We start from the raw sequence: 144,179 nt of genomic DNA, 5'->3' as shown, positions 1-144,179 counted from the left end.
CCTCATCTGAACTTGATTAGTTGTGGTATTCACCTTGGTGAAATGCAAAGATTTCTTAAGTGAAACAGAAAAAAATGATTCATAAAGAAAAATTAATAAATTAGACTTCATGAAATTTAAAAACTTCTGCAAAGGCAAGTCACAGATGGGGAGAAAATATTTGCAACAAATAGCTACAAAGGTCTTGGATCACAATATGTAAGGAGAACTCACGGTTCAATGATAATAAGAAAAAGGATCGAATAATAATGGACAATATATTTTAACAGTCACTTTAAAATAGAAGATATGCAAATGGCCAGATGCTCAACATCATTAATGTCACGAAATTGCACTTTAAAAATAGCAAGTTACCACAATATTTTCATTGGAATAGCTAAAATTAACAAGTCTGACAATGTCAAGTTTTGTCGAGGATGTGATGCACACATTGCTTGTTGGTAACGAACATGTTACAACTACCTCAACAAAGAGTAGAAATTCACCCAAGGGAGATGAAAACATAGGTCCATACAAAGAACTAAACACTAATGTTCTTAGCAGCTTTATTCATAGTAGCCCAAAACTGAATAGAACCCACATGTATATCAGCAGGTCATGGGTCAAATTGTGTTATAGCCATACTATACATACTATTAGTATGTATTGTACTATGACTATTTATACTATTTCACTGTAAGAAAGAAATGAAATACTGGTATACTCAATACCATGGATAAAGCTCAAAAATATTACACTGAGTCACAAATCCAGTCCAAAATAATACATACTTTATGATTTCATTTTATGAAACTGACAAATATAGCCTTTTGTAACAGAAAGCAGATCAATGATTATCTGTGGCCAGGTGAGGGTGGGGACCTAACTGCAAAGAGCACTAGGGAAATTTTTGAGGCAATAAAAACACCTTATAAAATTGTTTTGGTGGTTATTTCTGTGTATACACTTGTCAAAATTTGCCAACATGTACAGTTAAAGTTGCTTTGCTTTATTGTATTTAAACTATACCTAATTAAGTTGATTTTATAAAACTCTCACAAAATCTCAAATAAGAAATTTAAGTAGCAGTATTAGACTAAAGTGGTCAGAGCTGTCTTTTTCTCCATTTAGTCCTAGTAGCACATAAGGGCATTTTCCCATATGGTTGGGTATAGACCCTGACTACAATAGGTATGACTTATTCATATGAAATATTCAAAATTTGCATTAAAGCAAACATATGTACTTACACACACTTTAAAAAATGTGAGAGCAGGCTAACCTTGTCAATGTTCTTCAGATGAGAAGTTCGATTTTAATAAACTGAATGAACATGTGTAGAAACAATTTGTTTCCTATGAGATGAGGGGAGATGAAGAGAACAGGGGATTTTGCTTGGGAGACTGTGGACAGAGTTAGTGGTATGACCGGGGAATTACTGTAGAGCCAGTGAGTAAGTTTCTGCCTATGTTAGCTGGCAATGTAGAACCTTTGATGTTGGTTTAGAACCTGCATCTTTGTCATAATGCTCCAAGTAAGTTGATATAAATGTGCGTAACTCTTTGATGTTGTCTCCTGAGAACTCTACCTTCACAGAAATCACTCTCCCTCTCTTTTTTGTTCTTCCTCTCTTCCTCTTCCATACTCAGGATGCATGGTCACCCTATCTAGGTGTCCGAGCAGTCAAGGAAGCAACACCTTTTTTCCTATCTTTGCTACCAACTCTTTCTTACTTTTCTTTAAAGTGGTTTCTTAATGTCTGAAATGTAATTTACGTGGAAGAGGATCTCCCATGATCACTCACAATATTTTTAAAAACCCACACCTGGGTCTTTTCTATAAGCCCATTTTTATTTTCCTAGCATCAACTCTCATGCAGCTGGTATTCTTGGCTCCTCTCCCTATATTAAGCAAATGGAGAATGCAGAAAAAAGTGTGAGAAGAACCACTTCAGACCTCTGTTCTGTCTCCCCACTGGTTCTCCTTTTCATTTGCCTCCACCTTTTCATACCTTCAGTTCTTTTTAGATTCCAAACTAGATGCCATCAATCTTCTTGTTTCTTTAGTGCATACTCCTTGCCCTCAACCTCACCTCACTGTTCTTGAAAATCCTCTTGACAACCACCCATGTAATCTGGTTTCCTGGGAGACAACCTTGCTTATTCCTTGAAAGCTTCAGTTACTCACATTTACGCAGTGATTACCATTCTCACCTCTTATAGACTCTCTGTATACATTGGATTCAAGAAAGCACATAATAAGTCAAAGAAGTTTCTCCTTACTATACTCAATACATTCATAATTGTAATTAAAAGCATTTAGAAACAGCTATAACTATGGAATACCTTTGTCCTAATACCTTTCTCTTTTATTAACACTATAAGCATATCGGAAGAATAGAGTTAGTCATCACTTCTACTTTTTCATTTTTTTGCAAAAACAGCGGATTTTCCTTCTTTATGTCCCTCTTCTCTGAGAAACTTTGATTTTGCTTGTGTTCTCTCTCTCATTTTTTAAAAAATGGATTTGTTTTCAGCAGAATTTCTCTTTGTTTGCATTAGTTCTAGTTTTACTGTCACTTGGGTTTAAAGAGTTTTCCAGGGGAACTTCTTAACAAATTTATTGGGGTTCAGAGCTGATGTTCACATTTTATTTTACTTGGTTCTCTTGGAATCAGTTTTACTGATCTGATCTGATCTCTTGGAATCAGTTTTACTGATCTGCTGTTTAGAAAGACTATAGTTACAGAAGTTGGGAGGGGGAAGTCCTTAAGATTAGTTAGCTAACATTTCTTGTTATAATATGAAAATTTTCTCAATCCTCAGCTTGTGGACAGAAAGCCATATTATAGCACAAAATCTGAGACATTATAGAAGCTCAGTAATATTTGTTGAATTGTCAATAGATATATTCACCATGTTCAATATGTTATCTTTACTGATCAAGATAGAGGATGCCTTGTCTCTAATTTGAAAGAGAGGTTTGTATTGAATACCTGTTATGTGAGGAAAATTACAGTAAACACGTGGGCTCTTCTATCATGTATCACTGATCAAAAGACCTAAGAGAGTCTCTTAGCTTGACTTCCCCAGAAAGCAGAGCCAAAGCAAAAGGCTAATGTGCAGCTATTTTATAAACTGCATCTCTGAACCATTCCTGTGGAGGAAAGGGAGAAAGTAGAACAGTCTATCCACTAGTTCTTGTAAGCCATTGGTAAGTTTTACCTCATGACATTGTGCATACAGTGTATGGGAACTGAGCAGAGTCCCTTGGTATCACCTGCAAGGCAGCCCCGGGATAGGAGGACAGAGATACATACATGGAAGGGGTGGAAGATGGGGCATCATCTGGTTACATCTGTGTGTATTTGGTTAGAACACATGGAGAGCTGGAACAAGGATGCCAAGATGAGGATCTGAAGAGAAGGAAGATTGGTGTCTGATACAAAGGTCTTTGTTTCCTTTATTTCCTTCTGTAAACATACACGATCTAAACATATCCTAGTGGATATGAGACCCTGTGCGCTCAGTCTCTGCACTGCAGACAACTTCCTTCTTATTGGAATTATCTCCCTATTGGATATTGCTGATGGGATTTCTGCTACCAAAGGGTGATGCATGGGGGACATTGTAAGATGGATGGAGGGCCTCGTGGTCCATACCTGTAGAGGGGAGAATGTAGAGCATGCTTGGAAGTAAAATTCTTCTCTCCTTTGATTCCTTTCTTGGGAATAATATTTATGGAGTATTTGTGCCTTGTTACAAGGATCACTCACAAATGTGAGGGCTGTATATTACACACTTGCGAGTGGCCAAGAACAGCTGGTAATATAGCTGCCAACGTTGTAACTGACAGAAAGAGGATGCTCTGAATCGGTGCCCTAGTGAAGATGTGCAGAGGGATAAAAATAAACTGAAAATAATGCTAAGAACAAGTCCTGGTTTACAGGTCACTGCTGATTTCAGATTTCTTTTAAAACTGTTAGACGTAGATATTACTTTATTTACTTCAAGTATATTGCTATAAATTATTTCATTTTCAGCAAGGAAATTTGAGTAACAGAAAAATTAAACCCATTAGTTTTCTATTGACTTTAGTTTTGTCTCAGGGCTAGAATCCAGTCAGATTTTGCCTTTTTGAAGGAAGTAGAGCTCCATTATGAAAGCTATGAGTGGGTTTTCTAGAAAAATGCACTTTGCACATGTAACCTTATGCATATGGGTGCATGTACACTAGTTTGCATAAAATTTCAGACCCTTGAAATCTTTCTCTAATAAGGGCAGGAACAGAAAGATAATCTTACATGGTCTGTTATGAAACTGTGAATAAGAATTAACTTTAAGCAAACCTATTTCCCAAGTCGAATTTCATGCTTACTTTCTATCAAATTAGGTAAATTATACATGGTGCTATTTATTTTTTTCTCATTTTCAGGAAATTACTAAATTTTGAATGCATTTTTTCTCTTTATGGGTAAATTAATGTAGTTAAGAGGAAAACCACAAAATATGAGAAATTCAGGTAGGATATGATGTATGATAAAAGGTTAGTAGAGCTGGGAATTTCCCAATCTGGAGAAAAGAAGGCTAAGGGGAGACATGTTAGCCTCTGAAAATATGTTAAGGAATATTCCCAGGAGGACAGGGACCAATTCTCATTAGTCAGTGAGAGCAGAGCAGGAAGTAATGGGCTTAAACTGCACCTGGGAAATTTAAGTTAAATATAAGAAAACTTTTTAACCATAAGAACAATTAAGCAATGATGCAAATTATCAAGGGAAATAATGAATTCACCTTTACTAATAATATTCAAAGTAGCACTTGACACTCATACATCAGGTATAAATTAGGAATAATAAAAATCAATTCTACCAACATTCTGGGAATAGATTAGATGATCCAAGAGGGAATATTTCTCAAAATCCCCACCATGTACAAAAATAGACTCAATGGAAAGAACAACTTTTTTTTTTTTTTAATTAATTTATTATTTATTTATTATTTTATTTTTGGCTGTGTTGGGTCTTCGTTTCTGTGCGAGGGCTTTCTCTAGTTGCGGCAAGTGGGGGCCACTCTTCATCGCGATGTGCGGGCCTCTCTTGTTGCGGAGCACAGGCTCCAGACACGCAGGCTCAGTAGTTGTGGCTCATGGGCCCAGTCGCTCCGCGGCATGTGGGATCTTCCCAGACCAGGGCTCGAACCCGTGTCCCCTGCATTGGCAGGCAGATTCTCAACCACTGCGCCACCGGGAAGCCCAAGAACAACTTTTAAAATATGTAAGATGAACAAAATATTCTACAAATAGTTATTTGTTTACTACCATGTGCAAAGCTCAAATTTAGTCTCTATGGAGGAAATAAAGATAAATCCTAAATGACTCAAGCCCTCAAGTTGCTTATTTGGTAGTAAATTGGTACCCCCAATTTTTTAAAATTACATATCTTTATTAAGAAAAATACTTTGAGCACTCAACCCTAATGAAAGTATATTTATTTATAGATATAACATATACACAGTAAAAAATAAGTATAATATAAATTAAAAAGGGTAAAATAAAGATGAAATAAATCTTATTTTAAAAATATTTTGCCAATAGTTGTACCCTTATCTATCATTAACTTGTTATTTAAAGCCACGATAATCAGTTAGACCAGTTTCATATTTAACAATGACAATTGTTACTCTTTATATAAAATCAACTTCTTCATAAGGTTAAGGTTCTTGGCTGGCTTCTTGTCACATCTAATTAAACTGTCATTATTTTTACCTTGTACAGTGGCCAAAAAAGAACTCATACTGGGTATAGGAGAACTGTCAGCTCTGCTACTATAGATTGTTTTTTATGCTTCAATTTAGTGTAACTTGCAATCTGTGATTTTTCTACAAGAATTTTTTTAAGGTTCTTGTCCCTTATATGAGGTTTATTTCATTGGAACTAGATAATACAATTCATAAAGCTACTTAATTGTTGACTGTAACATATATCAATATTTTAAGCAAAAATGCATTCATGAAAGGATCCCTATCAACTCTTATCTGAGTTGGGCAGATTCCTTTCTTTCCTCAGGACCTCATATTCTATAGGTGACTTTTGACCTTAGAATCTGTGCAATGAGGGATGGCACAAGCATCAATTTATATATTGTAGTATTCGTAAAACTTAATTATGTTTACAGGTAAAATAATAGAAATAGACTACTGCTTCCAGAATTATAGGAAGACTAGACTATAGGAAGACTATAATAATAGACTAGATTATTCTAAAAGCCTTGTGGTGTAAATCAATTTAGATTTTAAATGAACATACTTTTAAATGCATTGATAAACTCACAGGAACATTTTTTAAATCCCCAAGGATTTTCCCCCTCAATAAAGTAAAAACTAGAAAAAAATATTTAGATTTTATGTACAATAGAAATATATTTTCCAGTAATGAGGGACTTCATTACAAATTTACCCTCATCAAGTAAAAAAAACTTCTAAAGTATGCATATAATAGAAAAGAAAAATGACCATAGAAGATCTGAAGTGTAAGGAATAATAGTGAACAAAGGTATTAGTGAGTATGCCAACAAATGTAGACATACATTGTATAAAAAAAAGAAATGGTTATGTCCAATGTATGAGGTTAAGATTAACTAGAAAGCAAGAGAGAACTAAAATACTAGACAGTAATATAAGGTAATTTTCAATGGAGGCAATCAGAGTTAAAGTATGAAAGTTGAAATATTCTAGTCTTTATATTGTCTGGCAAGAGGAGTAATAAAGGGATTTTTTAAATGTTAAGAATACAAGGTAAATTTTCAAAGATAACCACCAAGAACATAGAGTCAAATGGTGTAATGAAATTTTAAAAAATCAATGCAATCAAAGCAAAAGAAAGAGGAAATGAGACAAAGGTAACATAAAAAAGTAGGACAGATGAAAAACACAAAATAAGAAAGTAGAAAAAAATGTACCAGCAATCACAATAAATGTAAGTGAACAAAGTATTAAACTCATTAATGAAAATGGTAATATTTCTAGATTGCATAAAATACCAACATATAGCAAAAGCTGTTTTCCAAGGACACACCCAAAACATAAAGGTAAGCAAATATTTTAATGTAAAAGATGGGAAAAAAGGCAAAACTAGCCTGAAAAATTTAGATAAGAGTAATTCAGGATTTTATGTCAAAAGCAATACCAAGGTGGAAAGGACTCACTAGACAGTGATAAAGTTCCAGTTTGCTTGGAACATGTAGCAATTTTAAACCTGTGTACACCTTGAAATAGCCTTGAACATATAAGGTAAAACTTGACAGAACTAAAAGGAGACATGAACAAATCCACTATCAGAATGGGAGATTTACACATCTCTCACATTATAGGATATTATTTATTTTTGAATAACACAACAGTTTTAGTGAACTTATAAAGAACTCTGCACTCAATAATTATAGAATATCCATTCTTCTTCAAGTACCATGAAAAAAATACAGATTTCAAAGGATACACTCTGTGAACATTAGACAATGAAATTAAGCTAGGAGGTGAAAGCCCTCTTAAACATTTTGGGAAAAGAACCTCATAAATAACAACGAAGGACTCTTAATAGGAGTTTGGAAACATTTAGGATGGATAATAACAAAAACACTGTGTCAGTTTGAGTTCTCTGAGAAGCAGACACCAATACAGAATGAGATGTACATGAGCTACTTGTGGGAGATGCCCTTGAAGAATAAAGAGGGACGGGGAAGGAGTAGGCCACCAGAGCCTTCAGACTGTGATGCAGGACTGACCTCTGTGAAAAGACAAAAGAAAGGAGGATAAGGAGGGAAGAACTTCACACAGTCGCAGTTCTGAGAAAACCTCAGCCAAGCTGATGGGAGTCCCCAAGTTAAGGCTGCCCATTGAAAGAGTCCCATATCCAGCAAATGAGACCCTGCTCTGGCACCCTAGCTGTGCTTGGTCCTTGGCTCTGAGCAGCCTGGGAGGGTATCAGATGGTGCAGCAGCTGCCGTTCAGCCGTGTTCTCACAGCACAGCCTTTCGAAGGAGAGACGAGCAGCGCACCTCCACGGTCACCACCACACAAAGCATATGCACCGACACTTCTGGAATAGAGTTAGACAACATTTTGAGAGAAATGTATGGCAGTAAGTACTTATATTAGAATAAAAGCTTAAAATTAATGAGCTTTGTGTTCACCATAAGATACAAAAAATGTCAATAGAATAACCCCAAAGAAAATAGGAGCAAGGAAACAGTAAAGATGAAAGCATAAATTAATGTGATATAAACCAAAAAAAAATATGGAATACACATGTTAAAAATAAATTGTTGAAACATTTAGTGAAATATATAAACCATTGGCAAAATGGATCAAGAAAAAAAAGCATAAAATATTAACATGAAAAGGAACATAATTGTAGTTACAGTAAACAGTTAAAATGATAAAGGAATAATATGAACAATGTGAATTATAAATAGAAAACCTTAGATAAAATGGATAAAATTACTAGAAAAATATACCAAAAGTGACTCAGAAGAACAGGAATACCAAATAACCCTAATTAATCTAGAAATTAAATCAGTATTTTAAAGTCTTCCTACCAAGAAAATACCAAGGCCAACTGATTTTTATGTGAGTTCTGCCAAACATTTAGGGATATGATCATTCCCAATAAATAAAAATTCTTCTAGAAAATATAAAATGGCAAGCACTTCCTACCTCATTTTACATAAGCACGTATAAAATTATAAATGTCTATTATATATAACATATATAATACTTATATATAAATATTTGTATATACATAGTATAAATTTTAGTACCCAAACTCAGTAAAAAAAAGTATAGAAAATTATAGAGCTAACTCATTGATGAATATAGATGTTAAAATCCCATCATTTGTACACATCCAAACGTATGTGTCTCATTAAGCATAAGTAGAAAACCAACTTAGAAACTGCACGCAGCATGATATAATTTTAGAAAGTTCAAAACACAAAAGTAAGCACTGTATTGCTTAGAAATGCATGGATTCATTCACGAGATCATTTAGAATCGAGACTACCTGTGCATGGAAGGGAGGAGAATGAGGTCTCTGCGGGTACATGGCAGAGATTCAGTGTTATTAGTAATGTTCTCTGTAGTAAGCTGGATGGTGACTCTTTGAAATTATTTTTGTAGTATAAGATACTTTTAGAGGTGGAAAGGACCTCTGAAATAAACAAGTCTGGTTTCTCATTTTACTAGTCAACAAGCCAGACTAGATATTTCTAAGTGCTTTACATACAGTCACACAAAATCATGTGACTCTTTACTCATGTTCTTTTCATCATAAAACACTTATAGAAGTTGAATGATTTTTCTGTCTGGATTTTTTTGGTCCATTTAAACTGTCATTTGGTATGAAATCCTTATGCCAAACATTAAATAACCCATTACTTGGCATTCACATTTTAATATTTGTTTCAATCATTTACTTTACATATGGTATAAGAAATTATTTTTAAATAGGGAAATACAAATAGCTATCATTTATTAATTGCTCCCTATGTGTTTATCACTGTGATAAATTCTTTTTTAAAATTTATTTAATTTTTAAATTTTTGGCTGCATTTGGTCTTCACTGTTGCGTGCGGGCTTTCTCAAGTTGAGGTGAGTGAGGACTACACTTCATTGCAGTGTGCGGGCTTCTCATTGCAGTGACTTCTCTTGTTGCAGAGCACGGGCTCTAGAGCATGCCGGCTCAGTAGTTGTGGCTCGTGGGCTTAGTTGCTCCGCAACCTGTGGGATCTTCCTGGACCAGGGTTCAAACCTGTGTACCCTGCATTTGCAGGCAGATTCTTAACCACTGCACCACCAGGGAAGCCCTGTTATAAATTCTTTATAAATATTATTGACTAATTTGATGTCTGGTTTTATCAAATTTAGAGTCAAACTTTATTCTTGGGGACCATTTTCCTGATTGCATCATTATTAGCTGTAATATAGTGACTTAATTTGCAGAAACACTTAGGGGGGTGAGGACAGTTTTCCTAGAGGAATACAATGAGAAGAAGTCAGCTAGGTAAGAAACGGAATTGAAGGTGGCAGAGGAACAGGTTGCACAGGAGAGGAAGAGAGATGCTCTAGGGGATAATGGACCGACCCTGCAAGTAGGAGGACAATGGAGTCCTTATGTCCTAAGTGTAGTGAAACAGAAACAGCAGAAAAGCTATGGACCCTGAACAGCAAATGTAGGCTAGGTACAGGGAGATCTTTTTAGAAATCTTGAGGTCCAGTTGTAAGGGATGTGCTACTTAGCTCTCCATTCCAACCCCAATGCCTATGACCCCAGAGGGGCAGCATTACTTGTGGGGACCCCTAAAGGAACTTGTTTTTTTGTTTTTTTTTTAAATCAGTCTATAGAGTAACATCTCTGAGATGGAATTTCAAATGAGTTGTAATTCTTAACTGCCTGCTTTTGTGGGTTGAGTTTCACACCCAAAAGGAGTGATTAGCACATACTATGAAAGCCATGGGAGACAATGAACATGTGACATGAAAGTGGAGGGTACCAGTGGCTGCAACCTGAGGGACAGCAGCATTTAAATGAACAGAGGGAGCAGCACCTGCAACTGCAGCTGAAAGGACATCCATGGAGACAGGGGGGAAACCTGACGAGTGTGGAGTTATATAAATCAAGGAGAGGTGGAGGATTTCAAGAAGTTAGGGTGAAGTCAGGGCCAAACACTGCTGAGGATTTAATGAAGATAAAGGCTGAGATGTTCACACTGGATTTCGTGACAATGAGGTCACTGGTTTCGTTGGAGTTGTTGGGAAAAACAGATGGCAACATGTAAAGGAGTGACCACTCACAGAGGAAGAGGAGACAGCCAGGGTGCATGACAGTTTCGAGATGTTTGCTTCTGAACAGGTGATAGAGATAGGACAGCGATTGAAAGCAGATGTGAGCAGGAGGAAAGGTTTCCTTTGTTTTTAATTTTATTGAAATATAGTTGATTTACAATGTTGTATTAGTTTCAGGTGTGTAGAAAAGTGATTCAGTTATACATATACCCACTCTTTTTTAGATTCTTTTCCCATATAGGACATTACAGAGTATTGAGTAGAGTTTCCTGTGCTATACAGTAGGTCCTCGTTGGTTATCTATTCCTTTGGAATGAGTGAGAGTAGATAAAGAAGATGTGGTACATATCGGGTTGGCCAAAAAGGTCATTTGGGTTTTTCCGTAAGATGTTTTGGCCAATCCAGTATATACAATGGAATATTACTCAGCTGTTAAAAAGAATGAAATAATGCCATTTGCAGCAACATGGATGGACCTGGAGATTATCATACTAAGAGGAGTAAGTCTGACAGAAAAAGACAAATATCACACAATATTGCTTATATGTGGAATCTAGAAAAAATGATACAAACGAACTTATTTACAAAACAGAAACAGACTCAAAGACTTAGAGAATGAACTTATGGTTACCAGGGGGGAAGAGTGGGAGGAGGGATAGACTGGTAGTATGGGACTGATATATACACACTACTATATTTAAAAAAGATAACCAACAAGGACCTACTGTATAGCACAGGAAACTCTGCTCAATATCTGTAATAACCTAAATGGGAAAAGAATTTGAAAAAGAATAGATACATGTATATGTATGACTGAATCACTTTGCTGTACACCTGAAACTAACACAACAATGTTAATCAACTATACTCCAATATAAGATAAAAATTAGAAAAAGAGAGTGGAGTGTGTTAAGTACCAATGGGGAGTGGACAGAGCAAATAGATGGAAGTGACTGATGGAGAGAAATTACAGAGAGTGTGGGAAGGGACAGAGCCAGAAGAGAAGTGCAGGGACTAACCATAGCTAGGAGGAGGTTTGTCTGTGACTTTAATGGCAGAAAGGAAGGATAAAATAGTTTTTTTCTGATAGCTTCTATTTTCTCCGTGAAGAAGGAGGCAAGGCCATCATCTCCTGTGAGTTGGAAGGAGAAGGTTGGAGACCTGAGGACCGTGGCTCTAACCAGTGGGTCTTACCCTTGTCTACACATTGGAATCACATGGAGAGTTGTCAAAACTCCCAGACTGTACCTTAGGCAAATTAAATCCGAATATGTGAGGAGGGGAACCCAGAATCAGTACTTTAAATAACTTCCCAGGTGCTTATTATCTGCTACCGAGGCTGAGAACACTGCTGTAAATCCTGGCTGTGTTAGAATCATTTGGGGAACTTTGAAAATTACCGATGCCTCAATCTTGCCACCAGAGGATCTGATTTCATTGGTTTGGGGTGAGGCCCAGGTACCAGGATTTGAAAAAACCTCCCCAGGATTCTAATGGTAGCCAGGGTTGAGAATCCCTGATGTAAGTGGTGGTCAGGCAGTGTTGAGGACTCAACACAGATTGGAAACCTCAGGTCTATAACAACAGCAGCTTACAGAATTGAGTGATGCCCGTGGCACTCGGCAGTCCTGATACAGAATGGAAGGATGGAAAGTTGGATTCTTCTGAACCCAGGGTTTTGTTAGTTGTTACTTTCTTGGAAGGAAAAATAGAGAACGAGACTTGTAGATTTTTGACAACAGAAGGATTTTTGGAAAGTTTTATTGAATTATAGTTGATTTACAATGTTGTGTTTAATTTCTGCTGTACAGCGAAAGTTGTACATATATATTCTTTTACATATTCTTTTCCATTATGGTTTATCACAGGACATTGAATATAGTTCCCTGTGCTATACAGTAGGACCATCCTGTATATAATAGTTTGCATCTGCTAATCCCAAACTCCCAATCTGTCCCTCCCCAGCCCTCCTCTCCCCATTGGTAACCACAAGTCTGTTCTCTATATTGACAACAGAAAGATTTAAATGATGGATTAAGAAATGTAAGCTTAATAGGGAAGGAGGTAAAGAGATGAGGGTGTCCATAAGAAAGAAAGAAAAAAGGATCCTGAGGCAGGAGCTTCCTATGAGGTTGAAGAACAAATGTAGACAAGCAACTGTGTGAAAGAGCTGGTAATAATTGTGGAGGATAATCTAAAATTGATTAAGTTTCTGAACTTTTTCTTTGTTGTTTATTGACATCACTGACATAAGCGTACGCTAATGTCAGTAGTTATGCAAAAATGAATGAACTGATGAGTATTAGAGATGATCCTTATATAAAACACTGTGCCATTTTAGGATAATATAGAGTAGCCACGGAGTCTTACATTTCTGTGTGTATTTTGGAAGTGTTGACTCGTATTTGGCCTTGGCATTTAGAAGTGGCAGTTATGACAGATGCCTGATTCTGATGCTGTTTTAAGAGACTGACCTCCTTTACGATCCTGCCATTTGCAACAACGTGGATGAACCTGGGGGACATTATGTTAAGTAAAATAAACCAGGCACAGAAAGGAAAAATCCTGCATTGTCTCACATGTAGAACCTAACAAAGTTGAATACATAGAAGCAGAAAGCAGAACAGTGGTTATCAGGGGCCACTGATGGGGGTCATGGGGAGATGTTGGTAGAAGGATACAAAGTTGCAGTTATGTAGGATAAATAAGACCAGAGATCCAGTGTGCAGCATGGTGACTATAGTTAACCATACCATGTTGAATACAGGAAATTTGCTAAGAGGGTACATTTCATGTGCTTATATCACACACAAAAATGGAAAGTATGTGAGGAGAAGATGTTAATTGGTTTGAAAGTAGTGATCCTTTCACTGTGTATAGCAAATCATCATGAGGCCTTAAATATGTACAATTTTTTTAAACAATGAAATTTAAAAGAAAACAAAAAAGATGTTGGCTTCCTTTATATAAACTCACACAGAAATCTCCAAGGCTTAAGATCTCTCTGAAGAGGTCTCTCTGTAGAAGTCTCTCTGTGGCCTTAAATAAGGCATTTAGTTGGACCACCCCTCCTCACTGTGTACCCTTCTTTTTGAGGGTGCCTCATCTTGATAAACTGCCTCGATCATGTGTGGCTTTTAAGGATAGGGTTGCTATCTTGTTTTCACTTCAGCTTAAATGATGACATTATTTTCTTTTTGAATTTTATTATTTTTTTATACAACAGGTTCTTATTATCTATTTTATACATATTAGTGTATATATGTCAATCCCAATCTCCCAGTTCATCCTACCCACCCCCCGCCCCGCTTTCCCCCCTTGGTGTCCATACGTTTGCCCTCTACATCTGTGTCTCTATTTCTGCCCTGCAAACCGGTTCATCTGTACCATTTTTCTATATTCCACATATATGCATTAATATACGATATTTGTTTTTCTCTTTCTGACTCACTTCACCCTGTATGACAGTCTCTAGGGATGACACTATTTTTCCCCCAAAGGTTAATGAAACAGACAAAACCTTCAGATAATAAAGGAGAAAAGAAAAAAAAAAAACTGTAGAAAATAAAAAAGTAAAAAAAAAAAAAAAAAATTAATGTTTCCAAAGCCCAAGTTTCAAATTCTACAATAATTGAATTCAAAAATGTTGAAGAGATTTGCTGGTCTTGATTTCCTCCCTGCTTCTTCCAGCGCTTACATGGTGTATTTGACTTTATTTCCTGCCACATGGAAGAAGTTTTTAGGGAACTTGTATCCTTCTGAAGCAAGTCTTCAGTGTTTGCTGTAGTCCTGCTGCCATTTTGGGGCTCCTCGGTTCTGTTGGGTTTGTACTCTTACAGGGTCAGTGGCAGGGTCATAGAGAGATGTACCTAATTTTGGAGTAGGTCCTTCTATTGCCCAGTCACCAGGGAGTACCTTTATTCATTATAGATCAACTGAATATATGTATTATACAAATTTAATTCATCTATATTAATAATAACAGCTAATACTTGTTGAGCATGACTGTATCAGACACAACTCTAGATACTACCATGTAATCTTTATAACAACCCTTTCCTTTACAGATGAGGATACTGAGATAAATGAGTTTCTCAAGATCATACAGATGATACATGGTTAAATTCTATTTTTGATTTGAAAATTAAAGTATCTTTCAGATAAGATGGTTAACTAACCAAGGCTGTTGGCTCCCTCTTCAAATCCAATATGGGAAATGTCAAGGTGTTGTAAGAAGATGGGGATTCCTCAAGAAACCCTTGAGGAGATATAATGCAGTTTCATCTAAGCTTGGGATTAAAAATCAGTCTAGCGTGAGGAAGGTCAGCATCATAGATTGTGACAGGCTGGTAAAGTTTACTCTAGGTAGGCCTGTTATCCCCTGCCCCACATTTCCCTGAGGAATTTCCCCTTGCCATCATCACTGCAAACCAGACAAAGCAAAATTTCTTGGCTAAGGTGCAAGATATCAGCTAGAGGGTTTAATGCCATTTCTTGTGTTAAATCTATACATTCATGAATTACTGAATATCAGAGCCAGGTCTCTAATTAAGGAACTATGCTTCCTATTCCTACCTTTCCCTGCTAGCCTAGCTTTCCCAGCTGGAAAAGAATCTACAACAAGGCTTGACTGGGGGTAGTGCATTTTGGGAAGTGATTTCCTGAGGCTGTAACATTCTTGCACTTCCAAGCTGTGCTTGTGTTAATACCTAGTGGGCCTCTTTAAACACTACCTTGGAGGCCTTCTGACCTTCACAGCATGACCTGAGTTTATAATTAGCTAATCTGAGGTTGTCTATTCTTTTTTCAAGGTTCTTAAGAAGTTAACAAAAGGGTTGGCAATGGGACATTATGTCCCTTTCACTTCCAGACTGCTCTCTTGCGGGGGGGTCTGGCAGTTCCCAAAAGTGTCCCATGCTGCTGAGGAGTCATTGAAGCCCCAGAGCCTAAAGCAAGTGATATTTGGAGTCGTTGAGACAAGGTGCTGTCAGGATTGATTCTGTGTTTCTGGTTATGGCAGTGAAGGCTAACGTACAAGATAGGCCAAGGGAAGGGCGCAAGAGAAGTCCAGTACATGCTTATTAAATACAGTCCTCCATTCTGGACTGCTACAAGTGCTCCAATATACCTGTTCTGTCATAGAACATCAGAACAGAAAAGAACTTTAGGGATTTTCCTTCACCTCGGGATCTCCTGGCATGGGGCTCTGTAGTACATCAGTGGTCCATATTTGACTAGTAGCAACATATCAAGATAATCCGTTGATGAACTGGGTCCACATGTTTTTCTCTTCTGCCATTTGGGTTATAACATTGGCAACACCCCCAGGAGGCCTTAGGCCTTAGTTGAGGGAAAGTGTTGGTTGAACAAAAGTAGGAGAAATAAGATTCTGGGCCTTACGCTCATAGAATTTCCTTGTACTCTCTGGACCTGCTTGCACACAATCCACCTAAACATCACTGCCTCATTTACCCAAACTTATGGCTCAGTGGTTGGGATAATATTCAGCTAAGAATAGATAGCTTTGGTGGCGTATTCACTGTGCTCCATGGTCAAGGTGTTCTGTCTCTACTAATGCTTGGTAGCAAACCAGCAACTGCTTTTCAAATGGAGAAGAGTTCTCTGCATTAAGACTCAACTAATGGAACTTACCAGACCCCACATTCAAACTCGGAACCCACCAGAGACACCTCTAGAATCATTGGATCCACTGTATCTTATGGCCCGTTGGTCAGGACAGCTTGCACTGGAGTGAGGAACTTCTGTAATGCCATCTCTTGCTCTGAAATCTACTCAAAACTGGCAGCCTTCTGTGTCCTCAGATAAATAAATGGGTTTGAGGAGTATTCCCAAGCGCAGTGTACACTGACTCCAGCATCAAAATAGGCTTACTAGATGCTGTACATCTATCCTGGTAGTGAAGGTGCAAGGTCCAACACCTTGTCCGTTGCCTTACAGGATTAGGGTAGGGTTTGGGGATGCCTTGGCTTGCCCCAGACCTTTTGACCCCTAAACTTTTGTTGATGTGGCAGGCTTAGAGGTATAGATTCTTTGGTCTCACATTAAAAAAAATCATTCTGTTATTTCTTTTTTCTGAGGCTTATGGCTCCTTCCTCAATCCTCTCTAAGGCAGAGGATATCTCTATATTATTTATTGTAGACCAAGCTTCAGGGTGCCATCCTAGCAGCATACTGAGACTGATTCTAGGTTTCTTTGCTAGAATGTTAAATCCTAAAACATGAATGCTTTGATGTCAATAGATTTTCTTTCATGCAGCATTACAATCTAACCTCCTGGCATGAAATTCCCCAATCTCAGATCTTGGAATACTATTGATTTTTCTATCATGTCTTTGACATTGGTATATAAAAGTTATATAACCCCTGCAATTCCGTCTGCTTACAATTAAATTCAGGGCTCAGATTGGAGCAAAGTCTGCTTTGCAGATGCAGAAGACAAGAGCCCAAATACTTCCTTGGGATTCTTATGACTTATATAGCTTCTCAACTAAATTTTGGTGCTAGCCTCAATAATGGTGAGGGTACAGCATGCTAAGGGTTATCAGGACTTCACCTGCTACTACAATGATGAGGTCTTTATCTCAGTGTGTTCGGTGAATGATTCCATTCCAAAATCCCACCCTGAGGGTCTGCTTTCCAGACTTGTTTCTAAGTCTGTGATCTATCAGCAAAACATAGCATGAGACAAGGGCTTGTGTTCAGGTAGCTTAATTTGGGAAGTGATCCCAAGGAACAGGAGTGGTGATTTAGGAAGTATGAAATGGGGAAGAGGGAAAGCCAGTAAAGATGCAGGCTTGAGTTGGTCACCACTGAGGGGAACTGGGGTTTCATCCTACCAGGACCCTCTGAGAAGCCCTATAGCATCACCTCAGAAATGTTTACTTGAGGGATAGAAGAAGGGGAGTTTTGTCCATTGGATCTTGTCCTTCATTGATGAAAGTTTTCCTCATTGGGTTTTGACCTCTTTGCACTCCCAGGCTGCCCATGTGTGAGTGCTGGTGGGTTTCCTGAGGAGTCTGTGTTGTGCAGTGAGGTTACAACTGAGGGAAGCCGGTTGCTGCACTGACTGGAGTGTAAGCTGGGCTGAGAAGCTGTAACTTGGGCACAAGAAGTGACCAACCATACTCCTTTCTTTTTTCTAGTGCTTTCCTCAAGTCTGGTCTTGCATTTTGGATTCTACTCCAGGTGCCTCATCAATCTGTTTCTGTCATAGAATCATAAAACCTGAGAGCAGAAAGGAACCTCAGGGAACTTTATGAGAGTCTTATTATCCAGATGATGTTACTGAGGTACAAAAAAGCTCAAGAATTTGGGCAAGTCTCACAGCAAATCTGCTACAATTAGCCTTGGAACTCCAAGCTCTTGGTTACCTGTATCTGGTACCTTGAAACTGAACTTCTTGGAGTCCAGGAGGTCATATAATTGCTAGTATGTAAATGATCTTAACATTCATCTGTGTTCTCTGAGAATAACTTCAGTAATGCTTCTTATATTTATCCAGTACTTTACATTCTGCCAAGCAATTTCATGCATGTCAGTCCATTTAATCCTCACAGGAACCCTAGGAGAGCTGTGTTATTGTTACTTCATAGATTAAGAAACAGAAGTTTAAAGATTCAGTCACTTGTCTGCTTATGGTCTCAGTTAGCAAATAGAATGCTCTCTTCTGAAATAGTTGGGATTCTGTCCTCCGAAATTATTTATTACAAGCCATGGGAAAATGCTTTATAAATGCTAAAGGGGTACACATATATAAAATCATGTTATCATCAAGCAATCTTTAATATATTGTGGAAATGTGTGAAGTTCAAATATAATCACACACACAGAAAAAAATAATTAACTTAAAATATATAAGCTCCAGGTGTCATGCACAAAATAATTATTGTTTATGGTATTCATTCATTCATTCATTCAATAAAAATTACTGAGCACTTATTTTATGCCAGGCATTTTTACAGCATTGCAGATTATAGTCAAAACAGATAAAGCCTTGCTTTCAGGGAGCATATTATTTATATTAAAATCCACATAATTTGTTACTTGTACCTATGGCTAGAACTCAAACTGACCCCTTGGGTACTGTGATGTGTTTATTAAGCAAAGCACAAAAGAAGAAGTCACTTAGTGCCTAGAACAGAGAGGTGAGTTGGAATACACATTCTTTACGTTGTAGGTGATTTTCAAAATTGTTTCTCTGTGAGTAGGGAGATCAACAGGAGGAAAGGAGATGAAGCAAAGAACTTCTGCTTCCGCTAAGAGTTTCCTTACTCACTGGTACCATTTTCACTTACGTAAAATTATCATACCCTCATCTCCATTCCTCTTAGACCAAGTTCCCAATTCTGCTCTGCCACCAATAAAAGCATTGTCCTCATTTCTAACTTTCAACACTTGCCTGCTACTTCTGCCAGCTTGTGGTTACCTATGGAAGGCATTTTATGGACTGCAAATGCCTGGCTTAAGAAACTTTTCCCCCCCAAATATGCATAGCAAAACTGATGGTAACATATGGCCCTATATTTTTTCCCTTCTTGCCAGTTCACTAAAATAAATTTACTTTCAATTTACATATTCTTGTCTACATTTCAGAGCTTTAAAATATATTTGTAAGGTCTGTCCTGTCTATCTTTTTCTGAGATTATGCAACAGCTTTGCATGCTGTTTAGGAAATAAGAGGAACTTTTATGATTTTTAGAATCTTTCATTTCCTAAGAAATTTAGAAAAGTTTATGAGATCAGAAAAAGAAAGGCCAGCATATCCTTGGAAATGTAAAATTAGGTGAAATGTATTGTTTCTATAAGCTTGATAGTAACATACCTTTCAAATTTAAAAGCACGTCTGCTGTTTATAAAACTCTAATAAAATTCTATTAGATAGATTTTGCTGTCCTTATACAATTCTGTTTGGACCCTTTAATCAAAGGCCATATTACTAAGAATTGTAGAAATATGAAGGCGCTCATGGTTAATTTTTAAATGAAGAAGAAACTTATCATGGACCTTTGAATGTGCTGAAGTAGAAATAATAGTAATTTCATCCAGAGACAAGACTATTCTTTTGTTCTGTGAAAAAACCTGGCAGGCTCTAAGAGAATGTCTCTGAAGACTGACTTCCCTCTTCTGGGTTCCAACCTCAGCCTCAACCATTCTTGTTTGTCAATAGAGTGTTACATATAACAAAGGATGTCTTGTAGGTAAAGAGCATCATGTGCTCTTAGTTAGAGTGTTCAAAAAGTATAATGTGGAGACACCAGGTCTGCTTTGCTTGCTTACCATCTAGATTCTATTGTGGAGAACAGAGCTGTAACTGGGTCTTTATAAATGTGTGATAAAGCTGGGTCATCAACTTCCTTTTCTGAGCAACCAGGCGGCTGCTTAACCGTTACTATTGGGTCATAAATATGGAGTGTTTAAACTCTAAGGACCCTTGCCTTTGCCCTGAAAACCATAGCAGGTAATGTTAGGGATGCTTGTGAAGTCAAAAGTAAAGTGAGACATTTGAGATTTTTAGAAGAGTGGTTCTCAAATGGAAGAAGTTTTGCTTTCCAGGCAGGGGATATCTGGCTGTGCCTGGAGACTTTCTTGGTTGTCACAACTGAATGAAAGCCTACTGGCATCTGGTGGGTAGAGGCTACAGATGTTGCTAAACATCTTACGATGCACAGGATTGTCATCACAACAAAGAAATCTTGGTTTAGAAATTTGATTTGTCTTTTTTTTTTAACACAGTCATCTTAATGTCCCAAACAGCCATATTAAGATATAAATACAGCTTATTGTTACCAAGTAATATGTGCAAAGGCACTCCTTGTTTTACACCATCCTAGAGTTTACCCCATTCCTCCCTTCTTTGCTGAGTCTCACATCATTCCCCATAATATCCCCAAATCTCTCTCCACTCCAAACGCCCATTGTATCCCATTCCTGACCCCATCCCCGAGCATCATCTCATACCTGAGTTTCAACTGAGGGATTGGATTCAAATATGTTGTGTTTAGAAAAAAAGAAAGAAACAAAAGAAAGACAAATGGTTTAGTTCTTTAGGCTGCAAAATGACCTTACAGAATATGATGTGCCCACGAAGGAAGACTCTTCAACAACACATCCTACCTATAATACCCAGGTGACTTCTGGCTCCTTTTTCATTCCTGGTATTTTGCATTGTTGGGTAGGCATGCTCTGACACAGGAAATGCATATTGCCTCCCCCAAATGGGCTGCAAACATTCATATCTATGTAGGCCATGGAAAGGAGACACAAAAATAATTAATAATAAAAATTAGGAGTGGTTATTTTATTTAGAAAGCAAAAGAATATGATGAAGCATCATACAACATTCCTTTTTTTGCATAATGGAGTAGATAACACGTTATCAGAGAAGTAGAGTAGGATTCAGTTTCCAAATTTTCAGAAAGGTAGATATTTCTTAAATTGATAAGAACTATTAGAGAGTGACGGTCAAGAAAGGTAGAATTAGTACCAAGTAGGAGAAAAATTATAAGGCTGGATGGCGATTTGAAATTCGTAAAAAGTCCTACGTTTAAAATATATTTAGAGAGATGGAAAGACAAGATTAAAGACGCAGTAAGGGGGTGGCATTGCTGCATGTGTGTTCAATCATGAAGGTTTAAAAACAGTATAATTAAGCTTGCATCTCAAAGACAGTAGCCTGTGTGATTGTGGGGAAAAGTCTTATTGTGAAAGACGGAGCCGATGTCATGCTTGTGAGACATGACAACAGAGATGTCTGATTTGGAGAGATCAATACTTTACGATTGTGGAGTTTGACATTCCTAATCTGATAAAGAAAAAAATCTCTCACATGGTACAGCGTTCTCTGCTCCTCTTGACAAACAAACTGCATTTAGAATGTGATTTATTTATTTTTTTGTAGGGAGACAATGAAAGACAATCATATGAAACTATTCCTTTCTAGGCATTTTCACTAGAATACAATGTCGTAAAAATGCAGAGAGAAAGGAAAGATTAACAAGAGCTAAGGGTCCATTTTGCTCCACGAATTCTTTTGGAAGGATGGTCTCACCTTCTGATCACAATGGCAAATCACACTTTTTTTTCATTCCCAATTAGAATGTATTACTTGTGTTGGTCCCTTTTGAATATGCCCATCTCCACCCCAAACACTTTTCTTCAAAAGGGAAAGACTCTTTTTATTTTTAATTTTACTTTAAAATTTCTCTAAGCCACTTTTTGTAATAGGTTCCTTTAAACAAATGAGCCCAGCCAATTTGCCTGGGGAGACAAGAAAGGCTTCATGTCCTGAGGACTTTCTGTCTCCCATAGAGAGTTGAAATTTGGCTTCACACAGCCTTGTCATAGCCAAGAAATTAAAGGATTTTCTCTTCCAATAACTAGCTGCATTCAGAGATGTTAGCCTAATAGGAACATGTGTGTACAGCCACTAGCACCTAAGACTGATAGGAAATGAGATGTGTCAGAGAATTCTCTCAAAAATTGCTGCAGCTGCTGGGTTTCTGCTAGAAAGTAAATAACAAATATATTGACATGCATTTTCCTTAGAAGAGCAGCTGCAGGGATCAATGCTGTTAGAGGGGCTGCCTGGCCAAGTCGGGGGTTGCGTATGACAGTCTGAGTTGATGCCACATAAACTGATGTCCTTGTTAGTCTAATTTGCCAAAGGAGAGTCCAATTCTCCCAAATTGAATTCTCTGGATAATCTTCTAATCCGACACTACAATTTTATGTCATTTGGGGGTGATAATGAGGACCTCTTCGGTGTTTTCTCATCACTGACATTTCCTGAGTTGAACCATGAGGAAGGTATGTGACTCTCCTGCCCTCACTCTCCAGCTCTGTTTCTCCAAACAGGCAATAAAAACATTTTACATAAATAAATTCCCAATCATCACTAATCATATGAAAGCTGACAAAAGTATGTTATCTTACACTATGAAAATACTAATCAAAGCAGCTTGTCAATTGTTAAAGTTAATGATTTAGATCTGTAACACTCTGCCTAAATTTTGTAGGTAATTACATAATTATACACAGGTTAGTTAACACAATCAAAAATAGTAATTGCCTCTTCAGTCTTTAAAATATGTCAAGATACCACAGTCCCATTCTGGAAATGGTGCTTATCTCACAGTGTTTGAGAGCCTGAGTGTGGCACAAATATTCCACTTAGGGAAGATTTCCATGCAACTGGGTCAACTCCTTTGAGGTTCAAGATCAGGAGGAGATTTGTCTGTTAGTGCTCAATCAAATTTATTGTTAAAAACATTGTATTTACAAGTTTCTATCTCTTCTGTAGAATGAGCAGGCTTATTAGACGTTACACGATGATCCATTCTAATTCATGGTGTCCATTTTCTGCATCTGAAACTTAGGGATTTAATACAAATATCTGTTTATAGATCTGAAGTGTTTCAGGACAGTTTCCCCTCAAAACAAGTTTCTGGAAAGCAACATTTTCTTTATTGATTTTGTTTTTTTTGTAATTTGAAAATTTAATAATTAAACCCCATTTATATTTAAATTTATACTTCTCTTTATATATATATATATATTTAACATCTTTATTGGAGTATAACTGCTTTACAATGGTGTGTTAGTTTCTGCTTTACAACAAAGTTAATCAACTATACATATACATATATCCCCATATCCCCTCCCTCTCACGGCTCCCTCCCACCCTCCCTATCCCACCCCTCTAGGTGGTCACAAAGCACCGAGCTGATCTCCCTGTGCTATGCAGCTGCTTGCTTCCCACTAGCTATTTTACATTTGGTAGTGTATATATGTCCATGCCACTCTCTCACTTGGTCCCAGCTTACCCTTCCCTCTCCCCGTGTCCTCAAGTCCATTCTCTACGTCTGTGTCTTTATTCCTGTCCTGCCCCTTTTATAGATTCCATATATATGTGTTAGCATACAGTATTTGTTTTTCTCTTTCTGACTTACTTCACTCTGTTTGACAGACTTTAGGTCCATCCACCTCACTACAAATAACTCAATTTCGTTTCTTTTTATGGCTGAGTAATATTCCATTGTATACATGTGCCACACCATCTTTATCCATTCATCTGTCGATGGACACTTAGGTTGCTTCCATTTCCTGGCTACTGTAAATAGAGCTGCAATGAACATTGTGATACATGACTCTTTGAAATTATGGTTTTCTCAGGGTATATGCCCAGTAGTGGGATTGCTGGGTTGTATGGTAGTTCTATTTTTAGTTTTTTAAGGAACCTCCATACTGTTCTCCATAGTGGCTGTATCAATTTACATTCCCACCAAGCGTGCAAGAGGGTTCCCTATTCTCCACACCCTCTCCAGCATTTATTGTTGGTAGATTTTTTGATGATGGTCATTCTGACCAGTGTGAGGTGATACTTCATTGATTTTTGTTGTACTCTTGAAAGCATGCTTCAATCAGAAAAAAATCTCCATAGGATTGACTTAAAATATTTTGTGGTACAGTGCATGAAATATTGTGATGTTTTCTAAAACTTTCAAAAATATGTAGCATTATTTTAACTTTGGATTCTCTTCTTCAAATCCAAAATCTGGGGAGAAAGAAGGAAAGGAAGGAGACTGATAGAGTACATTGCTGTGGGGATTTATTTTTTCCTTCTCCTCTTTGTCCTTGTTCACCTCTTTGGCCTGTCCTTTAGTTCCTTTTTGCCCAGTCCTTATCATGTCTCAAGGGTCATGAAACATATTGGGGATATAAAAGCAAAAACAACACAATCTGAAAATTTAGGGAATTCCCACTATGGTTAAAAGGCCAGTAGAGCTCATCCACCAGAGGGCAGAGAGCAGAAGCAAGAACTACAATCCTACAGCCTGTGGAACTAAAAACATACTCACAGAAAGATAGACAAGATGAAAAGGCAGAGGGCTATGTACCAGATGAAGGAACAAGATAAAACCCCAGAAAAACAACTAAATGAAGTGGAGATAGGCAACCTTCCAGAAAATGAATTCAGAATAATGATAATGAAGATGATCCAGGACCTTGGAAAAAGAATGGAGGCAAAGATCGAGAAGATGCAAGAAATGTTTAACAAAGGCCCAGAAGAATTAAAGAACAAACAAACAGAGATGAACAATACAATAACTGAAATGAAAACTACACTGGAAGGAATCAACAGCAGAATAACTGACGCAGAAGAACGGATAAGTGACCTGGAAGACAGAATGGTGGAATTCACTGTTGTATAACAGAATAAAGAAAAAAGAATGAAAAGAAATGAGGACAGCCTAAGAGACCTCTGGGACAACATTAAACGCAACAACATTCACATTACAGGGTCGCAGAAGGAGAAGAGAGAGAAAGGACCTGAGAAAATATTTGAAGAGATTATAGTCGAAAACTTCCCTAACACGGGAAAGGAAATAGCCACCTAAGTCCAGGAAGCGCAGTGAGTCCCATACAGGATAAATCCAAGGAGAAACACGCCGAGACACGTAGCAATCAAGTTGGAAAAAAATAAGACAAAGAATAATTATTCAAAGTAGCAAGGGAAAAATGACAAATAACATACAAGGGAACTCCCATAAGGTTAACAGCTGATTTCTCAGCAGAAACTCTATAAGCCAGAAGGGAGTGGCATGATATACTTAAAGTGATGAAAGGCAAGAACCTACAACCAAGATTACTCTACCTGGCAAGGATCTCATTCAGCTTCAATGGAGAAATCAAAAGCTTACAGAGAAGCAAAAGCTAACAGAATTCAGCACCACCAAACCAGCTCTACAACAAATACTAAAGGAACTTCTCTAAGTGGGAAATACAAGAGAAGAAAACCTACAAAAACAAACCCAAAACAATTAAGAAAATGGTCATAGGAACATACATATCGATAATTACCTTAAACGTGAATGGATTAAATGCTCCAACCAAAAGAAACAGGCTTGCTGAATGGATACAAAAACAAGACCCATATATATGCTGTCTACATGAGACCCACATCAGACCTAGGGACACATACAGACTGAAAGTGAGGGGATGGAAATAGATATTCCATGCAAATGGAAATCAAAAGAAAGCTGGAGTAGCAATACTCATATCAGATAAAATAGACTTTAAAATAAAGAATGTTAGAGCAGACAAGGAAGGACACTACATAATGATCAAGGGATCAATCCAAGAAGAAGATATAACTATTATAAATATATATGCACCCAACATAGGAGCACCTCAATACATAAGACAACTCTTAACAGCTATAAAAGAGGAAATCGACAGTAACACAATAATAGTGGGGGACTTTAACACTTCACTTACACCAATGGACAGATCATCCAAAATGAAAATAAATAAGGAGACAGAAGCTTTAAATGACACAATAGACCAGATAGATTTAATTGATATTTATAGGACATTCCATCCAAAAATAGCAGATTATACTTTCTCCTCAAGTGTGCATGGAACATGCTCCAGGATAGATCACATCTTGGGTCACAAATCAAGCCTTAGTAATTTTAAGAAAATTGAAATCATATCAAGCATCTTTTCTGACCACAACGCTATGAGATTAGAAATCAATTACAGGGAAAAGAATGTAAAAAACACAAACACATGGAGGCTAAACAATACGATACTAAATAACCAAGAGATCACTGAAGAAATCAAAGAGGAAATCAAAAAATACCTAGAGACAAATGACAATGAAAACACGATGATGCAAAACCTATGGGATGCAGCAAAAGCAGTTCTAAGAGGGAAGTTTATAGCTATACAAGCCTTCCTCAAGACCAAGAAAAATCTCAAATAAACAATCTAACCTTATGCCTAAAGGAACTAGAGAAAGAAGAACAAACAAAACCCAAAGTTAGCAGAAGGAAAGAAATAATACCATAAAGATAAAAGCAGAAATAAATGAAATAGAAACAAAGAAAACAATAGCAAAGATCACTAAAACTAAAAGCTGGTTCTTTGAGAAGATAAACAAAATTGATAAACCATTAGCCAGACTCATCAAGAAAAAGAGGGAGAAGACTCAAATCAGTAGAATTAGAAATGAAAAAAGAGAAGTTACAATGGACAATGCAGAAATACAAAGCATCATAAGAGATTACTACAAGCAACTCTATGCCAATAAAATGGACAACCTGGAAGAAATGGACAAATTCTTAGAAAGGTATAACCTTCCAAAACTGAACCAGGAAGAACTAGAAAATATGAACAGACCAATCACAAGTAATGAAATTGAAACTGTGATTAAAAATCTTCCAACAAACAAAAGTCCAGGACCAGATGGCTTCACAGGTGAATTCTATCAAACATTTAGAGAAGAGCTAACACCCAGGCTTCTCAAACTCTTCCAAAAAATTACAGAGGAAGGAACACTCCCAAACACATTCTATGAGGCCACCATCACCCTGTTACCAAAACCAGACAAAGATACTACAAAAAAAGAAAATTTCAGACGAATATCACTGATGAATTTAGATGCAAAAATCCTCAACAAAATACTAGCAAACAGAATCCAACAACACATTAAAAGGATCCTACACCATGATCAAGTGGGATTTATCCCAGGGATGCTAGGATTCTTCAATATATGCAAATCAATCAATGTGATACACCATATTAACAAATTGAAGAAGAAAAACCATATGATCATCTCAATAGATGCAGAAAAAGCTTTTGATAAAATTCAACACCCATTTATGATAAAAACTCTTGAGAAAGTGTGCATAGAGGGAACCTACCTCAACATAATAAAGGCCATATATGACAAACCCACAGCAAACATCATTCTCAATGGTGAAAAACTGAACTGAAAGCATTTCCTCTAAGATTAGGAACAAGACAAGGATGTCCACTCTCATGACTATTATTCAGCATAGTTTTGGAAGTCCTAGACACGGCAATCAGAGAAGAAAAAGAAATAAAAGGAATCCAAATTGGAAAAGAAGAAGTAAATCTGTCACTGTTTACAGATGACATGATACTATACATAGAGAATCCTAAATATGCTACCAGAAAACTTCTAGAGCTAATCAATGAATTTGGTAAAGTTGCAGGATACAAAATTAATGCACAGAAATCTCTTGCATTCTTATATACTAATGATGAAAAATCTGAAAGAGAAATTAAGGAAACACTCCCGTTTACCACTGCAACAAAAAGAATAAAATACCTAGGAGTAAACCTACCAAGGGAGACAAAAGACCTGTATGCAGAAAACTATAAGACACTGATAAAAGAAATTAAAGATGATACCAACAGATAGAGAGATATACCATGTTCTTGCATTGGAAGAATCAATATTGTGAAAATGACTATACTACCCAAAGCAACCTACAGATTCAATGCAATCCCTATCAAATTACCAATGGCATTTTTTACGGAACTAGAACAAAAAATCTTAAAATTTGTATGGAGACACCAAAGACCCTGAAGAGCCAAAGCAGTCTTGAGGGAAAAAAACGGAGCTGGAGGAATCAGACTCCCTGACTTCAGACTTTACTACAAAGCTACAGTAATCAAGACAATATGGTACTTGCACAAAAACAGAAACATAGATCAATGGAACAAGATAGAAAGCCCAGAGATAAACCCACGCTCCTGTGGTCAAGTAATCTATGACAAAGGAGACAAGGATATACAATGGAAAAAAGACAGTCTCTTCAGTAAGCGGTGCTGGGAAAACTGGAGAGCTACATGTAAAAGAATGAAATTAGAACACTCCCTAATACCATACACAAAAATAAACTCAAAATGGATTAGAGACCTAAATGTAAGACCAGACACTATTAAACCCTTAGAGGAAAACAGGAGGAACACTCTTTGACATAAATCACAGCAAGATCTTTTTTGATCCACCTCCTAGAGTAATGGAAATAACAACAAAAATAAACAAATGGGACCTAATGAAACTTCAAAGCTTTTGCACAGCAAAGGAAACCATAAACAAGAGGAAAAGACAACCCTCAGAATGGGAGAAAATATTTGCAAACGAATCTACAGACAAAGGATTAATCTCCAAATATATAAACAGCTCATGCAGCTCAATATTAGAAAAAGAAACCCAATCCAAAAATAGGTAGAAGATCTAAATAGACATTTCTCCAAAGAAGACATACAGATGGCCAAGAAGCACATGAAAAGCTGCTCAACATCACTAATTATTAGAGAAATGCAAATCAAAACTACAAAGAGATATCACCTCACACCAGTTAGAATGGGTATCATCAGAAAATGTACAAACAACAAATGCTGGAGAGGGTGTGGAGAAAAGGCAACCCTCTTGCACTGTTGGTGGGAATGTAAATTGATACAGCCACTATGGAGAACAGTATGGAGGTTCCTTAAAAAGCTAAAAATAGAATTACCGTATGATCCAGCAATCTCACTACTGAGCATATACCCAGAGAAAACCATAATTCAAAAAGACACGTGCACCCCAATATTCATTGCAGCACTATTTACAATAGCCAGGTCATGGAAGCAACCTAAATGCCCATCGACAGGTGAATGTATAAAGAAGATGTGGTACATATATACAATGGAATATTACTCAGCCATAAAAAGGAATGAAATTGGGTCATTTGTAGAGACGTGGATGGATCTAGAGACTGTTGTACAGAGTGAAGTGAGTCAGAAAGAAAAAACAAATATCGTATATTAATGCATGTATGTGGAACCTAGAAAAATGGTACAGATGAACCAGTTTGCAGGGCAGAAGTTGAGCCACAGATGTAGAGGGCAAACTTATGGACACCAAGGGGGGAAAGCTGCGGGTGGGTGGGAATGGTGGTGTGATGAATTGGGCGATTGGGATTGACATGTATACACTGATGTGTATAAAATTGATGACTAGTAAGAACCTGCTGTATAAAAAAATATATAAAATAAAATTAAAAAAAAAAAAAAAGGCCAGTAGAAATATAGGTGCTGTCTATGAGAGAGGTGTTGGAATAGAAGTATAAATAGGAGGCAGAAACAATTTTGCAATGAGAAGGAGGGACAGTTGGGGAAGTCACAAAAAAGGTCTTTAGCTGAATCATCAGTTTTCAAGGTAGAAAGTGTATGTGTGCGTGTGTGTGTGTGTGTGAGTGTGTGTGTGTAGGATATTCAGGGGGAATGAATAGCTTGTGCAAGGACATGGAAGTCTGAGAGTTTTATAGTGTTGTGTTTGGAGAAGTTCTATATATCCAGAATTTATGTGTAGAAGTATTAAAGGACACCTTCAGGAAAGTCTCTTTTGGGGCCTAATACTTCTGGAACCACAATGTAATGACTTTTTTTCCCATCTCACATAAACATATAGGATTAATAGGCAATCACTAATTTCCTAAATTGAGATATGTCAAAGTCTTCTTGTCCTTTCCTGAAGATAAAATCAGGGTAGCATCTGTACCATCTGTAAATCCACAACTGAAAACCTTGTGTTTGTGCTTTTTATCCTTTTGTGTTTCTATAAAAAATAGAGGACACTTGATCCATAGTGTTCTGAATTAGGTAAAGACTTTTGATTAGATATTATCATGGGCCAATAATTTCTGCTTATGATGGCATTCAATCAAAATAATGAAATTTGTCAGGCATCCACGCTTAGCCTTAGACAACAGAATGAATCTGAGGTGAAATCTATATGTTAATGCTTTATTGTAGAGTACAGTTCAGGGGCAGCAAGAGTGAAGGGAAAAAGGAAGTGAGGAAGAGACGAAGGGAAAGCATATGTAACACGATATGTTATCGAAGTGGCCACAGCTTCCAAAGAAGACATAGACATTTAACTAGTCTTTTGGGATGGCTCTGGGGAACCATGTGGAACCATGGTTTCTTGTATAGTCTGCAGAGGGGAGGAGGGGAGAGGAATTTATCTTCTGGATTCCTCTGCTTACTGTTCAAAGTGTATCCCATTGAACATTAACTCCCTCCCCCTTCTAGGTTGCCAGCACATACCGTATGTGGCCATGCTACAGCCTGAGGTTCCAGAAGGAAAGGAATATGGAACGTAGTAAAGCCCAATGCAAATGGGGAAGAGAGTTTGCTGAGAGGGTAGGAGTAGCCTTTGAGGTTTAGAAATGAGTCTTTTAGCCAGAGGTAGTATGCTGAATGCTATCAGGGACAGGAACGACTGCTCACCTTGAATGATGTACTTACCTTACTAACCATATGTGTGCCAAAATTTTCTAGGTCAAATTTAGTCCTTGGGGAGTACTTGTAGTTTAAGACAGGCTGGAGGGAACGCAATTCCTCTGAACAGACCTAGTTACCATAGGACACCAGGAACATCTGAACTATGGCTCGCTCTTCTGACTGCATGTTGAATGGCTGGAAGTCACTTCCAATTTCATAATTAACATTAAGAACATTTATCAGAGTGACTTTCCCCCTAGTTAACAGAGACTCTCCCCACCATCTCTTCATAATATGGCCTCTCTTTTTAAATTGTTGTGTACAAATGTTAAAACTTTCAAAACCTAATTCTAACTTTCAAAAATGACAGTAGTTTTGTAAATGTCATTACAAAAATAGGGTATTTTCAGTTTAGGCTGACTGATTCCTTCTAGGCACAATTCCTGCATTGTAGGTAGCGGATCTGATGTAGACAGCATTGGCTATAGATTGTGGAACTCAGACTGAATGAGTTATTCTTTTCCTAGTATGATAACTTGAGATAGAGGAGAAAAAATATCACACTTCCAGGCTAGAGTATGAGTTCTTTAAAATACACACACACACACACACACACACAAAATATATATTTTGACGTCACCTTTCACTATTATTTTAATTTTGATTTAGACAACAGGAATATAATTTCTACTCTGCAAATTACATTTAAGAGTTCATTTCTCAGATTTGGGAGGCAAGACTGAAAGAAATACCAATACCTAAACACAAGTATGTTTTTAATCTATTTTTAATTTCTGTTTCAGTCCAACCTGAAATGTTGATCTATTGTCCTTTGCATTGCATTGAACCTATTCGCTGCTCCGCTCACAAATGCTAATATTTCTGTGACACGCGGAGCCTGGCTCCTGCAGCTTTTGCTTCAGGCATCACCTCATTATTCTTTTCAGCTCCTTATTAGAGAAAAGCCACTGACCTCTTACCTGGGTCTCTCTATCCAGTTAGTACTTGTGAAAGGGCAACTCATCTCAAGGCTTCTGTATACCTGCTGTGTTTCTAAATCACCTTATATTCTTATCTTTCCCATTTCCACCTCAGAATAGAAATATATAGACAAGGTACCCTCTTTCTGCTCTTTCTTCCCTAGTTATCAAAGAACCCATGATAACTTACCTCCATTTAAAAAATGGTTACTTTCACAATATTATTGCTGATGAAGAGAAAATGTCCTGCTATTTATCTTTTTAAAAATAACTTCTCTCACTTCATTTTTTTTCTTTGTTAATGACTACTAATGAGTATTACTTAGAATACACAACTCTGATATTATATTTCCTATGTGCTTTTAAGGAAACCTGGTTTTGTTCATCCCCACTCCCAGTTTTAAATCTGAGTCCTTTGCAGGACCAAACTTTTTTCTTCCTTACATTTAGACATATTTTGAACACAACATGTCAGAACTGTTTTTAAATGAAGTGTTTGGTCACAGCAACCAATACTAAAGTCTATTACCGGAAATCTTTCCCAGGACCCACACCTTCAGGTGCGTTAAAGCTGATGGAAGCAAAACATCATTCTAGAGCCCGAATTTAAGATATTTCCATACAAATTCAACCAAAGAGACAATTTTCACAGATGACACCAAATTTCAGTTTCTTTTTTATTTTTTATATTTATGTGAGTCTGATTTATGTAAGACTTTTACTTTGATCAATTACCCTGAATGGGAATACTTCTATCACTTGACATCTGTGCTTCTGACCAGGTTGGAAGATAGGGTCAAAGGGCCATGTACCACGTGAAATGAAAACATCAGTGTGTACAGATGATAGTTTTACAGAAACCAAACTGCTCACTACAAAGGAATAACACTGAAAGATGAGATAGGAGCAGTTTCAGGAAAAAAAACAAAAAAAGTCCTTGAACAATAAGAGAGTAAAAGATTTATTATAAATAACTGCAAGAGAATTATTTTTGTATGCTATAATATTTCTCAAATCAACACAGTCTCCTCTTTTGTCACTGAATGACTGGGTAAAGGCAAGCATCGAAACTGGACCAGGTAAAGCCCGATGTTTATGTGGGAGGGGTGGTGTTGCATACATTAGTGACTTCTGCTCCTCATGTGCCTCTTTTTTTTTTGGAGTGCACATCCTTTTGTCCAAAGGTTTCTTCCTCATTTCTCAAAATGCTGGGATTGATGGAGAAGAAGCAGATTTCACAAAGTCTCTGCATAAATGAACTTTTTAAAGATATATATTTAAATTGAAAATGCTTTAAATTTTATTAAGTTAATCATTTTATATGAAAAAAAAGGGCCAGAGTATTGAAAAAAAATTGGTTAAATATTGGGGAGCGAATTATTTTCTCTCTGATACAATCCTTGTGTTTGTGTTTATAGCAGTATTGGTCACCAAGTGATTTCTCCAGCAAATGATATTATAGAAGACTGAAGAGAGTCATGTCTTTGTTAAGCATGAGTGAAATCAGAAATGGGAAAAAAAAATCTGTGCATAGAGAAAATAGACTTGAATTGCTAATCTAGATTCTGAAGGCTGGCGTACTAATATTTCTGGGCATTGTCTAACAAAAATCTGAGGGCCACTTACTTTCCAAGTATGAGAGTTACCAGAATTCTTACCCACTAAGTCGTGATCGGTTCCGGAAAAGCCAGGGAAATGGAAAAATCATCCCACATCTCTTCCTCTCCTTTACCATCTAAAAAATTCAAACCAGTCATTCCCCCATCCCCCATACTGCCATAAAATTGGTCTATTTCATGTTTCTTGCCTATTAAAACACTTCAATGAACACTTACTATCTATCAAAGTATAATTTCTTGACTGGTGAAAAAGAGTTCCTAGACCCAATTCCAGTGTGTGTGTGTGTGTGTGTGTTTAGTCTCACCCACACCAATTCTTGGATGCCAACAGAGTGTCCAAGGATTCACCTCAATTCTGACACTATCTACCTGCAGATAGAATCAAATTCCACAGGTAGTTGGCTCAGTCTCACAAGACCACCCACCACTCAGATTCCAGTCACAAGCCCGTTATTTCCTCTACTTCTGACCAACTGGCTATATATTAGAGGTCCCCATGACCCACTCCTTGGGTTCAGTTAGTTGGTTAGAAAGGCTCACAGAACTCAAGAAAACCCTTTTACTCACTAGATTATCAATTTATTATAAAAGAATATTAAAGGATATGAATCAAGAGCCAGATGAAGAGATACATCTGGTGAGGTCCTGAACAAAGGCACTTCTGTCCTCCTGGAGCATGAGACGTGGCTTGGTGGCACATGGAAGCATTCTGGTTTTCCAACATGGATGCTGTCCAAAAAAGGACCAAAAAGCTTTTCTGGGGAAGGATTTTATGGAGGCTTCATTACATAGACATGATTGACCAACTCATTGGCCAATGGCAATTGATTCAACCTCAAGCTCCTCTCTCCTTCCCAGAAATCAGGGCGTGGGACTGAAAGTTCCAACCCTCTAATCACTGGCAACCAGCCCACACCCTTAGCTGCTCTCCAAAAGTCAGCTCATTAACATAACAAAAGACACTTTTTATCATTCGCAACATTTAGGCAATTCCAAGGATTTTGGGAGCTGTGAGCCAGGAACCATGGATGAAGACCAAATATGTATGAGAAATATATTTGGGTCATCTGAATGACTAAATGTATATTTTTTATTAATCACAGTATTATGACTAGTATATAAATTCATTTATTATTCAACTCTTGAGGAAATAAATGTTCAGTTTTGTCAAGCTACTTCCCCAGTTACACCATGCACTGCATCTGTTTGTGTTATATATAATTCCCTGAAGGTAACTTTTGCATACATTTTTCCTTTAGTTTGAATGCCTTACCATCCTACCCTTAGTATATCAGTCAGACCATGACTTAGTTTTTGAAAATCAGCTCAATATCACTCACCTTCAGGAAAAAAAAAAAAAAATATATATATATATATATATATATATATATATATATATATAAAACACTGTATATATAGTTTCTATTCTCTGTATATGTTTTCATTGTTTTGCTCTTATCAGTCTTGTCATTTTACTTGTTTGTCTCTCATACTGTAAGCACTTTGAGGGCAAACTCTAGGCCTTATTCATCTTGCACACCAGTGTATGGCTTGATATTTGGTGCACAAGAGTTACAAGATGGACATCTTTGTAGGAAGAGTGAATGGATGAACCTAGGAAATTAAACCGTCCTAAATTGTTTCTGGACACTATTTAAGTCCATCACACTTAGTCTGAAAAATGGATCCCAGTTCAGAGGTCAGTTTTGGATTTAGGGACATCTCCAAAGCAGGCTTAGAAATCTCTTCTTAGAGTGGACAGTACCCTTTACACAATTCCAGAACTGCCTTAACTGTCAATAATGGAGACAGTTAAGTTGACACTGCTGAGCAAAGTGAAAGTCCTTTGTCCCAAACCATTGGTGTTGCCTGGTGTGTTTTTTGGAAGAAACCACTGAATAAATATTTTAATAAATTAATTAATTTTGAATTGGTTAGGTGTTTTAAAGATATATTTATTAAAGTAGAAAAGCTTTACACTTTCAAGTGAAGTAGCACATCTGCAAAGCACTGAACCAACTTGCAAATCACTGACCTATATAGGATAGTAAGTATAAATAGGGAAGATGGGGAAAGAGTGGCTCTAAAATGAAGAGAGTTTGTAATTAGAAGAAAAGAGGAGCATTAGGAGATGACTTATTCATCTTGCACCTAGAGCAGGGCTTGATACTTTGTAGATGCTCAATATAGTTTTGTTGAATAATTGAATGACAGAATGAATGAATAAGCCAGGCAGACAGAAGGAGGGAGATATGAAGAGCTGCTATATTTGGGTGAGTTTTCAGTAGAAGATCACAGAATGAAAAATGTTCTACTCTGATCATGAATAAAAAGCAGAGAAATATATGAAGTATTAGTAGAAGGAGAATAGAACAAGCCTTGATTTTTTTTTAACTTTTTTTTTTTAGTGGTTTGAGGGATGGCAATTTTATTTATTTATTTATTTATTTATTTATTTTTTAATTTATTTTTCTGTGTTGGGTCTTTGTTGCTGCGTGTGGGCTTTCTCTAGTTGTGGCAAGGGGGACTACTCTTTGTTGTGGTGAGTGGGCTTCTCATTGCAGTGTCTTCTCTTGTTGCACAGCAGGGGCTCTGGGCGCACGGGCTTCAGTAGCTGTGGCATGCAGGCTCAGTAGTTGTGGCTCGCGGGCTCTAGAGTGCAGGCTCAGTCGCTGTGGAGCATGGGCTCAGTTGCTCCACGGCATGTGAGATCTTCCTGGACCAGGTATCGAACCCATGTCCCCTGCATTGGCAGGTGGATTCTTAACCACTGCACCACCAGGGAAGTCCAAGCCTTGATTTTTCAAAGCTCTCTCTATATGTAATTTACCATAAAATCCACTGATTCTATGTGTACAGTTTGGTGGAGTTTTATTAAATTTAAAGTTGTTTAATCAGCAACACAATCTAGTTTTACAACATTTTCATCATCCCCACAAATTCCCTAATGCCCAGTTTAGCCAATCCTCACTCCTATCACCAGCCCCAGGTAAACGTTGATCTGTTCTCTGTCTCTACAGTTTTGCTATTTTTAGAAATTTCATATAATCGTACTATAAGTAGTCCTTTGTGTAAAACTTCTTTCACAGTGTAATGTTTCTGAGGTTTCATGTTGCATGTATCCACTAATTCATTCCATTTCCATTGTTGAGTAGTATTCCATCATGTGGATATACCACAGTTTGTTTTGCCATTCAACTGTTGATGGATTTTTAAACTGTCTCTATTATTTATAAATTTTGAATAATGCTGCTATGAGCATTCACATTAGTCTTTGTGAGGACATACACCTTTCTTTTGGGGGACGGGGCAGATACTTAGGAGTAGATTTGCTGAGTCATATAGTAAATGTATGTTTAACTTTTTAGGAAATTCCCATCTACTTTCCAAAGTGCAAAACTACATCTAACGTGAAGTTTCTTTTTTGTTGTTGTTGATCGTTATTACTGAAGTTGTTTTCTCTTAATGTATACTGGTTGAGTGATTAAACTTAACAATTAAAGTCAATTGAGTCACTTTTTCCCATACTTATAAATAGAGATGCAAGAGTCACTACGGCTTTTTGAAATTTTTGCCAAGAAAATCAAAGCAAAACAAAACCCAAGAGCAAGAATATAAGAAGGCTTAAAGGCTTATAAGCTATAAGTGTGCAAACTTTAAAACCAGGTTGGTTTTCACTTAATAAATCTGATAACAGTTATATGAAAATGTACCTCGTTTGTATCTTACATTTACTTTCTTTATATTGCATTTCAAATATTTGTATATTATTCACATTGTACATTTAAATTATACTGTTGAAATGTAATAATTTTAGAAAAAGGGGCTACATGATTATATAATCTAATTTGTACTAAATTTTAATTATCTATGATGAAGAAAAATCATTACTAGTCCATACAACCAAGTGCTAAATGATAGCAGTTTCCTAAATTACAAGTAATGATTTTAAATAGATGCTCAAAAATGTAACAGCACTTTATTGGTGGAATAGGTGTCAGTTTGTGAAACTAGATAATTTTATTATTCCCACTTGAAAAGTCTTTCTTTTCAGTTTAAATAATTGTAGCATAAAGTCGCTTTCGAACATTCAGTGTACAACTTGGGCCAGGCTTTGCAACAAGTAAAGATGAAAATGATTAAACTGCAAAGGAATACTTTTTGGTTGGTTGCACAAAATAACACATCATTCATTGTGAGTGCTGTGTATATATGGGCATACATATGAGCAAAAACCATTCACGTTTTCCAGGTTTTTAAATCTCTTAATTATATAAAAGTAAAAGCATTGTCAGAGAAAGGCATGTTAAAAGCTTCCTGAATAAAATGGCTGCTTTTGGTTTGAGAGTCTATTCCCTTAAAATACTCTAGTTCCAGAGGGTTTGCATCTCATTTCTTTTTTTTTTTTTTTTTTAAATTAATTATTTAATTTATTTTTGGCTGTGTTGGGTCTTCATTTCTGTGCTAGGGCTTTCTCTAGTTGTGGAGAGCGGGGGCCACTCTTCATCGCGGTGCGCGGGCCTCTCACTGTCGCGGCCTCTCTTGTTGTGGAGCACAGGCTCCAGACGCGCAGGTTCAGTAGTTGTGGCTCACGGGCCCAGTTGCTCCGCGGCATGTGGGATCTTCCCAGACCAGGGCTCGAACCCGTGTCCCCTGCATTGGCAGGCAGATTCTCAACCACTGCGCCACCAGGGAAGCCCCCCCATTTCATTTCTTATAGTCTTAGTATACATGGTATGAGACAAAAGGGGCCGAGGATAAAATCAGGCAGAAGAACCTAAAGAAGAAACAAGGAAACTTCTTTGTGTCAGTTCCTGGACCTCTCTCTTTAAAGCATGCTCTGCAACAGGCCAGGGAGGAGAGGGTGAGTGCAGGTGTGAGCGGCTCAGTCGCACCTGGTGGTGAACAATGAGGCAGGACTAGCATCTCTCTCCTTGGTGCCAGCTTCCATCGTAGCGCGAATGAGACTGCAGCGTCCCCACGGGAAGTCAGGTGAAGGCCTGGCTCTGGTGCTCCTCAGAATGGCTTGTACTTATTATTCTCATGTTCTGCTTCTCTTCCTCGTTCCCTACCTGTAATACAAGTAACGCAAATGATACGGTTTTTGAAATCTGTGCTTCCATCAGGCACTCATGTTTCTCTTTACAACCTAAGAACAAACTTCTCCGTCCTCAAGATGCTTTAAGGTGAGTCAGCCAGTTAAAGGAATGAAATCACCATGGTCCAAAGTAGAGCTCACTTATTAAAAATAAATAAATAAAGAATGGACTTGACTATGCATTGTGCAAAGCAAGGCCTTTACTATTTTTAAAAGCCAGTGATCTAGAGTTAAGGCCAAAATAAACATGACTCAATGACTTTGACTTCACAAAGTAACTTCACAAAAGAAAAAAAGAGAGGCTTATAGAAGCTAACAGAGGTGAGAGTCTGCTCGTAACTATAAACATTTCTGAGACCCCTTTAGCATCTCAGTATTACGTCAGTTGTCCCCTTTAAGTGCCCTCACCATATCCTTGTTGACACGTATATCTTATTTATCACACTTATAGCTATGATTTTGAATAGTACTAACTCTCCCAAAGTTACAAAGAAGAGACAGTTTTCTTATTTCTCATATGACCCCCTTCAAATGGTTTTCGCATTCAGTAACATCTCAGGTAAATCCCATGGTTGTCTGATCACTTTCAGGTGTTATAAAAAAGATCAGTCCTGTCAAATTTAAAATTATAACCTCATATCCAGGGTAACACTCCCGTCTCTCCAGCCCTGGTTTGACTAATAGCTTGAGTCAGGAGTGGAGCTTATCTACTCAACTCCGATTTCCATTTGGTTTTGTGTTGAAACAGGTGGGAGGGATTTGACACAGGAGGTTGGTTCTGTTTCTTTAATGGCTCCTGCTGTAGACCCTTGTCAGTCACTGCTCTTACCCACCCCCAACCCAATCTTCAACTGGTCATAGACACCATCTGCGGGGCAAAGTACCCAAATGATTGCACTTCTTTGGGGTTCACATGTGGACACTTCAGGAGCGTCCTCAATTTTGTGACACAAGGATCCACTCTAGCTTGACTTCTGACCTCTCCTCAGCTCCTTCCTGATGAACACCCCCCCCCCCCATCCTACAGCCTCTAGATGTATTTTTGCCCAGTTGCTAGCCTTCTTAGGTGTGGTATCAGCATGCTGATTTAAGCCCAGCTACTTCTTAGGCCATAGGAAAGGCAACAATTCTTGCTAATCCACTCCTGAGGCAACTGGTATAGCAGCAAGCAATGTTCTAATTACACATCGTATTTCAATTGCCTGATGGCTGACTTCTACTACACTACCCTGAAACAACCTTGAGCATGGGAGAGGGAGGGGATCGTGGTCATATCTGAATTTTCAGAACCAGGCTTAGTGTCTGTTACAGAGCAGGGGTTCATTAAATAGCTGTAAAATTAGTGAGTAGATAAATTAACAAATGTATTTTTATGGTGCAGAAAAATCCCAGGATATTGATAATGTTATAAAGAAAGAAATATAACCATTTAGTTGAAGTATAGTAGCCAACTCTTTTCCTACTATTTAATATTTTTAAAATTCCACATATGAAATCCTATGATACTTCAGATGAATTGAGTATTATTTGTGCAATATTTATGCTCCGTTTATAAAGCTTATCAATTTTGGGAAAAGTTGTGAGTCGTGGAGACTGTGTGACAGACAGATTTCAGGACACCTCAGCCAGGCAATCACTTTACTTAAATGCGTTGTCAAATATAAATATAGTTGACACTTGAACAGCACAGGTTTGATCCACTTATATGCACTGATCCACTTATGTGGATTTTTTTCAGTAGTAAATACAGCAGTACTACATGATGGATGGTTGGTTGAATTCGGATCTTGGATATGCATGGCTGACTAAATTAGATGGCATTTTTCAGCTGTGTGGAGGATCGGTGTTCCTAATCCCCAAGTTGTTCAAGGGTCAACTGTAGTCTTATAGCTTTGAAGAAACACCAGTTGTCCCTGGCAACAGGATGAGTGACATTTCTCTAAGCCATTCAGTTCACAGTCCACACTCCATTTCACCTCAATTCTTAGAGCCTAGAGTTTCTACATGTGAGCATTGGGACCTTCAGGGCAGCGTGTGAGTTTTGTTGTTGTTGTGTGTTTGCTTTGTCTAGGCAAGGGAACATGGAAAACACATAATAGTAACAATTTCACTTTTGACCAATCACAAAAATTTCTTAGTGTGGTAATTTCTAACACTACTGGTTTATTCTTATTTTTTTAATAAAGGTAAAAAAATAGTAAACTGCATTTTGTAAATTAGTATTTTTGCTTTACCTTTACATAAGTTTTCCTTAACCAATCCTAAATTCTACTCTCTACCCCCAAATTGTCTGTTAATAAAAAAAAAAAATTTACAGACAACCCTTTTTGTTAACAAAGCTTTTTAGAAGCTACTTTAAAGTATAAATGGAAACAAAGACAAGGGCCTCATGGGACAGGTGACTGACTGCTTGGATTCAACGCCCTGCTCCATTACTTCCTAACTGAGGACCCTAGGACAGTCAACCACATCTCTGCATTTTAGTTTCATCATCAATAAAGTAAGGAAAGTAATATAACTTACCCCATGAGTTCATTAAACAGAGAGCCAAGGACTAAACTGATTTATCAACAGGTGAAAAGCTCTGGATTATTGACATTTGACCAAAGGTGTGTTTGTTTGTTTTAAGCACTCAATGTTCAGAACACATTATAACATGAAAAACATCAGTTTCAATTTCATTACCCAGGTTGTTTGTAGATTAGAAATCCAAGGCATAAAGAGTGGTTTGCTGACAGATATACATGCCTCCTCTGCTCAGTCCAAACATCCTGAATGTGGAAAGTACTTGAGGGGTATCCCTTGGCTATGGCTTCAGAAGGATGCTCCTGGAGGTCCCCTGTTCACTGAATTTCCTTCTGAGAAATGCTTTTACAAGTGCACAGCTCTTTTCCATTAAAAATGTGCTATGAGCTTTACTAAAACTCGGAAAAGTTGTCAGATGAGGGATTACTGTCCCCATTTTACAGATAAGGAAAATGAAGCTCAAAGAGGTTAACTGAGGCACACAAGGTCACATCACTATTTAATAGCAAAGTTAGGATTAGAATCCCATTCCTCTGCTTTTCAACCCCAGATTCCATCTGCTGTGTGTTGGCAGAAAACCTGAAAGGTTATCACAACAGAAAGAAAGTTAATTCAGCTGCAGATTGATTAACCTAAAGGGGAATCCAATCAATGTTGGTAGAGAGCCAGAAGTGCTTTTCTTTCTACACTGATGTTTTTACCAGGACAGCCCAGTCTCTCGCATCTGGATCAAAATCAGAATTCCAAATATCAGAACAAGTTAAATGACTTTTTCCTCTCTGTAGTTGCATCTGTCTGTTTTGTGTGGTAGCTAGATATATTGTTAAAATTTCTGGCTGACATCTTGGAGTAACTCTCTTCATTATACTGATTTTTGTGGTCATCCCCAGCATCTTTCTGGATTTGTGATTGTTGGATGATGAATCTAATAAAAGATTAAATATTCACATGATTCAAAGTCAAAGTACAAGGGCAGCTTAGAATTTCTGTTAGATCGATTACCATTTAGAAGGGTACGTCTGCAGCAAAACTTCCTCCTTTGAATGGAATACTGGCTCACATTCAGGAAATGACATTTTAAGTGCGGCCTTACCAACTTGAACTGAGAGCTTGTTTTGCTTAACAACCAGAGGGAATAAAGATCTAGGTAAAACCAGGAGGGTAAGATTTTATGATTACTATAGGAATATGAAATATGTGTGTTCCTTTCATTTTCATAACACATAAATAGTCATAACTTAAAACCATCTATCTGTTGCAATTTTGCTTTGTGTTGCCGTGATCCCCTTTTAATTTTTTTCACATTCAATTTTTCTTTGTGAACAAAAAAGGCTGAGTATTCATTTTGTATTAATTGGAATACATGTGCTACTTTTGGCAGAAATGTCTATATTTTCATTTATTATAATAATCAATTTTTTCTCATTAATTCTAAAACTATCCCACCTTACCATTCTATATTTCTAAAGCACATTACCATCTGTACTTGTACATTCATGATCTCATTTGATTCTCACAATATCCGATGAAGTAGAACTTTATAAAAGATGTTGTTTGCCATTGTAAATTTGTATATTACAATGAGATGAGACTTTTTGCTTTGGGGAAAATATTATTTTGACTTGAATATTGCATAGTTTGTGAATGTGAAAACAATTGGATAGTCCCTTAATTCATAACTTCCTAACTTCAGGTGATTTTCCAGAAATGCTTACTCCTTCAAAGTAAAGATACATTCTATTTTTAAAGAATGATTAGAAAAATGGGTAACAATGATTATTTAAGGAAAAAATTGGGTCAACTTCATCTTTTTATCAGAAAAATGAAATAATTCTATAATCTAACCTGTTTCTTTAAGATGTGCAACAAGGGCCAGGAGCAAAGAATCTGCAATATTCTTTATAATTTCATGGGGTCTTCTGAGGAAATGTGCCAATTTTATGGGGACTCGTAGGGAAAAATTTTGATTTCATGTGGATTTGAGTGGAAAGGTAAATTTCATGGGATTTCTAAAAATGGCCGGGTTTCTCAGGATCCATGAAATCTATGGCAGCCATGGAGAAAATGCACTGCTCTTGTTATGGAGTAAATTTTAGTACAGTTTGGCAAAACTTTATTTCTTATACACCTGCTATGATGTACATTACACATTTTGTGTCTTTTTTAAACACTTACCTTTTCATAGATGTGTGTGAATACTAAAGGTGGTACTTTGTGTACATAATGACAAGGTGGTTACTTTGTCAGTTGCTTAGAGCATATGTTAGGTGGTCACTAACACACATGTGACTCATGTGGTCACTTATGTTGGAGCCAAGGTCAGGATGGTGGTGCTTAGAGTTTTGGTGTTCCTAGTCAGGGAATGGATAGAAGCCCTTCATTCCCTTTGCCATAGTCTTCAGCGGGTCAGAGAACATTAGGCTTAGAGGAGATCTTAGACATCATCCCGTGTAGTGGTTCTCCAAGCTGTTCCAAGGCCTTAACGTCTGCAAGTGTCCCCTGGGGACACTTAAAATTAAAAGTTAAGTTAAAAATTCAAACTCTTTGGCCTTACTCCTTGAGCTGACCCAGATTCTCAGAGGGTAGAGCTTGAGAGTCTGCCTTTTAAATTCAGCTCCCGGGGTAATTCTCATCCTCATATACAAGTACACTGGAGTTGGAGAGCCACTGTTCAAATCCAATTTTCTTTCCAATTCAACTATTACATTGTCTCTCATGACTTCTAGATCTTCTTTAAGACCACTCCTTACAGGAGGGTTGGAGCCTGGTGAGGTACCATTAGCAGGACTTGTGGCTGGAACTGGGGCTGGGCCATAGAGAAGGCTGTTGTGAAAGAAAAGATGTCAAAGCTCAGGTCTGGAAGCTTGGGCCCGTGGAAGCATAGTCACTACAACTGCTATAATTCAGGTGTGCTACATCGGTAACAAACAGTGTTTCCATGATGCATTTTTTTTTTTTCTCTGAAATGGTGAACAACTCTTGATAAAGTCCCAAAGAAAACAAAATAAAATTTTACCTCAGTTTATATGGTACCCGCCTTCATGCAAAATTCACTATAAATTAAAACAGTGAAAACCACTTTGTTTTAATATGTAAAATGGTGTTAGATTCTAATTCAGATAATTAGGAAAAGATTTTTCACATACTTGATTGTCCAATGGGACATTAGGAAGTAGTGTGTGGTACAGGAACAATCTTCCTTGTTCAGAGCTGCTGGCATTGGGAGACCTCCAGCATCCTGTCCTTTTGTCTTCTAAATGCTCATAATGCCTCCTAATACTGTGACAACAAAAACTTCCCCAAATTTTCAGACTGCCTTCTAGGGTGGTAATTTCCCTCTGAGAACCATTTTCACTGGTTTTCTTACTTTTCAACCACACCATGTATAGATCTTAGTAAAATGGAAATCTACTCATGTAATTCTCTTGCTTCAAGTCTTTCAGTGTTTCTCTGTTCCTTTCAGGGTCAAGTTCAACAATTTAGCTTAGCACACAGAAACCAGCATGGTCTGGTCACTTTCATTCCTCTAGTTTCATCACCCATAACTCTAGGCATATTGGTTTGTTTAAACACCATGCTACTTTACACCTCCATGTCTTCAGATGTGCGTTTTTTTCCCCCTTGAATATGATCTCTCTTCACTTTGCTCATCCAAAGCTCAAGCGTGACATTTTTGGCAAGGCCTCTTGGACAGCCAACTTTGATTATATGGCCTCTCCTCTGCGTTCTTGTAGCAGTAACCTAAGCATACATTTTACTGTGATTGTTGGTTTATTCAACCTCTTAAAGTAAGAACTTTGATGTTCCTCTGTAAAATATTTATATTTTTTTTAACATGGCCTACAAAAATCTTCAAGGTATGCTCTTGCATATCTGTCTGGCCTCATGGCTCATCATCATCCACCAACACTTAGTTTTTCAGCCATATCTAAAACTTGCCTTTCAATTCTTAGAACTTCTGTTACCCTAGAGTCTCTACTCTTGGACATGCTGGAAAAGTTATTTCTTTTCTCATAACCTGTATAACTCTTGCTCAATCTATAAGTCTCAGCAGAGATTGTCATCAAATTCATTGGGAATCTATTAGGGGTATGTATAGTGGTTGGTTTTGAGTGAGGGTGTAGAAGTTATGGAGACATGGCCTTAGTTGATATGAAGCTAGTAATCCAATGATAAATCTTCCCTCTCTCCTGAGGCTGGATTAAGAGCCCTTCCTCCATCCAATCTCTAGAACAGCACTTATAATATTGCATATGGACTGTCAGCTTCTTGAGGAAAGACAGTGAGCCATCTCATTGTCAGCACCTGGCAGAGTGCTTGACTCATAGTAGGCACTCCAAGAGTGGGTGAAAACCTAGGATGTTCACTAATTATCAAGACAGCCAATATACCAATTATTAAAAAGTTCTTGAGTGGCAGTGTTGAGGATACCTCCTTCTTATTTTGAGTCCTGATCTTTATCTAGTACAGTATTTTGAAATAGATCCTCACATAGTTTTCTAGTGATTTTTTTCCTTTCCTTCTTCATTTTTCAGTAGAGTTTTCCTTCTTGATAACAGCCCTGGAGCTCTGATTTACCACTTCTGACCTCTCTAATTTCCTATACAGGAGAGGTCAGGAAGGCGAGGTTAACATTTATACAAATCACTTTGTGTGGACCCTGGGTGCAATGATGGAGGTCAGCTGTATGTGCCCCCCACCCCCCAAATTAAATATCTGAAAGGAAATATTACTTCTTAAAATCCCCCTGCTTCCTAGTTACCAAAAAGTTGAAAGGAAAACAGATGGCAGGCCTGGATCCTACAGACTGTACATTTTCTTAATTCTTTATGGAATACTTGGTTTTCTAGTTAGGTAAAATCTGATTTTGTTTATCTGCATGTGAGTAGGCTTCTGCGAAATATGAAGGAAATTTATAAGTTCTGGAAAAAAGTCTGCATGTTTATAATTTTGATTCCTAAAGCACAAGACTACAAGACAAACAGATGTCCCTTCCCCAGTTAACACAAACTAAAAAATGAAATTTCTTGTATTTTACTATTCTGTTTATTTAGAATGAAATGAAAAAATTAAGGCCCTTCCTAGCATAAGTGACCATGAGAAAAGTTGTAGAACTTTTCATTCTGGACTCAGGGATAACCTTTAAAAAAACAGAAAATACCCACCCTCTGTGTAGAAATATACTGAATGTATATTTTTAAAGTACTGCATAAAATAGTTATTATTTTAAATATAAAAGTCCAATAAAGCTAAAAATGTTACATGCTATAAGATGTTTACATAATGATCTTAAAACAGTCTTACCAAATTCCCTGCCAGTAAACATTTTTACTTTTCTCCCTGAATTGCAAAATTACATTTGAAAAGTATGTTACTTTTATAGTAGAAAGCAAGAAAGAAAAATTCTCGGATAAGAGATCCATGGACTCGGGGCACAATAATTAAAAAAAAAATCTTTCAAATAATGTAGATTGGGTACTGGGTCCATCTTCATTGTCCACTGGTCTAGACCACTACTCTCGGAGCCGAGAGGAATTGACTTCTGGTCCTGGCTTTACTTTCTTCCAGCCAGGTTCCTTGGCAAAGAACCTTCAATTCTCTGAGCTCCGATTTCCTCATCTGTATAAAAGAGAATTTCACTTCACAGGGTTGTTGGTATATAGAAACAATAAAATGAACTGTGTGTAAAAAAAATATTCAAATAAGCTAGATACTGTATGATAGTAAAATATTATTATAATTATTGCAATGTCTTATTCTTGCCTAATGTAACCTCTAATCCTAACTTCGTTCTTTGTGAAGATAGAAGTTGCTCAGATACACTTGATATACAGAAACTCACTAAGCTTTTAAAAAATCTTTTAAGGTGCATTAGCATTCATCTTGCTGGATGCATTCTTAAGATACCTCCATGCTATCATTAATACTTTGGGTACTTGTAGAGTTAAGTGATTTTCATAAATCAAGCCCTTAAATTACAGAAAGTAAGCAGTGTGGAGAAATAGATATTTAAAATAGAAAATTAAAAATACATAAATTTCTTTAAAATCAGCCCCCAACTTTATTTTGGTGGCTTCAAACATTTTAAATTAAATAAATTCAACAAAAAACTAAACATGTTACTAATATTTAGCTCTATTTTCCTTCCAAAAGGACCATGGCATGATTTTTAAGAAAATATTTCATACAGCTTCATAGTATGTTGTTGTTCTTCCTATTATAATTACGCCCATTTTTTTTTTTTTTTTTCTCATAGAGTCAGAGTTTCTATTTTTGCTAGCTCTTGGTACCAATTTCACTATTGAATTCTGTGAATATCAACCTGGGCAATCAAAGGAACTCATTCAAGTGCTCCCACCCCCTTGAGACATGATCAAGACACAGGGCTAAATTTGGGGTTCCAGCTCCTACCCCCAAATGGCAGTGGACTGAAGCCACGCTTAGCCTTCATAAAAGATTCATGACAATCCGGGGAATGGCTGGGCTCTGACCCTGTATTAGGTATGCGAAGATCCAAGCTGCTCTCTACATAACTCAGGGCAGAATAGGGATTGCTTTGTAGGTACCCCGGATGTTTTAAAGTTTTCTTTTAACCCAGTGTCTTTGAAATTTCTCAGCATTTTTTTGTGTGTGTGAGTGAAGAGAGCTGACGTTCCCTAGGGGCAAATCCTGTTTTCGGCTCCTCTTTATACCAAAGGTCTTCTTGCATTTTATCTTATATCTCCTCCTACAAGCTAAAGATTTGAGCAGCTCTTCTTTTCTGACGAGATTTAAGGGATGGACGCTGCAAGGACATCCATCGTCCATTGGATCTTAAATGCTTTACTCGATGTATAGAAAGTAAATGCAGGAGTTTTCATTCATCCCTAACCTTCTTGTTTGGCCCTTAGGCCTTTTTATTAGAGTCCCTGGATTCCCAAATCCCTAGACATTTCTGAAGAAATATTTGAAATCTTCACTTCAAAAAGAAAATGATAAAGTGATATTTTTATCATTGGATACTTTATAAGAATTAGCTACAAGTATTTTTTGTGTTTTTCTTTTAAGACAAAGAGAGGTAGTCATAAACTTTCATGCCCCAAGACCACTTGGGTGTGCTACTTACTACACAGTAATTTAACTGAATTTTCGCACAAGTCCTAGTGAGTAGGTATTATAAATGCAATTTTAGATGGGCAGAAACAGGCTCAGGAAGGTTAGGTAACATACTGACATCACACAGCTAATATGTAGTAGATCCAAAATTCAAAACGAATTTTGTCTGATTCTAAAGCCCACGCTTTTTCCACTGACTCCTAATGCCTCATAGAAAAAAAGAAATTGAGGTACGTAACCTAACCAGGGAATGATGGAGATTTATGTTCCAGTTCCCTGGTTTCTGAGCAGTTCTTCGATGGAGTGGTGATAACATCACTATATTTCGTTTCAGGGTTGTCGAATATAGTGGACACTGGTAACTAGAACCAGTAAAAAACTTAACATCTCTACCTCTGTCCTCTTCACAGCCCTTCTAAAACTTGTATAAACACTTCCTCTCAAAAGATTTCCTCTCCCCTCCACCCATGCTTTGCTTTGCTAGAATTTTCTTGAGACACCTACTTTCCCACCTCACTTGCTGCAGGGCACTATGAAACAGCCGGGTAGATAAATGGTATCAGAGAAAAAGAAAGGGAACCATAATAGGTTAATTAGGGCTTACCTTCTCCTGGATTAAAAATGATGCATGAGGTATTTTGGTAACATGACTGCATTGTAATTTCTCATTAAACAAAAACTTCTCATAAAATAGAGCAGAAATGAAAAAAAAATCCTTTTGCACTTGACTCAGCTTTACTTCCTAGTCCACAATTGGCTAGGATCAGGTGAATTTTAATCCTTTATTTGCCACTGACAGTAAAGTAAGCCACTATCTGGCTGGAATCAAAAGGGAGGCACTTCCGTGGAAGGGAACTAAATTTATATATTTATTTGGTAATATTTACTCAACCTTAGTTTATAACAGAAGACTGTGTTTGCAGCTCCAAAAGGTTCTAAAGAAATGGAATAAAAAATATCCAAGATTTTCCTGTCACTATCAGCTGTTTCTGAGGAGTCTTTAACAAGACTCGTTTGCTTTTTCATAGAATCATTTATTCACACTTATTGACAAAACTTATGGGTTTTGAGGCTTTTGCTGGATGTCAGGCGCAGTTCTAGGTACTGGCAGGTAATAGCAGAAAACAAAACCTGAACTTTTGGTAAGCAGCTAGTATTCCACTGTGTGTGTATGTGTGTGTGTTTGTTGAGGGAGAATTTAAGGGTGTTTATGTGTATATGGCAGGAGGGAAACAGATAATAAAATATATATATATAAAATCTGTTAGGTGCCATAAGAGGATGCCACTGATGATGGGTGCCATAAAGAAAAATAAAACCAGGGTAATGAGTTTGAGAGTGACTGAAGGGGCTGGTAGTTCCCATCTTAGAATAGTCCAAGGAGCCTCTGATAGGTTATTTTTTGAGCAGAGACCTGAATAAAGTGAGGAAATGAGCCTTGTGATTATCTGGGTAAGAACATTCCAAGCAGAGGAAACAGTCGAGACAATGGCCCTGAAGCAGGAGCACGTCTGACATTTTTCAGCAACAGCAAAGAGAGCAGTTTGGCTGGAAGGGAGGAATGAGTGGAGTGGTAGGAGCACCATGAAAGGCTGAACCTTATAGGGTCTTCTAGGCCATAGCAAAGGTTTTGGACTGTACATTGTATGAACTGGGAAGCATTAGTGGGTTTTGAACAAAGAGGGCTCGCTCTGGCTGATGTGGTCAGAATAGACTCAGGGAGCATGCATGGACCTTTGTTATATTTATTTACCTCCTCTGGACAAAATTATAAGGTTGTAGAGGGGACTGAGCGAGATAATACATATAAAGGGCAATTGAGTTCATATGCACTAGGATCCTAAAACATGAAAGTACTCAGTATGTTAGCTGGAGAGCCAGCATCATTAAGTGGTTTGGAGATGAGCTTGGGCATTTCACTGTCTGGGTTCAATCCTAGCTCCATTTCTTATGTGTGTGATTTTGGAAAAGTTACTGAACTCCTGCATGCCTTTCATTTCTCGTCTATAAAGTATGAATAACAATAGTGTCTACTTCATAGAATCATTGTGAAAATTCAAATGAGCCCATCTTAGTAAAAGACTTAGAGCATCACATTGCAAATAGTAAATACTCAGTAAAAGGCTGGGAGTATCCCTGCATAGCATTTTTACTTTACAAAGTGGTTTCACGTGCTGTGTCTCATAAGAGTGATCCGCATAAGTATTGTTATTCCAACTTTGTTGATTAAGGAGTTGAGGTTCAGAGAAGTGAGTTGGCTTGCTCAAGCTCACCTAGCTGGAAAGCAGTCAGGCTAGGATCAAGCCCAGATCTTCCAAATCCAAGTCCTCTTTTCATTATGCTCTGCTGACTTTGAATATTTACATGAGTCTAAGAGGAACTCAAGGTCAGGCCTCCTGACTCTAAATTGATTATTACTTCTATCTTATCATAGCTCTTAATAAAATCTTTGTGTAAAAAATGAATATATGCATTAATGAAAGAAATGACATGAGAAAGGAAGACCCTTTAGAGAGAAGACAACACGTTCAGGTTTCTAGAACATGAAACATAGATTTGGGAGACTGGATATCAATCAGTTGGTGACACACTGTATAAATCTGAGAAAATTGCTTAACATCTTGAGTCCTTGGTTTCTTCATATGCTAAATGAAATCTCAGTATATTCTCATATCTGCTGGCTAGATTTTTGAAAATATATGCCAAGATAAAGATGGAAACATTTAGAAAAAAATGCTACATGTACCACATGTGTTGCTACTATTAAACTTCTCTGAGAAAATTCAGATCTAGACACCTCTAAACTACCTTCTGGGGTTGGTTAGTAAGCATTTGCTCAAAAACTTGAATTCTTTGCACTTTTCGGAGGGGGAGAGTAGATTAAAAACTTTTTTCTAGTGGCTTGAATTCATGGGAATTTTTACAGCTAGCTTGGACAAAGTCATTCACTCCCACCTTCTTCTTGACTTTTTGTGGTAGAAGAAACCACCTAAGTTCTTTCCCAACCACTGGTACCATGGGAACTCAAACATCCCACTCCTGGGAAACACTTAACAAAACTGTCTGTTGGTGTCACTGAGCAATTATTGTGCTGTAATAGAGACTTTTACAAAGTGCTTTTGGGGTGTGGTAGTTCAAAGTATGCCTAATTTTGGTGCTGGATGGGGAGGATCAAGGAAGATGGGCCACAGATGATGCTTCAACCAAGCCTTGAAGTATAAGGAAAGGTTTTCCAGGTAAATAATTGGAGTGGGAGAAAAGGTATTTAAGCAGAGGAGGACCTTTGCAGTGTCATCAAGCACAAGAGAATGTATTGTCCTCAAGGACATTAAAAGGCTCAGGACAGGTTGGATGGAGCACAGGAGGTAATGGCAGGGGATGAGATTGAATACGGAAGCAGACTTTAGAGCACTTTTTCTGGGGGTGATACAGTAAATGGCCCAGTTTTAGCAGGACAGTAATGTAATCAGATTTGATTTATAGAAAACTTTGCTAATGGATAGATTGGAGTCTGAAATATCAATGAGGTTGCTATTTCAGTAGGCTGAGTGAAATATTCTTGAAGCAGGAACTAAGGCTATGAAGCTGAGAGATGGAAACTGACTCTAAAAAAAAAACCTTTTTTTTTTTTTTGAAGTAGAATGTATAAAACTGTTGACCAATTGGATGTGGATATTGAAGAAAAAAGAAAAAATCTAAGATTATCTCTCCATTTATGAGTTTTCATTCACAGCGGTAAAATGGGAAGAGGAGGAGGTTGGCAGATAGGCAAAGGGATTGAAGGTCAATGAGTTACAGTCATGCATGTAATAAGCTTGGGGTATGTGAGGGACAGTCAGACAATGTATTTGTAGACAGTTTCATATGAGGTTTTAGAACTCAAGCAAAGATTTGGAATGGAAATACAGATTTGGGAGGTTCAGAAATGTGGGTGATAATTAGATAGGGAAGTTCAGGGTAAATAATAGAGTGAAAAGAAACAAAAATAATGAGATCATCTTGGAAACACCAACTTGAAAGAGTACATAGAGCGAGAGGAATCCACGGGGGGAAGAAAAACAAAAAAAAAAGAGGAGCAAACAGAGCAGTTGGAAGGACAACAAGGAGGCCCTGACGTCTTTGAAGCCAAAGACAAGAGTTTGAAGCAGAGTGTAAACCCCACACTGAAAACGCTCTTTGTGTTTGGCTATCAGGAGGCCATTAGTGACCTTTACCGAAGCAGTTTTACTGTAATGGTGAGGCCAGAAGCTAACTTGCTGAGGCTTGGGAGTTAATGGGGTCTGGGGGCTGTGGAGAAGCAGAGCCCATGAGTCTGTGCCTTTTTTTTCTCCCCCTCCCGCCAGAGAAAATTTATAAAGGGATGGCATACAGTTATAACTAGAGAGGACATTTTTGGTGGGGAGATATTTGAGCATACTTACAGGTTGAAGGGAAAGAAAAAGATTGATGTTTTAGAAGGGAGGAGAGATTTAACAGAGCAATGTCTTAAGGAAGCACAAAGGTTGAATTCGTTTGGAAGGAGGCAGAAAAATTCTTTCCGTGAGACTGAACTTCCACTCAGTGGATGGACAGAGGTGGCTCAATCATCCACTGTGTTAAGGCTGTTTTCTGGATTTAACAGCTTTCAATGTTCAGGGAGAGTGTAACCTATATACATCCCCATAAAGAAGAACAAATATGGGTTTGCCCCTAAACCATGAGACAGTTGGGTGTCAAAATATTTCATAACAATAATAGACCAAAGCATGGTAAAACTGATTTGTATAGGTCATTTTTTTGAATTTCTACCCTCCCTCCAGAGGGTAAGAACTAGTCAGGTGATTGGAAGAAGGTCAGAGGCTCTATGGGACTGACCAGTTTAGATAAGCACTCAACATTATCTGATGTTTAGCAAGACTGAACCCAAATTCCAGACCTGGAGGTTTGCCCAGCTGCACATCCTATCTGGCTTATGCTTCTTCCCATAGGCAAATAAGTCAGAATCAGACGGCGGGTGGCAGATACCAGGCCATATGCATATTTATAATATTGCAAACTTGCCATCCAGCTGACTAAGCCAAATTAAGCACATAAGAAATGAAAAGTTTAGATGGAAGCTGATGTTTTTAGGATTCCAGGATGTGGCTCTGCCAGATCAGTGTGTTAACTTAATGAGAGAGAGCAGCTCGCATTTCAGGAAGGAAAGCAGCCACGTTGCCCTGACAAACTCAATCCCTCCGCGCAGGTCGTGCGCCTTGTAGAGCCCCTCCCAACCCCGAAAAGCACTCATTTAACTCACTGTAAAAATACACCCAGGGTTAGGGTACTGCCTGTCTGATATCGGTAGCCTTTTCTGCAGGCGGCAGTAATTACTCTATAAATACATTGCTTCTGAATTCTCTTTAATGCACAGTTCTTTGTTCCTTTCTGCTCATGTCCTCTTTTGCTTTTGAGCCATTTCCTGTCTCTCCCTTCTCAATATGCAGCGGAGTTTTAGACACCTCAGTAATTATCCTTTCTAATCTCTTTTTTCTAATGAACATAAAGCTAATTCCCCCCCTTCGCAGTTATAAACATTGATACTATTTATCATTTTGTTGCTGTTTCTGTGCCTTTCCAAGTCTCTGATATACTTTCTTGTAATCTACTTGAAACCTTGCCCAGTATTTCAGTGGCCTATCCTACTGTGATTAGTGTCCATTGTTAATTTTTGTCAGATCTCTAGTTTTATGTCACTCTTTGTTTTGAATGTTTTACATGGCACTGAGTAAGTGGTTTCAAATTTCTACTTCCTTTTGGCTCTAGATCTTTCTCTTGGTCCATATATACTGTCTTAGTATGTTTGGGCTGCTATAACAAAAACACCACAGACTGAGTGGTTTAAACAACAGCATTTATTTCTCACAGTTCTGGAGGCTGAGAAGTCCAAGAGCAAGATGCCGGCAGAGTCTGTATCTGGTGAGAGCTCAGTTCCTATTCATAGTCTTTTTACTGTGTCCTCACATGGCAGAAGGAGTGGGAGAGCTCTCTTGGGCTTCTTTTATCAGGGCACTAATCCCATTCATGAGGGCTCCACCCTCCTGACCTCATCACCTTCCATAGGCTCCACCTCCTAATACCATTATATTGGGGGGTTAGAATTTCAACATATGAATTTGGGGGCCATGCAGACATACAGTCCACAACATGAGCTTAACAGCTTGTGAGCATTGCAGGCTTTATTTTCTTCTGAGGTCCCAGCCTGAAAATAAAACAGGACTTCACTTGTCAGAGTGTGGAGTGTAAGGAAAAATGTCAAGGCTCTTCCAAAGTGGATTTATGAAGTCCATCATATCAATGTTTTTCCAAGTGAAATGCTGTCTTTCTTAATTCATTCCCCTTTACCCACTAAGCTTACAGGTCCTGTCTGCTCTTGTTTCCTCTACCTTCAACTTATGATCACCCAAGCCAGCACCTAATAGCAGAGCTAGATGGGGAAAATTTCTGTGCCAGATGGCAACCTCTCTCCCATCTCCCCATACCTTACATACACTGAGAGATAGACTTGGCCAAAGGCTAAGGAATTGTTTTGGCTGTAGAACCCTCACTTTTTCATTTTCTGTGCATAGCAGTTAACCCCCAAACAGACTTACTTCCTCTTAAAAGTACTGTGTATCACACTCACCTTTCTGTCTGGGAAAGGAAGTTTATGTTGGGCTTTCCACTTGCACATTTGATAAAATTAAGCTTTGTGGGAGACAGCTACATTTTGCCTTTGTCTCATTTGGGTGATGCAGGGAAGGAAAGAGGTCCAACAAAGGAATATTCTGGGAAGAAAGTCTATTCCCTAATAGTTCCAGTTTATATATAGAACCTCAAGAACCTCATGAATTTTAAAAAGAATTTAATTTGGAAGTATGCACATATTTTATCTTCCAGAGATGTGGTGGTGACTTTACGCAAAAACTCAGATAAGAGGATACTTTCAGGGCAGTAGCTGAGTGGTTTACTGAAAGTATATCTTTCACACGGCAGTGAGCCTCACAACAAAGAGAATCGAAGTGGCTGCAGGAGGACTCTGGTGGAGGGGGCAGTCTGGCCATTTAGCGTGGGGGATGGCGAAGGGTTGGCAGTGTTAGCTCACAAGGTAGAGAAAGGTTAGGGTAGTTGAGGGAAGATTTCCACTGCTGCCCAAAGAAATTCTGAGAAGCCCACTGTGGGAAGAGAGACGGAGCCCCTCCTGTGTAAGTCAGGCCTTGAGGAGGAGTGGGAAGAGTTAGAAGAAGAGGTGACTCCCATTGCAGTTTGTCTAGGACACCAAGATACAGCATCCGGAGAAGGAGTCCCCTGGGGTAGAATCCAGGCTGTGGTCCAGTCCATCCGTGGTTGCGGGGATGATGGGATGTAGCAGCAACAGCCACAGTGATGAAAATGGACAGCAAAGGAACTGAATCCTGGTTCTCACCCATTCATTTTTCCCTAAGTGGTACCTGGGGGAAATATTATTAATTGTACAGTTAAGAAGAGAAACTTCAACTCATTCAGGTCAGTTTAACAAATACTTATTTGGCCCTTTATATATCAAATACTTTGTAAGATGCTGGAAAAATAAGAGGAGCAGCACATGGTATTGCATTCAGGTTGTGTTTTGGGATGTTTGCTGATGTGAGGAGATCACTGTTTTTCATGAGGTGATGTGTAAGCCCTCACACAAATGGTCTCAGACTAATTAAAATGACAAGTTGATACAAGTTGCTGGTGAGGTGCCATGCGTTCTATTTCCTGGCCAAACAGCACAGATGGTGATTGCATGTAATAGAATATGTTCAACCTGGTTAAACCCTTAGGGAAACTTGAGACCACAAAGTATGCGTACTCTGGTTCCTGATCTAGTTGTGTCTTTAAAGACTTATATAACTGCATACCCTTGTAACAAGAATGAAGGGTAAGACTGTTTGATTTAGGGCTTTCAAATGACTTACTTATGGCCAGGAAGTATCCAAGTTCAAAGGGTACAGAGACAAAACAATTAGAATTAAAGTGGCATAAACAGAAACAGTATCATGTTTGTGACAGAATCTGATGGAAATAAAACAGTCATGGCTAAGGTGAAAATCTTGCTTTAGATAGTACTGAAATAACTGTCATGTTTCTGACCACTTTCCCCTATTTCTACTACAGTGAGGTTTTCTGTTTTTCTATTTTTTGCTTTTTTTTTTAAGTTCTTTTTCATTCCATGAAGACAAAGGAACATACCCAAGGACATAGGACCCTGTATTGGAGCCAAGGTTGGAGCTCAGATATTTTTGGCTCTTAATTCTCTGCTGAGTCCATTAGACTATGTCTCCTCTTAGTTCCATTATTTGATTTGCTGTTCTCTGTGTGTTTACATACTCAAAGTGATAAAATACATTTTTGTTCTTATGTTACTAATGCAGTAGAGGTATTTTTCAATTTTGCTGAACTACAGTGCTCTAAACATGGCAAATAACTGCTTTCAACAAAATGTTTTCAAGGCATGCCTCGAAATGGGAGTTAAAAATAGGAATGCAAATGTTAATAACAGTATTGATAAAAGAAACTCTGGCTTCAAAAGCGAGAAATTCAATTAGAAAAAAAAGTGAAAGTATTTGAGGAAAATAGAATATATGAGAGTACTAATGGAAAATTCAGTCCCACGGCATTATTACAAATTAGATAAAGTTTTCCACAACATAGTTCCCTGCAGGTCAGCTAAGATAATAGGGGAATGGTTTTGGGATTGCCAGTTCTCTTTGACTCTAGAGGTTACATCCTAAAACTTTGATACCTTTGATATTTGTAAACAATGAAAATCAGGACTATTTAGTCAAGGGTTTACCCACTGGACCCAGCTTCTTAATGTTCAGACACTCATGCCGATCCTAAACTTTATCCATCTGCATTTCAAAGAGGTTAATGCCTCCTTATGTTTTTAAATCATCTAATATACAAGTGCTTAGGTATGTTGACAAAGGCATTATTATATGAAAGTACTTTAATTTTTATTTGGTTTTCCCCAAAGGAGCTCAAAGTATTTATTAGACTGTCTGTTATTAATTTTCACAGCATGTCTGTGAGGGAAAATCATCCTGTTCATTGCTGTCATCAACATTTTTAGACAATATACTCTTAAGAAACTCTGTGGAACTTAAGAAAGCTACTGTGTCCATCTGAACGGTGCTTACAACCTAAGAGAGCCTGATAAGTTCAACATCACAGATGTCAAAACCATTTATAGTAATGAAATGTTAAGTGCTCTCCAGAGCCAAAGATTCCATGTTCTACCTCCTTAACACATTCCAGTTAATAACTGGAATCTTAATATTTTATATTTTGATACAAAGCTGCTTACTCTGGATCTTTCCTCAAAGGACATGAAGTTCAGCTCATCACTAAACTTTGTGGGAAAGACCTGAACTTATATCCCTGAAGACCTTGAGTGAGCAGGAAATTTTCATATCAGATAAGAGTTTTCATATAACCTGAACAATTGCCCGTAGTTGATGTGGGGATGGTCAGGATAAAGACTTTTGAATACATATAGATATGTGGAATTCTTTTATATGCTGCATATAAATAATATTATATATTTAGAAAGAGAGTTGGGTGAGGAATAATTCTTAAGCCAGCCTTTTAAAAAGTATATATTCAGGAACACCAGTTGCATAACATGCTCTTGAAATGAAAGGTCAATAAATTTGGTAAAGTCTTCATGACTATCTCTCCTTTAGATATTAACCATATGCAGTAGTATATTAAAGACTCTGATATGTCTTTAAGAAACATGTTTTAACCTTGTAAAATCTGTCCAGACTTATTTTAACACCAAATTATTTGTCATGCAGCATCCATAAGGAACAAACACTAGGAAAATAATCTTAATGCATTTCATCTGTGTATTTACCAAGTTTGGTGCATTCCCTCTACACTAGGGGAGATATGTAAGCCATGGTACTTGAATTCAACAAGATCACAATCTAGAAGAGATCTTGTATTTTCTTCATGACATTAAAAAGTTTAAAAAGTTGTATAAAATTATAAATGCTAAGTTCCAAATGACTGAGACAGGCAAGCACATGCCTTGGAAGTTGAGAGGAGTAGTACAGGAAGTAGATTTTTGGTGTCATCTTGGAATTGTTTGTGTCTCCCAAATACACGTTGAAACCTAACCTCCAATGTGATGGTGCTTGGTGGTGGTACCTTTGGAAGGCAGAGCCCTCATGGATGCAATTAGTACCTGTTTAAAACACCCCCAGAGAGCTCTCCGGCCTCTTCTGCCAGGTATGACACAGAAAAGATAGCTGTCTATTAGCTAGAAAGCAGCCGCTCAACAAACACTGAATCTGCCGGCACCTTGATTTTGGACTTTCCAGCCTCTAGAACTATGAGAAATAAAGTTTTGTTGTTGATAAGCCACCTAGTCTTCATGGTTTATAAACCACCCATTATAGCAGCCCGAATGGACTAAGACAGTTGGACAGTCTCGGGCTATGCAGGAAGGAACAAAGCAGTCAGAGTGTGTGTGGGCGTGGTATGGAGTAGAGGCTGGGAGAGGGGAAGGAGGCATGGAGCATGGTATTGCATCTTACAGGGATGAGCAAAGAATGCCTGATGGACCATCTGTATGCATAGTAATGACAGGTTAAGGAAAATAAGCTTTATTCCCTGATCATAGGCTTAGCTACATCAGTAGAGCCTTAGACTTCACCTCATAGACTCCAATGTGGCTGCTGCCACCACAGTTACTTTTCATTGAAAGGCAGCCTCCAGCTCTGTTCATTTCCTCTCAGATTCCTCACCTCTCTGTCCAGGCACATCCACCAGATCTGCAAAGTTGGAACAGGAATATAATTGAAGACCTACATACCATATATCTAAATACTTAAAATACTAAAGTTGGAAAACTGTTAAATAGAATATGTTCTATCTTCCTACATTGACAAATATGCCTTCATAGAAACCTTCAAGGCTGGGTTCACATTTCTAATTCTTGTGGTAGGCAGATTTCTTAAAGTAGTCCCTAGTATGAGCTGAATTGTGTCCCCTCAAAATTCATGTGTTGAAGTCTTAACCCCCAGTATCTCAGAATGTAACTGTACTTGGAGATGGCATCTTTAAAGAGTTAATTAAGTTAAAATGAGGTCATATGGGTGGGCCCTAATCCAGTATGATTGGTGTTTCTGTAAGAAGAGGGAATTAGGACACAGACATGTATGCAGAGAAGATTATGTGAAGACACAGGCAGAGGGCAATCATCTCCAAGCCACTGAGAGAGGCCTTCAAAGAAACCAACCCTGCTGACACCTTGACCTCAGACTTTCAGCCTCCAGAACTATGAGAAAATACATTTCTATTGTTTAAGTCCCCAGTTTGTAGTACTTTGCTGCAGCAGCCTGGGCACTAATATAGCTCCCAAATGTGTCTGGCCCTGATCCCCATAACCTGTAAATATGATGAGACGTCACTCATCATGTAAGTTTGTAGGGCACAGATGACCTTAAAATAGGGCTATTATCCTGGATTTTCTTGGTGGGCCAAAGAAATCACATGAGCCATTAAAGGCACAGAATTTTCTCCATCTGCTGGCTGAAGAGAAAGTCAGAGAGATGAAAACTCCATGAGCTGTTGCTGGTCTGAAGATGGAGGGGCCATGTGAGGAGGAATGCAGAGGGCCTTAAGGAGCTGAAAGGCCCCTGAATGACAGTCAGAAAGGAATTGGGACCTCAGTCCTACAACCATGGCGAACTGAATTCTGCTAAAACCTGAATGACCTTGGAAGCATATCCTTCCCCAGATCCTCTGTAACACCCTAGTCCAGCCAACACCATAGCTTTGACCTTAGGAAACCCTAAGCAGAGAATCCATCTGAGTCCACTTGGACTTCTGACCTGCAGAACCGTGGGATAATAAATTGGTGTTGTTTTAAGTTGGTAAGTTTGTGGTAATTGGCTTATGCAGCAATTGAAAACTACTACAACACCCTTAGTGTTTTAGCTCAGAACAGGAGAGTAGTGGGTCTAGAGCTCATACCCCTTCTCTTCCTACTCCTAGCTCCATCCCTCACTGTGAAACCTGGGGCACTTGAGCATACATGTTTCAACTTTATTTACACCCTCTGTAAACACCTATTCCTTGGCCACTCATTGGACCTAGACTTGGACAAATTTGCTTCATGACTCCATCAGGAGGACAGATTCAGGGAAGAGGGCCACACAGGCCCCAGAAGCAAGCCCTAGGCTATCTGGGAAGGAACCATCAGGGTCACAAGGTATCTGGAGCGTAGTTCAGATTAGGGAATGAAAAGCTCTCCACCGGTAACTGTCCTGCCCTATGGATTTCTTATTGGGGGTAGAGGGCAGGGAATTGCTGGGAAGACATAGTCAGAGGAGGGCCAAGTGGGATCTCGAAGTGCAGGACCCAGGATTGGGTCTAGTAATGATACAGTCCCTAGTTAGTGCTTTTGAGAACTCAGAAAAACAAGAGTTCCTGTACAAGATAGGTTAAGAAACTTTGTTATATTGGAAAGGTAATTAAGCTTTTTCCTTTTAAGTCAGAGGAATAATGTGATAAAAATGGAATTTGAGTTCTCTTTAATTCAAAGTTAGGTATAAGTTGGATTTTGAAGTGGAAGAGATTGAAGGAAGAATTTCCAGATGAGAATGCATGGCAGTCATCCGAACCCAAGGTGAGGACCACTCAGATGCAGGGAGTAACGATGGGGATGTGTTTAAAAACAGAGGTGGAAAATATTTTTTAAAAAATATTGGTGAATTTGAAGTGTTCCAAATGGAGATGTTTTGTATGCAGTTAATACTATGAAACAGGGATTCGAGAGAGAAAGAGGGACTTCCCTGGTGGGCCAGTGGTTAAGACTCTGTGCTCCCAAGGCACAGGGCATCCCTCATTGGGGAACTAAGATCCAGCATGTCTCATAGCACAGCCAAAAAACCAACAAACAACAACAACAACAACAAAAACAGAGAGAAAGAGGCACTTTAATATAATTAACATTATGAGAATACCTAAAACTGTTAAGAGTATAAGGTTTTCCAGGGGGGGCGTGCAAGGGGTGAGAAGAAACCTTAGAGGACTATCAAAGATCAGGCACAGAATAAGGAAAACCACAGAATAAAAAAGAGAAAGGGCATGCACAGAATGAAAAGCTTTTCCAGAAGTTTCCTATGGAAATGGACCTGAGTAAAGGAAAGGGGAAGGCTCTGAGTCAGGTGAATATAATCCTCCCTTTCCTTCCAGGATCTGCTTCTCTCTTGCAATTCTTGCCTCTGAACCAACATCTGATTCTCTCTATGCTGTTCTGACTTTGGGTTGATAACCTTGTTTAGATTTTCTGTCTCTGAGCTTGTTCCTGTTCACTGACTCTTCTTCCTTGCAGGCATATCCTAGACTCAGTGTTTCTGACCTTACCTTTACCCTCAGTTCTCCCCCATTAGAGATGACTGCACTGGAAGGTTTGAGACCTTTCTGTAGCAATACTGGGTAGTCCTCAAGGTTAAATGCAGCAATGAGGAGACTGAAGGTTAGGGGAAGGAGTAAGAGTTGAGGTAGTCATCGCTGGCCTTGAAGTGACCATCTCTTGCCAGAAATATTAAAAGAAAAATCAATGGATAAATCAATCATCTAAACTTAGTCTTATCACTTTGCATTATTGATTTTCTAGGGAATTTTAAGAGTGTCCAATCTGAAAATTAATTTGGTGCTCATTATTTGGAGGAAGAAGGTAGAGCCAGAGTTCAGGGAGTTTTGTCATTACATTTCTCATTTCTGTTCTCTCAGAATGTCAGAAATGACCCCGATTTCATTGATTTGACAGGGCAGGAAGCAAAGTACCGCATGAATACTTAGCTGAAGATGCTATGTAAACTATGAGGGTTCCTGTAATCAGGATCTCAGTCATATTCAACGGGCTGTCATCCAGTGCATACATATTTATTGAGCCCTTACTCTGTACTGGGGACTATTCTATGTGTGGGATTTAGAGTGGTAACAAGAATTATAAAATCCCTGCCCTCAAGAAGTTTACATTTTAGGAATGTGGGGTAGGCAAAATTAAACATGAAAACAAATAAAATGCTTTCAAATACAGAAATCACCCATCGCATAGTTTAAAATCCAAATCGTTTTTTCATGTGCTCTCCAAATTTATTCTAATGGTAACATTTTCTAATCTTTACCACAACAAAACTTTACCATGAATTTTAAACCTAGCCTGATAACTGGATCTTTGTTAGATGTTGTTTATTTGCCTCCCCATGACTGTAGAGTTAGTTCCTAGTATGTCTTTGATTTATTAATAACCTAATCAGAGACCTGGGAATCATTATAGACTCTGTTCTTAGCAAGGAAATCTATTAGTCTCTATATCTTGTCATTTTCACCTTTTTGATATGTCTAGAATCATCCTTGTCTACTCCAATTCCATGGTTAGTTAACCTGATGGGCATTATATATTGCTTTGGGTTATTTAGCTAGTTTACTAATTGTTCTCTCTGCTTCCCAATTTGATTGAGTCTCTACACTTCACCCCTTACCCAGAATGACCTTAAAGCTACAATATGATCATGTCATTTCCTCATTTAATATCTCTCAAAGGCTTCTTGTCAACTAAGAATAAGGTGTAAACACTCTCACTTGGCTTACACAGCTTTTTGTGACCCGTGTCTGTTCAATTCACCAGGCTCAATCCCACCACTTTCCTTCCCCCCTGACTCTGATCCAGCTGCACCAGTGATCCTAAGACTTTGGAAAGAACAGAGACTTTAGAGATGCTTGGATCTTAGTTTCAAACCAGGCTCTGACATGTCATACATTTGGTAGGTTACTCAAAACTTTCCTGGGCTCCATCTTTTCTTCTTTAGGTTGAATGTAGTATCACCTACTTCATTAGATCATTATGAGAACCATATAAGTTATGTTAATTTGATAGTTATGTACTTGTACATTAAGAATCTGACACATAGTAAATGCTTTAAATGATGGCTGTTATTATGATTACTCACCCTTTGTCTAAAATATTCTTCTCCAATGTTCACCTGTTCATAAAACAGGCTCAATTCTTTCTTCAGAATTCAGCACAGACATCACCTTCTCTGAAATACTTTGGTTTAACTTACAAGAATTAAGTTCTGCGTTTGTTACAACTGGGTTCAATCTTACTTCCATTATATCCTGTTGGTATAACTTTCATCAAGTAACAATTTCTCAGATCTTCAGTTTTCTCATTTTTGCAATGAGGATGAAAATCCCTATCTTATGGGTTTCTGTGGGTATTAAAACATTTTTGGAAAGGACAAACAAATCTACGCCTTCTTTCCCAACACACAAAGGTTCTCTCACTTCCACTTTTTCTCTCCATCTCTTCGGTGTTTTTATTGTTTCAAATAAAAGGAAAGCTAATTATATTTTCTTAAATTACGGGTTTATTATTTGTCCCCTTTCCTTGAAAGCCTCTGAATCATTTTAATTATTTCTTTCTATATTCCTTTCAGAAATAGGAAGACCTTTATTTATATTTCATAGGATCAAGGTATAAGTCAGTGTGCATTTTTGTGTTTCTATTTATCAAATAGAAATGTGTGATGCTTCATAAAACCTGCACCATCAGAGCCCAGCACCCATGGAAATATCCATGTATAGCGGACAGAATTAATTAATGTAGATGATCTAGTTTTGTGTTGGATATTGGCAAATGAAGTACAAGTCCTGTTTGGGGTGAGAAACACCTAGTTTCTCTTGAAAAAGAGATAAATTATTTAAAGTGGTAGAAGAGGTTCTATTAAGGATAATGGGCCAGCTCTGGAAAAGGCACATTTTCATGAGCAGAAGAAATTTTAAATAGGCACCTTTAAAAAATTACTACATGGTTATTTCTATAAATATGCACAAAATATGCTCTGATCATTACCTTTTAAATAATAAGGGCATAATGGAATACAGTAGAATTTGCAATCTGTGGTGTTTATACATTTCTTTTTTGTTTGTATTATCCATCTTCATTTGTAATTTGCAAATACATTCCTTCACAAAACTCTCCTGATAAAACTTCAGAATCTCTGCACAACCATGTTATTTGAATAATATGTACTATTTGAATGTTCATATCAGGAGTTGAACAGAATTGATAGAACATCTTCCTAGATTTTTAATAATGAGAGGAGTGCTTATACTGCGTGGTGCAGGCATTTCTTGTAACACTTAACAATTGGTCACTGAATGAAATCTACAGTAGGCAACCCGCAATCTCATTTCCATCTGCCTCTCTCTTTCTAAACATAATTGTCTTCAATCAGTTCTTATTCTATGTGTTTTTAAAGTCATGTAGAAGTGCTTCCTTTACTGATACAATATGGGATATTGCAGCTTTATCCCCATCGGTTGAGGTGTGTCTGTAATAACCTCTCGAGTTTATAGGTGTTATACTAGCAACCGATTACTAAGTTGCTATGTACTATACAGTCTTATAAAAGTTTTCATTTTCTTTCAAAATGTTTGCAAACCATTTGGGCCATGCTGAATGATTTCTTGAATGAGTTGACTCATCTTTGGCTGTTTTCACACACACATACTCCTGAAAGAGATGAGTCACCAAGATGAGTGAACCCTGAGCACAGACTGAAGCTCTGCCAACGTAAATAACAAGCCAAATAAATCAGCATTTCCTTCAGCTGGGTTGCCTGTGGACTAAGGAAGAATAAGCTACACATACACAGATGCCCTCAAATCTCAATGAACAGAGAGGAGAGGGAAGCTCCAGGGATGAGGAGATCCTGACACAGCCAACCAAATCGTTCTGGATTGGAAAGGCTGAGGGAAGCTAGAAGATAGAAAATGCTGTAAAAATGCGTCAAGTTAATTTCACGCTCTTCCACCTTCAACTTTTGCACAAATTAAATTTAATGCTCCTCAGCCTGACTGGTCTGCATGCAAAATGGTACCACAGTGGTTGGGGCTGATGGAGATAAAAAGGGTTCAGTGTTATTTACAAAATAGTAAGAAAATATTTGTTCTGTGTTCATGAGTAACTTCACAGTAATTAAAATGTCTTCTTCTCCTCTCTTTAAATGTTCTGAAACTCTTGTAATTCACACAGCATTAACATTAAACCATTTACTGTTCCTTGATATGAGATACCAAATTAAGGTAACCAAATAGTTCAACCTCTCTTAATTTCCGTTTCAACATAGAAGTGAGGGCTTTTGCTCATTAGCTAGTTATCTTTGGTACCTTGTTGTCCTAACTCTTTAAAATTTAAATTTTAAATTGGTGACTGTCTCAACATCAGCGTTAGAATAAAACGCCACAGGACAGGGAGATGTGTGTGCATGGCCTGTAACATAGGTTAACTAGATGTTAACTAGACTTATTGTGGCGATCATTTCGCAATATATGCAAATATCAAATCAATATGTCATATACCTTAAACTAATACAATGTTGCATGTCAATTACACCTCAATTTAAAAAAAAGAATAAAGCTCCACAGGACAAGGAGATGTGGTATGTGCATGGCCTGTACCATATCTAGAAACAGACATATTTCTTTTTTTTTAATTTTTCTCTTATATTGAAGTATAGTTGATTTACAATGTTGTGCTAGTTTGATACATTTCTGATATTCACTAAAATTGCTGACACCAGTCTTTACCTAAGATGAAACAAATCCAAACTATCTATGCCCACACGATACCCCTCAGCAGTATTAGAGTGTTTGACCTGTAAAAATTTGTGAGAAAATCATAAACAAATGTATTCTGCCTTCCTCTCCTATTTGGTCTGACTTACCAAGGTGCTCTAAAGAGTTCTGGGACTTAAGGAAAAGTCCACCTCTTCTAGATCTGTTCCCTCAGGAATGAGGAAATGATAGAAACTGTTAGGAAATATGTATGTTTTAAGAGCTGGAGGGAGAACCTAGGGTCAAGGAAGGAACCTGGCAGAGTTGTCAAAAATGTACTTGGTTTGTCCATTTTTCATCTCAGTTAACATACTCCTGCACTTACACACTCCCAGAACATTTTTTTCTCTACTTTATCCTAAAACGTGGTTATGTTCCTAATAACTCATGAGGGAAGCTTTTCCCGACAGTACCTCCCGTATAACCCATTGGTCTTGGGATGGTGAGTTAAAGCCAAAGTCAAAAGTTTGCATTTTTGCTGGTTGTCTTCACTGGGTTGGGCTTGCTTTGCTATAATGTTACTTTTTTGTTGAGGCAGAAGAGGCACTGAGAGCTTTTTTAATTTTAATTTTTTCCCAATCTGGGAATGCATATAAGGGCATTCGAGATGCAAATGCAGATACTGGGTTGCCATAGCCGTCGTCGTCCTTTCTTCCTATTGCAAGGTCACTCTTACGAGGAGAGGAGAGGGCAGTGATGCCTTCTGAACTGCACCACAAGAAGGTGGATGAAAGACAAGAGAGAGTGTGATCACATCAAACTAAACGAATCCTTCTTCCCTGGATCATGCTTAAAGGTGTCTTGATAATTTTGTTTACTGCAATATCTCTATAAAGTATGACATGAATCTCAAAGATTTCATCTTTTCAGTAGGAATTACAGGGACTGCATATGCTCTTGCCTTGAGCAATCTTAGGCATTTGTGGAAAAAAATTTTTTTTTCTTTAGTCCGTGCAAAGCATCTTTGAGAAATATTATTTCATTAGCCCCTGAATTTCATTTTGTTCTTTTTTTTGTTTTTCCTAAGCCTCCCCTTAAAATCTTGCAGCTAAGCTAATATCCAGGTTTTCTCTGCTGGAATCCACCCCCCTCCCTGCTCCACCACACACACACACACACACACACACACACACACACACACACACACACACACACACACACACACACACACACACACACACACACACACACACACACACACACACACACACCCCCAACCCCTTGGTCTGTAGTGACTCTCTATTTTCCTCTCTCTCTTCCTTCCCCATCCTCACTGCCACCTCATGGACTGGTAACCCCTTAATCATCTTTTTAAAAGCTGCTCAGATACCTCCGTGAAACTTCATCTGTCCCAGAAGAATTAGTTGCCTCATCATTCGTGCTCCCAGAGTACCACGGAAGCCCTCCCATTACCATTTATCTAATTGCGCTGTGGGTATCTGCTTACATCTGTTTCTCCCACTGGACTGTAATATCCTTCAGGGCATGACTGTGCCTTTGTCAACTTTGTATCGCTAGCGTCCAACCTAGTACCTAGACACTCAATAACCGTTTGATAAATGAATGAATCAAGAGCAGGATAAAAGAGAGGAAAGCAGAGAGCAGCATTAAAGAATGAGAGCAAGCATATAAAGGACAGCATAAAAGGCTTTCTGCTCTCCTACTATCCCTACCCACGTCCCCTGGGGGAGATGGTAGGCAGTATCAATGTGGACAACATGAGGCAACTTTGAAGAGGAAGCTGGAACTGGTCAACAGGAGGCAGCAAAGCAAGTAAAATCACTGATCTGGTGGACTCTGGCCAGGAGGTAGAGGTTGTCACGTACCTGTGTGATAAAGGACTGGTGATTTTAAAAGCACTTAGGTATGCTTGCAACTTGTAGATACAGTGGTGATCTGGAATAAGTGACAATAATAATGATGAGATACCATTTATGAGCTACCTACGATGTGGCAGATGCCTACTGTGCTAGGCAATTTTTTACATTATCAGTAATCATCTCAAGATCCCTGTATCATTTTCACAATTTTATACAGAGAGAGTTAAAAAAAAAAAACAACTAAGGATGTTCAAGAACTACTTCAACTTGGGCCACACAAGTGTTAAGTTCTGGCACAATCCAACCTGGCTCCATTAAATGAGGCCAGAATCAACTGTTGCCAGAGATCCACGCCGGGAAAGGTTCCTAGAAACCAATTTAACCATCAGCCATGAAGCACAGTGGATTATTTCTGATGTGTCTAATTTTAACTGTCACTGGCCTCCTATGAATTGCTGCTTTTTGCCAGAAGAACTTCAGAAAGGCCTTAATCATTTCTTAAAAGTGTTTCATTAGAACTTTGGCCAAAGGCTACATTTTGCCAGAATCACCAAGCTTACAGCAATTTAGAAGCTTTAGCCTGCAGAAGCACTAATACAACATTCCTCCCGAGTTTCATTTAGAATCTTCAGAAGGGAAAATGCCTCACGCCTCACATTCTCTTTTTCTTGTCCAAAGTCATTATGAAAGTCTCTGTTGCCTGTTCCTCTCACGCCTACTCATTCTAGGACTGTCATGTGGTTCTTCCCAGATTCATTCTCCCACTTCTTTACTCCCTCCTTCTTCCCTTCCTCTGGTACCTCTGTAACACGGTAAACAAAGCTTCCCACACCCTCAGTCTCTTCTTAGAAAGCTCCTTCCACTTTCTTCTTTATCTGAAGCCGGAATCTCCCTTAAGGACACACACCTTTCTCCTGCACCCATCTCTGGAGGCCAGGAGTTGATCTTCTCAGCCTGAAGCGATGCTGGTTAGGGCTGCCCTGTCTCATCAGCCCCCAAAACCCCAACTGAGCTGCCACTCTCAGGCTTTGTCACAAATTTCTGCTCCTGCTGGCTAATCTTTATTTTTCACTGTGATTTGTATAATCTTACTTGAAGGCAGGAACAGGTTTTCATATCTTTGACTTCTCTTCAGTAATTGGCAATTCTATAGATACTCAGCATTTTTTTTTTTTCTTTACAAATAGTAAAAATAATAGCAAAATCTATCTTTATTGAGACTCCTCTCTCATGACCTACTTCTGCTCATAACTGATCTGGTTGTATTCTGTTGTTCTTACTTTTTCGAACAGTTTTTTGTTTTTTTGGTTTTTTTGGCTAATTAATTTTAGCCTCATGCATTTAGAGCATTTAAGACAAAAATTTCCCAAAATTTCTACTTGCACTGCATCTCTAAGTTTTGATATGAAGTACTTTCATTATTGCTCAGTTCAAAATTATCATTTCAGTTATGATTTCATTTTGATCAATGAATTTTTAGAACTTTTAAAAAAATTTTTTAAATGTATGTTTTAAAATATATCTGTTCTGCTTTGGAAATTTTCATTGTAGTCAGAGTAGATATTCTGATGACACATATTCTTTGAAATTTAGTAGAGGATTGCCTAGTATTTGCCCCTGCCCCACTTTTAAAATGTGGCTCATGTGTATCCAAGAAGGATGGAAATTCTTTAGTTATTAGACCTAGGGTTCTATATAAGTCCTCTTTATCTTCACCAAGTTTTCCATCTACTTTACCTAAGAATAACGTGGAGAGGTGTGTTGAAACCTCCCACTTTGATAGTGGGGTATCTACTTCTCTCTGTAGTTCTGGTATGTTTTTGTTTTGTAATTTTTAAGCTGTTTTATAAGGTGCTACAAGTTTTGAGTACATCAATCATCTGTGTTAAAACCTTTATCATTAAATTGTGAGCCCCCCTTTTTTAACTCTACTAATTCTTCCTTTGACATAAAATTACTATAGATACCCTTGCTTTATTTTACTTGATCTTTGCTTAGAATATTTCTTTGCATCCTTTTACTTTCAACCTTTTAACAGCTTATATTTTAGGTGTGTCTCTTTGAAAACAGCGTAAGGTTGGATTTATTCCCAAGCTGAAAATCCTCTTTTGTGAAAGGAAGTCAGTTCATTCAGTTATGGTTGCTGATATTTGGATTTGTTTCTACCACCTTACTTTGTGTTTCCTAATTGTCTCACTTTTCTATGCATTTTTTTCTTGATTGATTGAGGATTGTTTGCTTTCTCATTCCATTTTCTCTACTTCTTTAGAAGAATAAAATCTATTTTTATTCCTTTAGGAATTATTCTTGAAATTTTAACATCCATGCTTAACAAAGGTTAATCAATCTTAATCTACTCCCAAAGAACATTAGGACTTCAGAACACTTTCAGATCATCTCTCATCATTTATATGCTATTGTGATCCACTATTTTATCTTTCTCCTTTTTATAAAAGCATTGTAAATGGAATATTTTAATATTTTATAATGTGGAATTATCTAACTGATCACCCTGCTTCCATTCTGGCATCCTTCAGGTCAATTCACAGTCTAGCAGCCAAGGAATCATTTGTCTTACAAAAACCAAACTTTACTTGTATTAAAATTTATAATATGCATGTAGAAAAATACAGAGACTTCACATGTACAGCTTGATGAATTTTACAAAATGAATACATTCATACAACTATCCAGCTCTAGAATTGGAAGATTACCAGCATCCTAGAAGCATTCTTTGTATCCCCTCCCAATCATGAGACCCTTTGTTCTCCTCTATGGGAGCCACTATCCTGACCTGGAACACCATAGATTAGTTTGTCTAGTTTTGAATTTCACGTAAATGAAATCATGCAGTACATGTTCTTTTGTGTTTAGCTTCTTTCACTCAACATTACCCGTAGGAGATTCATCCATGTTGTTTAATTTAACAGTGGTCTGTTCAGTTTCATTGCAGTGTAGTATTTCACTGTATGAATGTATGAAAATGTATCCATTCTACTATTGATAGACATTGGGCCTGTCTCCAGCTTTTTGCTATTTTAAATAATGTTACCAAGCACACTATCGTATATATTTTGGGAGTGCATATGTATACATCTCTGTATGATATATCCCTAGAAGTGGACTTATTACAAAATAGGGCATGTATAGGATTATTTTGAGAAGAGGCTAAGTGGTGTTTCAAAGTATTTGTAACAATTTATATTTTATACTGATGATGAACATCAGTGTATAAGAGTTCCCGTTGCTCAATATCCTCAATTCTTTCTCACTTTTACTTTTGAGATAATCTTAGACTTACACAAGAGTTGCAAAAGTATGACAGAGGTTCCTGTTATCTATTGCCTCGATTCCCCTTTAGTAAACATCATACAAAATCATAATGTATTTATCAAAGTAAAAAATGAACTTTGGTATAATACTAGTAATTAAACTACCCATTTTACTCAGATTTCACTAGTCCTTACTAGCCCTTCTATTAATGTCCCTTTTGTGTTCCAGGATCCAATCCAAGGTCCCACAATACACTTAGATGTCATGTCTCCTTAGTTTCTCTTTTACTTGGTGACCTTGTCTTTCATGATCTTCATATTTAAAAGGTACTGGTGGATTCGTATGTAGAATATCCTTTTATTTGTGTTTCTCAAATATGTCTTCATAATTAGATCAAGGTTATGCATTCTTGGGAAGAAAGCTGCAGGGATGATGTTCCCTTCTCAGGGCATCAAATCAGGTTAATGATGTTGAAATACATTCATCTTGATGATAACTTTGATCATTTGGTTAAAGTGTGTGCCAGTTTCTTCATTGTAAGCTTATTGTTTTCCCCTTTTTGATGAATAAACATATGGAGGAAGCTGCTTTGAGAATCTGCAAATACCCTGTTTAAATTTTCACCATGACTTTTCTCATCCATAGGTGAATCCTGCCTGCATAATTAGTACCATGCTCTTCTAATGGTGATTTTGAATTTTCCTCATTTATTACTTGTAATTTTTATAAGGAAGCATTATACCTTTTATCTCACTTATTCACATTTTTATTTATATTAGTATGAACTCATGGATATTTCTTTTATTTTATGAGTTAGAATCCAGTACTATTGTTGTTTATTTTCTTACTCAAGTTTTTGTCTCAGCAATAAGGAGCCAAAGGGAGGATATACCCTCATTCTAAAAAAAAATTATTTTTGCATACTTTTTTTTTCTTCCTGGTACCACAAGATGCTTCAGGTTCCTCTTGTGTCTTCCCTGCCCCAGCCCTGGAAACAACCACTTCATCAAGAATCTCTGGTTGCTTTTATTGAAGAATAATATTTAGAAACCAAAACATCTGGATGGATACTAGTTGTTCTCACGGCCACAGGGATGTCATTACTTCTAATATTTCTTGTCAATAGAGCTAGGAAATGTGTATATGTATACAAATCCAGGCATAAACATATGTCACTGTTTATCTATTTATCAATCATCTGCCCATCTAATATATGCTTCTTTATGTATCTATCTTAAATAAAATCCACGCGTCCATACTGACGGCTATGACTCCAGCACTCCAGTGTTCATGCTACTGTTCTCTATTTCTTTTTAATTAATTTTTATTGGAGTATAGTTGATTTACAATGCTGTGTTAGTTTCTGCTGTACAACAAAGTGAATCAGCTATATATATACATATGTCTACTCTTTTTAAGATTCTTTTCCCACATAGGTCATTACAGAGTATTGAGTAGAGTTCCCTGTGTCACATAGAGTCAGGTATCTGACACCACGTTTTCTTACAGAAGAGTTCCATCACCCCCAAATTCTCTTGTTGCCTCTTTTTAACTAATATGCAGTACCTTCCCCATTCCCAACTTACTTCTTTTCTGTATCTGTATTTTTGCTTTATCCAGTGTGTTGTATAAATGGAATCATTCAGTTTATAGTCTTCAGGGTCTGGTATCTTTCACTTGGTAAAATGAATTTATGATTCATCTATGTTGCATGTTTGTTCCCTTTTACTGCTGAGCAGTATTCCATTGTATGGATGTACCACATTTTGTTTATCCATTTACCATTTGAAAGACATACGGATGATTATGTCTTTCAAAAGCTGCTATAATGCAAAAAGCTGCTAAAAATATCTATATACAGGTTTTTGTGTGAAACAGTTTCTATTTCTTTTAAGTTAATACCTAGAAGTGAGATTGCTGGGTCATATGGTATATACATGTTTAACTTTATAAGAAAACTGCCACACTGTCTTTTAAAGTGATAGTTCATTTTAAATTTCCACCAGCAATGTATGAGCACTCCAGTTGTTATATATCTTTGTCAGAACTTGGTAGTGCTATTTTCCTTTTTAATAAGAATGGGTGGTATCACATAGTTTTAAATTTGCATTTCCTTAATTAACTGCTTATTTGCCATTCACATATTCTCTTTGGTGAGGTGCCTGTTCAGATTTTTGCCAATTTGTTTTATTGGGCTGTTTGTTTTATTACTGTTGTGTTTGGAGAATTTGTTTTATAGTCTAAACACAAGTTCTTTGTCAGAAATGTGATTTGCAAATGTTTTCTCCCTTTCATTCTTTTAACAGTATATTTAGCAGAGCAAAAGATTTTAATTAGATAAAATTCAATTTATCAATATTTTCATTTACAACTTGTGCTATTAGTGGTATATCTAAAAGCTCTACCAACAAAACCAAGGTCATTCAGATCTTCTCTTATATTTTCTTTCAGAAGTTTTAAAGTTTTATATTTACATTTAGGCCAATGATATGTTTTGCATTAATTTTTGTGTAAGATGTGAGGTATGGATTTCCTGTTGATATCCAACTATTCTAGCACCATATATTGAAAAGACTAATCTTTCTCAATTGAATTGCCTTTACATATTTGTCACAAATCAATTAACTATTTGTGAGGGCCTATTTCTGGGCTCTCTATTTTGTTCCATTGATGTATATGACTATCCTTCACGAATACCATACTTTCTTGATTAATGTAACTTTATAGTAAGTCCTGAAATTGGATAGTGTGATTCCCAGAATTTAGTTCTTCTTTTCCAGAATTGTTTAGCTATTCTAGTTTCTTTAGAATCAACTTGTTGGTATCTACAAAAAGCCTACTACAATTTTCATTTGTATTGTGTTAAGTCTGTGGATTAAATTAAATAGAATAGTATTCAGTGTTCTAACACATGAATACAGTATATTTCTCCACTTACTTAGGTCTATGATTTCTTTCATCAGTGTTTATGATTTTTAGCATACAGACCTTGAGATTATGTTTTTAGATTTCTATCTAAAATTTTATTTTTTCAGTGCTACTGTAAATGGTATTTTGAAAAATTTCAAATTCATTGCAAGCATACAGAAATAAAGTTGATTTTTTGTATATTGAACTTGTGTCCTGCAATTTTTCTAAGCTCATTTACTAGGAGTTTTTGTATAGATTCTTTGAGAAGTTATCTATAAAAAGAGACAAATTTTATTTCATCTTTTCAGGCTGGATATCTTTTGTTTCTTTTCCTTGCCTTTTTGTACTGGCTAAGACTTCCAGTGTGTTATTGAATAGGCGTGATGAGAGAAGACATCCTTACCTTGTTCCAGATCTTAAGAAGAATACATTAAGTTTTTCATAAGTATCATGGTAACTTTTTTTTTTTCAAGATAGCCTTTTTCAGGTTAAGAATGTTCCCTGTTCCTAGTTAACTGAGACTTTTATCACAAATGGATGTTGAAATTTATTAAAACCTTTTTCTCCATGTATAAAGATGATCATATGTATTTTTTCCTTTAGTCTCTTAATACGGTGAATTATGGTGTTTGATTTTTAAATATTGTACCAGGTTTACATTCCTGGAAAAAGCACCTACTTGGCCATGATATATTATCCTTTTTATATATTATTGGATTTAATTTGCTAATGCCTGTATTTATAAGATTTATTGGTCTACAGTTTTCTTTTCCTGTTATGCCTGTTTGGTTCAGGAATTAGGGTATGCTTGCCTCACAAATTGAGTTGTGAGTTGTTATCTCCTATTTTCTGGAAGAGATTGTACAGAATTGTAATTATTTGTTCCTTAAATGTTTAGTAGAATTCAGTGGTGAAAGCATGTTCTGGATCTTGCTCTTTTCTTTTTCTTAAGATTTTAAACTTCAGTAGAAAAGGTTATCTATTTCTTCTCAAGTGAGTTTTGATAGTTGGTGTCTTTAAAGAAATTGGCCTATTTTATCTATGTTTTTGAATGTGTGCATATAGATTTTTCTAGTATTCTCTTTTAAGGTCTATGGAGTCTGTAATAATATCACCTCTTTTACTTCTGATATTTGTAATTTCTATTTTCTCTCTCTTTTTTCCCTTTAAAAGTCTGGTTACAGGTTTATCAGTTTTATTGATTTTTACAGTATTAATTTTTGTTTTCATTGTTCTTTTTTCTATTTTTTGTTTTTAATTTCATTGATTTCTGCTATTAACTTTAATATTTACTTCCTTCTGCTTAATTTGTGGTTAGTATGCTCCTCTTTTTTTCTACTTTCTTAAAGTGGAAACTTAGATTACTGACTGAGAACTTTCTACTTTTCTAATATAGCATTTAATACTATAAAGTTCCCTGTAAGTATTGTTTTAGCTGCATCCTGCAAATTTTGCTATGTTGTGTTTTCATTTTCAGTCATTTCAAAATATATTCTAATTTCTCTTGAGATTTCTTCTTTGACCCATGTGTTACATAGAATTATATTGTTTAACTTCCAAATACTTTAGAATTTTCTATGTATCTTTCTTTTCTTTTTTTTTTTAAATTTTATTATTTATTTATTTAATTTTTGGCTGTGTTGGGTCTCCGTTTCTGTGCGAGGGCTTTCTCTAGTTGTGGCAAGTGGGGGCCACTCTTCATCGTGGTGCACGGGCCTCTCACTATCATGCCTCTCTTGTTGCGGAGCACAGGCTCCAGATGCACAGGCTCAGCTGTTGTGGCCCACGGGCCTAGTTGCTCTGCGGCATGTGGGATCTTCCCAGACTTCCCGTGTCCCCTGCATTGGCAGGCAGACTCTCAACCACTGCGCCACCAGGGAAGCCGTCTATGTATCTTTCTGTTATTGACTGCTTCTTTAGTTCCATAATGATCTGAGAACATACTTTGTATGAATTTCCAATGTGGAATTGAAAAATGTGTGTATAAACACATTTGTATCTATATTATGGTGCTATTGTTGGTAGAGTGTTGAGGACTCTTAAGGTTCCATCACCAGACAATCTTCTATTCTCATTCTTATGCAGACTCCTGGCTACAACTATCGTGTACATTTTGAGAACTGTAAAACCTGTCTCTGCAGGATAGATATCTATTTTATGTCCAGGCTTTTGTGTACACTCAAATATTTATTGCACTTCTTTTCTTGGAGGTCACAAAGGCTCTTCAAATTTAATAGGTCTCCAAATTATTTATAACAAATCTACTCTTCTTATTTTGATGAGTATTATTTTCATTATCTACCCAGTTGCCCAATCCAGAAATATGTGGTTCATCCTTGACTCCTTCCTTACTTACCTCCCATTCCAATAGGTCGTCAAATCCACCAATTTTCTCTTCATCACCATAAACAGTCTTTCTTATTTCTTACCCCAATTTTTCAGTAGTATCCTAATATTTCCTGTCTCCAGACTTCAATTTCATCCAATTTAGTCTCCATAACATTATTGATCTATTTGAAACATAAATTTAACAATTGTCTTTCACCCATCTCTCCTTACATTTTTCTGACTTGCTTGCCTTACAGTTGTTAGAACAAATAAGCAAACACTTTAGCCTAGCACAGTAGGTTGTTCATAATCCAGCTCTTCCCTGCTTTATCTCAGTTTTATCAACACTATTCCAGTCTGCTTCCACCTTAAATTTTGACCACAGTGAACTACTAGCAAAACCTTTCCTACCCTCATCTGAAATAATTTCATCTTGTACATAAATTTATGTTTAATCACTTAATATACCACTATAATTGTTTGCTATTTTGTGTATCTCCCCTATTAGATTATGAGATCTTTCAGTTTAGGGAATGTAATTTCATCATCTACACATCATTTCCTTATACCCAGCAGAGTATCTGACTCATAATAAATACTTAATAAATCTTGCTTTGAATGAATGACTAAATGAATGATTTATTGAGTAAAAGAATAAGCAATTGAGCCAGGACTGGAAACCACATATCCTACTACCAAGTAACACATTGACTTTATTTTCAGTAGAACAATATTTACTTATTGCCTTGTATACCATTTCAGTAAAGGATAGGTCTTACTTTATAAATGGGTAAAATAATATTTGCTCTTTGATTTTACTTTTTTAACCATGTTCCAATGTCTTGACTATTGTGCACATATACCCAGGTCTAGTATTTTTAAAAGGATGTAACTGATGGCTAATGCATTGCTTTGCAATTGCTCCCATAGGAGCTTGGCTACCATTTTTATGCCATCTCACAGTCTCACGTTATCTTGCTACAACATACTCCCATCTTTCATCACTAACTAGAAGAGCTTAGTGTTATCTGTAACTCACGAGCTCCCTCCAGTTAATTTATAAAAGGTTAAATAAAAATTGTCCCCATTCAGGTTACACAACAAAAGTCTTTATTTTTATTTTATTTATTTATATTTTTGGCCGCACCATGCGGCATGCATGCAGGATCTTAGTTCCCCCACCAGGGATTGATGGAACCCGCATCCCGTGCATTGGACCGCCAGGGAAGTCCCAACAAAAGTCTTTAACTACTCTTTATTTTGTAAATCTCAACTAGTTTCCGACTCAACCTTTGGGGCAGAGCTTTGCCAAAAATACTTTGAATATTTAACTACATTAAACTCAATGTTTTTTTCCCTTATATAAGAGCCTAGTTTTACCCTTTAACATCTGTAAGGCTTTAGCCAATAACAAAGTCTCCTTACAGACATTGAATTGATGTGGCATGGTAAAGCTGTAGAATTTAACAAATAGATGCATTGGTTATTCAGGAAGTCCAATGAAATGTGGTACGTGGGTATCCTATCAAGGACTTTAGATGATGTTTTTTTGATATAAATGTTTTGAAATATTGTCTCTTTAGGTCTGATTACGGTGGATTAAGTGGTGGATTAAGGATGGATTACGGTGGTCTGTAAGGCAACAGGGCAATTCACTAGGCACAGAGGTTAGCACATAGTAAGCTCTTAATAGATACTAGCCTTTATAACTATTCTTTTTTGTTTAAATTTACTCTTCAGGAAGGTGTAAAAATGAATGCATTAATTTCTGTAAAATCCTCAGTAATCCTAGAAAACATTTTAAAAACGAGATTCTGCTGTTGTTTGGTTCTTGTTAGTGATATGTCTTTTGGTTCTTGGATTGTATTCTACAATCTAGATTGTGAATATCAAAAGGATTATTTGGTCTCAAAAGAGGACTGTTTTGGAAGCCTTGTTTGTGGCCTTCCTATTTATTTCTACCTCCAACTCAACATTCTCAACATGAATTATAAGAAATACGAGAGTTTAATATTAACTGTTATGATTTTATTTTTCCTTCTCATCCCTTTTCTTATTGAGAAGAGAATTGTGTGCATAATGTCCCCCTTTCTGAATGAGGAGGATAAATGGAATGACGTATTTTCATTCATTGAATATGGCACATTTCCTCTTAAGGATTAAGTTAATTTCCTCTTCAAAATGTCCCTCTCCACCATCTCATGGTGTTCCCCTAATTTCAGATGCTCATTCACAGAATAGGACAATATTCTGCATGGAATAACAAAAACAAAATGTAACAAAGATGGAAAATCAGATCTGGCATTTGGGAGACAGTTCTAATATGGCACAAATTCTCACATTCTAAGATGGCTGCAAAGTTAATAGACTTATTGTATGTCCTGTGGCACCCTGGTACAGAAAGAACTGATAAGGAAACAAGTTAGCTGAAACAGAGTTAAGACACCTCCTTTGTAGTGATTGATTAAAATTTGGTTCACGTAATATTATTTGTGACTGAAGCAAAACAAGGAGTCAAACCAATTAACGTCGTTAAAGAGCCCAGAGAACTTTACTCCAAAAATCATGTTTACCATTGCTTCCAAATTAAAAACATTGTTCTCTGTTCACCTGAAATTTCCACTTCACTCACCCTGTTCCTTGAACAGAAAACCTCAGAATGCTTTCTCATGATTAACTTGCTTTGCTCTCTTTCTTATCCTGCTTCTCTCTCTGCTCTCCTCACTGTACCCCACACCCAGCAGATCTTTTTAACATCAGCTTCATTTAATTATCAGTTTAGCACCTTCTCTTAAGATGATAATCTGCCGAGAAAACCATCATCTCCCCAGCTCTGTTCCCTTTACCTACGGGAATCAGTTTCACAGGTATTCTGCAACAACAGGATGACAAGTGATCGTCCTGGTTCTGACCCTTCAAGCTATATCCCTCACCTCTTTTCTTCACTATGCATGCAATTCATGTGCATTAGGATCTGTTAAAAGAAATGCAGTACATTGGGAGGAAGTAGCCTTACCGTCCTCTACAGTGGTCAGGAAACACCCAAAAGAATTGCTTCTGTCAGTGCTGGCACCACTTTTTAAAGGAGGCATTGTCAAACAAGAAGTAACCAGTAGAAGGTGTTCAGGTTACTCAGCAGTATTAAAAAGATATCAGAAGATAGTTGGAGGGCTCTTCAATACGGAAAGGAGATTTCAGGAAGGTCATGTGTACTGCTTTTCCATACTTGAAGGGATTAAATCTATTCTGCATTTCCTTAGAGGTTCAGACCGAGTCAGTGGGTGAAGATAATGTGGAGACCCTCGTAACTCAAGTTAAGGAAGCAAATCCTACTGACTCAACTTTTACCGCATGTTCTGCTCTTTCCACTTTCCTTCCCCAGGCCAAGACACCACCATCACTCACACCAACTGCATTAGTAAACTTCTATCTGGTCTTTCTGCTTCTACTCTTTTTGTCACTCTAATCCACCCTCTAAAGAGCAGCCAGAGAGATATTTTTAAAAACAAAATCATGTTGTGCATTTTCTGCCTAAACCCATTCTAGTATCTTCTTACTTAGTATGAAAGTATAAAATTCAAGTTCTTTTCCATTGCCTCCAAGGCCCTAAATGACACAGTCACTGCCTACTACCTTTTGCCCTCTTCTTCCCTGTTGTTCCATGTGTTCCCGCCATACTGGCCATCTTTCTTCTCTAGGAACACTCCAGACTCCTTCCCAGTTTCAGACCTTTGCACTGGCTGTGGCCCCTAATGCTCCCACTGCTGACTCCTGCTTGTTATTTAGCATCAACTTAAATGTCACCTTCTAAGAGAGGCCTTACTCAAGCCAAAGGAACTCTCCCTTGTTGTTGTAATTTATCTTTATTTTACTTTTCCCCATAACCATGATCACTCCCTGAAATCATCCATTCTACTTACTTGTTTTCTAACTACAGTATTAGATTCATGAGAGCAGAACTTTGTTTTAATCACTACCACTCCTAGGACAATGTCTGACCCATGACAGAGAATCAGTAAAACTTTCTTGGTCTTGGTTACCTCTCCAGCCCCTAATACTCTAAGATTCCATGATTTGAGGTCTCATTATTCCTTTTTTTTTTTGGCCTTGCTGCACAGGGATCATAGTTTCCCGACCGGGGATTGAACCTGTGCTCCCTGTAGTGGAAGTGCGGAGTCTTAACCACTGGACCACCAGGGAAGTCCTAGGTCTCATCATTCTTAATTTCATCATATCCGAAAACAACTTCAGTGCAGCTTATTCCTTAAGTGAATGCTTATTTACATTTAAATATTGTATCTGCAGCATATTTTATCTACCACATGATAGCACAGTAGTTGAAAGTGTGATCCTGGAGTCCCTTGGACTGTGTGAATTTCCAAGACTAGATTCTAACTAGATTCTGTCGAGTAACATTGTGATAGTTATTTAGACTCTATATTTTAAATATTTTCATATACAAATTGGGGATAATAAGAGTGCCGCCTCATAGTGTGTTTGGCTGAGTAAACAAGACGTATGTAGAGTATGTAACACAGTACCTAACATAGGCTACATTTTCAAATATTAGCTATTCGTAGTAGTAGCAGTTTTAATGTTTTCACACAATTGTGCAACTGTCAAGTAGGTCCTTTTATATGAGAATAAGTCAGTACCAAGGTGAATTGAATAATGGCCAAGAATTTAAGTATGTCTTTAAAGTTGTTTAGTCCAGAAAAAGAAATGTATACCATTTGTCAATGCTATCCTTTCTAACCTTACATGTTTATTTTGACAGGTGATAAAAGTTTTCTGATTACTTCAGAGAGAAAGGGGGGGGGGAAGAGAGATTTTTTAGAGTATTTCCATCTTTTAACCCTTATGTAACTCAGGAATATTCTCATTCTAAGAGATCCTGGTGCAAAAATAAGAATTTAGCGTGATGATAAACAACTGTACTCATATTGTATATATATTCTAACTACTTTCACTTGTATGTGTTATTTTTATGATTAAAAAAAAGAAAAATACACTGATTTTTAATATGAAAGTGAGATAATATAAAAATACCAGTAACTGTGTAATCAATGTTATTTAGCAAGAGAAATGAACTCTGCACGTTCTTGTCTGCATTCATAAGAGCATATAGAAGTCAATACAAGACATACATAATTATGCATATCTACTAACTGTTAAAATTTACCTTAATTATTAATTCTTCTTCATTCAAATGAATAATTAGAATTAGCTTTATTTTCAGTTTTTTAAAGTGTTTTTGAGAACTAGCACATTTCTAAGGAATAAATACGCTTAATCTATGCTTTTTCATCATGATTCAATGAGATTGTTCTGCTTTCTATTTTTCTTTGTACAACATATTAAGTAGCCAACCCACAGTTTGTACTTCATGACTACCCCTAACTCTTGTCAAGGAAGAGCAAACTTATAGTCCTGTCAAAACATATTAGCAACTGTGGACAATCTTTAGCTACCTATAGATTTCATGCGTATTCATATTCTTAATATTATAAATATAATGTTTGGTTGAAAAGTACATTGGTTCAATCCTATTTAGTAAAGCTCTCTCCTTTACTAAAGAATAGGTGATTATTCAGTTTATCCTGTACATTGTATTTTTTTAGCACGGTAAGTATGATTTCCTTAGCAAGGTAAATTTCCTCTGACTTGTGAGAAAAGTAAATTAGAAAATGAACCAAATTATTTTCAATAGGAACTCAAGGAAACATGCTCGCAGGAGTTTCAACAAGTGCCCTGTTAGTTAAAAGAAAAGTGATGTGTGGGCTGAGTATCTAACTAAGCTCCTAATTTCTCTGCACATATTTATCATTAACCTATAAACCTAACTACTCATTTTCACATCTGGGTGTACACCGTGGTTATTGTTACAGAATCAGGTATTTCACCAGACATACTTTTTTAGCACAAAGCAAACATAGTGTGTTTGCCTCTTTCATTCAACTCTCAACAACTAATGCTTAAGTCAAGTATGCATTTTCCAAAATTTAATGAAACTACTATCAAAATAGAATGTCAAGGTGCCAGCTGTCTCCTGCTGGGCTTTCTAGAGCTTTATTTATTGATTAAGTGGCTTGCATCTCTACAAGGCCACCACTCACTTTTCTAAGGCCTTGACCACAGACCAATCTATTGCTTGGCTGTTAAATTTTCAGCAGGCAGTGTCTAGTTGAATATAATCTACCAAAAGTTCAGTCTTCTGATATAAGCCACAATAAATCAGTGGATAGATACTTAACCCTCCCAGAACTCAACCTAGGGGAAACAATTCTTCTCATGCTCAAGGAGTCATAACAACAGCTGAGAAATGCTTCAGGGAGAGCCGAATATGCCTATTTATGGGTTATTTAAGCTTTGACTAAGTAGGAGTTTTATGTTGAGGATACTCATGAACCATGCTTTACAATTTTTCTAGTAGGATATATTGCATATGTGATGACCCAACTACATGTGGAAGTTTCCTTTGTACATGAGGGATTCTGGCAGTGACACCTACCACTCTTGATAGACAGGAAGCTCTTGATGATAGGACTCTAGGAGGATTTTTCCCTCCTTCTTGGCTACATAGGCATTTCTCCCTTGTCTGTACACTCCCTTTGGAGTATCTTTATTTTGAACAATGGCAAGCATTTGGGATATAGTTAACTGGGGTTACAGGATTAGGGTTAAGGAATTGAACTGTTCTGTGAGTTGGTGCTGAGGGCCTTCCCCTAGGGGCACATATACCCTTCTTCCTTGTACTAATGAAGAAGTATGCAATGGGTACTGCCATTTCTTCTAAGCCAAGGATCTCAGTGATGTCACTTCAACTTCTCAAGCCAGGTAATAAAAGATGTGGTAATGGAAGGGAATGGAGGGAACCCAGAGAGAGAGAAACAAAAGGATAAAGGCTATGCTGTACGCAAAGCCCAGAGAAGAAATTTGTAGACTTTTATCACGATTTTAAAATAGTAACACTTACCATTTACCAAGAAGACAATATACCATAGCTAAAATATTGTAAGAAGGAAAGAAATTTTGTATGCTAAACAGTGCAAATGTATACAAGTGACAACATGAACAGTCAAATTTATGGGGATGGGCAGATAGAATGGGAAGTAGATAGAGGTGGCATGATGACAATGTCATCCATGATGAATAATATTCTAGGGCTTATTTGTGTTTTTTTTCCATATTGATAAAACAACTGTCATTTTGTACTGAATTTCAATCAAGGGTGCAATCTAGAATGATGAAGGTAAGGCAACTGGTCATGGTTACATGCTTCAAGTTGGGTGAATAGACACAGATGGCATCAGATACCACTGGCATGTTGAATATTTGGGACAACTGTGTCATTAATCATGATTATTTTTTCCATTAATGCATTAGGAAGAAATAAGACATTTTCTTTCTAAAAGAAGTCTATCGAACAGAGATTATTTATAGACATTCACGTGGAATATCTGACACACAACAGGAGAAAAGTAATGGTACATTCAACTAAGTATAAATCTGTGAGTAGATGAAGTTAGATGCCTTGGAAACAAAGTAACAGATTATGCAGAAGAAATGTAGTCAAATATATAGGGGTGGGATAATTGGAGTGATGTATCACACCCACATAGCTAAAAAGCTGAACACTATGGGTAGCAGCTAATTTGCAAAAGGACACACACATAATGGTAAGGGAAATGCAGGTTCCTACAGAGGTACCATGTTGAAGGATAATATCCACAATCTAAATATGAGCTCCGTGATTCTAACCAATCATTTTCCAGAGTTCCCAGTGCCTGGTTCTGGAGGGATATATTATTTCCCTCTGTGCTGAAAGTCCGTGGAATATTTTTGTCTCTCATTTTGAGCATACTGACATACATACCAAGAAAAGGCCATTTTAATAACTATCATTATCAATTAGCATAATCAATCAGTAAGTCACAGAAAGGCTACAATTCTGAGCATTCTGTTAAATTGGTTGAATAGATGTGGCACTGCCTTATATACATATCTTTGTACAAGACTTGGTATTTGGGAGGTAAAAGGGTGGGAGGTATGGGAAGGAGGTCAATGAGACCAGTGAGAGTCTTGGATCAAGCTGTAACTAAATTGATTAGCAAGAGGGCAAATAAGGAAACAGGATTGATATGTATTAAATGTATGCTGTGTGCTACACTTTGTCATGTATTCTACATATTCTATCTTAATAAATAAAAAAGCCATTTTAACCCTTTATTCCTACACTAGTCTTAAAGCTGCTCTGAAGTATCACCTGATAATGTCTTCTCTGCCCTTTAAGCTGTGCTGAAAGTCCCTGCAATTTTAAAGTCTGTCATTTTGAACATACCAAAAAAAAAAAAAAAAATTAATGACCATCATCACCAATTAGCACTTACCAAATATTCACAGAAAAATTGCCAGTGTGAACATTCTGTTAAATTGGTTGAATAGGGCTGGCACTGCCTTACAGGCAGTTTAAAAATAAATTTTATAGCTACGTTCTAATTAAGAAAGTAATATATAATCGTATAAAAAACTGGAAAATATTGAGAAGCATAAAGAAGAAAATAAAAGTCATCCAGAAGACTCTCACCTATATTTGACCATTATTTATAATATTTGACCAAAATTTGACCAGTATTTATATATTAGTACATTTCTATTCCTCTTCATATAAACATTCACGTTTTAGCATAGTTGAGAGCATATGATACATAAAGTGCTATATTTTACCTTTTCATTACCCTTTACTTTTAAATAATTTATTGTATTAAGAACTTCATAAAACATAATTTTGATGCTTATATATTTTGTGTACTATAAATTATTGAACCATTCATAGGATACTTTTTTTTCCTAATTCTTTATTGTTTCAAATAGTACTGTGGCAACTGTCTTCCCTCCTCTTTATTTGTTCTTTCAACAAATTGTTATCAAACTCATTTTATGTGTCAGGTACCCTATGCCAGGCACTGTGTTGGGCTTTGGAGGTACCAAAGTGAATAAACGAGGAGGATAGCCTATAAACACAAACAAGTACACTAAAATATGATAAATGCTAATATAATGTTGATATAAATCTATGTTTACATTTCTAATCATGTATTATTGGGTCAGTGTGAAAAAGCATTTTGAAGACTTTAGCTGTGTGCTGCCTAATGGTTTTCCAGAATGATTCTCTCAATTCACGAATGCATTGGGAGTGTGTTGAGATCACATTTCTCACCAAACCACTATTAGCATATTATTAACATTTGATAAATATTTGATAATTTTATAAGTAAAAATATTTCCTAATTGACTTATTTCTCATTTCCTTATTAGTGAGATTAAAGCATATTTTCATATGCTAGTCAGCTTTTTCTATATCTTTTATGAACTATTAGTCCATTATCTTTTCATATTATCTCATTGCAGCATTAGTATTTTTCTTATCCATATGTATGTTCTCTTTACACAGTAAAGTTATTTACCTTTTTTGTGATATGATTTTAGTAAATATTCATACTCAATTTGTATGCCCTTAAATTTTGTTTATATTTTTGCTACGTGTTAAATTTAAAAATGTAAATGTTTATTTTGCTATTTTATTTTGTGATTTATTTCCACATAGAATTATATATTTTTTCACAAGCATTTAGTTGAAGGGTGTATTTAAGTGTTTCTCATTCATATATAACTTTTTTTTTTTTTTTCAGTTGTAAAGACAGTTTCTCATCTAGGTCACCATGAGATACAGAGGGTTTATTGACTGGTACTAGAATGGGTCAAGGTAGACATTAGGAACGTAGGGAGCTCTGGCAATCCGCTGGTTCTAGCATCTCCCTCTGGTGGAATTTCAAGTATCTCCAAGTATAAATTCCCCCCTATAACTTGGCCTCGTCATGATCCCACATGACCTCCACTTACTTCATTCTCTCTCTCTCTTTATATGGACTGTTCACATTTGCTGACTGAAGCTCTCCATGTTTGCCTATTCAGATTCCAAAGACCATGGCCCACTTCATCTTTATATACCAGATCTCAATCTGAATTGTTGGTCAGTATATAGATTGGCTGTTCTTGTTTTGGGGTCCACCCTTTGACTACTCAGCTGGGACGAATAGGAAAGGAGTGTAGTGCCAGTGAGTCAAATTGAACAAGATTTGTCTGTGGGCTGGCCGGTATCCCTTAGAATGGATTGTGGGTGTTGGAAGTCCTGTGATTGACACTGCTGTCAAAAAACAGTTGCAGGTAGGATGTAATTGAGCATTCAGGAGATGATAGTCCTAATCTCAGCTCCGCTGCCAACCAGCTCTGAGTCCTTATTCAAATCTCTTAACCTTTCATAAAGCACAGTTTGCTCATCTGAAAAGTGTCATAATTCTATAGTCTTTAAGGTTCACTCCAATTCCAAAATATTTACAGTTCTCTTATACAGTATTTGACCATCTGAAAAAAAAAAAAAAAAAAAGGAAAGCAGTTCTCTCTATTCCGTAAAGCTGCTGGCTTTGATGAGTAATCAAAGCACTAGTGAGTACTAGCATCACTTAGCTGTGAACTGAATGAAGCAACATATTTCAGAATATTCAAGTCTTGAGGTAGTTTAGAGAACTGATACTCAGGAGGAATAAATACACAGCGTCTTTGGTTGAGTACAAGGTAGTTCAGTTAATAATATGGTGTGAGCAACCCATTTATTATTTTAGTTATTTCTTTTGAACTCAATAATAAAATCTAAATTCCTGCAGAGAACAATCGGCACAAAATGCTCCTCAAACTACCAAACCTAACACTTTTAAACACAAAACCAGTAATGTCAACAGAAAAACTTTTAAGGGCAGGTTTGTTATTCAGGGATGATCAGTGCTAGCTGCCATAAGAACCCCCAAATCTCAGTAACTTAATGAAGTAAGTGTTTATTTCTGGATTATATCACAGTTTGGATATTTGATGTGTGGCCTTTTGCATGATGATTAAAGGATCCTAGCCCTTTCCATCTGTGGCACTGCTGTCTTCTAGGCCTTCTTCAAAGTTCTCCATAGGTTTCTCTGCTTTGAACTGGCAACAAGCAAAGAGTGAGTGAGAGGAGATCTTGGTCAGCCCTGGAAGAGGTATAGAATACTCCCACTCATGTTCTTCCGACAGGAGGCAGGAACACAACCTTACCCTGAACGCAAGGAAGTTTGTGCAACAGAGTCTTCCTATGTGCCAGGGGAGGAAGCAGGACTGATAACATCTAGCCAGTTGGCCACAAAAGGTGAAATGTGAACTATATGCTAAAATGAATACTCAAGGGACCATGTAAAATGAAGTTTCTATCTTATGGCTGCACCAATAATAATAAAATTGTCTGAAGCAAATTTACTTCCTAGAAACTGAAAATAAATTTTTATATAGAAATAAAAATCATTTACCAAGATAGTTTTGGGGAATTCTTATTAATCAGGGAAAAATGTTGATAAAGTTTACATCAAGCAATTACATTTAGCACAGATTTTGGTGTTATTCTTCCCAAAGTAAACTTTTTTCATGAATTCTTTACAACGGAATTTTTTTTTTTCTAATTTGAAATGATTTTGATTTTTTATAGTGTTTTGTTTTCTGGCTAATTGATCAATATATGTATATTTAAATTTAAGGTTTCCTAGATTCAGTGGTTTGGGGCCTGAAGGTGACATTCTTTTTATTTCATATGCTTGACATAATTCTCTTCCTCAAATAGATAGCATAGAAGCAATATCTTGCATCTTTTTTCCTCTCAGATACAACCATTGCCTTGTCAGAAAAGCAGAATATAAAGCTTATTCTCCATCATCTTGGTTAGAAACCCATTTATCAATAAATAGTCTTCCTTAAGTTGTCTTCATTTTGTCACAATAAACCATCAACAATTCCAAAGAATGTTGCAATTAAAATATTTTTAAAGAATCATGGTTGTTATGGATACTGCTGAATATTCTACATTGTGGAATGGTGCATTACTGTGAGATCTAATATTTATCAACCCTTAACCCCATTAAGACCTTATTAGGAAAAATATTATGAAATTTACATTTCAGTCTCAGTTCCACAATTCTGAATAACAGCATCAGGTAACAGTTCCTAATGGAGTCATTTTGAATTGAACATTTAGTAAAAGAAAATTATCAGTATAAAATTGAAGTTTTGCAATACCAATAATTAAATCCACTGGCTTATCCCCTCTTGTGGTAAAACATCATTATTGTAACCATTTTTGCGATTGATCTACACTAACTGAATACCTACTAAATACAAAACATTGTTTATTTTGCCTATAAAAAATAACAGACAATAACACAAATATGCCCAATATATTTATTTATATAATGTATATAAATAAGTATGAACAGCATATGATGGAATGCTAATTAGCCATTAAATGATTTTTTAAGATTGATACTTGCTAATGTGGGAAATATACACCATATGTTTTTAAATGAAAAACTAGCAGACTCCTTGATATCTGGTTGTCTTGCACAGTGATATGTTCTGAACTTACTCTTGATTCAGCGGCATAAGCAATTTAGTTTCCAGTGCAAATGGATTGTCTTTTGGTCTATCTGCCTAATGCACAGGTCAGCAAATTTCTATCAAAGCACATGTGGCTCAATACAAACTGCTAAACGTTGCAGTGAAATAAAGAAGTGATTCGCTTACTTTTATACTAAACACTCTGTAATTGGACTATTTTTCTGTGTTTTTTAAGATCCACAATGAACCAGCCAATGAAGAGTGCATTAACCAGAACCTCATAAAGGATATAGTCTTCAGAGGAGATGATAAAATATGGCTGTACATAGAAAGAAAAAAACTTGCAAAATCATAACATTAGCTTATGCGTCTTTAACAGCAAAACAGAGAGGAAGTTATAACAAAGTATAAACTGGTACATGTGACAGTAGTTGTTAAAAATCTTAAAAGCAGCCCAGACCTGGTGTGAGGGAACATTTCTGGATAGCTGCTGGGAGGGGACATGTTTGCATAACAGGGCCCTAAATGAGAGAAGCCACAGACCCCGATTCTCAGCATCTTAGGATTTACTGAGAGTGTTCAGTCATGCCTGCTATTTTCAGGCTGCTCAAAACATTTCTTCTCTAGATTTTCCTGGCCTTTCCCTAACTCTGTCCAAGAATCAAAGCAGGAAAACAATCTGATTAGACTTATTTCTGTCAGCATGGTGGCAAACAGATGGTCTGACCACTCTTTTCAACCTGGTAGAATGACATAATCTATAGTACTGTGTCCATTTCAGGTGTTGATTACTATGCATGTGTGAATGTGTGTGAGTGAGAGTGTGTGTATGTGATTATGTTCTAAAATGGAGATAGAGATAAAGATAGAAAAACAGAGAGATGGAGATGAGGGAGAGACAGACGCACAAACTGTGAAGACTGATGATGATCATTTGCCTGGGTTTCTAGACAGGTTTCCCTGCAAAGCCAAATAATATTCCTAACTTATCAGGTTCCATAAGTTCATATTTTAGGGATTTATTCCTTAGACCTAAAATTTTGCCTTTTATCCTAGCAATTTCACACCTCAACGTGAAGCAGTTTTTTTTTTTTTTTTGATTTTTAGAAATTTCATGTAATGTCTGAAACATTTATATTAACATATTTCCATACATATTTCCATACAAATACAAATATAAGATTTTTAGAAATTTCATGTAATGTCTGAAACATTTATATTAACATATTTCCATACATATTTCCATACAAATACAAATATAAGATTTTTAGAAATTTCATGTAATGTCTGAAACATTTATATTAACATATTTCCATACAAATAACCCAATGAAAGTTTAGTATTAGTTGTTTTGTTTGTTTTTTTATACTGCAGGTTCTTATTAGGCATCAGTTTCATACACATCAGTGTATACATGTCAATCCCAATTGCCCAATCCAGCTCACCACCATCCCCACCTCACCGCAGTTTTCCCCCCTTGGTGTCCATATGACCATTCTCTACATTTGTGTCTCAACTTCTGCCCTGCAAACTGGCTCATCTGTACCATTTTTCTAGGTTCCGCATACATGCATTAATATACGATATTTGTTTTTCTCTTTCTGACTTACTTCACTCTGTATGACAGTCTCTAGATCCATCCATGTCTCAACAAATGACTCAATTTCGTTCCTTTTTATGGCTGAGTAATATTCCATTGTATATATGTACCACAACTTCTTTATCCATTCGTCTGTTGATGGGCATTTAGGTTGCTTCCATGACCTGGCTATTGTAAATAGTGCTGCAATGAACATTCGGGTGCATGTGTCTTTTTGAATTACGGTTTTCTCTGGGTATATGCCCAGTAGTGGGATTGCTGGGTCATATGGTAATTCTATTTTTAGTTTTTTAAGGAACCTCCATACTGTTCTCCATAATGGCTGTATCAATTTACATTCCCACCAACAGTGCAAGAGGGTTCCCTTTTCTCCACACCCTCTCCAGCATTTGTTGTTTGTAGATTTTCTGATGATGCCCATTCTAACAGGAGTGAGGTGATACCTCATTGTAGTTTTGATTTGCATTTCTCTAATAATTAGTGATGTTGAGCATCTTTTCATGTGCTTCGTGGCCATCTGTATGTCTTCTTTGGAGAAATGTCTATTTAGGTCTTCTGCCCATTTTTGGATTGGGGTGTTTGTTTCTTTGATATTGAGCTGAATGAGCCGTTTATATATTTTGGAGATTAATCCTTTGTCCGTTGATTCATTTGCAAATATTTTCTCCCATTCTGAGGGTTGTCTTTTCGTCTTGTTTATGGTTTCCTTTGCTGTGCAAAAGCTTTGAAGTTTCATTAGGTCCCATTTGTTTATTTTTGTTTTTATTTCCATTACTCTAGAAGGTGGGTCAAAAAAGATCTTGCTGTGATTTATGTCAAAGAGTGTTCTTCCTATGTTTTCCTCTAAGAGTTTTATAGTGTCCAGTCTTATATTTAGGTCTCTAATCCATTTTGAGTTTATTTTTGTGTATGGTGTTAGGGAGTATTCTAATTTCATTCTTTTACATGTAGCTGTCCAGTTTTCCCAGCACCACTTATTGAAGAGACTGTCTTTTCTCCATTGTATATCTTTGCCTCCTTTGTCATAGATTAGTTGACCATAGGTGCGTGGGTTAATCTCTGGGCTTTCTATCTTGTTCCATTGATCTATGTTTCTGTTTTTGTGCCAGTACCATACTGTCTTGATTACTGTAGCTTTGTAGTATAGTCTGAAGTCTGGGAGTCTGATTCCTCCAGCTCCATTTTTTTCCCTCAAGACTGCTTTGGCTATTCGGGGTCTTTTGTGTCTCCATACAAATTTTAAGATGATTTGTTCTAGCTCCGTAAAAAATGCCATTGGTAATTTGATAGGGATTGCATTGAATCTGTAGATTGCTTTGGGTAGTATACTCATTTTCACAATGTTGATTCTTCCAATCCAAGAACATGGTATATCTCTCCATCTGTTGGTATCATCTTATTTTCTTTCATCAGTGTCTTATAGTTTTCTGCATACAGGTCTTTCGTCTCCCTAGGTAGGTTTATTCCTAGGTATTTTATTCTTTTGTTGCAATGGTAAATGGGAGTGTTTCCATCATTTCTCTTTCAGATTTTCATCATTAGTGTATAGGAATGCAAGAGATTTCTGTGCATTAATTTTGTATCCTGCAACTTTACCATATTCATTAATCAGCTCTAGCAGTTTTCTGGTGGCAGTTTTAGGATTCTCTATGTATAGTATCATGTCATCCGCAAACAGTGACAGTTTTACTTCTTCTTTTCCAATTTGTATTCCTTTTATTTCTTTTTCTTCTCTGATTGCCGTGGCTAGGACTTCCAGAACTATGTTGAATAATAGTGGTGAGAGTGGACATCCTTGTCTCGTTCCTGATCTTAGAGGAAATGCTTTCAGTTTTTCACCATTGAGAATGATGTTTGCTGTGGGTTTGTCATATATGGCCTTTATTATGTTGAGGTAGGTTCCCTCTATGCCCACTTTCTGGAGAGTTTTTATCAGAAATGGGTGTTGAATTTTGTCAAAAGCTTTTTCTGCATCTATTGAGATGATCATATGGTTTTTATTCTTCAATTTGTTAATATGGTGTATCACATTGATTGATTTGCGTATATTGAAGAATCCTTGCATCCCTGGGATAAATCCCACTTGATCGTGGTGTATGATCCTTTTAATGTGTTGCTGGATTCTGTTTGCTAGTATTTTGTTGAGGATTTTTGCATCTATATTCATCAGTGATATTGGTCTGTAATTTTCTTTTTTTGTAGTGTCTTTGTCTGGTTTTGGTATCAGGGTGATGGTGGCCTCATAGAATGAGTTTGGGAGTGTTCCTTCCTCTGCAATTTTTTGGAAGAGTTTGAGAAGGATGGGTGTTAGCTCTTCTCTAAATGTTTGATAGAATTCACCTGTGAAGCCATCTGGTCCTGGACTTTTGTTTGTTGGAAGATTTTTAATCACAGTTTCAATTTCATTACTTGTGATTGGTCTGTTCATATTTTCTGTTTCTTCCTGATTCAGTCTGGGAAGGTTATACCTTTCTAAGAATTTGTCCATTTCTTCCAGGTTGTCCATTTTATTGGCATAAAGTTGCTTGTAGTAGTCTCTTAGGATGCTTTGTATTTCTGTGGTGTCTGTTGTAACTTCTCCTTTTTCATTTCTGATTTTATTGATTTGAGTCCTCTCCCTCTTTTTCTTGATGAGTCTGGCTAATGGCTTATCAATTTTGTTTATCTTCTCAAAGAACCAACTTTTAGTTTTATTGATCTTTGCTATTGTTTTCTTTGTTTCTATTTCATTTATTTCTGCTCTGATCTTTATGATTTCTTTCCTTCTGCTAACTTTGGGTTTTGTTTGTTCTTCTTTCTCTAGTTTCTTTAGGTGTAAGGTTAGATTGTTTACTTGAGATTTTTCTTGTTTCTTTAGGTAGGCTTGTATAGCTATAAACTTCCCTCTTAGAACCGCTTTTGCTGCATCCCATAGGTTTTGGGTCGTCGTGTTTTCATTGTCATTTGTCTCTAGGTATTTTTTGATTTCCTCTTTGATTTCTTCAGTGATCTCTTGGTTATTTAGTAACGTATTGTTTAGCCTCCATGTGTTTGTCCTTTTTACGTTTTTTTCCCTGTAATTCATTTCTAATCTCATAGCGTTGTGGTCAGAAAAGATGCTTGATATGATTTCAATTTTCTTAAATTTACTGAGGCTTGATTTGTGACCCAAGATGTGATCTATCCTGGAGAATGTTCCGTGCGCACTTGAGAAGAACGTGTAATCTGCTGTTTTTGGATGGAATGTCCTATATATATCAATTAAATCTATCTGGTCTATTGTGTCATTTAAAGCTTCTGTTTCCTTATTTATTTTCATTTTGGATGATCTGTCCATTGGTGTAAGTGAGGTGTTAAAGTCCCCCACTATTATTGTGTTACTGTCGATTTCCTCTTTTATAGCTGTTAGCAGTTGCCTTATGTATTGAGGTGCTCCTATGTTGGGTGCATATATATTTATAATTGTTATATCTTCTTCTTGGATTGATCCCTGGATCATTATGTAGTGTCCTTCCTTGTCTCTTGTAACATTCTTTATTTTAAAGTCTATTTTATCTGATATGAGTATAGCTACTCCAGCTTTCTTTTGATTTCCATTTGCATGGAATATCTTTTTCCATCCCCTCACTTTCAGTCTGTATGTGTCCCTAGGTCTAAAGTGGGTCTCTTGTAGACAGCATATATATGGGTCTTGTGTTTGTATCCATTCAGCCAGTCTATGTCTTTTGGTTGGGGCATTTAATCCATTCACGTTTAAGGTAATTACCGATATGTATGTTCCTATGACCATTTTCTTAATTGTTTTGGGTTTGTCTTTGTAGGTCCTTTTCTTCTCTTGTGTTTCCCACTTAGAGAAGTTCCTTTAGCATTTGTTGTAGAGCTGGTTTGGTGGTGCTGAATTCTCTTAGCTTTTGCTTGTCTGCAAAGCTTTTGATTTCTCCATCAAATCTAAATGAGATCCTTGCCGGGTAGAGTAATCTTGGTTGTAGGTTCTTCCCTTTCATCACTTTAAGTATATCATGCCACTCCCTTCTGGCTTGCAGAGTTTCTGCTGAGAAATCAGCTGTTAACCTTATGGGAGTTCCCTTGTATGTTATTTGTCGTTTTTCCCTTGCTGCTTTCAATAATTTTTCTTTGTCTTTAATTTTTGCCACTTTGATTACTATGTGTCTCGGCGTGTTTCTCCTTGGGTTTATTCTGTATGGGACTCTCTGCGCTTCCTGGACTTGGGTGGCTATTTCCTTTCCCATGTTAGGGAAGTTTTCGACTATAATCTCTTCAAATATTTTCTCTGGTCCTTTCTCTCTCTCTTCTCCTTCTGGGACCCCTATAATGCGAATGTTGTTGCGTTTAATGTTGTCCCAGAGGTCTCTTAGGCTGTCTTCATTTCTTTTCATTCTTTTTTCTTTAGTCTGTTCTGCAGCAGTGAATTCCACCATTCTGTCTTCCAGGTCACTTATCCGTTCTTCTGCCTCAGTTATTCTGCTATTGATTCCTTCTAGTGTAGTTTTCATTTCAGTTATTGTATTGGTGATCTCTGTTTGTTTGTTCTTTAATTCTTCTAGGTCTTTGTTAATCATTTCTTGCATCTTCTCAATCTTTGCCTCCATTCTTATTCCGAGATCCTGGATCATCTTCACTATCATTATTCTGAATTCTTTTTCTGGAAGGTTGCCTATCTCCACTTCATTTAGTTGTTTTTCTGGGGTTTTTTTCTTGTTCCTTCATCTGGTGCATAGCCCTCTGCCTTTTCATCTTCTCTATCTTTCTGTAACTGTGGTTTTTGGTCCACAGGCTGCAGGATCGTAGTTTTTCTTGCTTCTGTTGTCTGCCCTCTGGTGGTTGAGGCTATCTAAGAGGCTTGATGGGAGGCTCTGGTGGTGGGTAGAGCTGACTGTTGCTGTGGCGGTCAGAGCTCAGTAAAACCTTAATCCACTTGACTGTTGATGGGTGGGGCTGGGTTCCCTCCCTGTTGCTGTGGCGGTCAGAGCTCAGTAAAACCTTAATCCACTTGACTGTTGATGGGTGGGGCTGGGTTCCCTCCCTGTTGGTTGTTTTGCCTGAGGCAACCCAACACTGGAGCCTACCGGTGCTCTTTGGTGGGGTCAATGGCAGACTCTGGGAGGGCTCACGCCAAGGAGAACTTCCCAGAGCCTCTGCTGCCAGTGTCCTTATCCCCACGGTGAAACAGAGCCACCACTCGCCTCTGCAGGAGACCCCCCAACACCAGCAGGTAGGTCCGGTTCAGTCTCCCCCAGGGTCACTGCTCCTTCCCCTGGGTCCCGATGCACACATTACTTTGTGTGTGCCCTCCAAGAGTGGGGTCTCTGTTTCCCCCAGTCCTGTCAAAGTCCTGCAATCAATTCCCTCTAGGCTTCAAAGTCTGATTCTCTAGGAATTCCTCCTCCCGTTGCCGGACCCCCAGGTTGGGAAGCCTGACGTGGGGCTCAGAACCTTCACTCCAGTGGGTGGAATTCTGTGGTATAAGTGTTCGCCAGTCTGTGAGTCACCCACCCAGCAGTTATGGGATTTGATTTTACTCTGATTGCGCCCCTCCTACCGTCTCACAGTGGCTTCTCCTCTGTCCTTGGACGCGGGGTATCCTCCTTGGTGAAGTCCAGGGTCTTCCTGTCAATGATTGTCCAGCAGCCAGTGGTGATTCTGGTGCTCTCGCAAGAGGGAGTGAGAGCACGTCCTTCTACTCCGCCATCTTGGTTCAACGTGAAGCAGTTTGCTATAACTTTTTCTGTTTTGAACATTCAGTTAATTTCCATGGAATACTCTTTCTCCCATACCTAATGGTTCAATACCTGGTTTAAGTGTCTTTTCCCATTTAAAACCTTCTCTGAATCTTCTAAGTGAAGTTGATATCTTTCTTCTGACTCATGTTTATGCATAGTATCGAACTCTAAGTATTGTATTTATCATATCAGTTATTTTGTATCTTTCTCCCCATTACACTATGAGTTATTAAGTTTATACTTTATGCCTTAAGTGTCTTAATAAGTCTAGTATCTGGCACTTGACTCTTACAACTTGTTCATTGAATGAATACATGATTAAATGAGTTTGTGTAGTCAGAGAACGGGAAAGCTTCAAGCATTGAGAAAGTTTTCAGAGGAAGAGAGGTGAAGGAGGAAGATACCACTGTGTGCACTGAAATGAATTTCACTTCACAGTTTCATTTAGGGCTGACCCTTTGTGCCAGTTACCACCTGAGCTGAGCTCTGTGTACCTACAGTCGGGCCTTTGATTTGCAACCAGAGCTGCTATTTGCAAAACCGGTAGGAGATTCTGACTCTTAGAGTCTGCAGAAAGCCTTTTCTTTCTTTCTTTTTTTTTAAAATATAAATTTATTTATTTATTTATTTAGGGCTGCGTTGGGTCTTTGTTGCTGTGCGTGGGCTTTCTCTAATTGTGGTGAGCAGGGGCTATTCTTCGTTGCAGTGTGTGGGCTTCTCATTGCAGTGGCTTCTCTTGTTGTGGAGCACGGATTCTAGGCACGTGGGCTTCAGTAGTTGTGGCTCACGGGCTCAGTAGTTGTGGCTCACAGGCTCTAGAGTGCAGGCTCACCAAGTAAGTAAGTAAGTTGTGGTGCAGGAGCTTAGTTGCTCCGCGGCATATGGGATCTTGCTGGACCAGGGCTTGAACTCGTGTCCCCTGCATTGGCAGGTAGATTCTTAACCATTGTGCCACCAGGGAAGTCCCTGAAAGTCTTTTCTTAAAAGAGCGTTTCTGCTGTTGCAACCACCTACTATGATTTGTCTTTTGTTGTAATTTCCCAGAAGTCTTCACCAAATTGTTTGTTCATTTAATCCTGGAAGGTCTTCAGTGGCCAAATAGATGGATTTAAAGTATTGAGGAGCTAAAAGAAATAACGCTGCATGTAGGAGGAAAACAATCTCATTTTAGAGGTGTTACAGACTTCTGAATGGGAGAGGTAATTTACAACAGTTCTTCAAGTTAATTACTGTCAATATCAACAGATACAGCTCTGCCATGACATAGGGATTATCAAGGTAAAAGGTAAAATTTTCTGGGATGATTTAAAAATGGGCATTTGTAAATGTATATAAATAAATCTGATTTAAAAGGAATACTTTATCTGTATTAATCTTCCTGAGAGATAGAGAAGCAATTTTCAACTTATTTAAGTACATTTTATAATGTATTCTGGAGAATTAGAAAGCAGTTCAAGGTCAGTGTTAAGGTTGTTCTTCTCTTTCAGGGAAGATACTGCTAAACCATGAACTACTTCACAGCACTTGTGTGATACTGAGATGCTAGAAGACTCATGGTACTCTATCTTCCTCACTTATCTGCTCCTATGTATTCATAGGATGCATTGGTTAAGCTTTTTACTTATTTCTTGTCTACTTATTACCTGAATGTGTAATACTGAGGGGTTTTATCATATTAAGTTCAGGACTATTTAACTTACAACTTCGACAACTTTGTTATTCCTCAGAGATTTATATGTCTTGATAAATTGACCTCTCCAGCAAAATAGAAAGTTCTCTTAGAAGTTTGGGATCATAATACACACTTTTGCCCAATGCACTGTGCTAGTTACATAGAATCTTGTGGAACTGAATTAGTTTGTAATAGATAGCCAAAAATGGAGTGTTGAAGAGGGAGATACAGTGGCAAAGTTGATCTTTGTTATAAGGGTAAAATATAGAATAATTGGAAAACTTTCCCCAGTTTTTGATAAATGAATGGATATTGCTAGATTATTTTCCCTAGCTATAATTCTGTAGGTGTTAAAGAAGTGATGGTATGGTTGATTTTGAGAAACTAAAATTAACAGACTGAGAATTCTGATGAAGACATAAGCTGATTACTTTTCATATATGGAAAGACAACCTAGATATGAAAAGAGCTTGGTAGAAGGACAACAGAATTTTGAGGAGGAATTTTAAGTTGTAATTCCTACCTTTTCTCACATTGCACTGCATGGATTATTGTCTACAGTAAGAAAAATAAATAAATAGTACCACCAGCCCAGCACCAGTGACAGATGGTGGGAAAATAGCAGAATGGAACTCGTGCTTAGCTGGGGTAGAAGGTGAATAACAACAGATTCTCAGGCATTTTGGCTGCCTCCTGAGAATCCCCTCTTCCCCACTATCCCTGCCAGGACCAGACAGGAGGAAAGGAGGATCCCCCAAGAGTGGAGTTGTTGACTGTGGGGAGAGATATGCAAAGAGTGGTTCAGCTCAGATTGTAAAGTTAGAAAATCTCAAACTTGAGGTGAATCCCTCCACCTAATACCACATAATGGAGAGTTAGTGGACCAAAAACTTAATATAAATGAAAAATTAAGTATAACACAAGCATAATCAGCATTCTCAAAGAGATAAAGGAGAATGTTGGAAAAGAGAAGCAGAATAACGTTTTAAAGAAAAAAATAAAATAAAGTACTCAGTAGAAGGATTAAAACATGAGAATGAGTACAACTGGTTAACAAATGAGTGACTTTAAAGATTAAGTTGAGGAATTCAAAAAAGTTATCAGGAAGGGACAAAGAAAAAGAATAGTAAAACAAATTAGGGATGTGAAGGAAGGGTGTGCAAGTGTTAACTTCCACATTAAAGGTTTTCCAGAAAACCAATTGGAAAAAAAAATGGCAGGGAGGATATATTTGAAGAAATAATGACCTAGAATTTCTAAGAATTAAAGAGAGATAAACATTGACAAGTTTCATAGTAAACATTGACAAGTTTCATAGTACCACAGCTTTAGGACAACAAAAAATACAAACATATTAGAGTGAATTTTAAAACATCAAAGACGTCTCTTAAAGCTCCCAATAGAAAGAGCAGATTATTTAAAAAGACACAAGAAATGGACAGTAACATACTTCTCAATGAAAATCTTATATGCAAAATGCATATAACATTTTGTTTTGTGGATAAGAGGAGTAACATTGTTAAAGAGTCAGAATAAAAGAACTTTAAATCTAGACTACCATATTCAACTAATAGTAGTTTAAATGTAAAGGAAATATACTTACATATTCTTAGACAAACAACTCAAGTTTCATTAAACAAATGGCTCTTTTGAAAACTTTTTCAGAAGTGTACCAGTGAGTTGTCAAATAAACCTAGGAAGATCTACTCTCTATGGAATATAGAGGTGAGGAAATAACTTAGTAAGTTTTCTTGTTGCTAAAACAAACCTAAAATCCATAAAAGATCCATAAATCTCAGAGTTAAAAATGTAAAAAATACAAACGTGGTGGGAGTGAGGAGAGCATGTCATGAGAGACTTTGGATGATATAGACATTGATAGGCATAACAAATGGGTAGAAAGTAAAAAAATTAATGCAGACATATGTCATTTTCCTGGTAACCAACATAAGAAATTGAATGCAATGTCAACTTCTATATAATAAGAAGAAACTTGATATGTCCAATGGAAGGCATGAAAGGAGAATTAATGTATAGAAAATGTGTAATAGAAAGAAATCAATAAAATATGAAGGTAGAAATGAGTGCTAGCAACAGTTGTAATAAATGTAAATGTATTAAATTCACTGACAAAACAGATCTTTAGAATGAATTAGAAAAACATCATCCAACAATATACAAAATATAAAAGAAACACTTCAAATAAAAGATAGTGAAAATTGAGAATAAAAACGGGGCTTAAAATTACAAAAAAAAAATGTATTAGGTTATTAGAACCAAGCCTCTCATTGTAGACAACTAAAAAAGACATTAAATATTAAAATTATTTTTATATTCCCAGAAGAGTTGATAAGAACAGGCCAAAATTGAAGGGAAAATAAGAACCAAGAGAAGTAAGCAAGTACAAAAGCTATTTTGACTAAAATCTGGCAAGTTTGAAATATACCTCTACTATAGGAACTCCACTTTTTCTACTGAGGTTCTTTGTCCACACATGCAGAAATCTAGAAGTCTGGGAATTTAGTCCCTTTTTGTAGAGCCCTTGTCCAGTGGCTGACAGATACAGGAGTATGACAGCTTAGTTTCCTTGCCTTAGACATCTGAGAAGTGTAACTTCAGAGTTCCTCTGTAGGATCAGGCTGAAGCTATGCTCTACAGGTCTTTGTCTGAGATTATACTCTTGCTTGGCTTTCTTCTCTTCCCTCTCCTGCTTCCCTTTCATATAAACATATGAGCAATGTGTGAGGTTTACAGTGAGCAAGTCTTTTATGGCTAAAACAGCTGTGTGTGTATTTGGTGGTATATTTGGGAAATGAGACAACAGAGAGAAGGTAGGGATTGTTAAAAGAGCAATAGTGTCATTGGGCATAAGATTGAAAAATTAAGCTGGGACTGAGTTTTGCAGCATCATTAACACCAAACTAAGTAGATTCAGTTACTCTCCACGTAATGGGAAGTCAGTGAAGGATTTTTAAGAATAGGAGTGATGTGATAAGTTCTATATTTTACAGCAAAATTGTTGGAACCATGAAAGATAGCATGCAAGTTTTTATTGGAGTCCAAAGAAAAAAATGATGAGGAATCGAGCTGAGTCAGAGAATAAAGAGGAGTGGATGAATGAGAGACAAATTTTAGAGATACAATTTACAAGACAAGTTTACCATTTACATGTGAGAAAGGGCAGGGGGAAGAGTTAGAAATGACTTCAAAATCCTTCATTTTTAAATTTAGGTAGCTTATTTATTGATATATGGAAGGAAGAATGAGGAACAAGTTTTGACAAGAAAGATATTGAGTTCAACTTTGCATTTTTGAGACACATATTGAATAACCATGTGAAGATTAATAAAACCTGTAAAAGGGAGTCTGTGATTAGAGTTTAGAGATTGGTAAAATTTTACAAAATGAGAAAACGTGAAAGCTGAGGAAAAAATCCTGGGTAAAAACAACATGTAAGGAGTAGAAGCACGAGTTGAGCAAAATAAACATAGACAAGAGGAAATAGAACTAGATAAGAGGAGACTATGGTAGTATCATAAAAACAAATGAGAAAAGGGTGAAAAATATAAGGGTCGTTGCTATAAAATGTTGCAATAAGGATTGAAAATGTGCTGTTCTGCTTGGCAGTTAGAATGTCGTTGATAACTTTTCTTCATACAGCTTTAAGAGAGACTTAAAAGTAAAACTAGAGACTGCTCTTTGAAGAATTTGGACTGTGAAGAGTGAGACAATGTCAAGAAATGATCTTTTTTCAAGAATGGGGATAACTAAGCACGATTAGTTATGGAAGTTAGGAGAATAAGAAGAGGCCAGTGGTAAGGTGGAGGTTGAATAAATGAAACATTTGATTAGAAAATATTTTGAAAAAGGTATGGCACTGAAATTGAATTTATGTGAGCTAACACATAAATGTTGCTCTAAAGGAGTCCATCAGCTGATTCTGAAATCCACATGTAAATTCAACAGACCAAAACTAACCAAGGCAATCTTGAAATGGAAGAAAAAAGTTGTAGAACACAGTTCTAAAACTTATTTACAAAGCTACAGTAATCAAAAGGTGTGGTACTATCATAGACATATAGATCAATGAAATAGAAATGAGGGTCCAGAAACTAACACTTACATCTGTGGTCAATTGATTCTAACAAAGATGCCAAGGCAATTCAATGGGGAAGGAGTAGTCTTTTCAATCAATAGTGGTGGGACAACTAGATATCAAGATGCAAAATATTGAATCTGAATGCTTAATTCACATTATACACAAAATTTAACGCAAAATGGGTCAAAGACCTAAATGTAAGAGCCAAAATTATAAAGTTTGTAGAAGAAAACACATGAATAAATCTGTGTGACTTTGGATTATACAATGATTTTTTAAGCTATGAGATGAAAAGCACAAGCAAAAAAATGAAAAAGTGATTAACTGAATAGCATCAAAATTTTAGATTTTTGTGCTTCAAATGACATCATCAAAAAATTGAAAAGAGAAAATATTTGCAAATCCTGTTTTCGATGAGACCTGTATCCAGAATATATGAAACTCATTAACAAAAAAGGATTGGAAAATATCCAAAAAGATACAGGAACATCTAATAAGTACATTAAAGATGTTCAGCATTATTAGTCATCACAGGAATGCAAATCAAAGTCACAGTGAGATACCACTTCACAACTCACTATAATAGCTGTAGAAAAAAAAAAAAACTGACAGTAAAAATTTGGTGAGGATGTGAAGAAATTGAAACCCTCAAACATTGCTGGTGGGAATGTTAACTGGTGCAGCTACATTGGAAAACAGTGTGGCAATTCCTCAAAATGTTAAATATAGAGTTACCATATGATCTACAAATCCACTCTTAAGTATTTACTCATAAGAAACATATGTCTACATCAAAAGTTGTACACAAATGTTCACAGCAGCATTAGGCATAATAGCCAAAAAGGGGAAACAACCCAAATTTCCAACAACTGCTGAAGGAATAAACAAAATGTGGCATATCTCTTCAGTGGAATGTTATTAGGCAATGAAAAGGAATGGAGTACTGATAACTGCTACTATGTGAATGAACCTGAAAACAGTATGCTAAGTAAAGAAAGCCAGTCATAAAAGACCGTAGAGGGCATGATCCCATTTATATGAAATGTCTAGACTAGGCAATTCTATAAAGACAAAAAGCAGATTAGTGGTTGTCTGGTGTTGGCGGTGGGGAGGTTGGCAGTGGGGAGGCAATTCTATAAAGACAGAAAGCAGATTAATGGTTGTCTGGGGTTGAAATGGGAAGTGAATGCTAATGGGTATAGATTTCTTTTTGAGGTAATGGAAATATCCTAAAATTAGATTATAGTGATGATTGCATAACTCAGTAAATAAACTAAAAAACCATTGAACTTTAAATGAATGAATATTATGGTATAATTTTATCTCATTAAGCTGTTTAGAAGGAGTCCACCCTATTGCTGCTTATCACAGAAAATGTGCTGCTTAGGTTCTAGTAGGAAGGCTTTTATTATTTTGGAATTTTTCCAAAGGCTACTCTCAGTTTGGGCCATATAGTGAAGGAATTTAATACTACTGTTTAGGAAGATAGACTAAACTGTGGATCTGGGTTTTTGTTGGACTGTTCTACAACTCTACTTTCACCCTCAGAAGAATGAAACAAAGGCAATGGAACCAAATAATTTTTAGGATGAAAACTCCATATTGCCTATCACGTGTTTACAGTTTGTTGACTTGATGTTCATTATTGATTGGATTTTCTTTTGTACTTGAATTTTATCTCTGCTTCTACTCTGAGATTATGAATGAAAACTAGTATTTTTCAACTTCATTCTTAAAGGTAAATTGACCTGCAAAGATTTAAGTTTCACAACTGAGGTCAGTGCACTGATCAATCTGGCTCAGAGTGCTAGACAATAGAAAACAGAGATGATAAGGTTGTGTCAATCTCATTCATGCTATTTTGATTTACTTTAAGGGCTAAATTAATATTTTTTGACAGGACACTAAATTCTCACTTTTAATTATAAACTAAGAAAACAGGATTATGTTGGATAGTCTTTTTTTAGTCTATTATAGTGCATGCAGTTCTAAACACAAATAATTTTTAAAATTATTTTAAACAGGATTTAGAACTGCTCAGAGCTTAAATTTCACGGCACTCAGATTCTTAAAACAGGACCACTATCCTAGGTGTTATGGACTAAATGTTTTTGTACCCTCCCAAATTCACATGTTGAAATCCTAACCCTCAATGTGATGGTATTGGGAGGTGGGGCTTTGCAGGGAGTAAGGGCATGAGAGTGGAGCCCTCATGAATGGGATAAGTTCTTTATGAAAGAGACCCCAGAAAGCTTTCTAGTTCTCTTTTGCCCATGTGAGGATACAAGGAGAAGTCAGCAGTCTGCAATCCACAAGCGGGTTCTCACCAGAACCTGACCATACTGACAACTTGATCTTGGACCTCCAGTCTCCAGAACTGTGAGAAACAAATTTCTGTTATTTATAAGCTACCCAGTCTATGGTACATAGACAACCTGTTATAGCAGCCTGAACTGACTAGGATATTATTCAATTCACTTGTACGAAAATTAAAAAATCAGTTTATAAGTTTGTACAAATATACACCAAAGGCATGTACTTAAGATCAGATAACATACAAAAACCTTTGTTTCTAAATGGGTATTGTACTATTTGTTCATTTAGTGCAAAATCTTGTTAATAGAAGTGTCTTTTGCTCCAACTGCATTTGAATTTTCCCAGAATGTGAAAACCTTTGTTATAAGATGCTTAGGAAATAAAGCACTCAAAAGCAAAGCTTAGATCTCTGATAAAATTCAGAGTCAAACAAGAGACTCTCTCTACAGTGAGCTGAAGTGTCAAAGTGCCACACCTCAGGGTGAGATTCATTGGAAAAACACAGCCTGTAGTAAGTCACAGCCCAGGTCATGAGTTTTTATGCAATCTCTGGACTTGAACTGGCAGTACCCCCAAGCAAACACAAGCTCTCCTTGGAGGAAAGTACCATTATTGTAGTCTTCAAAATATTTCCCAAATAATTTTTCAAATACAATGTCTAGAATGTAGTAAAAAATATCAGATACACAAGGAAATAAATTCTATGAGTCAAAGAAAAAAAACAAAACAGAAAACAGTTTAAGGAAGGCCTTTGACAGCGAATGTAGGTAAATTACAACAAAATTGGAGCCTATTTCCCACTCAGCTATAATAAAAATAAAGAGTGTGTAGAGTTATGGATTCAGGAACATATCTAGGGACAAGTTAGAACAAAGAGCACTAATTTTTAAAAATTTATAACTTCAAAATACAAGAAAAAAGTGTTAATTTTTCATTTACATAAAAAGAATGTCAAATAATTTGACCTAAGTAAAAGAGGGATAGAAAACTTTCTACCTTTTCCTCATTTAATTAGAATCTCTTGTCGTGGAGGGAAGAATTATGCCTCGCTTTCGGATTCTATCATTATGAATGAATGAACTGTTGAGGAAAATGTTGCTTTAAATGAAGTAACATTGAGCTTATATTAGTTGTAACCAGTATGTAAATAATTTTTTTATTGATTTTCTTCAAGGATCAGTTGAGATTTTAGGCTAAGCGGGAGTTACAAATAGGATCAAAGTCACAAGGTGATGAAAGTAATAGACAAAGATCCCTGTGAAAAGGTTTAAGAATTCATAGGTGTAATAGAGACAATGAAAAGGATTAACAGTACTTGTATAGGTGGAAATATTTCCTCTCTTTCAGTAGTTTCTAATATTATTGCTACCAAGGATCATTTTTTATTATTAATACCCACAACTTTGGGTATTAAAAATATTTTATTCCTCAAACTTAAGAAGAACTCAATTCACTTTTCCACAGTCAAAGGCATATATAATTGGACATCAGATCAGCAAAAAATTAACAATAGACTACAGGGTTGATGTAGACAAAAGCCAATGTTCTAATTTTTTTATTCATTCATTTACTTTTTTCATTCATTCTCCTATTCATTCCTGAATTCATTAATTATGGAGTGGTTTTAATGTATCAGAAACTATACTGGGCTTGTAAATCTCTATTGTGGTTAAGTACAAGGTTCCTAAGAGTTTGTTGACATATTAAAAATAACTCAAGGACTCCCTACTACAAAGTTCGTAAATTGCAACTTTTGGAGAGCCTAATGTTTTATATGGAAAAATTGAGACCTAGAGAGGTTGATTTGCCCCAGATTGTCCAGATAATTCATGGTTGTATTAGCACGAGGCACAAAATGAATTGTAAATATATTAGTAATACTTAAAAAATTAAAGACAACTTATTTGTCTTCTCTTTTGGAATCACTCATTACACTTGGCTAAAGAATTGTTGCAGAATAGTTTGTACAATAACTTTCAATTGTACTAATCAGCAACAATTTTTCTCTCTTAACCCCAATCAGAGAAACATACTTCTGGGTCTCAGTCAATTGTAGTTACTTGTAAATGGCCTTTGACTGATTAGTATAGTCAGGCAAGTTGTCATCAAGCATGTAGACATAGCCCAAGATAGTTTGAAAAGATACTGGAGCAAGTGATCTGTGGCAATAGATCAAGACAATTGCTGTATGCCAGTGTTGAACAGAAAAAAAAAAAAAAAAAAAGTAACCAAACAGGATATTTTTGTCAATTGTTCGAGAACCGATCTGGCTGAAATCTACTTAAATTTTAAAATCAGAGGAAATCAGGACTATTCCACTTTCCTGTTGGTAGATAACTTCTTAAACACTCACACCCTACACTTTTAATAGAAACTGACTGTGTTTTCATTATTAATCCCAGGATGCACTTATAAATATGAAATATCATTATTTGAGTTTATTATACCGTTAGCTTTAAAATTTTATAAACTAGAGAACAGGTGACAAATTGGATAAGCTAAGGAGGTTTATTGTTGTAAGAAAAGTGTATCAGTAAGAAATACCCTCGGTAAAATAGGAAAACTAAAGACTGTAAAATTTACCAAGAGCATTTGATTAAAAAATGTATTTTTCAAGCTTTCAAATATTAAATTTGTCTTAATGTCTGAAAAGTGTTTTAAAAAATTCTAAACCAGGAGATTTGTTTCGTTTTTGTCTTTGCAAAAATGGTTACCTCACTTTTGTTTTCATATGTTCCCATTTGTAAGGATACACTTCACATGCCTCAAAAAGGAATTTATAATGAGTCATGGCTTTCTGATTGACTAGGTATGGATACTAGATTTTTTCCTTTCTTTTTTCATAAGAAATATTATTTTGATAAACACCTTAGAGGCCCAACAAGTACCCTTTTATTGGGAAAAGCTCTGAATAAATTGTTACACTGGATTTAGTTTTGATCACCAAGGAATCTTGTTCATGGTGACATGGCCATAAAAGAAGTCTTGGGAAAAAATACAAGAATTGGAAAAACGCTAACATTAACAAGGACCTTTACATTTTCAATTAATTTAATAATCGTTAATATTAAGTACCTCTTAAGTGCTAAGCACTAAAAATCTCTGCAGAAAAAAAAAAATAAGGTAAAGGCCTTGCCTTCTAATGTCTTATTGTTAAATGCGGAATGCAGATACGATAACAGGCAATTACAATATAGTGTGCTAAATTTCACAGAAGGCTATCCTGAGGGAATGTAAGATGTAGGAGAGGTACTTAGTTTAGGTTTGGAGGATCAATGAAGCCCTCTCAAGGAGATTATTTCTAAGGTCTGATGGAAGAATAAAAGATAACAAGAAGGCTGAGAACAAGAAGAGTGTTCCCAATGAAGAGGATTTATGTAAAGGCTAGGAATCATAATTATGAATATACAATAGATCTTCCCACTGCTTAGAAAAGATGGTGAGATGCTAGCAAATACAGACAGGATGCAGAATCATTCCACTCCTATTTTGCATCTGTCCTTGTCATTATGGAAAAGTTATTATCAAACTAGAATGAAAAGAAAAACACCATTAAAAGTGAACTGCAGTCCCAGAAAAAAATAGATTATCAAGTCACCCAGACATTTTAAATGAATTCTAGCTTGTAGCCATAGATAAATTACATCCCAAAGTTTTGAAAGGGCTTACAGATGTAATCACAGAATGGTTGCCAGCAATCTACAGAAATCATGGAGGAAGGGAGTGTTGCCAGGAGATGTGATCTGAGTGAATGTCATACCAATTCTCTCAAAGGTAAAACGGTAGATTCTAGAAACTATTAGATCAGCAGTGTTGATCTTTAATAGCATTCTAGAATGGATTACTCTAACAAGGAATTGTGAGTATTTAGAAAATAATGAAACTACCTGTAGGATCCATTAGTTTTCCATAGGTTGAGTTACCTGGGAGATTTCAGGAGGTTGGGAGGTTGCACTATTTGTATCTAAGTGAGGATTTTGATGAAATCACTCAGAATGTCCTTGTGGAGTGGTATAGAAATATGTCAGTAGGGGTAGGTGGATATGTAGCTGGTTGAACACTGCGTGTAATTAGTAATTTGGGGTTAGCTTGCAGGGAGATTTCTCAGGCTGTGTTTCATGGCTTTGTCCTTGGCATTGTCTTGGTCTCATTTTTAACTCTAATCTGATTGAAGAGACATCAGTCTGGAAGGAGGAAGTTCATATATTGACTGATAGAAACAGAATTCAAAAATGCCTTAGAACAACACATAAAAATCTGGACTTTGAGATTTAGCAACAGAAATGCAGGTAAAGTTTTGGCTTTGACAATCAGTTACCTAAGAGATTTTTAAAGTTCATCTCAAAAGCAATACAAAGCAAAATGAAACTCTAGGTCCTTTTGTTAACCACAAAATCCAAAAGTTGTACCTGATTAAACAAAAGTGAATTCAAGCTAAGACTGTATTAATAGAGGAACAGTTTCCAAATGAGGGGAGTGGCAATAAGACTGATTTCGAATATTTCACTGAACTTGGACTCTGGTCAGACTCATCTTGAGTATCACATACAGTTACAGATGCAAGATATGGCTATTTCCTCAATGTCCATTCCACCTGCCCTGTTGATACCAGCAGTAAAGTTTGAGTGGGCTTGACCTCACTCCAGCTTCAAGGGTAGGCAATGTCCAACGAAGGCCAATCAGGAAAATTCCATCTTCCTTTGCACTGTAATTGGTTTAATTAATCCAGGCCTAAGCTTATCAGTGTGTGGCATTTGCCTGATTTTAGGGATTGGTTCAGGGGTGGCCAATTGATGTAAATCTCAGTGTTTTCTTTTTCCCAGCAGTTAATGGGAAGCAACCTGCCCTTCCTGCTGAATGAGGCATCAGGCAGCACTAATTGCTGCTGGCAGGCATCCAACAACTATGAGGGAAGTCATCAGTCTGAGGAGAAAGTTCACAAACACAGAGATAAAGGCAGAGAAGAGCAAAGCAATGGAAAATGGACTCAGAGATCTGACCAAACTATGCCTAAATTGCCCTGAGGCTGGAGTTTTTAGTTATTCTTTAAGCCAAATTGAGTTGTTGTATTTTGTTTGTTTATTCTTTGATCACCTTTAACTGAAATCATTCTAACAAGTCCAAGGGCAAAATTCTAAGATTCTTGTCAGAACAGAGGAAGGCCATGCCATACGAAGAAAGTTTAGAAGAACTCGAGAAGAGGGAAACTTAAGTCACATGTGTTGTTTAGAAACATCTGCCCCATGGAAGGGAGAGTGGATTGTTGTTTCTGTTCAAGAATGCAAGGCTAGGACTATTGCTACAGAGTTGTGGAAAGGCAAATTTTAACTTAATATAAGACACTGAGAATTACTCTTTCAAAGAACATTTCTAATTTTTAGAGGCATTCCATTGTAGAAAGAGCTGTTTGCCAATTATTGGAAGTGCTAAAGCAAAGAATAATGAACCATCTGTAAGTTGTATTCAGTTCCAGGATTTGATGGTATTTTGCCATCCTTCATTATTTATATGAAGATAAGGTAGTTGCTGATTAAGAGAGCTTGATTCCTGCCTTGGCTTCTCTATATGACCTGATCTATGTTTTCTCTGGGTCTGCATCCTTATCTGAAGAGTGAATAAGTTAGAATACATGGTTTCTAAAACTGTTTCCAGCTCTAAAACTTTTTGCCACCCAAGGAAAATTACTGGAAGTGTGGCAGCAAGACTCTTGACCTGCTACCTCTCAAGGTAATAGTCAAATCTAAAAATGGGAAATTAGAATATCACTTTCCCATTAATCACATCACTTCTCAAAGTTAGAATGAGGGATTGCCTTGGGAAATACCACCTAGATCTAATTCCTGAAGATATTATGAGCATATTTCAGAAATGGAATCTTCTATTGAGTGAATTATCAAAAATTCAATCAATTAACAAGAAGTTATTGAGCACTTACACCCCCAGGCCTGTGCTAGGCACAATGATAGAGAAAATCTTACCTGTCTGGCTTTGTCTAAGATGCAAAGTAAATCATAAGTTTTCAGTGCAGTACATTTTCTGTTATCTGGAGGCCACATAATAAATACCTCCCTTAGCTTTTGCTCTTAGTACTGAATCCAGGATACTGCTAAGATCTTTAATACAGAAAGAAAAAGAGAAGAAAAAGTATCCCTTTAAGTGCTTATTAGATTCTTTTGAGAGTTCCAGAAAGATCCTTTAAATAAAGACTATAAATTTGTTTTATATTACATACTCATGTGTAATAACATACTGAAATTATATTAAACAATAGATAAATGTTTTTATACTAACTTATTTAAATGTATACTTTTTAGGAAACATAAATCAGCACAGAGAGGGTTTATAAACATCCTAGGTGTCTATCTATAAATTCCAGCTATGTATTCATTATTGAGCAGGTGCTATGAAATCTGTATAAAATATAGTTCCTGCCTCTTAGGAATGAATAATTGGAGGAACCAAAATGGTTGAATGAGCTTTTGAATAAGTTTGGTGGACATGTGCTCATCTTTGTGGTACAGGCCATGGGTGTCACAGAAGCACAGAGGAGAGGGAAACAAGGGATGCAAATGGGAAGCTAACATGGAGATAGTGGGTCTTAGCTGGGTCTTGAAGGACAGGCTGAAATTTAAGAGGCAGAAGTGGTGAAGAATGCTGCTTAGGTGAGAAAAAAAGAGTTATGAAGGCTCAGAAAACATAGATTTTCACATGGCTATGAGGATACTGACCTTATTAGACAGAAGGGAGATCTCACGCATCTGGCACGAAAGGGGGCAACCCTCCTTGGACAGGTGGATGGCAGGCAGGACGCAGCAGCAGTCTTCCCTCCCAGCGGGAAGGGGAGATTTCCAGTTATACGGGGAATTACCTCAGGTTGGCTCATTAGTTACCAGGGAAACCAGCAGAGGGGCATGGCCCTCCTAGCCCCTCAGGCTAAGTTCCTTCATGGGGCGGAAGTCTTCCCTTTGTTAAACTATCATTCTGATCTAAAGACTAAAACAATCATTGGCTGGGGCCGGGGGGACAAGTATGTAGGCATTAACTGATTAGGCCCTACAATTAAGGGGAGAGGTCAGTCCTGTGAGTGGGGTGTAGGTGCAGGTTGGGCAGGGGATGTACCGAGAGAAAGCAAAAAGCCATCTTGGGTGGTCTGATCACACACTGGTGTTAATATTAATTTAAATAGCCATGGACCATCATTCTAGAAGAACTTAACTAATGCTTCCTTTTATAAGAATGGGATGGAAAAATGAAACAAATTATTTGTTATTGATCATAGCAAACTATCCAGAAGGTAAATATGCATAAAAGTTTGCATAAGATCCCTTACCTTTTAAATATTCTTTTCATCTTTTAATCTTGGGTGACATGTGCAGACAGCTCAAGCTTTCCTCTTCTGGTTTGTCTTGCCACCAGAAACGTTGGACACCAGGGAATAGTTTGCTTTCTCTATATTATATGTCATATGTTATGGATGTAGTTTTGGACTATGTACATGATTAATAATTTAAAAACTCAATATGCTGAGAAATGCAGAATTCATTATGGGAATCCAATAAGAAAGTGAAGGTGTTACGTCTATTACTTATTTCTGCAATCAATTGTGCTGATAGGTGCACAGTTACTTTGGGGAGAATAAAACTACTGGGATACATCTTGAGAGGAAAACAGTAACAGATGAAAATTTAAAAAAAACATTGGATATAGGTTCATTTGGTTTTGTTTAAATTTTTAGGATATATAGTTGGATTTCTAAATGATATTGAGAGTCAATTATATTGTGAAATAGAAAAAAATGTGGTTGGAAGTGGGCTTAGATTGCCATCCCTTTTGAAAGGAATAGAGGCAGAGTAGTGTGCAGGGATGCAAACAGGTTGGAGGTTTGCAGGTAGGAGGGTGAGGATGGTCTATTTTTATGGATTCTTACTGTTCAGGAAACAAGAGGCAAGATTATCACCTATGCAGGATGAAGTAGGTGATATTTCAGGTTTGTGGAGGAAGGAAAGTCAATGAAATCGTTATCTCGAACTGGTAGAGAGAACTGATTAGTAAAATGTAGAACTACTAGACAGTGTTGAGGTTTGCCTTCATTTAGTAAGCCCGACTACACTTTTTCTTCAGGTTCAGCTTGACAGGCTTGTAAGCGTAGGTGAAGAACTAGATTCAACTGGGATTAGAATTGTGTCAAGCAAGAAAGATTGAGAAAGAAAGGGGCAAGGAAATAGAGGATGTATTCAAGGGAGCAATTGTTATAATAATGCATGGAATCCAAGCAAATAAGAAGAAAGTAGGGAAGTGGTGTGGTAGAAAATTGTGGGAGTGGAGGTCCTAGAACTTTGAAGTGGAAAGATGAGAGGTAGTGATTACACTGTGGGACATTTGAAACAGATTGGGAAGATGGGGCAATTAGTGGTAATGACAAAATCTAGTGGGCACTCAAAGAGGTGCATGGTAGAGGGGATGGCATCAAGGGGTACTGAAGGGATCTTTCCCATATCTATTGCAATCAGCAAGACTGATGACAGGACTAATAATGCAAGGGGAAAAAAAAAAAAACAGTGAGCTAAGAGTTAAAATCTTCACCGAATGAGAGGCAGTGGCTGGAAAGACGGAAGATAATGGCACCAAGTGATGGGAGGCAATATGACCCAGTTATTAAGAGAATGGACTCTGGAGCCCAACTGCCAGTGTTCAAATCCTGGCTCTCACATTTTCTAGCTCTTTGACTGTGGACGGCTAACTTAACATCCCAGCTACTTCAAATGCATCTGTAAAATAAGGAAAGCAATACACATAACTCACAGCTTTGTTGTAAGGTTTAAATCAGATCAATGCCTGGCAAAGAGTAATCAATATATAAGTGCTATTAGCGTGTGGAATAAACTGATAGGAGGGATTTTCGGAGTGTGTGTGTGTGTGTGTGTGTGTGTGTGTGTGTGTAAGCGTGTAAGCATGTTTTTATCAGGGATCATCCAGGAATGAGCAATAAAGAGCAAGGCCCAGCAAGACATGAGGTGTTGGAGAGAAAAGAGATGCCACTTGAGAAAGCTTCAGAGGAAGCTGTGACCTTAGGGAGGGTCAAGTTTCAATGAGAGTACGGAAGTGTGAATGCTCAGCAGAGGCTGCAGATACAGAGCTTAGCTGATGACAGACTCAGTTCTGGAAGGCACCAGCCATGGATTTAGGGAGGTGCAGAGGAGAGGAAGACTGGGTCAGATTTTAGGGAATGTACACAGCCAGAGAGGGACAAGTGTCCTTATAATGATGAATAACTTGCGAGATTTGGGCTGCTTCTGCTGAGTCAGGTAAACTGATAAGGTGAGGTATGAGGCTGACAGTCCTGATTATATTCCCTCTGGTGACCAGTCTCCCCCAGTTGCTCAGAAGATGAAGTGTGAGAGTCCTACAGAAGCCTGGCAGAGCTCCTCTGTAGCCAGTGTGTAGGCTAGAGGAGTCATTGCCAGGCAGAGAGGCAGAATAATTCCAGGTGAGTGATGAGAAGTTCATTCATCGGTACTGGAACTCAATCCTAACAGCTAATTCAGGTCCCCAAGACTAGATCAAAACACCGTTATACATTTTCAAAGCACCTTTATTTCTTCTTCAAGGCACATAATATTATATACTTAATTGTATGTTTATTTACTTAATGCCGGTTTCCCCTCACAGAATGGGCAGGAAGTGTGCCTCTTCTATTCCCTGTTGGAGCTTCAGAGCTTTGTATGTGTGGTAGGCACTATATCTGTATCTAAGCCATATCTATGCATCTATATCTATGCCTCTCTTTACATCTCTATCTATAGCATCTGTCTTTGTGAGAGGGTTATATTAGAGGTTAAGTTGCCAAAATAGATTTATTGGCAATGATCATATCTAATTTCAAAGTTTCACTCCCTAAGCTGGCTGCCTCTGTGTTCACTTATCCACGGTGAATCAAGGTTGTGTTTGGAAGAGCAGCACAATGAGTAATGGAGGTCTGGTCTCCAGCTGTCCTGAGAGCTTTACTAACAGCATCTTTCTAGACTTTCCTCAAGGGAAAAAAATGGGGACTTGACCTAAGGAATGAAACAGTCTTTGAACTGTTTCAACTTGATTAGCAGCGTGTGATGAGCCTAGAAAGAATAAGAGTTCACTTGAGACGTCCTTCTCGTAGCCTAAATTAATGGACAAAGAGATCTTATTTTTATGTTGCCTGGAATTGTTCAGTGAGTATTTCATGTAAGTACTTTTTTTTTTTTTTGGTTCCCCAACTAGATCATTACTCCCTAGTGACAAGAAGGAGTGTCACTCAGGCTGGAGACGGCTAAGCCTCATTTGGCCAAAGCCAGTGGTTTCTTATTATACTACGCGAGCTATGTTTGGGCAAGTCAGAGTGGTGTCATGTAATCCTACATGAAAAAGGCCATCTTGTGGTCAGGGCATTGTGGTTAATGGGTGAGGAAACAAGGTTACAGAGCATTGCCACCTTTTTAATGGGGCCTTCTGGAATTAATGAGGCTGTGTTCTCAGGGCAAATGGGATGAGAGCAGACACCAGATCATTTACTGCTGCATCCTCCATAGTACATAATACTGTCGACAGTGGCTATGGGGTACACGTTAATAATTATTTTTCTCAGTGACTGGAAATAGTGTATTTTTTCACTGTCACATTCTCAGCTGCTCTAGCGTTACTCTTTTGTACGTGTCCTCGTAGCACCGTCAGTTGAAGCTGACAGTTTTCTAGAGTTGAGAACGCTATTAGGAGACTTTGCTGAAACAAGGCAGCTTGTAGTTTGTTCCCTGGGCTTCTTTCACTACCTCTAATTGAATTAACAAACAGTTTAACAGAAATGTCTGCATTCAAATTGAAGAAAAGGAAAAGAGAAGGCCCAGGTAGGGATTTCATGGAAAAGCTATAGTGCTTTGCAAATAGCTGGAGTCCAGTGAAATGGAAGCAGTGACCCAGGCTGGACCAAGCTAGAACAGGTAACATCACAGATTCAGAAAAAAATGGCAGGAAAATGAATAAAAAGAGATGGTGGGAGGAACAGGTGTTGGAGCATAAAAAATTAAGGGACCTTGGGATCAGCTAGACCTGAAATCATTTGCACATTTGACCTTGTGTTCTGTTCTTCTCATCCTAGCTTTGTCTGTTTATTTGGCTGAAATCTGTGTCCCAACGCAGCTATTTTAGGTGGGTTTGAAAGTGTGATCATAGAAACTCTGTACCTAGAGGCTTGGTTTAAATCCGCTCAGTTCACTCCGTCCTACCCCTCTAATCCTGTCACTTCTCCAGCTGACAAGCCATATTGGCAGAGGCTGAGAAGGAAGGCTAACTTGTTCTTGGCCTTTCTTCCTACAAGCACATTCTACGCGCACAAACAGCGCACGAACACAATTCTGAAATGCTCATGCGGAGTTTTAAGATCTGGTACTCAAATGGCAACATCCAAAAACATGCTATGTTGTCTTAGTAAGACTCTTGAATAAATTGTTGTGCTCTCTTCTCTATGATGACATTCTTGACTCTCATCCCTCACGGATGATACTATAGCCTCCAGTCTCCCTGCCACTCTCCCCTCACAGCCTGAGCCATCATCTCAAAAATGTGAATCACATGGTGGAACTTTCCTGCCTAAAATCGTGTAATGACTTCTTATGCTTCCTGGAATAAAACCCATAACCTTAGTCTCCAAGGTACTGAATACACTTGCCTCCAACCTCCTCTCTTACTGTTACATGAAAAGCCATTTCCCGCCAAAGAACCTGTGCACTGACTTGTCCCTGCCTGGAATGCTCATCTTCCACCGATTATTTTTTGAACTTATCGATATTTCTAATTACTTCAATAATACACATGATTGCTTTTTAAATACATTTTTAATGTTTGTCTCTCCCACTAGAATGAAAACTGCATGAGGACAGGAACTTTGTCACATTCATTCATTGCTCTATCTCTAGCACCTAGTACAGCATTTGAGACATAATAGTTAACCTACAAAATATTCACAGAATGAGTGAATACTAGCTTAAAATTCTCAAAGCATCTTCATTGTCATGAAAGTATCACTTTTTTCTTGGACTGTCTTATTAAATTTTTTTTCTTTACCTTATGATTGCTTATGAAACGCATATTTGCCTTTCCGACTCCACATTTATAATTAAATATGGGCTGCCTAGCGTTGTCCTTCATAGCTAGGAATAATCCTATTTATAATATTGATTATTCTCTAACATGTAGAGTATCCATCAGGCTTCTCCCCAGTATCACCTTGTGATCTGGGACACTGGGCCCAGCTCTGAGCCCTGCACTTAGAGGTCCTTACCCTGCCTCTCTGCTGACCTCATCGATGGGATCAGAGTGCATGAGGTCAAGGGGATGTGCTCACTCACACCTGAGCACAGCTTTCTTTGTGTGTATTTTCACTTTCTTTTTTTTTTTTAATTGAAGTATAGTTGATTTACAATGTGTTAATTTCTGCTGTACAGCAAAGTGATTCCATTATACATATATCTACATTCTTTTTTTAATATTCTTTTCCATTATGGTTTATCATGGGATATTGAATATAGTCCCCTGTGCTATACAGTAGGACGTTGTAATCCATTCTATATATAGAAGCTTACATCTGCTAACACCAACCTCCCACTCCAAACTCCCCCCCCCAACCTTCCCCCCTCCTCCTCCCCCTTGGCAACCACGTCTGTTCTCTATGTCCGTGTGTCTGTTTCTGTTTCATAGATAGGCTCATTTGTGTCATAGTTTAGACTCCACATATAAGTGATATCATATGGTATCTGTCTTTCTCTGACTTACTTCACTTAGTATGATAATCTCTAGGTCCATCCATGTTGCTGCAAATGGCATTATTTTGTTCATTTTTATGGCCGAGTAATATTCCATTATATATGTACCACATCTTCTTTATCCATTCCTCTATTGATGGACATTTAGTTGTTTCCATGTCTTGGCCATTGTGAATAGTGCTGCCATGAACATAGGGGTGCATGTATCTTTTTGAATTATAGTTTTGTCTGGATATATGCCCAGGAGTGGGATGATATGGTAATTCTGTTTTTAGTTTTCTGAGGAATCTCCATACTGTTTTCCACAGTGGCTGCACCAACTCACATTCCCACCAACAGCGTAGGAGGGTTCCCTTTTCTCCACACCCTCTCCAGCACTTGTTATTTGTAAACTTTTTAATGACGGCCATTCTGACCTGTGTGAGGTGGTACATCATTGTAGTTTTGATTTGCATTTCTCTAATAATTAGCGATGTTGAGCATCTTTTCATGTGCCTGTTGGCCTGTATATCTTCTTTGGAGAAATGTCTACTTAGGTCTTCTGCCCAGTTTTCAATTGGGTTGTTTGTTTGTTGTTGTTCAGTTGCATGAGCTGTTTGTATATTTTGGAAATTAAGCCCTTGTCCATTGCATTGTTTGCAAATATTTTCTCCCATTCCATAGGTTGTCTTTTCATTTTGTTTATGGTTTCCTTTGCTGTGAGCACTGCTTTCTTGATCACATTTCACTACATAGGACCCTGGACTTTTATGCTCAAGTTGCCCAAGCCATCTTCCAGGTCCCATGGGACCCCTTTCTTCAAGAACTGGTCCAGTGTGCACCACACCCCTTGGCCTTGAAGTAACTGTTGCCATAGGTGTGAATGGAGCTTAAACAAGCAGGCCAGGGTGTGCACATGCCTGTGTGTAGGACTGGAAAGACCAAGAGCTGGGGTTGGATAGAGAAGTGGGTGTGTGGCCATCAGTAATCCCAAAATTAGTCAGAGAGACTTGGTCCCTAGTGTAAAGAGGGCCTTGTTTCAGAGGTTTATCCCAAGATTTTTGTTGGTTTGTTCTATAAACTTGGAGTTAGAATAAGCAGACTAGTCATAGAAAATTAAGATAATAAACACACTAGTCATGGAAAATTAAGAAAAAAGAAAACTGAAGAAAGTGTGCTGTTAATAAGAGGCTCTAAAGAGTTAAACAAACCCTAAAGTGAAAATTATATTACCAGGAAGGTGATTTATTTATTGTTTGGCCAGAGTATAAAGATTTTTAGAACACCCCAAGTTGTATATTTTACCTTTTCTCATGAGCCAGTTCTTGAGGAAGGATGGAAAGTTACTTCCTGTTTCTTCATAAGTGTTCTCATAGAATTTAATACAGACTAGAAAGTGATTTTTTAAATGCTTTATGCCAGCCTTCCTGAAGTTATGCTCAGCTGTACTGATTGCCTCTGTGGCTATAAAGTGGCAAAATTTGTGATTTGAAAGCAAAATAATGACATGTTCTGATCATTCCCTGAACCTACCTTAGTATTTCATGCTCAGGGTGGGAGGATGGCTACGGAGCAGTTTTCGTGGACTAGCTCTTGCTCCCTTAGTGAAAAGACATGAAAGTGGCCTTTTGCTCTAGACTAAAGGATCAGCTATCTAAAGTTATAGCCATTCCCTCCTTTTATTCTGGTTTATGTCCACACATGCAGGATTTAAGCAGTATGAAGTATGTATCCCCCAAAAACAGAATCATAGAAAAATAGAGAACATATAAGTAAACTGTTAATACATTTGCATTTTGCAGAGGGCCTTAAAGTGATGAATCTTATGATTTGGTTATGTAGATCACAGCTATCATCGTGCATACTTAAAACTGTCTTACTGGAGATACAAATGTTAATTGTATATCTTTTTAATAATTGATTTTAACACTATACAGTTTTCACTTAGAAATTCTTATTAGTTTTTTAATCACAGAGATAAGGTAATTGTTAAAAACCTAAATGAAATCAGTAAGGACCGGATCAGGAAGGTGAAAGTGAGTAAGAAAAATAAAGGGGCTAAACAGAAATACAGTTGGGTCTATTGATGAGGCCAATAAAAGTAAACAATGCAAATTATCCTCACTAGGCTGAGGGGATTTGCAGTGTTAAAAGGCCTCCTTTCCATTTTAAAACAAAATAAAACAAACACCTTCCTTTCTCTGTCTACAAACTCATAAAAATATCATTGTCTCCATCTGTCCTCAGTAGGGTGTGTGATCAGATCAGAAGTATGTTTTGACGGTCCAAATGTAGATTAGGGCAAGGATAATATAAGTCGCAGATTTTGCTAATGGAATAAAAAAATCAGCATCCTTATTCACGTACATTCATATTTCTCAAATTTGCTGAAGTAAACTATACAAAATGACATATTTGATTTATAACATACCTATTTTATTTCTTCTAATTTGAGCAACTCTGCAAATTACAAGTTATTATTGGTTTATGTAATTTTCTTCTGAGATATGGTATCTTAACTGTTTTATCTTCGATTAGTAAATACAGAGTTTATACAGGTGCAGTGAATTCTGCTGAGCAGGCATGAAAGTTTAGACATTAAACTTTTGAACTATTACATGGTAGAGTTTGGAGTAAGAAGAGATGGTAGTGAAAGTGTATCTTTGACAGTGTTACAGACGAAGCATCATGGAATCCAAAATTTTTGACAGTGAGGAGCTATTTTCAGGTGCTATATTGCCAATCTGGTACCGTCTCTCTGCCAAAAATCTAGGTGCTTATGTGAACACATACTCAACGCCATAGAGCAGATTAGAAAATGCACAAGAGATGTCATCCCCAGGAAATAAGCAGCTATGGTTGGCATTTTGCAGAGCATATTGAAATAAAGTACACCTTACATTTCAGGATGACATGGACCAGGCATAGAACTATAGAAATACTGTTGGTGAAATCTGAAGTTTGAGATCTTTCTGCCAGAGAGACTGAAATTAGGCAACGTTCACTATAGATTGGCATGGTACACACATATAGACTCAGAATGTAAACATTCAGACAAAACTGGTTTAGAATACAGTTCCCTAATGTGGATGGCCTGGAAGTTAATGCAGAATCACTCTGCATACTATTCCTAGTTCTTGAAAATACAGCCAATTAATTTTTGAAAATCTATCACTCCTAATAAGTTGTATGTAGTTTTTATAATTTGTATTTTGTGTTGTGGAATTATTCATTCTCATGTAATTTTGAGGATTTAAGAAAAAAATCCTGATTAAAAAAAGGGTTTAAAAAGTAGGTATGTATAAGGAGAGTTTTTAAATTGCATAAACTCACACTAAAAATTACACTTAGGATTCAGGTGCTTAGATTTGAAAAACAGGTAACAATTACTCCAGCTGAATGGTGTTTGAATGGAATAAAGTTTATTATTTTCTGGGTGGGTTTCACAGAATCCTTGAATGCATAGGATAAAACAGGCTGTAGTCTATGGTTTTTGTACCTAAAATCACTAAAAGTTTCCCAGGATGAAATTTCGTTTTGTTCTTTCTGAAAATGCATCAGAGTCACAGAACAAAATAATGACAGAAATAACTTGGCCCTAGGTCTGCTCCTTAACTCTCCCTCCCAGTGGTATCATTTTTGTGGGGGACAGAATTAAAAGTTATATATATGATACCACTTTGACAGACTGGGCCTAAGAGCTAATTGCTGCATTTCCTAAAGTGCAATCTAAATATTCCTCACCTAGTCTCCCAGGATATTTCAACTGATTAGGAGTGTGGTTACCAGGCAAAATGCAAAAGTAAGGTTTAAAAACATTCCGCTTCCTGTTCACAATGGAATTTGGTTGGTCTGATAAATCATGTATGCGCTATCAATTCTCTCTTTTATTGATGATGGGTCAATAAGAGCATATGCAGTTTTAACTCTACAAATGGACATATCATACTTTGGATGTAAAATATTAAATTTGAAAAAATTTAAGCATCCATTATTCAAAATGCAAGTAGGTGGCTTTGTTGAAATACTTGCGTTTCCCAGATGCAACCTGTTCTCTCATGCCACTTTGTCTCCACACAAGCTCCCTAGAAAGATCTCTCCCCTTGTTCTAGTTTGGCTAATTCCTGTTCATCTGTTAAAACTCAGCTTGGCCATCACATTTTCCAGGCATCCTTCTTTAATATTCTTCTGCCCAATTCAGCTAGTTGATTTTGGATATTCTTCCTGTGTACTTTTGTCTGTCATAAGACATTATCATCCAATATTGCATTCATGTCTTAGTTTATCTGTCTTATCAGAGAACACCGAATTTATCTTTTAACTCTGAATTATCAAGGCTTAATAGAGTACCTGGTAGATAATAGGTGCTCAATACTAGTTGCCTAAGAAATTAAAGTTTAGAAGAAGTACTACAGAAGAAGTACTACAGCATATCAATGATGCAAGGAATCAGGGCAGGCTTTTGATAAAGCCTTTGATGTGTTAAATGGTGAAATATTAGTTACCATCAGTGGAATTGTCTTATTACTGGATACCTAGAACAGGTCACACTTTATGAACCTCATGAATGTATAGTTCTGCTGAAGAGACCTCTATTAGATGAGACTGAGTTATCTTTAACCAAGAAGACATTGCTGGCCTTAGAGCTAAGCTAACTTTAAAAGGTCATAAAATGGAAGACTGTTGATGCAGGTTTCTAAAACACCAATATCATCATCATCCTAGTTAACATGTACTGAATGCCTATTCTGCAACAGGCACCATTAAGCATTTTCTGTGAATAATTTTTATTTGACCATCACAACAATCTTATGAAATAGGCATTGGTATTTTATACAAACTACAGATGAGAAAACTGAGGCTTAGGGAGAATAAGTAACTTGTCCAAAATCACATAGTAAATGTGTGAGGCAGAATTCACACACCAGTCTATTTGTCTCCGGTGCCCATGATCTTCACTGTTGGGCTATCCTGTTTCCATTACGTACAACACAGATGTGTCCGCAGGTGTTTCATTTCCTTACTGCCACTACCAGGTATTTTCTAACTTTTCCCCTTCACGTCAATGGATCCTGTAACGGCCTGTGACTCCCCAAACCAAAATCCTGCTTCTTATCTTTCCCAGTGTTCATCTAGCAGCAAGAATAATTGATGAGGTTTGGATAGAATAAAAGAAAAGTTTGGTGCTTCCACTTTAAGCTCCCACTTGTAATCCTCCAACTCCTTCTGCTGTAGTATTAATTATGCAGAAGGGAACATAGAATTAAAATGTGAGGAAATGGGTGGGGAGGGGGAAGTAAACTCCATTCTGCTTCTTTAATCCTGATCTTAATTGCCATAGCTGACACTTCTACTGAAGCACTGCCAATATAGACTGTGTGTTAAAGAGAAAAGAGTAAGGATGAGAAAAGGGAATAGTGTGGAAAATATGAGGTTAAGTACCATTCAGACTTTTTTCTTCTGCCGTCTACCAGCCAAATTCCCCTTATTACCACATCCACTTATCTCTCGTAGAAAGAAACATTTCTATTGAAATATGATATACATATAAAAGTGCACAAATCATAAATGTACAGTTTGATGAATTTTCACAAAATGAACACACATTTGTAATCACCATCCACATCAATAAACAGAACATCATCAATACATTGTGGCTTTAAATTGTATTTTCCTGATGACTAATGAGGAAGAACACCTTCTCATGGGATTAACAGACATTTCAATAACTTATTTAATGAGAGGACTCTTCAAGTCTTGCCTATTTCTTTTTACTGTGTTGTCCTTTTCTTATTAATTTGTAAGGTTTTAAAAAATATTCTTGACATAAATCCTTTATCAGTTGTATGTATTGCAAATATTTTCTCCCCCTTATTTACTTGCCTTTGAATGAATAGTGTCTTTAATGAACTGAGCTTTTTAATTTTTATGTAATTTTTAAAATAATTTTATGTAATCCATAAAATTCTAATGTAATACAATTTATCAATAATTTTCTAATACTACATTTTGTGTTCTGTCAAAGAAATCTTTGGCTTCTAATAAATTATAAAGCTCTTTTCTTATCTTCCAAAAGCTATATTTTCTCTCATAAATTTATATCTATAATCCAACTAGAAGTGATTTTTGTGGGTGGTGTGAATTGTGCAAGAATCATTTTTTCTTCTGAACATGCAGGTAACCCAGAATTATTTATTGAAGAGTCCATCCTTTCTCCACAGTGCTGTGTCATCTTTGCCCTAGTCAAGTGTTGGTGTAGGTGAAAATCTGTTTCTGGATTTTTTTTTGCTCCATTGGTTTAATTGTCTAAATGTCAATACCACATTCCTTCAATTAAGGTAGCAGTGTAAGCCTTCAAACTTTGTTCTTCAAAATTTGGCTATTTGTGGCTCTTTACATTTCCACTAACATTAAAACCGATTGTCCATTTTTACAAAAACAAAGTATCTGTTGGAATTTGTACAGGTTTGCATAAAATAGGGAAATCAGTTTGCAGAAAATTGAAACCTATAAATACTGTCTTCCAATCCAAAACCTTGACATAACCTCTCAGTTTTCTAGGTCATTTTAATACTTCTCACAATATTTTATTGATTTATGTGTTGAGAAATTTTACATATTTTGTCCTATTTCTTTGTTGTTTGAGTTTTTGATACTATGTCAAATGTCAATTTTTAGTTTCATTTTCTAACTGGTGGTACAGTACATATAAATAAATACCTTTGATTTTTTTTATATTGTCCTTCTGTGCAAAGGCATTGCTAAAGTCTCTTATTTAATCATTTAGCTATATATCATTTTAGATTTTCTAAATGTACTATCATGTAAACTGTGAATGAGTTTTATTTCTTCATTTTCCATTCTTGAGCATTTCCTTTCTTTCCTTCTTCTCTTCCTCCCTCCCCTCTTCCCTCCTTTCCTTCTTTCCTCCCTCCCTTCCTTTTTTCTCTTGTTTTGGTTTTGCCTTTATTATACTAGTAGGGACCTTCAACATGAGGAGAATATAAGGGGTGATAGTGTACATGTTATCTCATCCTAGTCTCAGGGGGAAAACTTTTAATACTATATAGCATTAATACAAGGTTTGCTGTAGATATAATTTTATAAATACTCTGTATCACATAAGTAAGTTTTCTTCTAATTATAGTTTTCTGAGGTATTTTAATTTTGGTGTTTAATTATTTCAAATGCTTCTTTTGCTGCTATTGAGATCATCATATGAGTTTTCTTCTTTATTCTGTTAATGCAGTTAATTATTTTAATTTTAGAATGCTAAAACAACCTTGCTTTTTGGAATAAATATAACTGTTGTAATATAATATTTTAATATATATTTGAATTTGATTTGCTCATTTTTTTTCAGGTTTTGCATTGTTCATGAAAGATATTGGTTTGTAAATTTTCATTCTTAAAAATGAACTAATCATTTGGTATCAAGATTTCATCAGCCTTAAAAAGTGACTTGTGAACTGTTTTTTTTTTTTTAATTTTTATTTCTCTGGACTAGCCTGTGTGGATAGTTGTTATTTTTCTTTAAATATTTGAAAGAAATCACTATAAATTTGTCTGGTTCTTACAGTTCTTTGATATTATTGGAAGATTTTAGTTTCAATTTCAATTTGTTGAATAGATATAGAACAAAGTTGTTTATTGCATGTTTCTATCTTTTATAATAAAATCTGTAAAAGAAATCCATCTATTTGTTCCTGATACTAGTAATTAGTACTTTCTTTCATATATATAATTTTAAATGTTCATTTTTAGAATATAGAAAAGCAATTAACTTTTGTATCTTGACCATGTATCCTGTGACCTTTCTATACTCATTAATTCCAGGAATTTTTTTGTAGATTCTTTGAGACTTTCTACATAGACAATTATGCCATCTATGAACAAAGACAATTTTATTACATACTTTTCAATCTATAAATCTTTATTTCACTTTCTTATCTTATTGCACCAGTTGCAACTTCCACTACAATGTTGAATAGGAGTAGTGAGAAAGGACAGCTTTGTCTTGTTCCTGATCTCAGTGGGAAGGCATCCAGTTTTTCACCTTTAAGTACGATACTAGTTTTTCTATAAATGGTCTTTATCAAACTGAGAAAGTTCCTCTCTATTTCCAGTTTGCTGAGGGTTTTTTAAATCATGAATGGATGTTAGATTTTGTCAAATGCTTTTTCTGCAACAATTAAGATAATCATATGATTTTTCTTAAGCCTGTTGATATAGTGGATTGTACTGACTGATTTTTGAGTGTTGAACCAGCCTTGCATACTCAAAATAAATCCCATTCGGTCATAGTACTTAGTTTTTTATACATTGTTGGATTCAATTTTCTAGCATTTTGTTGAGGATTTTTGCATCTATGTTCATGAGAGATATCATTCTGTGGTTTTCCTTTCTTATAATGTGTTTATCTGGTTTTGGTATTAGGGTAATGTTGGCCTCACAGAATGATTTAGGAAATGTTTGCTCTCCTTCTATTTTCTTGAAAAGATTGTGGAGAATTGGAATCATTTCCTCCTTAAATGTTTATTAGAGCTCACCAGTGAAACAATCTAGGACTGGTGTTATCTTTCTTGAAATATTTTTAACTATTCAATTTACTTAATAGAAATATTTATATTATTTGCTTTTTCTTGTGTGGGTTTTGGAAGTTTGTGTTGTCAAGGAATTAGTTCATTTCATTAAGTTATTAAATTTATGGGCATAGAATTGTTCATAATATTCATGTTATCCTTTTATTGTCCATGAGATCACTAGTGATTTCTCTTTCATTTCTAATAGTGATAATTTGCATCTTTTCTCCTTTTTTCTTTGTTAGCCTGGCTAGAGTTTTATCAATTCTATTAACCTTTTCAGATTTGGGGTTGATTGGTTTTATCTAATGTTTTTCTTTAATATTTCAATAGTTTGTTTTTATTTTTATGGTTTCTTTTCTTATGCTTGCCTTAGGTTAAATTTCTCTTCTTTCTCTAGTTTCCTAATGTGAAAGTTTATATTATTGATTTTAAATCATTCTTCTTTTCTGATATATGCATATGATGTTATAAATTTCCCTCTAAACATTACTTTCACTGAATCCCATACATTTTGATAAGTTGTATTTTTTATTTTCATTTAGTTCAAAATGTTTTTTAATTCCTCTAGAGATTTTCTGATCCATGTGTTATTTAGAAATATGTTTATTTAATCTCCAATGTTTGAGGATTTTTTTGTTATTGATTTACAATTCTATTGTCATCTGAGAACATACTTTGTATGAGTCTTATGCCTTTAACTTTAATAAGGTGCATTTCACGGCCTAGACTGTGGTCTACCTTACTGATCCATGTGAGCTTGACAAAAATGTGTATTCTGCTCTTACTGGGTAGAGTTTTCTATGAATGTCAGTTAGATCAAATTTACTGATAGTGTTGTTTAGATCAACAGTGTTCTTATTGGTTTCTCTGCCTGTGGTATCTTATCAATTACTGAGAGGTGATGAAGTCTCCAATTACAATAGTGGATTTGTGTATTTCTACTTTCAGTTCTATTAGTTTTCCCTCATATTTTGATGTTCTGTTGTTAGGTGCATACACAGTAAAAATTGTTATATCTTCTTGGAGATGATCCTTTTATCGGTATGTAGTGTTCCTCTTTATCCTTGATAACTTTTCTTGCTCTGAGATTTGCTTTGTCTGAAATTAAAACAGATACTCCAGCTTTCTCTTTAGTAGTGTTAAGATGATGTATCATTCTTCATTCCTTTTAATTTACATGAGTGCTTATATTTAAAGTGTGTTTCTTGTAAAGACATACAGGTGGGACTTTTTTTTTTTAATTGGAGTATAGTTGATTTACAATGTTGTGTTACTTTCCGCTGTACAGCAAAGTGAATCAGTTATACATATACATATATCAACTCTTTCGTTAGATTCTTTTCCCATATAGGCCATTACAGAGATTTGAGTAGACTTCCCTGTGCTATATAGTTGATCCTTATTAGTTATCTATTTTATATATAGTAGTGTGTATATGTCAATCCCAATCTCCCAATTTATCCCTCCCTCCCCTTATCCCCTGGTAAACATAAGTTTGTTTTCTACATGTGTAACTCTATTTCTGCTTTGTAGATAAGTTCATTTGTACCTTTCCTTTTTTTTTAGATTCCACATATAAGCAATATCATATTTGTCTTTCTCTGTCTGAGTTACTTCACTTAGTATGAGAATCTCTATATCCATCCATGTTGCTGCAAATGGCATTATTTCATTCTTTTTTATTGCTGAGTAATATTCCATTGTATATATGTACCACATCTTCTTTATCCATTCCTCTGTTGGTGGACATTTAGGTTGCTTCCATGTCCTGGCTATTGTAAATAGTGCTGCAATGAACATTGGGGTGCATGTATCTTTTCAAATTATGGTTTTCTCTGGATATATGCCCAAGAGTGAAATTGCTGGATCAAATGCTAGCTCTATCTTTAGTTTTTTAAGGAACCTCCATACTGTTCTCCATAGTGGCTGTATCAATTTACATTCCCACCAACAGTGCAAGAGTGTTCCTTTTTCTCCACACCCTCTCCCACATTTATTGTTTGTAGATATTTTGATAATGGCCATTCGGACCTGTGTGAGGTGATAACCACATTGTAGTTTTGACTTGTATTTCTCTGATAATTAGTGATGTTGAGCATCTTTTCATGTGCTTTTTGTCCATCTGTATGTCTTTGGAGAAATGTCTATTTAGATCTCCTGTCCATTTTTGGATTGGGTTGTTTGTTTGTTTTTTTATATTGAGCTACATGAACTGTTTGTATATTTTGGAGATTAATCCCTGGTCGGTTGCTTCATTTGCAAATATTTTCTCCCATTCCAAGGGTTGTCCTTTTGTTTTGTTTATGGTCTCCTTTGCTGTGCAAAAACTTTTGAGTTTAATTAGGTTCCATTTGTTTATTTTTGTTTTTACTTTTTTTTGAAAAATAAGTTTACTGGATATAGATCTTGCTGTGATTTATGTCAAAGACTGTTCTGCCTATGTTTTCCTCTAAGAGTTTTACAGTATCCGGTCTTACATTTAGGTCTTTAATCCATTTTGAGTTTATTTTTGTGTATGATGTCAGGGAATCTTCTAATTTCATTCATTTACATGTAGCTGTCCAGTTTTCCCAGAATCACTTATTGAAGAGACTGTCTTTTCTCAGTTGTATATTCTTGCCTCCTTTATCATAGATTAGGTGACCATAGTTCATGGGTTTATCTCTGGGCTTTCTATCCTGTTCCCCTGATCTATATTTCTGTTTTTTTGTTCCAGTACCATACTGTTTTGATGTCTGTAGCTTTGTAGTATAGTCTGAAGTCAGGGAGCCTGAATCCTCCAGCTGTTTTTCTTTCTCAAGATTGCTTTGGCCATTCGTGGTCTTTTGTGTTTCCATAAATTGTAAAAAATTTTTGTTCTAATTCTGTGAAAAATGCCATTGGTAATTTGATAGGGATTGCATTGAATCTGTAGATTGCTTTGGGTAGTATAGTTCAATCCAAGAACATGGTATATCTCTCCATTTGTGTCATCTTTTATTCTTTTATCAGTACCTTATAGCTTTCTGAGTATAGGTCTTTTGCCTTCTTAGGTAGCCTTATTCCTACGTATTTTATTCTTTTTGATGTGATGGTAAATAGGTTATTTTTTATATATTCTAAATCTGTCTTCTAATTTGTGTTATTAGACCATTCACATTTAAAGTAATACTGATATAGTTGCATAAATATTTGCCATGATTATAATTATTTTCTATTTGTTACATTCATTCTTTTTTTCTTCTTTTCCTCTCTTTTTCTGCCTTTTTCTTGTTTTAATTGAGCATTATGTATGATTCCATTTTCTCTCCTCTATTAGCATATCTGTATATTGGTTTTTAACCAATCTAATTCCACTTTCAAATAACACTACTGTTTCAAGTATAGTATGAGTAACTTAAGGGTATTCACAATTCCTCCCTCCCATTCCTTGTGATATTGCTGTTTTTATTTATTTACAGGCTATAATTATCCAAAACATTATTACTATTATTACTTTAATAAAGTTTTTGTAGCTCAATTGAGAAAAAAATTATTTTACCTTCATTATTTCTTCTCTGACTTTTATCCTTTCTTTATGTAGAGTTGAGATAATTGCCTATATCACTCTCTTTCTCCTAAAATAGTCTTCTAACACATCTTCCAATACATGTCAACTCCCTCAGGTTCCCATACAATATGAGGTAAGCACTATTCTTCTGCTGGAGAGGAATTACCTCATTTTTTGTTTGTTTGGGAAAGATGTTACTTTTCCTTCACTTTTGGGAAATAAGTTTACTGGATATAGAATTTTAGGTTAGTGATTTTTTTCTTTCAACATTTTAAATTAAAAAAAAATTTACCCCACTCTCTTCTTGCCTGCATGGTTTCTGAAGTAATTTGCTATATATTCTTACTCTTGTTCCTTTGTAAGGAAGGTTTATTTTTCTTCCTCTCCTCTGGCTTCTTTCAAGATTTTCTGTCTTTAAAGTTGATATGTTACACAGAAACATTTGTGATTCTACAGTTCTTATTTAAAAATAGCAAATATCTTGGCAATTTTTGTTCATACGCCTTACATCATGTAAAATTTGAGGTCCGAATTTTTATCTCCATCTTATAGACATTCAAAGAGACATTGAGAGTTAGTAAGTGATTTGGTAGTCTTCAGAACCAGTGCCCTAAATTACTATGCTATATTTGTTCCCACCAGTAGTATCATCATGTCTTTTCTAAAATAGTCTAGTAAAAGCAAATGCTGAATGACCAGTCTCCTCATATCAAGCTCTCATCTTTTACTGTGTGGGCTTCTTATCTCCCAGCTTCCATCTCTAAGTCCCCTCTAGATTTCCCTCCTTGCAGCAAATAAGAAATCAATGCTAAGAAGTATGTAGTTACCATCATCACTGTCTTTCTTATTGTATAGGTTGCATGTCTAAATATAATGATAATGTATATTTCCTTCTTGTCCACTTGTAATAAAATTCTAATTATAACTACCATACTGGTAACAGACATAATGTTGCTTCAATACACTGATACAGATTTTCAATTTAAATAATATCCAGGTATAATTTACCCATTAGGAAAAAAAAAAAAAAGCATGAAAGAACTTACACAGTAGAAACACCTCTTGTTGTGTATGCCTATAATTAATGACCCAGTATCCTTACTGTATGATCAGTGAATGAAAAAATGGCAGGGAAATCCAACAAGTTTTACAAAGAGATCCATCAGTAATGTGTAATTTTCATTTGTTAAATTTCCCCATGATTAATGTCAAATTCATAGTTGTAACATTTGTTTTTACATATCTCTAGACAGGAAAGCCACATGAGGTCATCCTCCTTGCTTCAATCTTTAGTTCTGATCTGGAATAATGCATATTCTCCTCACCTAGGGGTTCTCAGGCTTCAGAGGGCTTATTTAAGATGTTTCTCTGTGCAAATGAGATACAAAATATCTTCTTTCCTCTTTAATAATTTTATCTGATTATCTTGATAGCATTTTTTATACATCTTGCTTACTGGTTTACTCCAATGAAGTCCATGCTTGGGTCACTCAGACTTTCAGTCAGTGTTCTCCTTCAAAACAGTTAAAGAGAAGGGAAGTCCAGAATGTACTCCTTCTCCTCACCTCCTGTGCATTAGTGTTATATAATATTTTACTTAGCCAAATTTGTTAGAGTTTGGGTATTTATTTTTACAATTGAGACTATAATAGAAATGTAATAAAGCATTTTATATCCATTTTTTTTAAGAATTCAAAATATATGAACTGAAAAAGAAAAGTAATACTTACAAGAAAATCTCACCATCCACCTCCCATACATTGCAGCCTTTGGTATATTTCAGGTCTGAAGGCTTCTCTTTAATTTCAGAGCAGAAGATAAAGAGGGAGTTAGAGCTTAGAATTCTAAATGTAAAACATAATATATTCATCAAAGACATAAAACAAACACAATCAACTATATGTTTAGGTTAGTACAGAGAAAGAGATCACTGATTTTAAATTCTCACATATAGAAGGAAAATGTACAGAAGGAAAATGGAGAAGGGAATCATTTTTGAAGAAAATACTAGAAGCTAACTAGTATATAGATATAACAGTCAATCTTAAAATGACCAACCACTCCCTCCTCTCCATGAACCACATATCATGTTAAGAGGAGCATTTATTTCTCCACCCCTTGAATCTGGGATGGCTTTTGATCATCAGAGTGCAGAAAAGGAGGCATTAAGAGACCATCAGTTTCTGCTTCTCTACCCTTGAAATGTCACAGTTAGGGTACTCCCTTTCAGAAACCAGACACATTGAGAGGTCATGTGGAGGAAAACTTAAGAGACCTACTTGCCAGCAGTTCTCAGCCAACAGCTAGCAACAGCTGCCAGCCATGTGAGGGAGCAACCTTGGATATTGTAGCCCATTCAAGCCCCCATATGACTATAGCCTGAGTTGACGTCATGTGGATAAACCATCCAACTGAGTCCAATCTACTCACAGAATGGTGAGAGAATGTTAAGTCCCTAAGTTTTGGGGTAAGTTTCTATGCAGCAGTTGATATATAAATATGTATGTGATGGAAATAGTTGACCAGTGTGTGAAACTGGTAAAGTCCAGTATAGAAGTAAACATATTAGGCTGACGATGGCAAAGGGAATTTAAGATAAGTACCTGACTAATATATCTATCCTAGTTAAAGAAAATATCCTCATACAGGATACAGATTTTTTCATTTTAGGTATTTGAAAGTAAAGGAGACACAATTTTGGAAAGCATCTCTTCACAGTGCAGTTGCATACCTAATGTGCAAAGAAAAATAGAAGAGTTTAGTGATACTTGATAAAAGCCAAATTTTCTATGTTATTTAAAGAGAAAAAGCACAAAAAGAAGGGAAAAAATCCTTAAAATAACATATAAGTTATTTTAAAAAGAGAAGATTATCAAAAGTTTACTGAAAAATATGGGGGCGGGGGAAGAATAGAAATGTAATTCTGGGATGAAAAAGTAACTTTCAGTAACAGAAGTGAAACAAAGTTTGAAGGTGTTACCATGTGCCCTTTTCTCTCATAATCCTTTTTTCATATATGTTGTAGAAATTACTATACTCAATTTTAAATGATTTGTTCATATGTGTTTCATATCACTAAATTATAAACATTTCCAGGGCAGAGATTAGTCCTATTTACATTGTTATCACTAGGATAATATAGACATCAATGGATGGGTGTTTAGTGAATGAATGGATGAATAAATGATTTAGTATAAACTGATATGTGAAATTAGTTGTGAAATGCAAAATCAACGTATTGGCAGAAGCAGGTCCTTTGTCAGAGATGCCTGTGTTATTTTTATGGGGTGTTCTAATTCTCTTGACTTGAGACTCAAAGAAAGCTGGAAAACGCTCTCTTCTAGAGAGCCCAAGAGACTGACCATAATATATAAGGAAGAATGCGAAGAATGCATATTTTAAAAAATCAATAAATATATACACTAAAACCTAAAGTTTTACAACAGCTCTTAGAGTTGCAAACAAACTAATTCTCAATATATACCAATCATTTTAAGTCACTGAGCACCAACTATGTGCTAAGCATTTTATCTGGAGACATGCATGTGGATATTATATGGTCCCTGCTCTGAAGAGGTCATGGGACATTGGGCAAGATTGAAATGTAAGAAAGAAGGGGGTCATTAAAGAAGTGCCTACACGTGCAAAGGGATTAGTCTAAAGTCCTTCGATTTTATTCTCTTTTTTAAAAGCACACACTGAGGAGTAGTTTTAGTCCCATTTGTAGTTAAAATATTAGGATGAGAGAGATTCAGTAACTGTTCAAGGCAAGCTAATAAAATGAGAGAGCCAATATTTAGAAATCCATTCTTTCATTTTTCTCTCTCTCCAGCCCCCAAATTACAAACCACAATACCATGAATTGCAAGTACTGACATAAGTCTATGCAAGGTGCTATGAGGGTAGGAGCAAATCTCACTTGGAATAAGGAACCTCTGCCTATATGGGACGCTATGATAAGGCTCCCATTGTGTCTGCACCCCTATTCTCCTCTGCTCTCTACTGGTGTGGCTATTCTGCAGGAGCATAGAATGGCTAGGAACTTTTGGAGTCGTGCAGATTTGGGCTTAATCCTGGTAAGTGTGGTAGATGTGTGACTTTGGAGAAGTTATTTAGTCCATCGGAGTCTTTCTTTCCTGTCCATAAAATAGGAATAACCATGTGTACCTGACAGAGCTTTATGAGGCTCACACATGAGATATGTTAAGCACTTAGTACAGTGCCTGGTGTAAATACCCTCTTGGCAAGTGGTGAGAGTTAGTCTAATGAATTTTTCATTATAGCTACTCTGATTTGTGGTTGGTTGATCTGATTCTGTGGGTCTGGATAGGATGTTTTCCCAGAGATCCATGATATTGGCAGATATTCTTAGATACTCTTGTTAAAATAAGGGAAGGGACTTCCCTGGTGGTCCAGTGGTTGAGACTATGCACTCCAATGCAGGGGGCCCGGGTTCGATCCCTGGTCAGGGAACTAGATACTGCATGCTGCAACTAAGAGCCCGTATGCTGCAACTAAAAGATCCCACATGCTGCAACTAAAGAATCCCTCATGCTGCAACTAAAAGATCCTGCACACGGCAACGAAGATCCCGCATGTCGCAACCAGGACACGGTGCAGCCAAATAAATAAATTAATAAATAAATATTAAAATAAGGGGAATCTTGGAGCATCTTTTCTCACCTGACCAGTGATCACAGTCTTTAAATTTTAGACCATATCTCCAGGAATGAGGTGTTAAATATCCTTTAGAATCCCAGCCCCACACTTTATGATCTATTTCTTCCACATTCAGAGACAAGAAATCATTCATGAATGAAGGCTTTGCTTCACATCATGGGGCAATTTCTCCCCAGCCTCTCTGGTAATCATCTTTTGCCTGTAGTTCTAGTGAAGCAAGCAGCATTGGCTCAATTTGCTAGGAAAAGTATTCCCTAAGCATGTATTCTTCACAACATTAAAAATAGAGTATTTGATCAGGGATCTTTAGGCACATCTACTGGTTAATACTTTTACTCAGCCCCTGAATCTGAACAGAAATAGTTAATTTTCAGAAGGCTGTAAATAAAAAAAAATTCAGTGCTTATTTCCACTCCAATCCTGGCCTCATCCCAGCCAAAGCTGGATCTTCAAAAATCTAGAGTATTAGAGGTCTGAGGGTCTGCCTTCAATTCTCCTAGGCAGCAGGACAAGGAGGGAGGTCAGAGCTCAGAATCCTGACTGCAGATAACAAGGGTGGCACAAGAAACATAGGAGAAAAGACATGAATTCACTAAAGAGTAACAGCCAAAGCAGGCACTTACCAGATGAACTGGGAAGGAAATTTCTTAGAAGGCCTTCAGATCGTGGAGGAAAAGGAGCAGTTAATCTGAAATACAAAATTGAAAGGCACGGAAGATGCACGATTCTAGTCTTTCAGATAAGATTCCTTCCAGAATTCAAAAGTATCTAAAAGAAGCAAGACAATTGGTTGCTGGGCTCAATATGTAAACACAGTGCTGGTTGACACAGTGAAGATGTTTATTAGAAAAGTTAATGCAATGTCAGGGTGGAAGATCAATGTTTAACCAGATTTCATTGCAATTATTGGCCTGCCTTGGAATACAGAATGGAAAATTAGTAAACCAGAAAAAGGAACATGTAAGGGACTTTTTCATAAGCAAGCTGTCAAATCATGGACACTGATATTTGTGATTAAAAAAGAAGTCAAGAATTACTTGCATTTTTAGTTAATGCATGCCCTTATAAGGTATATGCACATATTTTTATTAATTTGAGGAATATATTGAAATTTCTATTTGCCTCAATATCCAGGTAAGGTCACAGAATGTTAGAGATTCACTGAGTTCAGTTCTCTGATTTTACAGATTAAACCCTAGGGAACAGAGCTGCCACATGACTTTCTGGAAGTTAGTCAGGTGGAAGTAAGGTCAGTGAAGTGAAATGACTCATTTTACAGGTGAAGAAAGAGGGGCAGGAGACCAGTGGAAAGATGGTTGCCTGAGCCATGACTCCAGTCTTGTGTTATTACCTGCTGAGCCTGTGCTTGAAATATGAGGCTTTCTCACTGTAAAAATACACTTAGAATTCTTTGATGAAAATATCCCGCGAGTGTTATTTAATCCTCATCATACTGTACACAAAATAAAGATCATTTTCCACAGTATAAAAATCAAAATATATACATGATTGCTGGACACAGAGATGAGTTAAAAGAGCTTTTTGATACCTCCACATGAACTCTAGCGTCTCTTTTTACTTGATAATTCGGATAAAATCTAATGAAGTTACTGTAATCTTTTTCTACAGTGAGTATTAAAGCTGATATTTCAGTCTATTTTTAAGAAATTCTTACTGGAAAAGGAAACTATTAAGTGTTTTGTTTTGTTTCCATTGTATCATACTTCAGAAAGAGGAACACTCAGAAAGAAAAGTGCTGTGTTTCCTGGGCATGAGGACGCCTGTTCAGGGCCCTGGGAGAGTGAAGCGCGGGCTTCTGTACAGCAGTCCAGGGTTGACGTCACAAAGCCCCTGCTGCAGAGCTGGGCCCACCCGCGGAGCATACTCTCATCCCAGGCACGATTAGGACAACCCCCAGTGCAGCTGTCCATTGAGGGTGACCAATTGAAAAACAAGGAGTCAGCCAATTAATTACACTGTCAGCAATAAATGTAACAATGGGCTGTAGTGGCAATCCCGTCCCGTGACACATCCAGACAGCCATCTGTACGTCTGCCTTCCCCATCCACTGGGCACCTGTTGCTGCAGAATTGGTTTAGACAAGTGGCTTAGCTTGTCAGGTAGCAGGCAGGAACTGTCTCTCCTCCTCTGTGAGGCTGTCTTCATTAAGTTTTACCTCTATCAGAGGAATCAACTATGAGTACAAATTGTGGATTCAGCAACAGCCCTGGCCCTAATAATAAATAAGCAGATCACTAATTCAATCTTGTATTTATTCATTTACTAACATTTGTTGAGAGTCTTCTGTTTGCCAGGCACACACCAGAGAAGTAAGTATGTGAGGAGAACTGAGTCCATCTATACAGCAGAAGTTAATGTACATTGACATAGCATCACTAGGGATATCTGTGTATTTCGTGGCCAATGCACTGGATAGCTGTCCCTTAGAAAAATCCATTTTTATGACCCATGTGGACAATTAAAATTGCTGAGTTCTTCCTTTATTCCCCAATTGTTTTTGCTACTCCTTTTTCTTTGAATTCTTTGAATCAGTTTTGAAGATGCTTATTTAAAAAATTAGAATAGAAAGGCAGCACAGAGAAGTCTTATCTAATACTTGTCAAATTAAGAACGGTGAAGCCTGTTACTTTATGTTATTGATTAACGTCCCCTTAGCCAAAGATGTGAATTGCTGGTTTGATAACCGTATCTTAATTTCAACTTGATTTCATCAAATTCCAGAAGGATATCACTCCAGTCCCACTCCTCAGTACCAGCGCATACCTGAGAATCATTTGGATTGTTCTCCTGTTCATGCTCAGAGGGAGCATTTAGAGTTTAGGATTAAAACAGCTGAAGAGCTCTGAACAAACGTTACTCTAAGACGATGACTTCTATTTCTTCTTTCCGTTGGATCATCTTTCTTTTTCTGTGGCTCTATTTTTAATCTTTTTCCCCCATTACTAACCACATCTGGGCTTCTCATCTCTAATACCTAGCCATAAATGTGAAGCACAAGTAAGTATTTTAAATGAACGAAGCTCAAAATTGCCTGTACTTAATATTAAAAAGCAGGTGAAACACATGTTCTATATGTGTCTCTTGCTAGAGGCTCCCCCCCAACCTTTTTTTTTTTTAACAGATCAGAGCCTTTTCCTAAAATGAACAGGAAGCAGGAAGAGAACCAGGAGGAGAAGAATTGGAATTTCAGTCAATCTCCCTGGAGTCCATTTTGCCCCAAATAGGTTTTATGATGAGTTGACATTTTAAAATAAACATCCTATTACTCTGATGAGAGGAAGAGAACACACTCACATGGGATTTGATGCAAAATGTAGATTTGGGTGGAGATGAGTTTTGATGATGCTGTAGTAACTGTCTTGTTCTTTGAACACTCTTTTCAGGGAAGAATGAAAATAAAAATAACCTTTTATTTCTTTCCTCCTTTCTTTCTTGCCTCTGCCTCTCTCTTTCCATCCTTTCCTTCCTTCCTTTCTTCCATTTTTTCTTTTACCTCATGTCTTTAAGCACTTAGCATGTGTCAAGACTGTGCTAGGGGCTGGTGAAAAGTAATGACATGGCCTGTGCCCTCAAAGACCTTGTAGTACAGTTGGGAAGATTGACAAGTCAAAAAGCAATTTTGGACTTCCCTGGCTCAGTGGTTAAGAATCTGCCTGTCAATGCAGAGGACACGGGTTCAATTCCCTGGTCCAGGAAGATCCCACGTGCCACGGAGCAACCAAGCCCATGCACCACAACTACTGAGCCCGCGTGCTGCAACTACTGAGGCCCGCATGCCTAGAGCCCGTGCTCTGCAACAAGAGAAGCTACTGCAATAAGAAGCATGCACACCACAACAAAGAGCAGCCCCGGCCCTCGCTGCAACTAGAGAAAGCCCGTACTCAGCAACAAAGATCCAACACAGCCAAAAATAAATAAATAAAATAAATTTAAAAAAATAAAAAAGCAATTTCAATTCCTTGTTTAAGGGCCCTCTACCAGGATTTTTTTTTTTTTGAACTCAGAAGATTGATTAAGCACTTGTTAGGTAAATAGAAATGTGAATTATTTCAGGGCATTGGAAATATCAGGAACAAGGCCACAGAGCAAAGAGAGAACACAGAACTTTCAAGACGTCTTTTTCCTGTCACCTTTCCCCCACCTAATTATGGAAAATCTTGTGAGTTCTAGAGGTGTGTGTCTAAGTGTCTGTCTGTCTAGAATAAAGAGAATTACACTTGTCTAGAGAATGTAGGATTGTCTGAGAATTCTGCTTTGAAATTTCTGGAGAGGAGAAAGGAGTATATATGGATGATATAATAGAAACTATTTACTGGGTGCTTTAAGATGTGACAATCACTGTGTTAAATTATTTATTGTAATTTTAATTTAGAAATGTATTACTATTACTACTACTACTACTATTATTATTTGGTTTATAAGCGAAGAAGTTAAAGCTTTGAGGGTTTAAGCAACTTGCCCAAGGTGCCATCAAGGCAGGTCTCAAATCCACCTGTTTGGTTTGATAATCTACCCTTTTCATATCTTATACTGCCTTGTGAAAATATAAAAAAATAAAGATCTAAAAGAGCAAAAACAAAGACACAAACAAACGTAATTAGGAGGAAGAATAGCAACAGTAGCTGTATAACACTTCTCAGTACGCTCGACATACCCTGTGCAGGGTACCTTGGCAAATATATGAAATAATTATATTTCTTATATAATTCTCACATAGTTGTTATTCTTATGTAATATATACTTCTTATATAATATACAATTATTTTATTTTTATATAAAATGGTCTTATCTCTAATATTTTACAGTTTAGAATGTGGAGATGAGAAGTATATATATAAAATAATTCATAATACTGAGGAGCAATGATCATAAATAACATTTGAATTGTGATTTTCAATTTCTAAAATCATCTTCACATAAATATATTATTTTATAAAAGTATATAAGATGGTTATATTATTCAGTTTTGCCTGAAACTAGGCTATGTGACAATCCTCAAATGTCAATGGCTTATAACCTCAAGCATTTTTTTCTCTTGACATTTGATCTGTGGGTTGGTTTTGGTTCTCTGATCTCATGTGGGCTTGCCTGGCTTTGAGTGGGTTACTCTCGACTGCAGGCTTCCATTTAGGTTTGGTTCAGCTTCATTTGTCTTCATTCTGAGGCCCAGGATAAAGTTATAGCTTCTTGGGGCATGTTAACCACAGAGTGGATCATAGGAGCACAAAGGAAGGCAAACAGAACCATGGAAGCACGCTTAAAGTATCTGCTTATGTCATGTCTCTTAACCTTCCATCAGCCAAATCAAGTCACATGGCCAAGGCCAACATCAGTGGGAAGAGGAAGTGTATTTCACCCACAGTGGCAAGCAATGCAAAGTCACAAGGCAAAGGATGTGGATGTATCATCCTACTACAGGGAGGAAAAGAAATGAATAGTCCTATTTACAAATGAGGACAGAAATCCAAAGAGTTTAAGTGGCCTGCTCCTGATCACACAGTTAATAAGTAGAGGAGCTGGGATTCAGGTCTTCATCTTTGGGTTCCGACTTGTATGTGCAAAGTGCTCTAAAAAGGGAAAATGATTACTTAAGCCCAGGGAGTCTAAAAACTTTTCTGGAAAGGTGAGATTTGATATAGATATAGATATCATTTGATACAGATATGAAAATATACATAGATATTAATAGGTTAATATTAATAGGTTAATTATACATGCTGGTTTACCTGAGACAGTCCCTGAGTGATCACTTCTCTTCCTACCTGCCTCACCCCAACCCCACCAAAGGGTCCCCGTTTGGAAGATAAATTGTACAGTCACTTTAGGTTCTAATAAGTGGATCAGAATAAGAAGTGTGTTCCACTGAAGTAGAACCTTGTGTATAATTCCTGAAAAAAGGCAAAAATACACATGGTACATTCATGTATGGTATGAATGGTATGGAGGCTACAAGTTGGGGAGTATTTGGAGAAATTTATTGGAGACACAGCTGAGACCAATTTGTTGGTTGCCAGACAGAGAAGATGGGGTTTATTTTCATAGTAGGGAGCCACTGAAAATATTGGAGCAGGATGGTGGCAATATTACAGGTGGTGATTTAGAAAGATAAATGTAGGACAAGTTGAATAAAAGTATGGGGTAAAGGAACCAGTTATTAAACAAAATCAGTAGTCTTGATATGAGTCCATGATAGTCTATACCAAATGGAAGAGAATGGACTACAAGAGATAGGTATTAGAGCTGCCACACAAAAAAAGTGTTAAACACTCAAGTGGAAATGTAGAGAAGGCAGTTGAATATATGGAACTGGAGCTCAAGGAGAGGTCTATGCTAGAAGTATGATTTTGAGTCTAGTCTTGACATTTAATGTGTGACCTTATACAAATTACTTAACCACTTTGAACTTCAGGGTCTTTGTTGTCCAATTTCTTAAGAAAAAATAAAAGTCACACTTCCATGAAATAGCAAGTGTCCACTCCTCCAAAAAAAGTTAGCTATGATTATTCATTTGTACATTAAGCAAGCAAACATTTATTGTATTCCTGCTATTGACAGGAACATCGAGTTATTGGCACTGGAGTATTTTCTCTGAGGAATACATTGCTCACTAGAAGTAGTTCTACTCTTAGGAGCTATGCTCTAGGAGAGATACACTTGATAAGCCAAAATATACAAAACAGGGGGACAGAAAAACACTGTTGAATTTTGGGGTGGGAGTTATTTCCAGTTGTGGGAAGCATTTACAAAGAAGGAAGCAAATGAGTTGGGCCCTGCTGAATTATTGGTATCTGGATATAGAAAGATGATGGGATAGAACATGTATAACAGAATGACCAATATAATAATAACATTCAACTTTCAGCTTTATATCCTAACAAATAATAATCCAGTGGTTAAGTTTAGTTTATCTTGTGGTTATATGAGGAGAATTAGTGGGAAATAAGCTTGGGAATGAGCTCATGGAGAGACTTAATGCTTTAAATGTTAGGCTAAGGAACGTAAAGGAGTCACACTGAGAGATTTGAGGGAAGAGGAAGGAATGACAGTATTAGAGAAGTGTATTATTTAGAAATATTTTGACCATATTTTAAATGAGTTAGTATAAAAGGAGGCTTCCATTAGGAGGTTCTTGCAATAACTTGAGAGAAATAATAAGGACCTGAATTGGGATATAGGCAATGAGATTGGAGAGAGGAGGGTGGATGAGGGAAATATTAAAAATGTAGATTAAAAAGTGCTAAGAAAATGGCTGGATTGGATTGTGGGGTTCATGGAGCAAGGGAAAGAAAACAATCACTCAGAGTGCTGAAGTTTGAAATCCATGAAACATTGACGGAAACAGTGAGGATAAAGTTTGTGTAGAAAAACAAGTTCCATTTTGGCTTATCGGGTTTCATGTGTAAGTGGAATAGCCAGGTAGTGATATTTAGCAGATGACTGGAAATGTGGGTCCAAAACTTAGGAGAGAGGAAAAGTCTGAAGATATTAATCTAATTACCAAATACATGGAATTGAAGTCATTAGACTGTCAAGGAATGTCAAAAAGAAAATGTAAAGAGAAGAAAAATAAATTTAAGGACAAAGATGGAGAATAATAACCTTCAGAGGGTAAGAAGAGGTCAAGAAGACATGAAGACATGAACTAGAAGGAGAGCCATGAAGAGGTAGTGTCAGGTAAAGGACAGAAGGATATGGACCCTTTCTAAGGAAATCATGCTGGGAGCTGCCATGGGGGAGAAGAAAATCCACCATCTTGGTATTTGTAGAATACATTGAATTTGACTTGGTGGTGGAATGATCACAGAGAGATTCAGAGCAGCATCAGAAAGGTTGGCCCTGTTGAAGTAGACCTGTGAGTCTTTTTTTTACAGAAGGATCAGATAAAGCTGAGAAAACCACACCTGATGAAGAAAGTTTAATTAGAACAGAACATTGAGGCCAAAAGTTAGAGACAAAAGGAGGATGTGAGTGAACCTTTCTGTGGTTGTTTCAGGGATAAGTAAGTTTAAAATATAACAGCTTACCTACTGGGGTTCACCAGGCTCATAAGGAACACATAGCAGAAGTTTAGTCTTAAAGATATGCCTGGATCTGTATGCACCGGATCAATATCTATTACTTAAGTACTCCTGCTTGCCTCCACTTCTTTTTTCACCAATAAACACTTTCATTCAAACTTTATTTTCTGGAAAAAGACCACTTTCTTAAAAGTCAACATTCTAGTGTACTGACAGCAGTTCTTCATAATTTTCTATTTTGATTTAACTCACTCAAATCTAAGGTCATTTCTCTTGTAATGAACTAGCCTTGGCTTTTGTGCAGACTGAACTTATTGAAACTTCAGCTTTCATTTAGAGATGAGGGTTCAGGACCTGCACAAGCTCCACTGGACGTGTGTGGTAAAGGCAGGGAATCTACCTTATGACAATGTGAAGTGAACCGGTCACAGCAACAGGAAGGCATATGCCCCATCTTGGGGGCACTTTTCCTCAGTTAATGCTTATTTGTTGCTCATTCAGTGTACCTCACTATAATATATATCACTGGGGATTTTACAGCTTAGGAAAAACCTGTTCTCTGTTCCCAAGGATTCTCTGAAGGGATCTAAAACCATCTGTAAGATTAGGTAATATTCTATCATGCTATTGAAGAGGGCTCTGGTTCCTTTACTAAAATACTTAACCTTACAGAAGATACTGGATGTTTTCAAGAGAAAAGCATAGGGTAGTACCTTATATCGTCTGTATTTTTCCAGAAGGATACGATTTCCAGGTTGTTTCCATTTATTTTGTCCAGTTTTCTTCTTTGTGTGTGTCTTACTAGAAGGCATCGTACTGCCTACTGCTCTGTTAGAACCAGGTAAGAGCTTAGTTCCATAGCTTCTTCCTGGTTAGCTCCTTTGGAGCTGCACCTATCAATTTCTTCCCCATCCCCTTTTATCCCTAATAAATATGCCATGATATTACGGATGTCTCCATTCATGTATAACTTCTCTGTTCTCTTAAATCTCCTATTTCTTTCTTAAGTGATACATATTCTTGAGCTTCAACTCTGATTCTTCCATTAGTGCAGACTTCCCAGTTCCCTGCATGCTATAGCAAATTTATGGCAGGAAGTATAGTATGATGGAAAGAAGTCAGGAGTGATTAATCAGACTGGGGTTCTGACTTCAGGTTTTTTACTTTGAGTAAATTTCAATCTTTGGAGTCATAGTTTTCCCATCCATAAGATAAAAAGGTTGAGTTAGATAATCTCTAAGAACCAAGGCCGGGCCAAGACTTGGCATCTCTCCTTGCCAAATGATTTGGCAGTCCTTCAAACTGATAATCTTCAAAAATTGTTCAACATGTATTCAGTACAGCCAAGGTCGATAAGGTCAATGCTGCAAGGATTTATTTTTCCCACTTGAGGTCCCTGTCTATATTGGCAGCAATGAGATCAATTTATATTTTCCCAGTTATATGAGGACTCCCTCACTCTTGTTAACTGACCCTTTATTTCTTATGAATTCTTGTCCTGTTTCAGCACCCTTTTTAGAGCAATACTCAAAAGCACCCCTTACTATAGCTCTGATAAGGTCCCTTGGAGTCTCTATGATCTGCGTGTGCCTAATTTAACCAGTGGCTCCCTGTCCTGCCTATATTCTCCTGCCTGGAATATCTTCACTCTTCCTATCCCTTCTTTATCCAAATGGTCCAATGTTGTTTTCTCCTATGGACAGCTTTCCTCCAACTTCTTGACAGAATTAAGTATTCTAAACTCTGTGTTCCCATGTGCTTTTTCATACCTCTTTGAAAAATTACTTTATTGCTATGAGTTTTATATATATATATAATATATATATATATATATATATATATATATCTTTGTTAATAAACTGTGAACCTGGGGAAGTTAAAATCCACGTATTTGGTTTTGTGTCTTATGTCTCTAGCTTTTAGTCTTTGTTAGTCAACTACTGCTAAAATGATGCTATACTGCATAATAAACATCTCAAAACTCAGTGGCTGTAATAATAAATATTTATTTTTTATTTATGCATCTGTGGATCAGCTGGGAGGGTGCTGCTTTAATCTGCAGGTCTGTGGGTTGGCTAGGACATCTCTGTACCATATTACCATATTCTTTAAATTTTTTTTTTAATTTAAAATTTTTTTCAGGTTTATTGAGATATAATTGACATATAACACTGTGTAGGTTTAAGGCATACAATGTACTGATTTGATACACTTATATATTGGGAAATGATTACCACCATAGTAGTAGCATCACATCACATAATTACCATTTCTTTTTGGTGGTGAGATCATTTAACAAATTATTGACCTATTGACCAGAGACATATTAATACATCTTTTGTTACCCAAATGCTATTGACCAGACACGTTTCAATATTCATTTACATGACAAATCGCCAGCCACATGCATTAGTTTCTGCAAAAATCCCCCGGTCAATAATGAGTTAAGATCTACTCTCTTAGCA

General features: G+C 36.8%; 1 long non-coding RNA gene across 1 annotated transcript; it reads right to left on the bottom strand.

Moving 5' to 3' along the window:
* Positions 1-38,239: 38,239 nt before the first annotated feature.
* LOC118895735 lies at positions 38,240-134,408 on the bottom strand. Its single transcript, XR_005020011.1, has 3 exons — positions 134,299-134,408; positions 130,726-130,792; positions 38,240-38,594 (listed from the first exon to the last, which is right to left on the bottom strand). It is a non-coding gene; the product is annotated as an uncharacterized LOC118895735 (long non-coding RNA).
* Positions 134,409-144,179: the final 9,771 nt, after the last annotated feature.

This window comes from Balaenoptera musculus, chromosome 5, assembly GCF_009873245.2.
Source record: "Balaenoptera musculus isolate JJ_BM4_2016_0621 chromosome 5, mBalMus1.pri.v3, whole genome shotgun sequence".
NCBI classification, from domain to species: Eukaryota; Metazoa; Chordata; class Mammalia; order Artiodactyla; family Balaenopteridae; genus Balaenoptera; species Balaenoptera musculus.
The sequence above is the reverse complement of the archived record's forward strand: the minus strand, read 5'-3'. Positions and strand labels throughout refer to the sequence as shown.